This window comes from Scyliorhinus canicula, chromosome 10 (genome assembly GCF_902713615.1).
Source record: "Scyliorhinus canicula chromosome 10, sScyCan1.1, whole genome shotgun sequence".
Classification (NCBI taxonomy): Eukaryota; Metazoa; Chordata; class Chondrichthyes; order Carcharhiniformes; family Scyliorhinidae; genus Scyliorhinus; species Scyliorhinus canicula.
Genome location: NC_052155.1, coordinates 171,873,353 through 172,017,531, shown reverse-complemented (window position 1 = coordinate 172,017,531; position 144,179 = coordinate 171,873,353). Strand labels below are relative to the sequence as shown.

The 144,179-nt window shown below is 46.6% G+C and overlaps 1 protein-coding gene across 2 annotated transcripts; it reads left to right on the top strand.

Moving 5' to 3' along the window:
* The first annotated feature begins 74,464 nt into the window (after positions 1-74,464).
* On the top strand, positions 74,465-136,217 carry tmem65 (transmembrane protein 65). 2 transcript variants are annotated; one of them, XM_038810141.1, is made up of 8 exons: positions 74,465-74,898; positions 95,022-95,093; positions 113,517-113,561; positions 116,306-116,373; positions 118,753-118,807; positions 123,590-123,632; positions 125,900-126,005; positions 132,996-136,217. In XM_038810141.1, exons 1-8 carry the CDS (start codon positions 74,601-74,603, stop codon positions 133,095-133,097), a joined length of 789 nt encoding a protein of 262 aa, XP_038666069.1. In that variant the 5' UTR covers positions 74,465-74,600; the 3' UTR covers positions 133,098-136,217. The 2 variants fall into 2 exon arrangements, with proteins under 2 accessions (XP_038666069.1, XP_038666070.1); XM_038810142.1 differs by lacking the exon at positions 95,022-95,093 and having other exon boundaries at positions 74,471-74,898.
* The last annotated feature ends 7,962 nt before the right edge of the window (positions 136,218-144,179 follow it).

Sequence of the window (144,179 nt, the reverse complement as noted above, 5' to 3'; positions counted from 1 at the left end):
GTTAGCTGACAAAAAATGGTTAAATTCCATCTGCCATTTCTCTGCCCAATTTTGCAGCCTATCTAAATCCGGTTGTGTTCTCTGACAATCTACATCACTATCCGCAACTCCTGCAATCTTAGTATCATCTGCAAAATTGCTAATCAGACCCGCTACGTTTTCTTCCAAGTCATTTATATATATTACAAAGAGCAGAGATCCCAGAACTGATCCCTGCGAAACACCACTAGTTACAGATCTCCATTCGGAAAAACACCCTTCCACTGCTACCCTCTGTCTTCTATGGCCAAGCCAGTTGTGAATCCATCCAGCTAGTTCACCCCTGACCCCATGTGATTTAATCTTTTGCACCAGCCTGCCATGAGGGACTTTATCAAATTCTTGACTAAAGTCTATGTTGACAACATCCACAGCCTTTCCCTCATCAATCATTTTTGTCACCTCCTCAAAATATTCAATCAAATTAGTGGGACATGAACTCCCTCATACAAAACCATGCTGTCTGTCGCTAATAAGACCATTCACTTCCAAATGTGCATAGATTCTATCTCGGAGAATCTTTTCCAACACTTTCACTATCACTGATATCAAGCTCACTGGCCTATAATTACCCGGATTATCCTTGCAACCCTTCTTAAATAACAATACAACATTGGCTATCCTCTAATCCTCTGGGATCTCACCTGTTGTCAATGCGGACACAAAGATTTCTGTCAGAGGCCCAGCGATTTCATCTCTTGTCTCTCTCAGTAATCTGGGATAGATGCCATCTGGCCCTGGGGATTTGTCTACCTTAATGCTTTTTAACACACCCAACACTTCTTCCCTTGTAATAACGACCTGTTCTAAAGTGTTTAGAACACGGTAGCACAAGTGGATAGCACTGTGGCTTCACAGCGTATGGGTCCCAAGTTCAATTCCCTGCTGGGTCACTGTCTGTGCGGAGTCTGCATGTTCTCCCCGTGTCTGCGTGGGTTTCCACCGGGTGCTCTGGTTTCCTCCCACAGTCCAAAGACATGCAGGTTAGATGGATTGGCCATGATAAATTGCCCTTAGTGACCAAAAAGGGAAGGAGGGGTTATTGGGTTACGGGGATAGGGTGAAAGTGAGAGCTTAAGTGGGTCGGTGCAGGCCCTCATCCACCAGTCAGAGAACCAGCAGGGAACCCCTGCCACTTGTGTGGGGGACGCCCGACAAAACCAAGTGGCCTCCAGAGACCTAAGCGGCCATTGTGAGGCCTTCCCCGTGATTGAGGGCGCCGGCGACGGAAGTTCCGTCCACCGAGATTTACCCGCAGAATGGCAGACAGCCCCTCATGATGCCAATGCCAATCGGCAATGCAGCCACCGGAGATCCCAGACCACAGAGGAGTGAAGACAGTAAGCAGTTCATGGGACGAGGGTGATGGGAGAGAGGCAAGGAGTCAGAGGCAAGGGCGGGGTGGTGGCTTTCAGTGAACCCCCTTCCCAATGCTGGGTCCTTCGATCAGGCATGGGGGGGTCCCCTTCCCCAATCCCACTACCTTCCGAGGGCATGGGAAAACTGTGCGGTCCCCATTTCGTAGAATTTACAGTGCAGAAGGAGGCCATTCGGTCTATCGAGTCTGCACCGGCTCTTGGAAAGAGCACCGTACCCAAGGTCAACACCTCCACCCTATCCCCATAACCCAGTAACCCCACCCAACACTAAGGGCAATTTTGGACACTAAGGGCAATTTATCATGGCCAATCCACCTAACCTGCACATCTTTGGACTGTGGAAGGAAACCGGAGCACCCGGAGGAAACCCACGCACACACGGGGAGGATGTGCAGACTCCGCACAGACAGTGACCCAAGCCGGAATCGAACCTGGGACCCTGGAGCTGTGAAGCAATTGTGCTATCCACAATGCTACCGTGCTGCCCAACTGAACTGTGGTGGGTTCAGGGATAATGAGTGCCAATTGGCTGAATAATGAACCAATGACTTGGAATTCCATGTCAGCGGATTCCAACCTTTGGCTCAACGGGAGGAGGTTTTTCTGCCACTGGGAGACCTATGTGAGGCCTCTCCTGTGATTAAGTGGATCTGGCCACCATGTGTCCTGCCCTGACAGGCTATATTAAATCCAACCCATGCTGCCTGATTCATAGATTATCAGAGATTATCATAGAATTTACAGTGCAGAAGGAGGCCACTCGGCCCATCGAGTCTGCACCGGCTCTTGGAAAGAGCACCCTACCCGAGGTCAACACCTCCACCCTATCCCCATAACCCAGTAACCCCACCCAACACTAAGAGCAATTTTGAACACTAAGGGCAATTTATCATGGCCAAGAGCACCCGGAGGAAACCCACGCACACACGGGGAGGATGTGCAGACTCCACACAGACATTGACCCAAGCCGGAATCGAACCTGGGACCCTGGAGCTGTGAAGCGATTGTGCTATCCACAATGCTACCGATTCAAAGGTGTTGAACTTCCTATGAGCTGCGTCTCTCCTCTGCTGCCTTCTCGTCTGGGGAGCTATAGACCAGTGACCACTAGCAAGCAGGTCAGCAGTGAGCTTTCCCACTTCTGGCCTGAGAGCAGAGAGGCCATTGCAAAGCAGCTGACGATAGTTGGATCTGAGCTGGTGACCAGAGGAACTACAGCAGTGACGTCCTGGGACCAAAATAAACACGTTCCCCACTGTTGCTGGGCAGAATTCCAATCAAATTGAGGCATGTGTCCCTTTGCTATCACTTCAGTATATGGTTCACTTCAAAGTAATCCACCCACAACGCCGCTCCCGATGGCCCCGGGAAATACTCAGGGAGTCCGGTAATAATAGCATCGTTGAGAATTTGGAGGCAGTTTCACCAACACTTCAGGTTGGGGGCAGGGTCAAGGGAAATGCCACTTCGGGGGAAGCATAGATTTGAGCCAGGGAAGTGGGATGGGAATTTTCGGAAATGAGAGGAAAAGGGAGTTAGGGCACTAAAAGATTTGTTTCTAGGGGGTCAGTTTGCAGGATTGAAGGAGCTGGGAGCGAAGTATAGGCTGGACCAGGGGGAAATGTTTAGATAGGGGTTATTTTGGAAGAGGAGAAGGCACCTCTGGAAGGGATCAAAGCAAATTGGGAGGAAGAGTTGGGAGAGGGAATGGAGGAGGGGTTCTGGTGTGAGGTGCTCCGGAAGTGAATGCCTCCACCTCGTGCGCGAGGTTGGGGCTGATACAGCTGGAGATGGTACAGTGGGCTAAATAGTTGGCTTGTAATGCAGAACAATGCCGGCAGTACGGGTTCAATTCCTGTACCGGCCTCCCCGAACAGGCGCCGGAATGTGGCGAACAGGGGCTTTTCACGGTAACTTCATTGAAGCCTACTTGTGAGAATAAGCGATTATTATTATAGAGCACACCTCACAAGGGCGAGGATGAAGGGGTAGAAGATGTGTGTGAACATTGCGGGGAGGCCCCGCAAAGCACGTTCATATGTTTTGGTCCTGTCCAAAGTTGGAGGATTACTGGAAGGAGGTTTTCAGGGTAATCTCTAAAGTGGTGCACGTGAAACTGGACCCAGGCCCCCGGAAGGCCTTATTTGGGGTGTCGGACTAGCCGGGATTGGAAACGGGTGCGGAGGCAGATGTTGTAGCCTTCGCCTCGTTGATCGCGAGGCGGGGGGACCTGCTGGAATTCTTAACACTTGAGAAGATTAAGTTTGAACTGAGGGGAAGGATAGAGGGGTTCTACAAGTCATGAGCATTATTCATTATGCACTTTCAAGAATTGGATGACATCAAAGACTGGGGGGGGGGGGGGGGGGGGGGGGGTTGTGGGGTGGGGGGGGGGATCTGTGTATATGGGTGATTCCTGATTCCTTTTCATTTGATGTTTGTTGACATGTGGGCTGTTGTTTGGGGTTGGTGGGAGGACGGGATTGTTGTTATTGACTTGGGGATTGACATTGTATTTGTTACCGTTGATTGTTCGTGGTTGTAAATTTTGAAGAAAATGTGAAAAAGGAGGAGAAAATTTTTTTTAAAAAAAAGTCATCCACCCCATTGATGTCTAGATTTTCATTCACATTGTCTTAACCTGTAATATTTATGTTGTCCTTCATATTAAAGGAGAAGTTAAAAGTGGTGCTGTACTTTGGTACATTAAGGCATTCACCAGAGTCTGTCAGCATAGCTGGATTGGTCGCAGAATAATGGGGGGATGAAAGGGAATAAGTCAATCATCTTAAAATCCAGCCAGAATTCATTAGTGGCTGATGACATTTGCAAACGAGCCATTTGTTCCTCTGCCAATTATAGGCAGAAGGCAAAGAGGAATCAACAAGAGAAAAGTTACTTAAAGGGAAATCAAAGAGACTACACAATGAAAATGTTACCCTGTCATTGAATATTTGTCTAAATCTTTCTTCTTATCCCCCCCAAAAATACACAGCACAGTGGTTAGCACTCCTACCTCACAGAGCTAGGGACCCGGGTTCTGTAATGAACTCCAATTGGCTTTATTGGTTGGCCAATTGGAGTATGAGCTCCCTCAATGATAGCTCATTGAGGGGGCCCATATAATCACCTGTGTAGGCTTTGTGAGCCAGTCTTAAGTTGACTGGACTGCTAGCAGCACTGTTTGTAGCTGCTCCTGTAATATCGTTATTGTAAATAAATATTGGTGTGGTGACGGAACTCCTGCCTCCCGTGGATTACTACAGGTTCAATTCTGGTCTATGGTGACTGTCCATGGGGAGTCTGCACGTTCTCCCCGTGTCTGCGTGGGTTTCCTCCAGGTGCTCCGGTTTCCTCCCACAGTCCAACAAATGTGCAGGTTGGGTGGATTGGCTGATCAATGCGCGGGGTCACGGGGATAGGGCAGGGGAGCGGGTCTAGGTAGGGTGCTCTTTCAGAGGGTCAGTGCAGACTCGATGGGCTGAATGGCCTCTTTCTGCACAATATGGAATCTATGGAACAAAAGCACAATCAGTGGAAATGTCTAGTTTTTAAACCTGCCGAAGTCAGGTATAACTCCAATAATTTTACACAGCCATGAAGCAAATTGTACCAGCTCTTAGGGAGGGAGTAAAGTTTTGGAGTCAAACTCTTCAAATAAAATAGAAATTAGCCGCGATGTAGACACATGGAAAGAAATCACAGCTGAGTTGGCAATGTTGTACTTGTGTTTTCAGCTGGTGGAGCACAGTTTACCAGTGAACTGCTGTGTCAGCAAAGTTTGCAAGTAAGAATGGTATGATCATCATTTCCTTTCCAACGGGACAGTTCTTAAATTTGACATTTGTGAGTTGATGGCTGAAGCTGGGGACTCGTAGCTGTGGTCTTAAAATTGCATTTCCCAATTAGTTGGCTCGAGTTACTCTAAAAGTCAACATTCCTGGTTGAGTGTTGACACCAGATCAAAGTATACCAACATGCAACATTGCCAACTCTGGAGGAAGGTCACGGTTGAATAGCTGCCAGCGTGCACACGTTGTGGAAATATCAGGGTGCGGTGCAGAATTTGGAAACAACTGTAAGATCCAGAGGCAACATAAGAATGGACTACAGTGCGGAAAAATCCTTTTCTGACCTGCAAACTCACTGGAGCAAAATGAAACTGATAAACCAGTAGCAGAGTTGACTGACTGGCGGGAGAAACAGACATGCTCCAGCAAAGTCCCACGCTGAAAATCTGACATGAGAAGGGAAAAAGCAGATCAGGCAATCGGCTGGGGAGAGAGGAACAGAGTTGAATGGGCTGGACTTGATGTTGGCAAGTCAGGCCCCGACCCCCCCCCCCCCCCCCCCCCAATCGGGTGGTGGGCAATGTGATGTCGTCACGCCAATCTCCCAAATTACAGAAGGCCAGCGGGCGCAGAAATTGGCAGCGTCTGAAACCATCTGAAATCTCTCATTGCCCATTGCATTTTCTTTTTTAAAATAAATTTAGAGTACCCAATTCATTTTTCCCAATTAAGGGGCAATTTAGCGTGGCCAATCCACCTACCCTGCACATCTTTGGGTTGTGGGGGTGAAACCCACGCAGACATGGGGAGAATGTACAAACTCCACACGGACAGTGACCCAGAGCCGGGATCGAACCTGGGACCTCGGCCCCGTGAGGCAGCAGTGCTACCTACTGTGCCACCGTGCTACCCGTGCCCATTGCATTTTCTGGTTGTCGGCTGAGAAAATGTTTTGAGTGTTTTTACAGCAGTTTTGACAAGCGCGAGGGCAAAGAAAAGGCTTGCCTCCGGGAGGATGACGGGTTGATGTACCAGCAGATTGTGCTGGCAAAGGTGGTGGTGTCTGTACGTTTTTGGAAACTTAATTTATTAAAAAAATATTTAGATTAAAGTTTGCATTTTTATGCTGTATAAGAAGTGGATGAAACGGTTATAATTTACATGTTGTTCCTTTCGGCACCCCCCCCTTTGCCCCCCGACCCCTCCCTCCCATTTTCTGCTGTCTCCGGGTCCTATCCTAAGCCCTTTCTTTCACCATAGGTGGTTTGTTTGTTGTTTGTCTTATTCTTGTGGCTTTGTGAAGGTCCCTCTGGCCCCCGTGTCGACATCTCCCTGGGCCCCTTTGGTGTCACCGTGGGTCTCTCCACCTTGCGGCCCTCTGGCCCCCGTGTCGGCATCTCCCTGGGCTTCCCTTTGGCATCACCGTGGGTCTCTCAGCCCTGCGGCCTTCTGGCCCCCATGTCGACATCTCCCCGGGCTGCCCTTTGGCGTCATCGTGGGTCTTTCCACCTTACCGCCCTCTGGCCCCCGTGTCGGCATCTCCCTGGGCTTCCCTTTGGCATCACCGTGGGTCTCTCCACCTTGCCGCCCTCTGGCCCCCGTGTCGACATCTCCCTGGGCTTCCCTTTGGCATCACCGTGGGTCTCTCCACCTTGCCGCCCTCTGGCCCCTGTGTCGACATCTCCCTGGGCTTCCCTTTGGCATCACTGTGGGTCTCTCAGCCCTGCGGCCCTCTGGCCCCCGTGTCGACATCTCCCTGGGCCCCTTTGGTGTCACCATGGGTCTCTCCACCTTGTGGCCCTCTGGCCCCCGTGTCGACATCTCCCTGGGCTTCCCTTTGGCGTCACCGTGGGTCTCTCCACCTTGCGGCCCTCTGGCCCCCGTGTCGACATCTCCCTGGGCTTCCCTTTGGCGTCACCGTGGGTCTCTCCACCCTGCTGCCTCCCCCTCATTCCTGTTTGCTTTCTGTAGCCCTGGTGGCCCCCCTCCCCATTCTATCCGTTGTTGGATTCAAACTGGTCTTGGAACAGGCTGATTAATAGCCCCCGTGCTTTTTGGAAGCCCTTGTCCGACCCTCGGATGGTGTATTTGATGTCCAGATGGAGAAATCCCGATAGGTCTGTCAGCCAGTCTGCAGCTGTGGTTGGTGCTGCTGATCGCCAGCCGAACAGGATTCTCCAGTGGCCGATTAGGGAAGCAAAGCAAAGAGCGTCGGCCCTCTTCCCCATATGTAGCTCTGGCCGGTCCGATACCCCAAAGGCTGCTGCTCTCGGTCACGGCTCCACCCTCACCCCCACAACCTTGGACATTGCCTCGGGGAAGGCCGTCCAGAACCTGACAAGTCTGGGGCCTGTCCAGAACATGTGGGTGTGGTCGACAGGGCCTCCCTGCCACCGTTCACACTTATCCTCCACTTCCCCGAAGAACCTGGTCATTCGGGTTCTTATCAGGTGGGCGCTGTGCACCACTTTAAACTGCATGAAGCTTAGCCTTGTGCAGGAAGGGGTGGAGTTGGCCCTGTTCAGTGCTTCGCTCCAGAGTCCCCACCCTACCTCCGTCCCTACCTCTTCCTCCCATTTCTCCCTTGTTCCCTCCAGTGGGGAGCATGTCCTTTCTAAAAGTCGTCCGTTTATGTCCCTGCAGTTCCCCTTTCCGAGACTGTCCGTGTCCAGTAACTCCTCCAACACTGTGGGCGGGATTCTCTGGCCGTGCTCGCCCGGCAACCAGAGAATCCCACCCAAAGTCAATGGTCTTCTCCATTGTCCGCATCTCACCGAAGGCGCTCTTACGGAAGGTGGGATGGAAGAATCCAGCCCTGTGTCCCTCGGGAACTTAAGGTACATCGTCGTCTCCTTGTGGAGAAAGGTTTTGATTTGCAACTGTCGGAGTTCCTGTCCATTCGGTAGTTTCAGTATCTCTGTCAGCTCCTCTCGGGTCACAAGTCTGTCTCCTGTGTAGAAATCCCTAACCGCTAGTGTCCCCCGTCCTGTCTCCACCTCTTAAAGGTGGTGTCTAGCACGGCTGGTGGAAAGCAGAGTCGATGGGCCGAATGGCCTACTTCTGCTCCTTCATCTTGTGGTCTGAAACATTTTGCTGGATTTTGACATTTTTCAGCAAAGTGAGAGAGTTGGAGTGGAAAACAACGGGTCCTCTCAGTTGCCGTAGCTGGGGCCATGGTGGACACCTCGGTTAGATCGAAGAGCTGCCTCATCTGGTTCCAGGTTGGTAAACCCATTTTTAAGCTTTTCTGAGCCTTCAATAAAAGGTAAAGAGACATTCCGTTTGCACCATCTGCTGCATGATGCCCCTGCCTGCGTCCCTGATTGGCCATGGAGCTCCCCCCCACCTCTGGACCTCTGAATAGCTTTGTTCCTGCTGGACGGCCCCTACTTGGCCATCCCACATTTGATTGGATGTGCTGAGGCGGCAGAGGTGGAACTGAGAGGACCCGTTGTTTTCCACTCCAACTCTCTCACTTTGCTGAAAAATGTCAAAATCCAGCAAAATGTTTCAGACCACAAGATGTAGGAGCAGAAGTAGGCCATTCGGCCCATCGACTCTGCTCCGCCATTCAATGAGATCATGATTGATCTGACATAATCCACAGCTCTACTTTTCCACCTTATCCCCATAACCCTTTATTCCCTTAATTAAAAAATATATTTTTTTATTTTCCTCCTTTTTCACATTTTCTCCCAAATTTACACCCAACAATAAATAAAAATCAGTAACAAATGTAATGTCAATCCCCATATCAATAACAACGATCCCATCCTCCCACCAAACCCCAGGTATTAGCCCGCATGTTAACATAAACAAATGACAAAAAGGAATCAGGAATCATCCATAGTCATCATTAACACACACCGCCCCCCTCCCCCCAACCCTCCCAGCACCCCCCTCCAACATTCAATGTAATCCAATTCTTGAAAGTGCATAATGAATAACGCCCATGAATTGTAGAACCCCTCCATCCTTCCCCTCAGTTCAAATTTGACCTTTTCAAGCGTCAAGAATTCCAGCAGCTCCCCCCCCCCCCCCCGCCACGCCAGGGCACAGGATGGAGAGGTTGATCTCCACCCTAACATGATCCACCTTCAGGCGATCAAAGAGGCGAAGGCTACAACATCTGCCTCCACGCCTGTTTCCAACCATGACTGGTCGACACCCCAAAGGCCCGGGTTCATCCCTTACTGATTAATAATTTGGTTTCCGGTTGAAGGCTTCTAATCAGAGACCATGGAAGAGTTGTGCAATTAGCCCCACTCCCCTGCCCTTCCCCCATAGCTCTTCTGTTTTTCCTCCTCAAGTATCTGTCCAATTCCTTTCTGCTGCTTACTATTCAATCTGCTTCCACCATCCTTACAGGTATTGCATTCCAGATCATATCAACTCACTATGGAAAAAAATAATCTCCTCACTCACCTCTGGCTCTTTTGCCAGTTACCTTGAATGTGTACCTTCTGGTTACTGAAGTTTCTGCCAGTGAAAACAATTTATCCTTAATTGACCTCGCAATACCCTTCATGATCTTGAACACATGCGTTACATCTCCCCTGTACTTTCTCTGATCTAAGGAGGACGACCCCAGTTCCTCCAGTCTCCGCACATAACTGATGAATTTCAGCCTTGGGATCATATAGAAAATCTCTGCACTCTCGCTCAGGACTTGACGTTCTTCCTCAAGTACAGTGTCTAGAACTGGCCACAAAACTCCAGCTAGAACACCAAGATATACGTGGCTTTTTTTCAGTCTGCGAATCTAGCTTTTTTTTTTCTCCACGGGTGATACGTGATCATTTTTAGTCATCCTTTTCTGTTTTGCTTTGAAAAGCGTTATTGTTTTACGTCTTTGTTGCCAAGCAGGGTAAACAGTAGGTGGCCAACTATGAGGTCAATGTTGTTCCTGAGTTAGATGCTGGAGCTGTGTGAACAGCTGGAGGCACTTGGCTGTGGCGGTAGCATGGCAGGAGGCCCACTGGTTGGGGCACATGATGTCTGATCAGATGATAGCTGAAAATGCTATTGAATTTCCCTTATGTGGATCGGACCCGCTGCAGTTGAATCTATCGGCTTGTGGTTTCACAGCAGATATTGTGCACTTGGTCCCATGAAACCAGGGGCCTCGTCTGAGGAGCAGGCGATGAAGTGAAACCGAGTGATCACATTCCTGCCCTCTAAGGACAGCAACCTCATTTAAATCTATTTTAATAAATTTACAGGCACTTAAGCCTAATCAAGTTCATAGACAATAAAATTTACAGTGCAGAAGGAGGCCATTCGGCCCATCGAGTCTGAACCAGCACTTGGAAAGAGCACCCTACCTAAGTCCACACCTCCACCCTATCCCTGTAACCCAGTAACCCCGCCTAAACATTTTGGGCATGAAGGGGTAATTTAGCATGGCCAATCCACCCAACCTGCACATCTTTGGACTGTGGGAGGAAACCGGAGCATCTGGAGAATCCCCACGCAGACACGGGGAGAAAGTGCAAACTCCGCCCAGTGACCCAAGCCGCGGATCGAACTTGGGACACTGGCGCTGTGAAGCAACTGTGCTAACGGCTGTGCTACCGTGCCCCCTCCTTTAGCAAACCTTTAACAAACCCATGTTGGCTTCCTTTCGTTAATCCACAATTGTCAAGTGCCTGTTAATTTTGTCTCAAATTATCCCTGGCTAAAATATGGGGGGAAGCCCATTTCCACATGACAGGGGATCCCAGACCTGATTAACTGGCCAATAGGCCTTCCATTGGTTCAGGGCAAGACCTCTGCCTCCATCCCCCAACTAGGGGGCTGTCACACCACAAGAGCCGCCACCCAGTCAGACTGCTGGCAGTTCTCAGCAGCACCACCAGGAGCAGTGGCCACTGTTGGGACTGCAACTGGTCCCCCATGACGACACCATGGGGATGGATAACATGGCGAGTGGGATGGTTTGTCGGGGCCTGCCGTCCAACTTATCATCCATTCCTGTCAATTCTCAGATGATAGAGGGAAACTGGGGTTGTAGGGTTGTGGTAGCAAGGAAAACGGACAGTATTTGTGCTTGGGATGAAGAGAGAGTGACGATGGTCTGAGCCAGAGGGAGGGGGTAGGTTGTATGTGGAGCCCAGAGCTTGCCAAAGAGTCAGTACCAGGTGGACCTTGACGAGGTGTTTGTTTAATATACATTTAGAGTACACAATTATTTTTTTCCAATTAAGGGGCAATTTAGCGTGGCCAATCCACCTACCCTACACATCCTTGGGTTGTGGGGGTGAGACCCACGCAGACACGGGGAGAATGTGCAAACTCCACACGGACAGTGACCCGGGGCCAGGTTTGAACCCGAGGCCTCAGCGCCGCGAGTCAGCAGTGCTAACCACTGCGCTACTGTGCCGCCCAGGTGTTGATGAGGTGCTGCGGGACATGTCCCAGTCTCAGATGAGACAGCCGAGGCACTACGGAGCTTGTGCCAGTCGCAGGTGGCCATTGCTGGGGCGCTGCAGAGCACGTCCCAGTCACTGAGGAGGATCGCCAAGGGAGCGACACGATGCTGCAGACATTGGGGAGACGCCAGGGCTGGCAGAGACAGATGGCGCAGGGGAAGCTGGGGCTCAATTCAGCAGCCCGTCCGTCCCAAGGTGAATCCCAGGGCCCGACCCGGACCTATCCTACAGAGTGGCGATAGCGGCTTCCATCCCCCGAGTTCCACCCCTCTGATAACGGCGTGGCGCACACCTGGTACGGGGTGGCACGTTGGGGCATGTGCCGTTGGCAAGAGCGTCTGGGCCCAGAGCCCCCAGAGGACACCTGCCAGGGGCATTGAAGGCCGCGGGACGTGGTAAGAGCTGGCTGCCTCCTCCTCTGATGTGCATCCTGGGGTTACACCTAAACACAGTGATAGAGCACAGAAGGCCAAGCACATTGAGGATCAGTGAGAGGGCACTGGAGGAGTGGGAGAAAGGGATGGGGCAGGTTGTGGAAGGGGTGGGGAGAGTGGGGCGGCACCATCAAGAGAGTGGGGCGCTGATGGACACTCTATGAAACCCATTAAAATATCTGCACCTCGACCAGTATATCGACTGTCACTTTCTTTCACCATACAGGCCAAGCACCAATCCCATGCTCCATCTCTCTGGACTGGAGGGTCCTGGACTCCTGCACTTCATCATCTCCCCCGTATCCACCCTATACCAGTAACCCAACAAACCCCCCCCCCCCATTAACCTTATTATTTTTTAGGACACTAAGGGCAAATTTAGCATGGCCAATCCACCTAACCCACACATCTTTGGACTGTGGGAGGAAACCGGAGCACCCGGAGGAAACCCACGCACACACGTGGAGGATGTGCAGACTCCGCACAGACAGTGGCCCAGCCGGGAATCGAACCTGGGACCCTGGAGCTGTGAAGCATTTATGCTAACCACCATGCTACCGTGCTGCCCGAGGGTGGGGAGAGGGGGAATGATGGACAAGGCCATGTCCTATGTGAAGTGGGTGAGTATGAGGGCCTCCCTGGTCCTCCCGGCTTGCCGGACCCTAACCACTAGCGCCTGTCCTCCGGCCTCTGGCTTGTCCTGCCGTTCCTCCCCGGGCTCATCATCCAGCCCCTCAGAGTCCGGCGCCTTCTCGTCCTCATCCTCCTCCTCGGAGGTGGCCACACGTTCCTCTCATCCACCTCCAGCACGCCGCCCTGCTGGTTGCGTTGGACAAAGCAGACCATCACAAAGCGGGCCACCCTCTGGGGCAGTGTTTTTCAAACTTTCTTTCCAGGGACCCATTTTTACCAACCGGCCAACCTACGCGAACCACGGCGTCCGACCTCCGTCACCCATGGAGGAATCGCTATCGCGTCCAAAGCACGTGACGGCGACGTTTGGGGAGCGTGACCTGCTCTCAGCCTCCCTACAGGGGGAAGATTACATTGATTACATTTTATTACATTGCATTTAAAAAAAAAACCTGCTTCTCTGATTGTGCAAACCTACCTTGGCGAATAAATGGAAGGGTTCCAGATGCCTTCTCAACTCCTTAGCAACCTGTCCTGCTACCTTCAGGGATCTGTGGAAATTCACTCCAAGGTCCCTCCCTTCCTCTACACTTCTCAGTATCCTCCCATTTATTGTGTAATTCTTTGCCTTGTTCGACCTCCCCAAATGCATCACCTCACACTTCCTGGGTGGTATTCCATTTGCTGCTTTTCTGTCCACCTGGCCAGACCAGAAGCTGCTTCATATTTTGAAACACATGAGGGATAAAGTATTTGCTCCTGTATCAATTTGCATTTCATTCAATTCCGAGGTGTGGGCTGGTTGGCTGGCCAGAATGTTCTTTTGTTTCTCCACTTGTTTTCTCTCCTGTATGAATAGTGCCTTATGCTCAATTGTGTTCCGAATGAAGCAAAAATGTGGGCATGGGCTGGTTGGCCGAATGTGGTGGTATATTCAATGTCATTCAGTGTAACACAGGATTTGGCTACTTAAGTGCTGGTAGCTCAGTCAGTTTTGGGATCAGAAATAGAAAAGAAATTCATAACAGAATTAGAAAAAAAGTACCTCACATTTTGGGTGAAATCTTGCCTTTAAATGCTAGCTGGTCAGGTTTCCTTATTGGAGTTTAAGGAACCACGCGGTTCTGCGCATGTGCACCGATGAGCGGACATGCATGTATAGTGTGCCCGCATTTTTTAATATGGTCGCGGCACATGTGGATGAAGGCCACTCGCAGTCGGCATTGTTAAAAGCTGTCTGCTGCGGCTGTTGCGCGTGAATTTGCGCAATAGGGAGCACCACAACAGATGGGTACGCAACCCTCCTGACACCCGCCCACGACCCACCTGCGGGTCGCGACCCCGGCTTTGAAAATGCCTGCTCTGGGGGGTGTACAGCAGGGCACCACCACAGCGGTTGAAGCATCCGAACTGCATTTTGAGGAGTGCGATCTACCGCTCAATGACGGCCCGGGTGGCTGCATGGACCTCGTTGTATTGGGTCTCCGCATCAGTCACTGGCCTGCCTCCTGGTGTCATTAGCCAGGTCCTCAGTGGATACCCCTTATCCCCCAAGAGCCAACCAGCCACCCTGGAGTGGTACTCAAAGAGGCCAGGGGCATCCGACTGCCCCAGTGTGTAGTGCCCGTGTACACGCCTGGGTATGAGTGTACATACGTGTATGATCTTAATGTGATGATCGCACAGAGTTGGATATTCGGGGAGTGAACTTCCCCCTGTTGATGTAGGGGCACTCCTTGACGAACTGGTGAGCACAAGGTGACATGCGTGCCATCTATTAGCCTCTGGACCTGGAGCATCCCGTTAATTGGCAGAGAATCCTGCTGTCTGGGCATCTTGCTGGGCTTGGTCCAGGTCAAAGTTTATATAGGCAGCTGTCCAGGCCAAAGAGGGCAGCCATTACATCACGGATGCACTTGTGGGCTGTAGCTTGTGAGATGCTGTACAAGCCCCCACTTGAGCCCTGGAATGATCCTGAGGCGTAGACCGTTCAGGGCTGCGGTGAACTTGGCGGTCACCAGGAATGGGTATCCTCCTCTTCCCCACGCCAATTCCACGAAGTTCCGGGGGCAACCCTAGCCTCTGCCTGTCTGCCCACTTACCATCCATAACTCCCACTGACCGCGGAGGCCTCTGGGCTGTGCGGCTGAAAGCTATTGCTAATAGGGAATTGCAATCGTAGTTAAGTGAGCACTTCGCACATCTGAGTGGAACCCTGTGGGTAGACATTGTCATGTAGCATGTGGGGGTTATTGCCTAGCACCGTCCCCTTGTTTGAGGCGGAGCCTCCTGTGGCACCCGCTGCTCGTCATCTGCGCGAGGGACCAGCGGGGCTTGGGTCGTCGTGGGCCTCCCGCTCTGACTCCCTCCCTGGCCTGCTGGGCGACTAGATCTGCAGAGTGTGGGGCGGGTCCAGCACATGGGCCACTAGCCTCGACCCTCTGTCGTGCTTACCGCTGCCGTCTTCTCCAATGTCCGGACACCCGGCCTGCCAGCAGCAACACTGGGGCAAGTTCGCTCGGTCCCAAATATCATCCATACCATTCAATATCTGTAAGGAGTTTGGAGAGGATGTGAGACTAACAACCAGCAATGTCTTATACCCTGGGAGCCTCCAGACCCCCATTGCTCTACCCTGGCACACTCTGCCCACGCATCCTGGGCCGCTGTGGGGGCCCCTGCTCACCGGACACCACACTGAAAGCAGCAAAGCAGCTCCCCCTTGTTAGCGGCGAGCAGCTGAGGCACGGGTTGGGTGAATCAGACGGCGAGGGAGACAGGCATGGCGAGAGTTACGTGGGGACTCATCTGTTGCACAAAGTGAGGGTGAATACAATCCGCAATCTCGCCATTACTGCCGACACGAAACATTCCAACAAACTCGTCCAAAATAACAGCCATTTTATGGGTGAATCGCGCCCCATTTTTAACCAATTTATTGCAATTCATTGAAGAAATAGCAAGTGCTGTAGATAAAGGGCATAGTGGATGTACTGTGTTTAGATTTTCAGAAGGCATTTGATAAGATACCTCATTGTGGTGAATGTATTTCACCTAATGCATGGACTGTCTGCACTGTCTGTATAATGATGTGACCCATGACCTGGAAGTGATGATACGGGCTACTTCTAGGTACTGCACTGGAACCCCGGTGGGCTCCGCCTCTGGCTCCGCCCTCACCGGGGCCATATATAGTCCGGCCACCTGTGGGTGGCACTCATTTGTACAGCCGACTCTGGCAGGCGAGTTCATGGATAATAAACCTAATGTTCACTCGTTCTCAGGGTCTCACAGGGAATTGACGGTATAACGCTCATCAAATATTATCGCGGAAAATAAAAGCTCAAGGTTAAGGAGGTAACATATTGGTATGTATAGAATATTGGCCAGCTAACATGAGACAGAAAGTAGGCAACATCGGATCATCTTCTGGTTGACAAGAGTGCTGGGGCCTCAACATTTTACAATTTATATAAATTATTTGGATGAAGGGATTTCTAAATTTGCTGATGATACAAGGATCAGTAGCAAAGTGAGTTGTGGAAAGGACATAAAGAGATTGTAAAAAGATACAGTTAGGTTAGGTGAGTGGGCAAAGATAATGGGCGGGACTCTCCCAGCCCTGGGCCGGGCCGGAGAATCCCCGCGACTGAGGCCACGCCGCCCTGACGCCGGCACGCGATTCTCCGCAGAGCGGAGGTGGCGCGGCGCCGTTCGCGGTTCGCTCTCTGCGGCCCCTCTGCAATTCTCCGGCCCGTAAAAAAAAAGAGTCCCGCTGGCGGCGTTCTAACCTGCTCTGAGCCGGCGGGACCTCGGCGTTGAAGGGTCGGGTGGCGGCCAGTGGGGTGGGGGTGGGGGGGGGGGGGGCAACCCAGTGGGGGGGGGACTCCGATGTGGCCTGGCCCGCGATCGGGGCCCACCGATCGGCGGGCCGGCCTCTCTGGCTGGGGACCTCCTTTGCTACGCGCTGGCCCCTGTAGGCCTGCGCCATGTTGCGTCGGGGCCGGTGCATTGAAGGAGGCCACTGAGCATGTGCGGATCCCGCGGCACACCGTTCGCACCGGGGCCGGCAGCTGGAGCGGCGCAAACCGCTCCAGCGTCGTGCTGGCCCCCTGTAGGGGCCAGAATTAGTCCTGGCAGCTGCCTGTTCACGACGTAGTAAAACGCGACGGTGTTTACAACAGCGTGGACACTCTGCCGCGGGATTAGAGAATCCCACCCAATGTTTCTTCCACCCCATCTTTGTTTGGTACACTGATGAATGTGCTAATGCTGTTTCCTGGCCTCGCCCCGAACATGTAGATTACGTGACTTTGCTTCTAATTTCCATCCTTCTCTTGCCTTTCCAGGTTCATCTCCAACTCTTCCCTTCTCCCTCCACTTCCTTGAGTTCTCTGTCTCCATTGCTGGAGTATAGGCTATTGACCAATATCCATGGCAACCCATTGACTGCTTCCGCAGCTACCTTGACTAAACTTTTTTCTCACCCACTACCTTGTACGGATTCTACTCCATTCTCCATTTCTGTTACATCTGTCCCTGACCATGTAAACGTCCCTACCATTGCTGCTGATAGGTTTGCTTTTGTCCTCAGCAAAGTATTCCCCCTTACTGCGCTGCCAGATTCCTTGGACTGAGATCCATTGCAATTTTCTACTCTTCTGCTGTCATTCTTTCACCTGAATCTCAAGACCCTGATAGGGTCCCTCTTGTCCTCATCTTCCACCCCACCAACTTGCACATTCAGTGAATCATTCCTTCACACTTCCGTCATCTCCAACTGGTGGCATCACCAAACACATCTTCCCCTAGTTCAGCATTCTGAAAGTTCCCTCCCGCCATTCACCCCCAAACACTTTGTAAAAGTGAAAGTCGTCAGAGTCCCCGAAGATCATAGGCGTGCTCTTCCTTTTTGAAGAGAGAGCTGACTGGTGGGCGATTAAACCTGAGGGTCACCACATCTCAGGCGAGGGGCAAGGTTGAGAATGGCAGGGCCTCAATTCACCCTTCCCACTGCAGCCTATCCGTGCAGATACTGGAGACGCCGTTACCTGCTCTCTTTCCACTGGCCAGAGCATCAAAACACTTCTTCCAGGTGAAACATCAATTTACTGGTACCTCTCTTTCAAATTTAATCTGCTCACAATGCAGTCTCCTCAATGCTCGGAGACCAAATGTGGACTGGGTAACTCTTTGCAGAACCCTCCATCCAATACCCACGCATAACCTTGAGGTCTATCGTTGAATTCTTTATTCCATTCCCTCTCCGATCCCTCTGTCCACAGCCTCCACATTATTCCATCAAAGTGAAAAATAAGCTTGGGGAACAGCGCCTCGTCTTTCGATTCAGTGCTATTTCCAGACTCAACATCAAGTGTTGACAACTTCAGACTGTAACCTCTGGTCCATTTTTGTTGTTATTGGAAGGCAGCTGTTGGTAAAGATTCTGCTTTCCCATTTACATCAACTCTTAAAACAACGGGTAGAGTTTAATGCCCAATCCCTGGTGGTGAGTTTGGGTGGTGGGGCATTATTTAATCAGACTAAAGGTGTGGCAGGTAGGGATCCCGTCACCTTCTTATCTCCTCCCTGGTTACGCCATGGCAGCAAGCCGGTCCTCAATCATTCCCAGCACAAACATTACCAGGAAGACTCGTGGACTGGCTTCCAGTACTGCCACTATTGCCAACCTTAGTGGGCAATTGGGGGGGGGAGCTTACCACGCAGGAAGTACAAGCAAACTTGCATAGGCTTGCTTGAGGACCCCTTGGTGGGTGGAGGGAATCCATTGTTCAAAGGCAATCGTGCCGAATTGGGGGAGCTGGGATAGGAGAGGGGGGGTGGCTCGCTGAGGGCCAACCCCTTGCCCTGCTGCTGACCCAGCGATGCCCTCCTACCGCTCACTCAGCCGTTGCCTGGGATTCAGTGATATAATAATAGTTTTGGGTGTCATGATGGCATTGCCAATCAATAGAGCTGCTGTGCTCTGATGGGCCGCCGGCTTCTGGCCTTGATCCTGGGAAAGGCTCACCGCTTTATTGATTTTGGCACTTAATGTGACAGGACTTTCCCTAAAAAACTGATGTGGGGCTGCTGACCCCCATTCATACCAACCACTTTTAGACATACAGTGCGAGAAGGAGGCCATTCGGACCCATCGAGTCTGCACTGACCCACTTAAGCCCTCACCCACCTATTCCCGGTAACCCCTAACCCCTCTTAACCTTTTTTTGGTCACCAAGGGCAATTTTCAGGGCCAATCCACCTAATCTGCACAATCTTTGGACTGGGGAGGAGGAAACCGGAAGCACCCGGAGGAAACCCACGCAGACCACGGGACGTGTAGACTCGGCACAGTACAGTGACCAAGCCGGGAATCGAACCTGGGACCCTGGCGCTGTGAAGCCACAGAGCTATCACTTGTGCTACCGTGCTGCCCACATTTTCACATGCCCCACTTACCACCCCATTTTGCCTATGCACCATCATGCTCTTTTTGTCATTTAATCTCATCCCAGTTCGTAACCCACCAAAGGCCTTTTGTTTTTTCCCGATCTTTGTACTTGGGTACAACATCTATAATGTTCCTAGTCTGGTTGAGAGGCTATCAACCTGAAATGTTAACTGTGTTTTTCTCGCCACAGATGCTGCCTGACCTGTGGAGTAATGCCAAATTTTCAGTTTTTGTCGCTGAAGTAACTCTGGTGCACAGTTTACAAAGAAAGGACCAGCATTTTCAGTGACCTAGGCATGCGCTCCGCAGCAAATGAAGTCATGAAACAAGACCTTTTGAAGGATGGTCACTCGTGTAATATTGGAAACCCAGCAGGGTTCCACAAAGAGCACTGAGATAAATAATTAGGTCATCTGTTTTAATGATACTGGTTGAGGAATAAATGTTGTCCAGGGCATTCCACATCCAGCTGAGAGTAGAGACAGAGCCTGGGTTTAAGGCCACACCCAAAAGATGGGTTATTTATTTATCGGAACTCCATAGTTACTACAGTTCTTCCAGTTTTCTCATGTTGCCATGTTTATTTTAATTTGAAGCCTCTTACGACTTGCAAAGTGTTGAAGCATTTTTGGCAACTGTTTTGACAGCATGATGGAATTGTAACGGTGCAGGAGGAGCCCATTTGGCTCATTATGTCTGCAGTTTGTTTGCAAAACAGACATGGGCCTCTATGCACACTGCCCAGGCGGAGGAGATGGTGGAGGTCGAGCCTGCAAAGCTTTAAAATTCCCGTTTTCAGAGGCGCTACTCGTGCCCCATTCTTCTGCAAGACAAGCCTATGCAGCCACAAGCACTTTCAGGTCACAGAATTTCGCCACCGCCACAAATTCGGCAAGCCATTCTCCACTGGCGGGATCATTCCCCCTCCCTGACGTCTACTGGCTTCTACATGGCTCACCCGCCCATCCTGTCGCCAGGGAACCCATCGTGAGGGGGCCACCTTCGGTGGGACAGGAAGATCCTGCCTGTAGGAGGGGGGGGGGGGGGGGGGGGGGGGGGAGAGAACATCCGGCCTTCAATAGCCACAGGGTCCATTGTTGAGTGCCAAAGTGTTGCCAACTCACACAGGTTAGCAGCAGACTCTTTCATAGTCTTTGGCGCGTAACAGAACCATCCCGGCAGACAGTCACATAAGAAATAGGAGCAGGAGCAGGCCATTTGGCCCCTCAAGCCTGTACCATCATTCAATAAGATCTTGGTTGATCTGAGTTATGGCCTGACCTCTATCTTCCAGTCTGTCTCCGTAACCCTTAATTCCCTTGTAGATTAAAAATCTTCCTTCTTCAGCCCTGAATATATTCAATGGCCCAGCCTCCACAGCTCTCTGGGGTAGAGAATTCTGATAAAGATTAATGATTCTCTGAGAGAAAATTCAATACGCAGGCCACGCAAAAGCCAGCAGACTTTGAGGGGACCAGGTTATCCCGCCTGTGGTGAGTGTGATTGCGAGTACATACAAATCAGCCTTCTCTTACGACTGGACGCCTAAAGGCTACACCTCTCTGCACTTCGGCAAATTAAAGTCGTGATTGCTCTGTGGTAGTATGACTAGAGGTACTACGGTACCTGGGAGTGCGAGCTACCATTGGTGGAGAAGGCTCGCTGCTCATTGGCCCAAGTGTTTGCATTTCATTGGTCGGAACGTAAGGTAGCTCCGCCCAGTGAGGCGGAGTATAAGAACCCGTGTTTCCCAGCAGCCGGCCTTCTTTCTGTACTCGAACTGCTGGGGAAACATCTTGTTGATTAAAGCCTTCAATTCGGACTACCTCCTCGTTTCAGTAATAATTGATCGCGCAGCATGCTCTTATTAAGCCAATTCCTGGGTTTTCCTTTCAGCCTGCAAGCTGATCACTTCTGCTCAGTGAATCATTCCGTCCTTGGACATCTCCAATTCACCATGGTTGAGAGTTTCTTCTCCATCCTGTTCCACCGTAGGTGACACACCCCCCCCCCCCCGCCCCACCCCCACCCCACCCAGGTGGCATGGGGAAGCCACACAAAATGGTGCAGACATCGGCAGGACCAGAAGATCTCATTGGTGGCCAATGGCAAGCCGCCCCCGCCGCCGGAAAGCGTGCCGTGGTGGTGGGGCAGGAAAATCCCACCCCATGTACACCACTTGAGGTGCCTGTGCTTGGATGGGCCAAAGCAAAGGAGTGGGCTGGACCAAGGTATTGTCGAGGGAACAATACTCCCACAATGCTGAAAGAGGGTGTGGGGGGAAGGGGATGATACGTTTAGCGGAGGGATCATCGTAGAGGAGGTTGACACCGTGGAGGATGATATGTTGAGTGCGGAGGCTGGTGAGATGGAAAGGGAGGTCAAGGGGAAGACCCTCAGACTTGTGGGGGTGTTGGATGGGGTGGCTCTGTGGGTGGTGGGGTCGTTTTGGAGGGTGACATGGGAAAGGGTGAGAACACTGTGCAGGAAATCAAAGGGACAGTTCTAGCTCCCAGTCAACCATGATGAAGGGAATCGTAGATTGGAGGAGAAAGGGAGACACAACGGAAAACTCTGGTTATATGGGAGGTTACATACTGAGGCAGACAAAACAATGATGGGAAAACTGCGATCTGTGTGTAGGAGCCTGAAGTGGCCACTAGATGGTAGTATCCATACATGATATGAATGCAGGGTGCTGTGGGGAACAATAATATGAAGTGAATTAATCAAAGAGATTCTGTTTGATTGATGCCTCAATGATTTCTCACTGGAAGGGAGGGAACCGTTGATGACACATTCTTAATGGCCAGGTGGGGAAGCCTGAAAGTTGGGCAGCATGGTGGCGCTGTGGTTAGCAATGCTACCTCACGGCGCTGAGGACCCAGGTTCAATTCTAGCCCTGGGTCACTGTCCGTGTGGAGTTTGCACATTCTCTCTGTACCCAAAGAGATGTGCAGGGTAGGTGAATTGGCCACGCTAAATTGCCCCTTAATTGGAAAAAAAATTGGTTACTCTAAATTTATAAGAAAAAGTTTCGCTGCCTGCTTTCTGAATGGGTGGTTGCAGAGAAAAACCCAACAGATTTGGGAGCACAGGAAGTAGGGGAGAGCGTTCAAAGTATCTAAATTCATCAAAGTAAATGTCAAGAAAAACTATTAACTTTTCATTGATCTTTAATAATTATTCAGTCATGTTTATTTCAATTTTTCAACATTTTTTCAAATAAACAAAATGTTGCCACCTTTACGTATTTTATTAAAGAAAGCCTATTATGCTCTTCCAACACTGGGATTCCTTTTTGGAAATGCATACAGTACTCCAGCTGGGCCTCCGCCAAAGTTCTACTCTAACAACTCGAACATGAACTCCCTGCTTTTGTAATCTATGCCTCGATTGATAAAGGCGAGTGTGCAATATGCCTTTTTCATCACCCTATTAATCTGCCCTTCTGCCTTCAGAGATCTGTGGACAAACACGCCAAGGTCCCTTTGTCCCTCGGAACTTCCTAGTGTCAGACCGTTTATTGAATACATCATTGTCACATTACGCCTTCCATAGTGTATCACCTCACACTTTTCAGGGTTAAATTCCATCTGCCACTTTTCTGCCCATTTGACTATCCCGTCTATACCTTCCAGTAACCCAAGACACTCATCCTTTTTACCACCTGGCCAATCTTTGTGTCATCCGCAAACTTACTGATTCTACCCCCCACAAAGTCATGTATGTCATTTGTATAAATGACGAACAATAGGGGAACCAGCACCGATCCCTGTGGTACGCCACTGGACACTGGCTTCCAGTCACTAAAGCAGCCGCCTGTCATCACCCTCTGTCTCCTACAGCTAAGCTGCACAAAGCTTTGGAATATGCCACTGAGTCAGGTACGGCTCACATATCTAAATTTCAGCAGACGCCCAAGAAGGCATCAAACCTAAGCGTTCATTTAAACAAGGTGAGATTTTGTTTTCTCGTTCAGAGGATGCAAGTACCAGGGATCCTGAAGAATAATCAAATTGGGCTTGAAATGAGAATTCGGTTTATAGAACAGTACAGCACAGAACAGGCCCTTTGGCCCTTGATGTTGTGCCGAGCAATGATCACCCTACTCAAACCCATGTATCCACCCTATACCCGTAACCCAACAACCCCACCCCCTTAACCTTACTTTTTAGGACACTACGGGCAATTTAGCATGGCCAATCCACCTAACCCGCACATCTTTGGACTGTGGGAGGAAACCGGAGAACCCGGAGGAAACCCACGCACACACGGGGAGGACGTGCAGACAGTGACCCAGCCGGGAACTGAACCTGGGACCCTGGAGCTGTGAAGCATTTATGCTAACCACCATGCTACCGTGCTGCCCTACTGCATCAGCACCACTGATGCTGTCCTGACCCGCTGAGCATTTCCAGTATTTTCTGTTTTCATTTCAGATTTCCAGCATCTGCAGCATTTTGCTTTTATACACTATCGGGGGATTATGGGTATTGTTTACTCTCAATCTCCATTCTGAGGCTCAAATCTACAGCTGTGAACTGATGATTCTCGGCCCGGCCCTCACAAACGCTTGAAGAGGAATTCCTCTCCCGTGCAGATGACTTTACGTCTGCACAATCCTTGATGAAAACAGGAGGAAGATAGGCACAAGCCAGGTGGGCAGCACGGTAGCATAGTGCTGAGCACAATTGCTTCAGAGCTCCAGGGTCCCAGTTTCGATTCCCGGCTTGGGTCGCTGCCAGTGTTGTTATGGGCCAGGGTTTAGAGTATCATGGAGTTCACCTGACCCACAACTTTTAGTAGATTGTGGTTATGGGGAGCACACGGTCCACTCTTCAGGTATGGTGCAAACAGAGCTTTACAATACTTTTAAATTAAAACAATGTTTATTCTATGAACTCAAGTTTACCTTTTTAAAACATACAGTGAACATCTTAGCAACCATTAATTCAAATACAACCCCCAAAGAATACAACACCAAGTAATCCTTTAAGCTTTCCTTTTAACATCCATAAGGCTTAAAAACAAAAACTTTATCAGAAGCACATCAGGTTAAAGTCACTACTGAAAACATTTATAATTCTGAATTTACCAAATGATCAAGAGATAGTCTTTTGATGGCAGAGAGAAAGCCAGTACAGCTGCTTGGTCTGGCTTCAGCTCCAACACTGAAAACAAATCTGAAACACACCCTGCAGCAAACAGCCTACAACGAAAGTAAAAAGCTGACAGACAGCCCAGTTCCACCCACTCTCTGACATCACTGCAGTAGTAAACACCCATTTCTTAAAGGTACATTTCTTAAACACCCATTTCTTAGAGGTACTCTCACATGACAGTGTGGAATCTGCACGTTCTCCCCGTGCGTGCGTGGGTTTCCTCCGGGGGCTTCGGTTTCCTCCCACAGTCCAAAGATGTGCAGGTTAAGTGGATTGGCCATGCTAAATTCCCCTTAGTGCCCAAAATGGGTAGGTGGGGTGACTTTGTTGCCGGGATAAAGGCGATAGGGTGGAGGCGTGGGGCGTAAATAGGGTGTTCTTTTTCCAAGGGCCGGTGTACACTCAATGGGCTGAATGGCCTCCTTCTGCACTGTAAATTCTATGATTGTATGAAAAGGGAGCAGAGAGGGCCTGAAAAATAACAGGACATTTGGAAAGTCAAAACGCAATCCATCACAATCAGCATGGTCTTATGAAGGGTAAATCGTGTTTGGCAAATTTCGAATAATTTTCGAAGATGTAACAAGCCAAGTGGATAATGGGGATCCTGTAGATGTAGTATATCTGGACTTCCAGAAGGTATTTGATAAGGTGTCGCACAAAAGGTTAATAGACAAGGTAAAGATCACATGGGATTAGCGGTAATTTATTAGCATGGCTAGAAGACTGGCTAACCAACAGAAGAACGAGAATCAGGATAAATGGGTCTTTTTCTGGTTGGCAAGATTTAACTACTGGGGCGCCACATGGTTTGGCCCCAACATATTTACAACATATATTGATGGCTTGGATGCAGGGATAGAAAGCACAGAGAGAAATATTCACTCTGATTCTCTCTCCACAGATGCTGCCAGACACGCCGAGTTTTTTTTCCAGCACTTTCTATCTTTACTTCACATCTCCAACATCCAGAGTATTTTGTTTTAATCAACACGGAGTATTGAACCATTAATTTCCAATTTTCTGATGAGTGATATTGGAGGAGAATTTGAATTTCCTGCCAAAAGTACCTCCTATATTATGCAGGATTCTAGAATCAGAACGAACGCTATCATCAGCTTTGCTGCAGAACTGAGGGCCCAAGATGATGACAATCGATGCAGTCAAGTGAACGAAAACTCTGCAACATTTCACACTGATGTGTCAAATAGTGAGATGATACCCCATTCATGAGAAAAGATCAGATTGTTCTACTCCTACTGATGTAGAATCTTAATGGGAAAGGGAATTGGGAACTTAAGGGTGGCAGGGTTTATTAGGGTCCAAGTAGCTATGAGCCCCTTGTAATTTCTGTCAACTTCTTCAATTATAAATCCACGTGTTTTATTTATATTGGAAAGTGCTTCTTGTACCTTCCCCGCTGTGCCACCGTCGCGGGTACAGTGTAATTGTAAGATGCAATTTTACATCGGCAGTTCCCATTATAAATGGCGACTCAGAAATGCATAATGGGCAGCACGGTGGCGCAGTGGTTAGCATTGCTGCCTACGGTGCTGAGGACCCGGGTTCGAATCCCGGCCCTGGGTCACTGTCCGTGTGGAGTTTGCACATTCTCCCCGTGTCTGCGTGGGTCTCACCCCCACAACCCAAAGATGTGCAGGGTGGGTAGATTGGCCACGCTAAATTGCCCCTTAATTGGAAAAAATAATTGGGTACCCTAAATTTATTTTTAGAAAAAAAAGAAATGCATAACGGAAATATAAAATCAAGGGCGCAATCCATCAATTTAAGATGGGGGGCATGGTCCAATGGCCAAGCTGCACCCGAAAAGCAGCTCACCGCGGCGGAGCGTGGCCGATAAAAAAACGGGAGACCCGGTTGTGGGCGGGATCACTATTTGGCAAATCTGCATATGGAAGCAAGGCAGCTGGTGTCGCTTTAATGTGCAGATTCCCGCGGTATCTCCGAGGCATTGGTATTTATCTCCTTCGCCTGGGAGACCTCAGAGGTGTGCTGTTTGTTACTGATCTCCACAAACAGGGACCAGACGGAACAGCACTCGTGGGGGGTCTCACAGGAGATTGGAGGCCCCCAGCTGCATATCCTTTGGGCAGGATGGTGCCCTGGCAGTGCTGGTGCCACCCTGGCACTGTGACAGTGCCACTTGTATACTAGCCTGGGACTGCCAGCTGGCACAGGCACTGCCAGATTGGCACTGCCAAGGTGCCAAGCTGGCATTTTGTGTGCACCTGCGATCAGGCCTAGGGTGCCTTGTGTGGGTGTTGGGGGGTGGGGGGGGGGGGGGGGGGGTGGAGGGCTGGGGACCCTCCCATACTGCATTCAGGTTCGGGTCGGGGGATAGCTTCAGGGGCCTCGGAGATTGGGGCGTCATTTAAAAATGGCATCCTGATCTCTCGCTACACTGGGGAGTTCCGGCGACTGGAGCTCCTCAAGTGTGAAAAACAGGGAAACGTGCAGCCCTGGCCGCGTGGTCCCTGCTGAGGCTCCTAATACAAAATGAGTCGTGTTGTCCAGCCATGTGTTTCTCGGTGCTGAGAGTTCCGGGAAACACGCGGCTAAACGCATCAGCTACGGGACTTTGTTCCCAATTAGTTGAACCGAGCCCAGGGTCTCTGTGTGGCATGCTGCAAATATTCATATTCTTTCACTGCACTTGACCTGAAAACTATACTTGACTCCCCGTGTGCATCATCGAGGGAGGTCAGGGAGCATAAAATATACATAACCAACATGTCCTATGTGCATCAATTTAAAAATAATCCTGAAGAAAGTTTAATTTACTGATTCTCTGTGAGCCCAAGTGGGTATTTTCATTTAGGATACTTGCCAAAAATGATCATGGTGGGTCTTATATTACATATCAGATTTCTGCCATCAATGAAAGTGGTGATATATTGGCGGTTTTGCTCTACACTGTTGATACCATTTATTAAAAATGCTTGTCCTTCATTGCTGCAGTATTTATGAAGAGAACATCTAATTTATATTTATTCTCAAAGTGTAGACAGCACTAATTGAGCCACATTTATTGCCTTTCCCATGTTGCCCTGTGACTTGAAAGGGATGGTTCAAATACTGGTGTTCACATTCTCATTGTTAGAAGTTGCAAGGGAAACCTTGCCACCGTGTACCCTGGGGCTATTAGAACTACAGCCAGAGGGGGTACCAGTACCGGAGGAGTAATCTTCATGTTGTTTCCTTGTACAGTTGGGCTGTAAAATACTGTTTAATGGGCCCATTGCAGAGTGGATGACTTTATGTCTGTAGTTCCTGCTGTCACCCATGCCTCAATGAGAAGCAGCTTCGGGCAAACGATAAGAAGTTTGGAGATTGTAGTTAGCACATTTTGTAGCCTCTGTGCTCGGAATAGCATTACATAGCACGATGAGGGAATATAACTGAGATACGTTTACAAATGGACTGAAGGAGTTTAGCTGCAGGCGGTCCCCACTGCTAAATTGGGCTGATTTGAGGGAGTTTATGCCTAAAATGTGAGGTGCAACGCACAATTTATACCCCATAGTGCAGTAGTTTGAGCCAGTTGGTTTAGCCGATTTAGCTCAGTTGGCTGGACAGCTGGTTTGTGATGCAGAGCGAGGCCGACAACACGCGTTCAATTCCCGTACCGGCTGAGGTTATTCATGAAGGCCCCGCCTTCTCAACCTTGCCCCCCTCCTGAGGTGTGGTGACCCTCAGGTTAAATCATCACCAGTTAGCTCTCCCCCCCCCCCCCCCCTCAAAGGGGAAAGCAGCCTATGGTCATCTGGGACTATGGTGGCTTTGCTTACCTTTAATTTGAGCACTTGAAACAAACAGAACATGACCGATGAACCATAAAAAAAGATGGGTGACTCTTAAAGACATATTCTGGACATGAACCAAATAGACATTTGACCTCATTAATTATTTAAATAGACATTTAAGTAAAGATGTACAATTGGAATGTTCTGGCATCTTCCTGTCCCACAGACGGCGACTTCCCACCTCCGCCGAGGGGTTCCCAGGCGGCAGAGGGTCTGAACGATGGAAAACCCCATTGACAGCGGCAGGAACGGTAGATCCTGCTGCTGGCCAATGGTGGGCTGTCTCCTCCTCCGCACTGCGTGGGGGGTGGGGGGGATGGTGGGCTGTCTCCTCCTCCGCACTGCATGGGGGGTGGGGGGATGGTGGGCTGTCTCCTCCTCCGCACTGCGTGGGGGTGGGGGATGGTGGGCTGTCTCCCCCTCCGCACTGCGTGGGGGGTGGGGGGATGGTGGGCTGTCTCCCCCTCCGCACTGCGTGGGGGGTGGGGGGATGGTGGGCTGTCTCCTCCTCCGCACTGCGTGGGGGGTGGGGGGGACTGAGGGAAAGCAGCAAAAATGGGTACATTTTCCAAGCGTACAAAACCTCTAACCGCTGTGATATTGTATTTTTGAACTCAACATTGTTAATTTGAGGCCATCTGAGGCTGCGATACTGTAAAATTACTTTCACCAAGCAGAAGTAATGAAGTAAAAGAAATAAGAAATTAAATTGTGTTCCGCCATCTGCCTGATTGAACTCAATTAAATGGCTGTTCAGCTAATGTTGCGCATCGAATCTTACCAATGGCTCAACTTGAGTGGGTCTTTTTAAACTTGTGTTTTCATTTGAGATTTTCAATTTCAAGTCAATTTAGCCATTACAATAAAACCTTTGGAATGAATGCAAATTCCTGGCCATTTCCCCTGCAGTTATTGTGATAATACAATTGAAACAGGTCAGCAAACTAAGTATTGCGTTTCATTAGTTGAGAGGTGTGTTTTGTACCATTCTCCGCCTCAGAGAAAGAATATTATTTTCCTCAATGTGGTGCTGCCTTTAAGGGAACAAAGCTCGGATATCTTGTCAGGTAATGAAGAGATATGCAATAAAGGTGATTAAATGGAGCTGAGATACACATAAGCCATAATCTAATTGAGTGGCAATGCAAGCTCAAGTGGCTGAATTACCTCATCGCTCCTGTGTTCCCATCTCAATTTTCAATTAAGAATCGTAGGAATCTCAGCGGAAGGAAAACAAAGAAAACAAAAATTGAATAGTCAAGAATCCTCCGGAGGAGAATTATTCGGAGTGATCAGTCGTGTAGCTGATCTCCTGGAAACATTCCCTGCCCAATCTCAAGTTCCAGGGTCAGGGAAGGAGCAGAAAGTGACCAATCCCATTGGTGACAGAATTTGTAAAACCAGACAGAGAGGTGCAGTGTGTCACACTCAGCTTCTGCCCTTGCCCAGCCAAATAATGCTGTTAATCTGACCCAGGACAATCCGATTTGAGCCCGTAACTGCTTCAAACAACCAGGGGGCTGATAAAATAGTAAACAGTAAAGTCGCCATAGTCCCAGATGACCATAGGCTGCTTTCCTCTCTGAGCGGGAGATCTGGCTGGTGGTGATTTAACTTTTTTTTTAAAAATTTTTATTGGAATTTTTTGAAAAATATATAGCAACAGAACAATAATAATAATAATAATAAACACCCCCCAGCACCCGTAACAACACATGTAACGAACCCCCCCACCCCCCCCAACCCAATAAACAACAAAATAAATTAACAATAAGCAAATTAACTTAAACAATACCCCCCTGAGACCCCCCCCACCCCTTTCCCCCCCTCCCCCCCCCGGGTTGCTGCTGCTGCTGACCTAGTTCCTTATCGTTGAGCCAGAAAGTCGAGGAAAGGCTGCCACCTCCTAAAGAACCCTTGTACCGACCGCCTCAGGGCGAATTTGACCCTCTCCAGCTTAATGAATCCCGCCATGTCATTGATCCAGGTCTCCACGCTCGGAGGTCTCGCATCTTTCCACTGCAGCAAGATCCTCCGCCAGGCTACTAGGGACGTAAAGGCCAAAACATCGGCCTCTTTCGCCTCCTGCACTCCCGGCTCCCGCCCAACCCCAAATATCGCAAGTCCCCAGCCTGGCTTGACTCTGGACCCTACCACCCTCGCCACCGTCCTCGCCACCCCCTGCCAGAATTCCCCCAGTGCCGGGCATGCCCAAAACATATGGGCATGGTTCGCTGGGCTCCTCGAACACCTAATTCACCTGTCCTCACCCCCAAAAAACTTGCTCATCCTCGTCCCGGACATATGCGCCCTGTGCAGTACCTTGAACTGGATGAGGCTAAGCCTCGCACATGAAGAGGAGGAGTTCACCCTCTCCAGGGCGTCCCAGCCTGGCTTGACCCATGTCCCCTCCTCAATCTGCTCCCCCAGCTCCACTTCCCACTTAGCCTTCAGCTCCTCTACCGACGCCTCCTCCACCTCCTGCATCACCTGGTAGATGCCAGACACCTTCCCATCCCGGACCCACACCCCCGAAAGCACCCTATCCCTTACCCCCCACGGGGGCAGCAAAGGGAACCCCTCCACCTGCCGCCTAGCAAACGCCTTGACCTGAAGGTACCTGAACATATTCCCCGGGGGGGGGAGCTCAAACTTCTCCTCCAGTTCACCCAGGCTCGCAAACCTCCCGTCAATGAACAGGTCTCCCAACTTCCTAATGCCCGCCCTGTGCCACCCCAGGAACCCACCATCAATGTTCCCTGGGACAAACCGGTGGTTCCCCCGCAGCGGGGCCTCCACCAAGCCCCCCACTTCTCCCCTGTGTCGCCTCCACTGCCCCCAAATTTTGAAGGTAGCCGCCGCCACCGGGCTCGTAGTGTACCTCGTTGCAGGGAGCGGCAACGGTGCCGTTACCAGTGCCTTCAGGCTCGTGCCTTCACAGGACACCATCTCCAGCCGTTTCCATGCTGCCCCCTCCCTATCCATTACCCACTTGCGTACCATCGTGACATTAGCCGCCCAATAGTACCCAGAGAGGTTGGGCAGCGCCAGCCCCCCCTCCATCCCTGCCCCGCTCCAAAAAGACCCTCCTTACCCTCGGAGTCCCGTGCGCTCAAACAAATCCCATAATGCTGCTGTTCACCCTCCTAAAAAAGGCCCTCGGAATGAAAATGGGGAGGCACTGAAACAAAAACAAAAATCTCGGGAGCACCGTAATTTTAACGGACTGTACTCTACCCGCCAACGACAGCGGCAGCATGTCCCACCTTTTAAACTCCTCCTCCATCTGCTCCACCAACCTAGTAAAATTAAGCTTGTGCAGAGTCCCCCAACTCCTAGCCACCTGAACCCCCAGGTACCTAAAACTCCTCACTGCCCTCTTTAGCGGGAGCCTACCAATCCCCTCCTCCTGATCTCCCGGGTGTACAACAAACAGCTCACTCTTGCCCAGGTTCAATTTATAGCCCAAGAAACTCCCAAACTCAGCAAAAATCTCCATCACCTCCTGCATTCCCCCCACCGGGTCTGCTACATACAGCAGCAAGTCATCTGCGTACAGCGACACTCGGTGCTCCTCCCCACCCCGCACCAGACCCCTCCACCTCCCCGACTCCCTGAGAGCCATGGCAAGAGGCTCAATTGCCAACGCAAAAAGCAAGGGGGACAGGGGACACCCCTGCCTCGTCCCACGGTGGAGCCTGAAGTACTCGGACCTCCTCCCGTTTGTCGCTACACTCGCCATTGGGGCCTCGTACAGCAACCTCACCCATTTAATAAACTCCTCCCCAAACTCGAACCTCTCTAACACCTCCCACAAGTACCCCCACTCAACCCTATCAAAGGCCTTCTCCGCATCCAATGCCACCACAATCTCCGCCTCTCCTTCTGCCGCCGGCATCATTATCACATTTAGCAGCCTTCGCACGTTAGTGTTCAGCTGCCTCCCCTTCACAAAACCCGTCTAATCTTCATGTACCACTATTCTAGTGGCCAAGATCTTCGCCAGCAACTTGGCATCCACATTCAGCAGTGAAATCGGCCTGTATGATCCACACTGCAAGGGGTCCTTATCACGCTTCAGGATCAGGGAAATCAGCGCCCGTGACATCGTCGGGGGCAAAACAGCCCCCTCCCATGCCTCGTTAAAGGTCCGAACCAACAGGGGGCCCAACAGGTCCGCGTATTTCTTATAAAATTCAACCGGGAACCCATCCGGTCCCGGCGCCTTTCCCGACTGCATGTGGCCAATCCCTCTGACCAGCTCCTCCAACTCAATTGGCGCCCCCAGTCTCTCCACCTGCTCCTCCTGCACCCTTGGAAATCGCAGCCTGTCCAAAAAGCTCTCCATTCCCCCTCCCACCACCGGCGGCTCCGACCGGTACAGTTCCCTGTAAAAGTCCCTCCCACCAGCACCCCCACCAGTCTCTCCCTCTCCCTCCTCTCACCCCTCTCCCTATGGGCTCGGATGGAGATCAGCTCCCCCCTAATCACTGCCTTCAGAGCCTCCCACACCATCCCCACCCGGACCTCCCCAGTATCATTGACCTCGAGGTACCTCTCGATACATCCCCGGACCCTCCTACACACCTCCTCATCAGCTAACAACCCCACGTCCAAACGCCAAAGCGGGTGCTGGTCCCGCACCTCCCCCATCTCCAGATCCAGCCAATGCGGAGAATGGTCCGAAACCGCTACAGCCGAATATTCGGCCTCCTCCACCCTCGGGACCAGTCCCCTACTCAGGACAAAGAAATCAATACGGGAATAAACCCTGTTCACATGGGAGAAAAAAGAGTACTCCCGAGCCCTCGGCCTCCCAAACCTCCAGGGATCCACCCCTCCCATCTGGTCCATAAACCCCCTCAACACCTTGGCCGCCGCCGGCCTCCTGCCTGTCCTTGAACTAGAATGATCCAGTAGGGGATCCAGCACCGTATTGAAGTCCCCCCCTATGATCAGGCCCACCACCTCCAGGTCAGGAATGCGGCCCAACATACGCCTCATGAAACCAGCATCATCCCAATTTGGGGTGTAAACATTTACCAACACCACCCTCTCCCCCTGCAGCTTACCGCTCACCATCACATATCTGCCGCCACTATCAGCCACCACCTGTCGCCTCAAACGCCACCCTCTTCCCCACCAGGATCGCCACCCCCCGGTTCTTCGTGTTGAGCCCTGAATGGAAAACCTGCCCCACCCACCCCTTCCTCAGACGGACCTGGTCCACCACCTTCAGGTGTGTCTCCTGGAGCATGGCCACGTCCGCCTTCAGCCCCTTCAGATACGAAAACACCTAGGCCCGCTTAACCGGCCCATTCAACCCCCTCACATTTCACGTAATTAGCCGGATCAGGGGGCACCCCGCCCCCTCCCCCGTCGACTAGCCATGGCCCATCGACTGCTCGCCCCTGGCCAGCACCCATTCGTCCCCGTTTCCAACGGCAGTAGAACCTCACCCCGACCCGCACCCGCTCCTCCCTGGCCAATCCAGCAGCAACCCGGTATCCCCCCCCCCCCCCCCCCCCCCCCCCCCCCCCCCCTCCCCAGGTTAGGACCCCTGCTAGCCGCGACGCTCCCTCCATAGTACTCCCGTGAGCCAGCTGACTTCTGCTGACACCGGCAGCTCCCACCCTAACGCCGACCCCTCCCGATATGGGGTCACCCCTCCCCCCCCGCATCAGCTCCTTGGCACCGCTTCAGCGCGGGAAAACGGAACTAATATCCACGCCCCTTGCCACCAGCTCCACCCCCCTCGTCCCGCAGTGCGGGAAACCAGAGGAAAGCCCGCGCTTTCACACTACCCCACCCCACCCCCCCAATGCAGCTCCCAAACAGCAGTCCCAACCCATCCACCAACCTCGTACAAACAAAAACAGATCAACCACAAACCCCGATACCCCCCTTAAGACACAAAACCATAACCAACATCATCCGAAAGCGAGAGAAAAAAAAATAAACAGAATAACCAGCAACAGCATACACAGTGATACAAAAAAAAACTCCCACAGCCCCCAATCCCTAGTTCGAATCCAACTTTTCAGCCTGCACAAAGGCCCACGCCTCCTCCGGGGACTCAAAATAGTGATGCCGGTCCTTGTAGGTGACCCACAAGCGCGGAGGCGGCAGCATGCCGAACTTCACCTGCTTGCCGTGGAGCACCGCCTTCGTCCGGTTGAACCCGGCTCTCCGCTTGGCCACCTCCGCACTCCAGTCCTGGTAGATACGCACTACCGAATTCTCCCACTTACTACTCCTCACCTTCTTGGCCCACCGGAGAACACACTCCCGGTCACTGAACCGATGGAACTGCACCAGCACCGCCCGCGGGGGTTCATTCGCCTTAGGCCGCCTGGCCAGTACTCTGTGGGCCCCCTCCAGCTCCAGGGGCAGATGGAAGGATCCTGCCCCCACCAGCGAGTTCAACATCACGACCACATAGGCCGACAGGTCCGGCCCCTCAGCCCCTCCGCGAGGCCCAGGATCCGCAAGTTCTTCCTCCTTGATCGAAACTCCATTTCCTCGAAACGATCTTGCCACTTTTTGTGGAGCACCTCATGCATCTCCACCTTCCCCACGAGGGCCGAAACCTCATCCTCGCGCTCAGGGGCCTGCTGCTGCAACTCAAGTATCGCTGCACCCTGAGTTGTCTGGGTCTCCAGCAGCTTACTTGTCGTTACCTTCAGGGATTCCAGCAACTCTCCTTTCAGCTCCGTAAAATAGCGCAGAAGGGCCGCCTGCTGCTCCTCAGCCCACTGCCTCCACTCCTCAGGGGCTCCACCGGCCGCCATTTTGTCTGCCTTCCCCCGCTTTTCCAGGGGAGCTGCTGCCGTTTTTCTCCTCGCCCCACTCCGGGTCCGCACCATAAATCCCGGGGGGGGGGGGGGGGGGTTTGCTCCAGACCCCTTTACACACCGGGTATCGTCGAATCAGCGCCGTTTGGGGCCCTTAAAAAGAGCCCACAAGTCCTAATTTGGGGCAGCAGGGTAGCATGGTGGTTAGCATAAATGCTTCACAGCTCCAGGGTCCCAGGTTCGATTCCCGGCTGGGTCACTGTCTGTGTGGAGTCTGCACGTCCTCCCCCTGTGTGCGTGGGTTTCCTCCGGGTGCTCCGGTTTCCTCCCACAGTCCAAAGATGTGCGGGTTAGGTGGATTGGCCATGCTAAATTGCCCGTAGTGTCCTAATAAAAGTAAGGTTAAGGGGGACGTTGTTGGGTTACGGGTATAGGGTGGATACGTGGGTTTGAGTAGGGTGATCATGGCTCGGCACAACATTGAGGGCCGAAGGGCCTGTTCTGTGCTGTACTGTTCTATGTTCTATGTTCTAATTAAAGCGGGAGCTGCCGAACGTGCGGCTTAGCTCCGCATAGCCGCAACCGGAAGTGTGGTGATTTAACTTGAGGGTCACCGCACCTCAGGCGAGGGGCAAGGTTGAGAAGGTCATGAATAACCTCAGCCGGTACAGGAATTGAACGCGCGCTGTTGGCCGCACTCTGCATCATAAACCAGCCGCCCAGCCAACACAGGCGGCTGATAAAGTGTCTCCAGAGACATTTACCACTGATATAAAATTCCAGAAACCAGGTCAAAATAATGATCTGAGTCGTTGCTCAGTTATTACACAATAGTTAGGATAGCCATACATTTAATTATATTCTGTGTTTCTTGAGTTAAGAGGTCAATGTTATTTATAAAATGCTAATTACACAAATTTTCATTTGATACTGTATCATCGATTAGAAGTTATTGACCCCTTTAGCCCATTTGGGTGACATATATATTTTCATTGGGGTGTTTCAGCTTCAGTTATAGAACTTGCCCACTGCAGTTGTTAGAAATGTTTCAGAATAGTGAATTGAACATGATTGTCCCCGGTGCTAAATAGACAGTATAAATGGACAATATAACCTTCGTTCTGTTCATTGTGGAATTGGGTGAATGTCAGAAGACCAAGCTGGCAAATAGACACAAAGGACTCCCCATCAATGTTTTTGACTTCCTGTGGATTCAAATAATCTGTTGTCCGAACAAATGGCCAGTGATTTAAAACCTTCAGCCTTTCAAAAAGGACAAAGGGCGTTTGGGTGTTTGAGCAAAGTAAAGATTGGCTGATAATGGACTTTTCAAACATTGACAAAGACGAACAAAAATATACTTTTCCAAAGAATCCGAGTGTATTTTTCAAATTGCATTGAAACAGGAGGTCAAAGTGTTGCCAATTAAACCAGCCGTCAGTAAACACACAACTACCTGATAGTGAGTCTTCCTCTGATTTTAGCTCTGTTCCCCATCAAGTAACAATGGGCCTCCTCTTATAATAATAATAATAATCTTTATTACTGTCACAAGTAGGCTTACATTAACACTGCAATGACGTTACTGTGAAAAGCCCCACTTGCCACACACAGGCGCCTGTTCGGGTACACGGAGGGAGAATTCAGAATGTCCAATTCACCTAACAGCACTTGTGGGAGGAAACCGGAGCACCCGGAGGAAACCCACGCAGACACGGGGGGAACGTGCAGACTCCACACAGACAGTGACCCAAGCCGGGAATCGAACCTGGGACCCTGGCACTGTGAAGCAACAGTGCTACCCACTGTGCTACCCTGCTGCTCATCCTTGAGTGGAACTTTCCCAAAATTTGACCAAGTATTCAATTTTGGTGTGAAAATTGGTGCGAGTCCCGTCGGCCCCGGCGCCGCGATTTAGACTGCAATTTTTAGACACCCTTGCAAAAAAATGTGAAAAACGGCACACCTGAGATGCAAAGGGCGCGATTCTCCGCTGCCCACGACGGGTTGGAAAATAGCGGGAGGGCCTTCCCGACATTTTTCCCGACCTCCCGCTATTCTCCCCCCCCCCACGACCGCCCCACGACACGAATCGCTGCTCGCCATTTTTTACGGTGAACTGTGATTCTCCCCTGGCCGATGGGCCGAGTTCCCAGGCCTTTACGGCCGTTTTCACGAACGCAAACACACCTGGTCTCACCGTTCGTGAAAACGGCCGCAAAGTGCCGTCCTGGACAACCATGGCACCGATTGGCACGGCCGCACCACGGCCGTGCCAAGGGTGGCATGGGCCCGCGATCGGTGGGCACCGATCGCGGGCAGCGGGTCCGATACCCGCGCACTCTTTGTTCCTCCGCCGCCCCGCAGGATCAGTCCGTGGGGCGGCTGAGGGGCATGACGGCCCGCGCATGCGCGGGTTTGACGCATATGCGTGATGATGTCATCCGCGCATGCGCGGGTTGGAGCCGTCCACCCCGTGCATGCGCGGCTGACGCCATCGTGCACGTCAGCCGCCGTGACGCTAGGCCGTTCTTCACAGGGCCGCGCTGCTAGCTCCGACCGGGGGGGGGTGAATCGGGTTCCGGGAGGGGGCGTGGAGGCTGCCGTGAAACACAGCCAGTTTCACGGCAGCCTTTACGACTCTCCGCATTTGCGGAGAATCGCGCCCTTTAGTGTCTGATTCACCCGCCCCGCGGGATCATTTGGGCTCTTCATTCAAAGAGGTGCTACATTTAAACGGCTCCACAGCAGTTGCTGACAGTCAAGCCAGGAGGTTCACCGTATTAGATCTGAGACTGTTCACCGTATTAGATCTTTCACTTTTCCCCGCATTGCACCGCACCTTGTGGTGTTTGCCAAATTTACAATGGAAAATTCAGCATTTGCCCTCTCGAGCCCGTTAAAAATGAACCATTAACTGAAATGAAATGAAATTAAAATCGCTTATTGCCACAAGTAGGCTTCAAATGAAGTTACTGTGAAAAGCCCCTAGTCGCCACATTCCGGCCCCTGTTCGGGGAGGCTGTTACGGGAAGTTAAGTGAATTCCTCATTCCAGTTTTCCCTTTGAAAATTGGAATGCATTCTGTAGGTGTAGGTGGAGAATGTCGAGTCACCCTTTGGGCGCGATTCTCCGCAAATCCGGCGTGCCGTGAAGACTGGCGTGAAACTGGCCGTGTTTCAAGCCAGCCTCGGAGCTCCGTCCCGGGACCCGATTCTCCCCTCCGGGCGGGGCTAGTATCGGGGCCGGGGGAATCACGGCGATGCGGAGTTAGCGGCTGTCACGGCGGCTGACGCGCACGATGACGTCAGCCGCGCATGCGCTGACCCTGCGGGGGGCAGAAGAACAAATAGTGCGTGGGTATCGGACCTGCTGCCCGCGATCGGTGCCCACAGCGTCAGCCGTGATGCGGCCGTGCCAATCGGTGCCATGGTTGTCCGGGGCGGGCAGTTTGCGACCGTTTTCACGAACGCTGAAAGCAGGTGTGATCGCGGCCGTGAAAACGGCCGTAAACTCCGCGGTATTCGGCCCATCGGCCTGCGGAGAATCGCTGTTCGCAGTAAAAAACGGCGAGCAGCAATTCATGTCGGGGGCGGCCGGAGGGGGGGGGGGGGGGGGGGGGGGGGGGGGAGAATAGCGGGAGGCCGTGAAAATTGTCGGGAAGGCACTCCCGCTATTCTCCGACCCGTCGTGGGCAGCGGAGAATCGCGCCCAAATTGAGGTCACGCACAATCCCAACCCCGCCTGCAATTAAATATTAGGCCCCAGATATTGAACAATTTTCTCAATATTGTTGTCAAAATCAATTTACCGTGATGCGTAGAAAGATTGTGATCTGGAATAATACTTTACACAGATGTAATCAAAAATACTGCAGCAGCCATGGTTACGGAGCATGATCATTATAATTTTGGCTTTGAACAAAGATCTAAACATAATTTTAATGAACCCAAGGTATCTGCTGCTGTCAAAGACTGCCAGTAGAATAGGGAACAAACATTGCAACTATCCAAATCTGACAGTCAGAACAGGGCCAGGTTTATTTGTCTTGAGCAGGCTGACAATTGTATCATTCATTGAAGCCCAGCTAAGACTTCAGTCTGAACAGAGGAAAAATACTGTGATTTACATTTCAAGCTTGGCGCTATGGTAGATTACAGGGCAAAGCCTTTCTGACTGCTTGCCTGATCTCTAGCATGTAACTGGGTGACCACCAAGTGTGACCATTCGATGCCCTGCAAGGCCAGACTGAATGGGCCGAAGGGCCTCTTCTGCGATATATTATTCTGTGATTATGAAGAAACAAATTATGGCTGGTGAACACTGGACGTCATTGAAATCTTAATCATAGAATCCTAGAAAAGTTACAGCACAGAAGGAGGTAATTCGGCCCATTTTGTCCATGGCAGCCCAGGGACACCGAAGTGCCTTTTTAAATCATGGTAGCGCAGTGGTTAGCACTGTTGCTTCACAGCACCAGGGTCCCAGGCTCGATTCCCAGCTTGGAACACTGTCTGTGCGGAGTCCGCACGTTCTCCCCATGTCTGCGTGGGTTTCCTCCGGGTGCCCTGGTTTCCTCCCACAAGTCCCGAAAGACGTGCTTGTTAGGTGAATTGGTCATTCCGAATTCTCCCTCGGTGTACCCGAACAGGTGCCAGAGTGTGGTGTCTAGGGGATTTTCACAGTACCTTTATTGCAGTGTTAATGTAAGCCTACTTGTGACAATAATTTTTTTTATATATATAAATTTAGAGTACCCAATTCATTTTTTCCAATTAAGGGGTAATTTAGCGTGGCCAATCAGCCTAGCCTGCAAATGTTTTGGGTTGTGGGGGCAAAACCCACGCAAACACGGGGAGAATGTGCAAACTCCACACGGACAGTGATCCAGAGCCGGGATCGAACCTGGGACCTCGGCGCCTTGAGGCAGCAGTGCTAACCCACTGCGCCACCGTGCTGCCCCTTGCTTGTGACAATAATAAAGATTATTATTAATCCCACCTTCCTGCACCCAGTCCATAGCCCTTTAGCTCAGAGCACTTAAGGTGCAGGTCCAGGTACTTTTAAAAGAGTTTAGGGTCTCTTCCTCCAGCACCAACTCGGGTAACAAATTCCAGATGCCCACTACCCTCTGCGTAAAGACATTCTTCCTCATGTCCCCTCTCCACCTTCTGCCTCTTATTTTGAATCTATGTCCCCCGGTTCTAGAATTCTTCACCAAGGGAAACAATTTTATCCTGTCCACTCTATCGCTTCCCCTCATAATTCGATTAAGTCATTCCTCAACCTTCTTTGTTTAAATGAAAACAACCTCAACGTATCAAATCTCTCCTCATAGCTACACTTTTCTAGCCCTGGCAACAAACTTGTAAACCTCCTCTGCACTCTCTCCAGAGAAATTACTTCTTTCCTGTAATGTGGTGATCAGAACTGCACACAATATTCCAGTTGTGGCCTCACTAGTGTCTTATACAATTTCAACATTTGAAGAGCTGCTGCAAATGGCACCATGGAAGTTGAAGACCCACCACATGGGGCACCCTACACCCCTTCCTGGGAAGGATACAGGTGAGAGCATCCCCAAACCGCATCAAAAGCGTTGAAACTGAGACTGTCACTATGTCACTTAGCTCCATCGGCTGATTTGATGCTCTATTTGGTCCATTCGTTACATTCATTTTTCACTCACCAAAGAGTTTGTGTTCAGCTGCAAGAAGGGGCCAGCGTACTTGTTATTTAAGTGGCCACACATCCCACTTGCAGAATTGTGCAAGATCTCTGGAAGGACTGTAAAATGAGGCTCAAGGGGTTGTGGTGAGTTCCTGAATTTTCCAGAAAACGTCCCTCCATCCCCACGAAGGAGCACCAGAGAGTTTGATGGTCTGTCCACACACAATGGCTGCAACAGGTATGCTGGCCGCAGCGACAGGGTCTCTGGTTCTGCAGCACAACTGGAGGATGGAGCAGAGCCTGCCAAGAGGGCAAGGGTAGCACCATGCTCTCTGTCATGTTGGATCTGGACTCGTCTATCCTCCTTGGCAGTGACAGGAGGCTGTCTGTCATCTCAGTGCGCATCCCCACCAGAGTTCTCCTGTATGCTGCCTCACTGAGGTCCTCAATTGAGTGGTCTGTGGCAAAATCTGTCCTCCGCCTCGCCCTCTGGTGAGCTGGCAGATGATCCATCCTGTTCCCCTGCTCTGGCTGCAGCCCACTATTGCCCAATGACTAACCAGGTGCTGATCCCACCTTTATGCCAGCTTCCCAGGCACATGCAAAGCCAATATCTGAGCTGGTGGTTTGAAATGCCAGATCAAGTGGCGGGTCCTCTTCATCAGTGCTGTGCTATTGTTCCCTATCTTCCTGGGTGTGACTGAGCAGGCAGCGGTTCTTGGCTATCTGAAAGCAGGAACTCAGAGGGAGTAGGTTGGGGTGGGAGGGGTGAGGGTGAGGAGGCTGGGGAGGAAAGCGAGAGCTCTGTGGTCAGACCATCAGCAATTTGCTCATCATGTCAGAGAGATGGATGAGAGTGTAAGCTGGGAGTTGACCTAAATCACCTTGTGAGATGATTAGACTTCCTGTGGCACTGCTGCCTCCATCCCTCAGAGTCAGATGCTGGAAATTGATTCCCCTGGCTATTTGCTCCCAATCCCTTCAGAGAGCGGTCCTCGAGGCCCTTGTGGCCTGCAATGGAGCTACGATGTCTCTCTTTCCATCCACTCCCACCACTTGCCATCCAGTACCACATCAGTGAACCTGGCGGATAAAAGCAACTTACTAGGGATGCTGGAATCTGAAACAAGAACAGAAAATGCTGGACAATCTCAGCAGGCCTGACAGCACCTGTGGAGAGAGAAGGGAGCGAACTTTTCACGTCTGGTTGACTCTTTGTCAAAGCTAGAGAGATTAAGGAGAGGTCCATTGTGTCCGGACCAGCCAAGATCAAACACTATTTTTGCAGCCCTCTTACTTTAATTAACATTCTCTCACTTTATGTTTAAAAAGTCAAAGATCCCCTACACCAAAAGAATAAATCTTTTTAAGATCCCGGCCGAGCCCCCAATTTTCTGTAACAAGCTACGCTGATGATATCTGAGAGGGTATCCCAACTTGAAACACCGGTTCGCCGGGGTGTATCATTTCATTTTTGGAAATGTTGGGGGAGTCCCATGAATAAACAGCCATGTCATCGTGTAACAATTATTAAAGACTATTTATTAAAGTAAAGACAAATATACGTGAACAGGGTTATACTACTCTAAGAGAATCAAATATGTTAATTACTAAACAAGCAGGCAGTTTGTATACAACATACTCCTTGTTCCAAAATATATCTAAATCCCTGAATTCCTTAAGACTTCCCCTTTCCCCAAACAACATGTAAATTAAATGAATCTATAAGTTAAATCCAGTTTACGGTTACCACACAATGCAGGGCTGATAATTAAGTCTAGGAAATATCTTTTTCTGATCCAGTGAATATATTTAAATTGCCTTGGCTCTAAGATTTAGATGTAAAACTGGCCCCAGGGTGTCCGATGTAAACTGACCTGCCTGCTTCTGAGGGTGCTGGCAATTGTATGATTTTTTTTCTCCATTGATTCTTCATTCTGTGTATCTGCCCCTCTCAAATTTATCTCTAATGATCTCAGTCATCCAGGTAAACCGTTTCTACTAATTGGGCTATTTCTACCTGATTCAGTGTAGATGCCTGCTAATCTTGTTACTGGGAAAGTCGCATCTCGTCATGCCCTTTTGAATGCTGGCTACTGCTATCACTAGGCAGATTTCTACCTGTTGCTGGGCAGATCACATCCTATCATGCCTTGGTAAATGTGTTTTACTGCTGCTGCTGGGCAAATCCATGGCACAACATAACCTGCAAAAAGGCATCTTGATAAACACATGGATATGATGGGTATAGAGGGATACGGCACAAGGAAGTGCTGACGGTTTGGGCCAAGGTTGGTATCATGACCGTACAGGCTTGGAGGGCCAAAGCACCTGTTCCTGTGCTGCATTATTCTTTGTTCTTTGTTCTCACAGCTCTTATATTCTATGCCTCAGTTAATAAAGCCAATTATCCCATCTGCTTCTGTCCAGGAGCCTTGACTATACTGAGCACTTTTAAAAGGATCTCACACTCTGAGTTTCACATAGTTTAAACATATAGATGGATAAATATTGGGAAGATTGAAACCATTTTCTTTGGCCCTTGTCACTACCTCTCCCCTTGCTACTGACTCTATCCCTCTCCCTGACAACTGACTGAGGCTATTTTACAATCTTGGTATTATTTAAAGACACTATATCAGTGGGCAGTATTTACATCTAACCCTTGCTCTGGGAGAAGTACAAAATACCAGTTGGCATGGACCAAAGGTTCTGCTGCAGTGCGCATTTAAATATTGAAATGGTAGCTCGAGATTATTTAGCATTTTTATCTCCCAAAGGGTTTTGTAACTATGACAATCCTTGTGTGAGAGCCAGTTTAAGTTAAATGATAATATGCAGATTGCATGCTGGAAAGATTTTACCTTGGCTTAACAAAATCTGCAAACATTGAATCCTGGCATTCTTCTCCCTCAGCCTAATTAGGTCCTCGAGAAGTCTGCTATCTCCCTTGCTGCTTATTACACTTCATGTTTTGTGTCATCTCAAGTTTTAAAATAAGGCCTTGTACCCCCAAGTTGAAGTAGATCAAAAACAGCAGTGGCCCTAAAATCAAACCCACCTTATACCCAGATCCAGCCCGAAAGACAACCAATCTATTTTTATCCATTAACCCTGAACATGCATCTTTTGCTAGTTTCTACCCAATTTCCCCTCATGCCCTCTCCTAACTCTTCTTGTTGATGAGAACCACTTCTTGCCCTCTCGTTCCTTTTCCTGCTGAACGGCTGACCACTCAAATTCTTCTCTTCCTGAATTCTATGTTTGCTGATATGTTAACCTCTCTCTTTCTCCTCAGGTACTGTCTTTTCTCAATCAAATCTGCCATCATCAACACTCTCCTCAAAAAGAAATCCTTGACCTCTCTGTCCTTGCAGACTATGGGCTGCATCCTTCCGCCCCGCTCTCCGCAAGACCGCCACGGGTGAGACGCGAGCAACGGAGAAGCCCATTGACCTCGGGCGGGATTCTCTGGTCACTGGGCCTCCACGGCAGGAGAATCCCACCCTATATGTTATGTATGTGGGTTGCTGTGGTTGTGTGCAATATCTCTTTAAGATTTAAGTATTCAGCAGGGCTGGTGTCTTGTTATGTTCTTGACGTAGCATAAGCTGCTTCCTTGATGTGCACTCTGACAAAGGAAGGTTCAGACGTGGAGATAACTTAACCACGTTTATTAAATTATTAACAATTCTCCTACTCGGATTCAACCCTACTGTTAATCCTTCTATAGCTACTCAGACTGACGAACCAGTCTGCTACAATCCACGTGGTGGGCGTGATGTTTAATCAACCCTGTGTCTGTACTCATTGAGTGTTTCCACTGGAAAGAGGAAGATTATGTGTGTTGTGTCCTATATATATGGGTTGGCGTAATGCCCTCCTGTGGTAGTGTCACCTCTGTGTGTATCGTGAATGCCCATTGGTCGTGTCCTATCTTACTGACCTATTGGTTGAGTGTCTGTGTGTCAAGCCTCTGGTGCTCCCTCTAGTGTCTAGTTAGTCTACTTTTTCTTACATTAACCCCTTGTGTATCTACTGTGATGCATATCACCACAGCTGGTTTAGCTCAGTGGGCTAGACAGCTGGTTTGTGATGCAGAACAAGGCCAACAGAGCGGGTTCAATTCCCGTACCAGCTGAGAATTCTGAATTCTCCCTTTGTGTACCCGAACAGGCACCGGAATGTGGCGACTAGGGGCTTTTCACAGTAACTTCATTGCAGTGTTAATGTAAGCCTACTTGTGACAACAAAAGCTTATTATTATTAATCGGCTACTTTGTGGGCTTTTAGAGTGCCAAACCTTGTACAGTGAAGACCCATTCAATAAATCTCTATCAATCTTCCATCAAACCTACCTGCTTTGGCAATTCTATTTCTTTTGTACTGTTAGTGTAAAGATACAACAGTTTACAAAAAGACATCTAGCGACGGGTGCGGGATCAGGAGGAAGAAACAAACTTTTTCTTTTTCAAAAAAATCATTGGAGTGGAACAGCTTCAACAGAACATTGGATCAACTAATTAACAGAAGGTCAGAAATAGCTAGCCTCAGACCCGGTAAGGTTGTGGGGCAAAGGTTCAAAGGAAGGGCACGACTGATTTTAAACCGGCAACCCGAGGAGTCATTCTGCAGGGCTCATCACATGGTGTACAGTAAGATTCCGAGGCAGAGAAGGGACGAGAACAAGAGGTGATCATAACTTGCATGAAAGTTAAAGCTGGTGAAAGTTAAAGCTGATGAAGGTTAAAGCTGATGGAAATCAAAGCTGATGGAAGCTTAAACTGCTACAAATTGGTAATCCCTCTTGAATGAACAAGACCACTGAATTAGGCGAAGGGGAGAGCCTTCCGATACCGTGAAAAATGGCAGGAAACGTTGGTGCGGTGGGTTCATTTGATGAGGACTCAGAGAACTGCAAGTCATACTCAGAGACGCACCATTATTATGTTCAAGCCAACAGAATTTCAAAAGAGATTAAGGTCTCTGTCGTCTTAAGTAAAACTTTTAATTTGCTAAGGAGCTGAGTTCGACCAGAAATCCCCGAAGATAAAACATATCAGAAATGATGAAAACATTAGAAGACCATTATTCACTGAAGCCCTTGATTACTGCAGAGACGTTTGTTTTCATTGAAGGACTCAGTTCGACGGGGAAAATATGACACAGTTCGTCGCAACCCTCAAGCAACTTGCAGAGTTTTGTGAATTTGGCAATTCGTTAGATCACACAATTATCTGACACAAAATATTAACAGGGAAAGACAGGGTAGATACAGATAAACTATTTTCACTGGTTGGAGGTTCTAAAACTAGGGAGCATAGTCTAAAAATCTGGGCTAGACCATTCAGACCTTCGATTAGGAAGAACTTCTTTACTCAGAGATTAGTAGAGGTTGGATCGCTCTCCCATAAACAGCATTTGAAGAGGGGCTGGATGGCCTACTCCTGTTCTTATGTTCCTATCAGAGATTGTTTAGTGTGTGGCTTGAAAAATGAGGCCTTTCAAAGAAGGTTATTAACGGAACGTAATCTAAATCTGAAGACTACAATAGATGTTGCTGTTTTAATGGAGCTGGTGGCTGAGGAGGTTTCTCAGCTTGGAGCAAGCACCAGGATCCATCTGGCTGCTGGTCAGAAGAAGTCTACCCGGCAACTGGTGTGTCATCGCTGTGCAAAAGTGAACCATTCGCAGGCTGATCGCTGGAGCAAGGACAGTCAATGTAAAAATTGTGGCAGAACTGGCCACACTGCCAGAGCTTTTATAGATTCATAGAATTTACAATGCAGAAGGAGGCCATTCGGCCCATCGAGTCTGCACCGGCTCCTGGAAAGAGCACCCTACCCAAGGTTAACACCTCCACCCTATCCCCGTAACCCAGTAACCCCACCCAACACTAAGGGCAATTTTGGAACCTAAGGGCAATTTATCATGTCCAATCCACCTAACTTGCACATCTTTGGACTGTGGGAGGAAACCGGAGCACCCGGAGGAAACCCACGCACATACGGGGAGGATGTGCAGACTCCGCACAGACAGTGACCCAAGCCGGGAATCGAACCTGGGACCCTGGAGCTGTGAAGCGATTGTGCTATCCACAATGCTACCATGCTGCCTTGACTTGGGTGAGCTTCATTCCCACAGCTTGCTGGAGTAAAATAATTTCTCCAGGGACGAACACTCAAAGGAATTCACTGAACTCAATCAAAGGAGGCAACAAACTGGATTCAACTAAGAAAATTCATAACGTGGAAGAAAAGAATAATAACCACATTGAAGCTAGAAAACTCCATTCCGGGGAAGAATTAAAATTGGACGTGCTATTAGTGCGAGGGGAATACGATTCCCCTTTCCCAAGGATTTTAATGTTACCAGTCTATTCTGGCTAAGATGTTGGGATGCCGGCGTTGGACTGGGGCGGGCACAGTAAGAAGTCTCACAACACCAGGTTAAAGTCCACAGGTTTATTTGAAGCTTCTTTAAACTCCATCAGGACTTCAATCTGGTGTTGTGAGACATCTTACTATTCTGGCCAAAGCAGCAAAGGAGGAAAAACTATCTCGCTGCAAGACACTGTACTGCTCTCACCAGGGGGAGATGACTCTTCCAGGCCTCAGACAGTTAAATAGAATTCAGTTACATTCGAGTGGAAGATTTCTCGGATAGGTCGATCAAAACTAATTCTCTTACTTTCCCAGACTGAATCCTATCATTCAAGACATCCTAAATGAGCATCTAGGATCTAAATCCTACTCAATGTAACTAGGCACAGTTTAATTTTTAGTGGGAGCTTAATTAAACTATATCAGAGTATAAAATATAAAGTTACAGAATTTAAAAATAGGAATCTGTTAACAGTCCTTGTTATCTGTTAACAAATTATCTTTTTGTCAGAGAAGGATATATCAAGACATTTGAAATCTGTAAGTATCTATAAAACATCTGCTTAATATATCGAAATGAATAACAGGTTCATACTCATGGCAGTCCGACGGGACCTGTCTGACGAAACAGGCAATGGGACAGAACAGTGAGTGCACCCAGTAGCAGGAAGGAGTGAGAGTGCTAGCTGTGTGAATCTGTCCCCTTTTTTATACTTAAAAATCTTGGGGAATTCATTAGAAAGCCTGTCTTTCAAAGATAATTGATTGTTTTTTATTACTAGTTCGAGTATAAGAAATGCTTTGCCATATTGCGGTATTGTGTGAAGCAAATAATGGCATGATGGGAAAACTAGTCAAGTCTTCTTGGTACAATTGAATTTAACCTAAGACACAGATACAAAATACAAAATGTTCGTCATGAACTTAAAAGTAGTCTCAATACATAACAAGCTGAACAAATGTCTCTTCCTGTATGTAAACAAGTTTGTCCAGTTCTTAAAACAAAGACAAGATAATGATATGAGACTCCAGTCCCCTAAAGGTCAGCAAGGTGACGCCATTGTAACGATTATTACTTATGTTTTACTTTCGATCAAATTCCTGACCAAGTTGTATTCATGTTATCTTGATCCTATAATGTATAAGAATCGCCTTCTTTTTCTGTAATATCGCAGACTTGGGACGGACTCAGCAGTTTGTAATTGACTGCCTTCCGAATTCAAGTCTCAGCCATTTACTGCTAGCAGTCAGTTCAAATTCGGAAATAAAGTTCAGTTTTGCTTACCTAATGAATGCTGTTTGAATTTCTCTATCACAGTCAAGAAGCGGGGAAAATATAAAATACAACAATATGGTCGGTCCACGGGACATCCTTAAGGATGACTTCACCCTGTTATCTTTTAGGCGTCAAGATATCTTTTGATATATAATGAGAAGATTCAAGCTTATCTTTGGCGTTCGAAGAGGTGGCTACTTAATTGCTTTATAGTTATGCTGCAGCTGTAGTCATGGTATTTAAAGGGATTTGTGGTCTGTCAAATCAAGGACATCGGGTGCCTTATTTGTTGAAGGTGACCTAACTAGTGTCAGGAGCGTTGTGTTTATCTACCTGGATATGTCTAGTGGTTTCTAGCAGGCACCTGTATTTAGGTCTGGCCTAATGTGTGTCAGCCTGGATTTTGGATTTGTATAACTGGCTGTGTTTAGTCCGAATCTCGTAGTGATTGTGATAGTCACCACATGAGTCCAGCGTGAGCCACACCGTTTTTGGGTAGTACCCATGTTGAATGGGCAACCTATTAAAATTCCAACCTCCCTTTTCCTCTTCAAAGGCCTTTAATCCGTTCCCATCTTTACCGAAACTCCATGTCTGGATTCATCCAATCAGGTTTCAGACCCTGCCATAGTAACGAAACAGCTCTGACCAAAGTCACAGATTATGTCTTATGTGGGTGTGACAAAGGTTAACTATTGGATTTCTGCTCCAACATCTCTACCATTGTGGGACTGGGCGAGAAGGCACTGGCCTGGTTCCATCCAGTAGCAGCACGAGAATCACCTTTAATGGCTTCTCTTCCTGCACCCTCACTGTTACCTCTGGTATCTTTTGTGGATCTATTCCTTGGCCCCTCTATTTCATGCTTCCTCTAAATGACATATCCAAAATCACAGCATTAGTTTCCAAATGTATTCAGCACCTCCACCACTTCTAAACTGTCAGCCAGCTTATCTGACTTCCAGTAGTCGAACAGCAATTTCCTCCAACTAAATATTGGTAAGACCAAACCAGCATGGTAGCATAGTGGTTAGCACAATTGCTTCACAGCTCCAGTGTCCCAGGTTAGATTCCCGGCTGGGTCACTGTCTGTGCGGCGTCTGCATGTTCTCCCCATGTCTGCGTGGGTTTCCTCCGGGTGCTCCAGTTTCCTCCCACAGTCCAAAGATGTGCAGGTTAGGTGGATTGGCCATGCTAAATTGCCCTCAGTGTCCAAAATTGCCCTGAGTGTTGGTTGAGTGGGGTTACTGGGTTACAAGGATAGGGTGGTGTGGGCTTGGGTAGGGTGCTCTTTCCAAGGTGCAGACTCGATGGGCCAAATGGCCTCCTTCTGCACTGTAAATTCTATGATATGATTTTCTTTGGCCCTTGTCTCTACCTTTTCCAATGCTACTGACTCTAGCCCCCTGCCTGCCAACCACCTAAAGCTAAAGCATGCTGCTTGCAATCTTGGCATTATTTCTGACCCCCAGATGAGCCACCTAGCATATATGCACCCCATCACGAAGACCGCCCATTTCCATATCCTTGCCTGACTCCACCCCTAGTCTCGACTCACCTGCTACTGAAATCTGCATCCCAATGCCTTTGTAACCTCCAGACTTGACTATTCCAAGGAACTCCTGGTTAGCATCCCACATTCTACCCTTTTTGAACTCAGAAGTCAATCAAACTCTGCTGTACCTTGTTCTAACTCACATCAGGTCCTCCTCATCCATTTGCCTTCTGCTCGCTGACCTACGTGGGCCTGCGGTTAAACAACCCGTCGATTTTAAAATTCTTGCCCTCGTTTTCAAATCCCTCCCCGTGGCCTTACCCCTCTCAATCTTTATTGTCTCCCTGCATTAGAGACACCCTCTAGATCCCTGAATCCTGCCAATTTTGGGTTCTTAGTCATCCAAGATCTTAATCGCCCCATCTTCGGTAGTCATGCCCTCAACTTACAACGCCCCACACTCTGGAATCCTATCCCTAAATCTCTCCACTTCTCAACCTCTCTTTCCTATTCTTTTTAAATTAAGGGGCCAATCCACCTTCCCTGCACATCTTTTTGGGCTGTGAGGGTGAGACTCTCACAGACTCGGGGAGAACATGCAAACTCTACACGGACAATGACCCGTGATCGAACCCAGGTCTTCAGCATCTTGAGGCAGCAGTGCTAATCACTGCGCCACCGTGCCGCCCTCTTTTCCGAGGCTCCTTAAAGCCAAATAGTTTGACCAAGTTTCCGGTCATCTGAGCTAAAAGCTCCCTATTGTGGATCCGTATTAAATCTTGTTTGTCATCACTTGCAGAGAACTTTGGCGTGTTTTATTAAGTTAAGAGCTGCGTAAAAATGAAAGTTGCTGTATGACAGGTAAGTCTGTGAACGTATTCAGACGATATCCTTCAGAGATCGTCCGATACCATTTACCAAATCAATATAAAGAACTGTGGGCGCGATTCTCTGCAAATGCGGCGAGTCGTAAAGGCTGCCGTGAAACTGGCCGTGTTTCACAGCAGCCTCTGCGCCCCCTCCCGGGACCCGATTCTCCCCCCTGGGTGGGGCTAGCAGCGCGGCCCCGTGAAGCACGGCATCGCAGGCTTAGCGACCGTCGCTAAGCCCGCGCGCCAAGCGTCACGGTGGCTGACGCGCACGATGACGTCAGCCGCGCATGCGCGGGTTGGACGGCTCCAACCCGTGCATGCGCGGATGACGCCATCACGCATATGCGTCAAACCCGCGCATGCACAGGCCGTCATGCCCCTCAGCCGCCCCGCAGACTGATCCTGCGGGGCAGCGGAGGAACAAATAGTGCGCGGGTATCAGACCCGCTGCCCGCGATCGGTGCCCACAGATCGCAGGTCCGTGCCAATCGGTGCCATGGTTGTCCGGGACGGCACTTTGCGGCCGTTTTCACGAACGGTGAGAGCAGGTGTGTTTGCGTTCGTGAAAATGGCCGTAAAGGCCTGGGAACAGCGAGCAGCGATTCGTGTCGTGGGGCGGCCGTGGGGGGGGGGGGGGGGGGGGGGGAAGGAGAATAGCGGGAGGGCGGGGAAAATGTCGGGAAGGCCCTCCTGCTATTCTCCGACCGTCGTGGGCAGCGGAGAATCGCGCCCACATCTGAAAGTTTTATTGCCCTGTTTCACTTTCCAATACACTTTCAAAAGCTTTAAGTAAAGGGGATGCAAGGTTTAAGCTGAACATTCAGCGGCCAGCTTTCGAGAGCTTGTTATCCCCGAAAGAAATGGAAAAAATGATGAAGCATTTCATCCAGCATAAAATGATCTGCTGCCCATAAGTGCTGGTCTCAGTGGAATCAATAAGTACTCCAGATCTGGTAAAGGTAATAAAAAGACAACAAACAAGTACCTCATGGCCAACATGTACATTTTATTTTGGTAATTGATGGACGACCATCAAGAGAGTACACTTTCAATCAGCCAGGCTTAAAAACTGTAACACATAATGTTCTGCAAAGCAATACAAGAAAACGCACAAGTTGTTGATTAATGTCTGCAAATAGCATTCAAATAGTTGTGTGCAAGGCAGTTTGATCAGTGCAAATAAATGTTTTTTAAAAACGTGTGTTTACAGTTTCTTTCGTGATGTCTAGACTTCCCAAAATGCTTTTCCACCAATGAAGTACTTCTGCAATGCAGGAAGTGCTGCAGCCAAAATGCACACAGCAAGATCTCACAAAATTCAATGTGATAACGACCAGATTGTCTGTTCCTGTGAGGTTGATTGAGGGCTATGTGTTGGCCAGGACACTGGGCATAATTCCCCTGCTCGTCTTCAAAATAGTGCAATGTCCATCTAAGAGTACAGACCTCTTTAACATGTCAGTGGAAAGCTAGCACCTCTGACAATCCAGCACTCCCTCAGCACTTGGCTGGAGCATCAGCCTTGATGTTTGTGCTTGAACCCCCAAATTTGCAACTCTGCGGTGAGCGGGTATATACTCTATACAGTGGCGTGCAGAGGTCTGGTGATGCCCGGGGCAAATCTTGATTGTATGCCCCAAAGACTCAAGTATAAGGCCTAATATACTGAGAAATATTATGAGAAAGGAAAACATTTTGAATATAACTTCCCGTACCAGCCTCCTGAACAGGCGCCGGAATGTGGCGACTAGGGGCTTTTCACAGTAACTTCAGTGAAGCCTACTTGTGACAATAAGTGATTTTCATTTCAGTGTAGATGATGTTCTAAACCGCTGTGTGCAGAGAGCAGTGAATGGTCTCTCCCCAGTGTGAACTCGCTGGTGTCTCAGCAGTTGGGGTGAATGACTGAATCCCTTACCATACAGAGGGCAGGTCAATGGCTTCTCACCTGTATGAACTCACTGATGTCTCAGCAGGATGGATGGCTGAGTGAATCCCCTCCCACACACACTGCAGGTGAACGGCCTCTTGCCGGAGTGAACTCTCTGGTGTGTCAGCAGGTTGGTTAATTGAGAGAATCTCTTCCCACACACAGAGCAGGCGAACAGCCTCCCCCCAGAGATGTTCTAAACCGCTGTGTGCAGAGAGCAGTGAATGGTCTCTCCCCAGAGTGAACTCGCTGGTGTCTCAGCAGTTGGGGTGAATGACTGAATCCCTAATCACACTCAGAACTGAGGGAGTGCTGCACTGTCAGAACAGCCTTCTTTCAAATAAGTTGTTAAACTGAGGCTCTGTCTGGCCCTATTAGGTGGATGTTGAAGATCCCACAGCCACTATTTTGAAGAGTTACCCCCGTGTCCTTGTCAATACTAGGGGCTTTTCACAGTAACTTCATTTGAAGCCTACTTATGAAATGAAAATCGCTTATTGTCACATTCCGCATTCGCCACATTCCAACGCCTGTTTGGGGAGGCTGTTACAGGAATCGAATCGTGCTGCTGGCTTGCCTTGGTCTGCTTTCAAAGCCAGCAATGTAGCCCTGTGCTAAACAGCCCCTGACAATAAGCGATTTTCATTTAATTTCATGTGTCAAACTGAGGGAGCAAAGGATGTCAATATTTTTAAGAGAGAGACCTGGGCCAAGCTTTCCAGAGTCTGAACCCTCCCTGGATTCACTTCCTTTCCCTTCAGTTGCTGCAAGTGACCAATTGATGGTCAGAATGAAAAAAGAAATGGAAAGGGGGAGAAAAGAAAGTGTTTTACTCACAGATGTTGGAGACAGGAGGAAGATTCCGTTGGTGTGAAAGTTCAATTATCACTCACACAAAGCCTGCGCTCTGATTGGCTGGAGAACCACAGTCCCTCCGGTCCTCAATCTTTTTTCATTGGTCAACATCTCAGCACGCAGATCAGGGGGCGGGGCCTTTCCCTGCATGTGAGGAGCTCCCCCTCCCTTGGACATGCGCAGTCCCGGGCCGCCCGCCCGCGCGGCGGATAGAGCGGTTTCCCCACCGCGGGGGAGTCTGGGAGCGCAGTCATCTCACCCTGACACAAGGTACATGTCGGTAGTCACTGGATTTGATTGTGACACCCCCCCCCTTAGCAAACAATTTGTTAAATTCAGGTGGAAAAATTTGGGCATCTGGGTGACATTGGGGAGAGCAATAGCCTCTGATTGATGCCCCCATCCAATGGATGCCCGGGGCCAACGCACCGTCGCCCCCCCCCCCCTCTGCACGCCACTGACTCTATATATTATTCCCTGATGATAAGGCAAAATGGTCTTATGAAAAAAGCAATAATGGTGAAGCACCAAGCAGTGCATTCTTATAACACTCTAATATACAAAACAAAACCTTTCCATTTAATTGTTCTAATCTTGGAGAAAATTTGACATAGGTTCACGTTGTGTTTGTTTTGGGGAGCCAGGAGTACCAGCTTGCTGATTTAATATAACCAATGCTTACATATATATGTATATACCCTTTTGTATAATAGTCTGTATGCCCTTCAAAAAATATAGTGCTTGCAGCATTTTGGGTTTTTGCTTCTTCCCCGAGTCACTCTTAGTTCAGGGATTAAATGAAATGAAATGAAAATCGCTTATTGTCACAAGTAGGCTTCAAATGAAGTTACTGTGAAAAGCCCCTAGTCGCCACATTCCGGTGCCTGTTCAGGGAGGCTGGTACGGGATTTGAACCGTGCTGCTGACCTGCCTTGGTCTCCTTTAACAGCCAGCGATTTAGCCCAGTGGGCTAAACCAGCCCCTCATGCGTTGCAGAACAGCTTTATTAAACTTCAATAAACACTGGAGCCAGTTGCTTGGTGACTCTGTTTGCAGAGCTTGTCTCATGGGGGCAACATGGAACATCGAAGAGAAGCAATACCCTGACTGAAAGCACATGAAGAACTGCATTGTGGGTGGAAGGCAGCATGGGTAATTTAGTCAACTCACAGCCTTACCAGAACTTGCAAGTTCTGCGTAATGAATTAAAAAGCGTTCAAAAGTGCTTGCTTCAGACTGAGAAAGATAAATCCCTTTTGTGCTTGTTAGAACAATGATATCTGTCTGTACCAGCCTGGTGATTGATAACAGTGTAAGAGGTTACAAAGCAGGGTCAGGCTGGATCTATTCCTTGAAGCATGGCCTTGTCAGGACATCAGACAACCATGTAATTGGAAACCAATTAAATGGGCCAAAAATACATATGACCTTATATGCCACTTTTATAAGGCCACGAAGGAGTCCACACAGAGTAGTTCAAAGAAACTTTTAGTTTCTTCACAATAACTTTTATATACATCACACAGTAAATCCCAACTGGGTCTGCCTTGCCGGTGCCAAACTGCCCGGCTTTATATACCCTATATATATATGTATATACCCTTTATATACATTGTTTTGAGGTCCCCCATCCTCTCAATGGGGGAGCTCATATCCTGTAAGGTCCATGGGGAAGTTAATCATTCCCACCCTGTAACATACTTGGGAGTTATAACAAGCATAAGGCCAGGGTAAAAAAAAGGATAAATAAAGCGCACACAAAGACATGATTGCTACAGTGGGTAGAGTGGTTTGGTCAGTCTTTGGATGCACGTGGAGACCTTGCCAGTGCATTGACCATCGAGCCGAACTCTGTCTCACAGAGCCACTAAATAACCAGCAGTGTGAGGATGTACTATTATCAATAAAGAACAGATTCCAAGCCGTTGCGCGTGCCATTGATACCAAGAGTAGGGGCAAGACCTTTTAAACGAGGTGGAGCATCTTACAAAACTCCATAAACATTCCGTCCCTCTACATATTTTAAAGCAATATTTTTTTTCAATGTATTTTTTATTTTATGTTGTCTGCTGTTAAAAGTGGAAAATTACAGAAATTTAGGAAGTGGAGGTGTGAGCAGGAGGAAGGGGATTTCTCTACGGTTTATGCGCATAGGCAATGAAAAATCAGTGAGATGCAGCACACTGCAAAAAGTGGACCTACAGAGCAATCAGTTTACACCGGTGAATTGGAGAATTTGTAATGGGAAACAGTCACAAAACCCTAACAAAAACCTTGACGAAAGGAATGAAAGTTGTGTGGACACAAAACGCATTCAAATGTACATTTGAGTACGAAGAACAGATTCCCCCATGGGTTTGTCCGGTCTGCCAGCTGCGTTTTCCGGCGTTCATAGACTTTCTGTGAACTTTTGCACTGCCTCTTGAGCTAATTAGAGGAACAGCAGGATGCTGTCCTCAGGGACTGTGGGACATGCACAGACAGGTGTGTTTCCTTAACCAATGCGACTGAAGAACTTTTATTTTTAAATCTCAACAGTAGTTAAAAGCTAAAGAAACGAGATACCACATTATTAAAAATAAGTTACCAGTATCTGAGAGCTGCTTTTTTGACAGTAATTAAGACTTATCATGCCATTAAAAATTCACTTACACATGAATGGACAAGCCTATGTTTTTTCTAGCTGGAGTGATCTGAATTGGATGATGGTCCATTCCAGTTCACTCAGGGTGCCAGCATTGCTGTGGCAACATGCACGTTTAAATGCATCTTTTATGCAAGATCAATTGTACAAAGACTAAGGTTGGATATAACTGTGGCTTTATTGCAGTAAGATGTGTGGCCTCCCACAGCAGCTGGCGAAATGGCTGCTGAATAGAGGACACGCTCCTCCTACTGGGCGGAGCCAGCAGGCAGGGGCTACCGGTGAACCTGTAGTACAGGTTCTACCTTACATCACCTAATACAGATGTAACAGTGGTTTACCACAATCTTGTAACCTGGAGCTATGGATTTTGATGACAGAGGCTCCGACTTTGCTTCCATCACATGGTTGACCAGGAATCTCTTCCGCCATTGCCGTGTGTTAGAAGGGTTTTCAGGTTGATAATTAACTTGTTTGGCCACATTATGGTTGCACCTTCCTTAGCCACCAAGCCCTGAGCTCCAGATTCGTTGCATCACAAAATCTCCTAATGTATCTGTTGGTGAAAATATTCATGAATAGTCCTTTGAGTGAGTAAAGAAGCAATTTATTAATTTTTAGAGCTCTGGGAGAAAAGGCCTTTGACCCCCACGGTCTGTGCAGCACCTTTTCTCGCCTGAGCTGAGGTTGCACTGGGTTAATATACAGAAGAAAAGCGGAATTCGTTTGCATTCGCATTTCCATATATCCAATCAATTCTGTCCGCGTCACAATTCATAACATGCATCTTCAATGCCATAAATGGCTACAAGTTAGCTCCGATAGCCTCTAATTGGCAGTTTGCCTTACCCGGTCAATTCATGACATAGGTAACGGTTACATAAAGTCATGGGGTCAATAGTCCAGCCTTGTTCAAACATGTCCTTCCTCACTCCATGCTAGTTCCTTAATTTGGGGCCCCTTTGTCAGTTACAAATAGCTAAGAATACAGACATTGGGCAAAGGTTGCCAACGGCCCATTGTCTCTCCGGATGCATCTGGTTGTGGATCACTTGTTTTGCACAAAGCTTTACCACTTCAGCAGAAGACACTGATAATAACATAGGGTCAAGGACATTGACAGAATCCATCAGGCAGCATCCATTTTGTATCTTCTGTAATCTGTTTGGAATTCTACCTCTTCATATCTAATGATAGGTCCTGCATATTCACACTGCAGCGTCGCCAGGGGTTATGTGCTAGAAGGACAGTACTGTTCTGGACAAGAGTTTTCCTTAATAAATGGCCACAGGAAGTCACATGGTGGACTGACTAGGAATCCGTGCTTCAGTAATCAGCTGAGCAGCCTGATCAGACTACATAAGCAGAGTACTGAGACCTATAAAGGAGAAGCTCACTTGGCGAATGAGAGGAGGCTGACTTGAAAAGTGGAGGCTTGGCTGTGCGCAGGACTGGGTGTAAAGTTTGGCTCAAGGAAGAGTGAGGTGTTTATTTCCTTTTTCTGTTTTGCTGAGTGTCTACAGACTGATGCACCATCAATTGCACGCGAGGCGAGTGATTTACCAATGTCAGGCTTTAATTAACTAGAACACAGCCTGGCGATCGTCTACAGTGGAAAAGGCCGATCGTCAGGCTTCTGAGCATTTATACCTCGTTGATAGAGGCGTGGTTAACTCAGCCTCTCGGCCAATCGGTCGAGAGGCACATGACCGACCAGGGCCAATGGTAAGCCGACGTTCTGGCCCAATGGCAGACGAGTATGCAGATCATATCATCACATTCACCCCTTACGGAGAAGGAAGGCGGGGGGGGGGGGGGTGTGAACGAGACCCGGGGGGGGGGGGGGGGAAGAACTGATGATATGAGTAGCCGTCGGGAGAATAATTTTCTCTCCGTACCCTTGTCGAATTTGGGGGCTTGCCACTGGCCCAGACATAACAATATATACAAAAGGAAGTCCATGGGACCGTAGAACTCTAGATGGATTCGATCAGTCGTTTGGTGGTCCTTGACGTCCTGGCCGAGCGCCGTAGTGGAGGAGGAGTCGTCGGATCGGCTGATGGTCCTGCTGATGTCCTGGAGTCCGGGAGCGATAGACCTCGAGTAGTCTCCGTCACCTGAGCTGGCCGTGGAGACGCCATGGATGAGGGATGGGGAAGCTGAGTGGGGTGCTGGGGTGAAAAAGGGGAGGGGGGGTCTGTGGTGGGGGGGGGGGCTGCACGCCGGCGGGTGCCAGGTCCCGGAGGGAGACCGTGTCCTGCCGACCGTCGGGGTACTCCACATACGCATACTGCGGGTTAGCGTGGAGTAACTGGACATGCTCCACCAACGGGTCAGGCTTGTGCACCAGCACATGCTTCCGGAGCAAGATGGGTCCGGGGGTGACCAGCCACGTCGGGAGAGGGGATCCAGAGGACGACTTCCTGGGGAAAACAAGAAGACGCTCATGAGGTGTCTGATTAGTTGCAGTACAGAGGAGTGAGCGGATAGAGTGCAGTGCATCGGGGAGCACCTCTTGCCATCGGGAAATAGGGAGATTTCTAGACCGGAGGGCTAGTAGTATGGTCTTCCAGATGGTACCATTCTCCCGCTCGACCTGTCCGTTACCCCGGGGGTTATAGCTGGTCGTCCTGCTAGAGGCGATGCCCCTGTCAAGCAGGAATTGACGCAGCTCGTCGCTCATAAATGAGGACCCCCGATCGCTGTGAATGTACGCGGGGTAGCCGAACAGTGAGAAGATGGAGAGTAGGGCCTTAATGACGGTCGATGTGGTCATGTCGGGACAGGGAATGGCGAAGGGGAAGCGGGAGTGTTCGTCGATAACCGCCAGGAAGTAAATGTTGCGGTTGTTAGAGGGAAGGGGCCCCTTGAAGTCAATGCTGAGACGTTCAAAGGGGCGGGATGCTTTGATCAGGTGTGCGCGCTCGGGGCGGTAGAAGTGCGGTTTGCACTCGGCGCAGATGTGGCAGTCACGGGTTACTGTCCTGACTTCCTCGATAGAGTAGGGCAGGTTGCGGGCCTTAATGAAGTGGTGTAGGCGGGTCACCCCTGGATGGCAGAGGTCTGCGTGGAGGGAGCGGAGGCGGTCTATCTGCGTGCTGGCGCAGGTACCGCGGGACAGGGCATCAGGAGGCTCATTGAGCTTCCCAGGACGATACAAGATATCATAGTTGTACGTGGACAACTCGATCCGCCACCGTAAAATCTTGTCATTTTTAGCTTCCGTATAGCTTCATCATAGTCTGTTTCGTCTTCGATTATTGAGTAAGCGGCAATACCCACGCTGGAGTGGAGGACGTGCAGCTTCTGTGCCCCGGTGGGGGGATATGATCTGCATACTCGTCTGCCATTGGGCCAGAACGTCGGCTTACCATTGGCCCTGGTCGGTCATGTGCCTCTCGACCGATTGGCCGAGAGGCTGAGTTAACCACGCCTCTATCAACGAGGTATAAATGCTCAGAAGCCTGACGATCGGCCTTTTCCACTGTAGACGATCGCCAGGCTGTGTTCTAGTTAATTAAAGCCTGACATTGGTAAATCACTCGCCTCGCGTGCAATTGATGGTGCATCAATTTAATTAACTAGAACACAGCCTGGCGATCGTCTACAGTGGAAAAGGCCGATCGTCAGGCTTCTGAGCATTTATACCTCGTTGATAGAGGCGTGGTTAACTCAGCCTCTCGGCCAATCGGTCGAGAGGCACATGACCGACCAGGGCCAATGGTAAGCCGACGTTCTGGCCCAATGGCAGACGAGTATGCAGATCATATCATCACACAGACCTGGAGATAAACAGTCACCTTATTGTATCTGGACAACTGTGAGTTATTGAACTGAGAGAACTCCACCCCACCTATCAGAATCCCGAGCCACTGGTGACATCACCACACATTCAGCAAAGGTGAATGATGGGTGTGTGGCAAGACACTGATGCAATATAGCTTCCAGAGGAGCAGTGCAACAACAACTTCCTAATTACCATCTAACTGAACAGGCATGCAGATGCTGGAAGTTGCGGCCTGGTTGACTACTTAATTTCAATCAACACTGATAGGAGTGGCACAGCGATTAGCACTGCTGTGTTGTAGTGCCAGGGCCTCTGGTTCAATTCTAGCCTCGGGTGACTGTCTGTGTGGAGTTTGCACGTTCTCCCAATATCTGCGTGGGTTTCCTCCATCTGCTCCGGTTTCCACCCACAGTCCAAAGATGTGCAGGTTAGGTGGATTGGCCATGCTAAATTGCCCCTTCGGGTGCAGTTACGTGGGGGATTGGGTCTAGGTAGGATGGTTTTTCGAAGTGTTGGTGCAGACTCAATGGGCTGAATGGCCTCTTTCTGCATTGAAGGTATTCTATGGTTGCCTCACCATTATTTCTGCCTTGTAAAATGGGCCAAAAATTGAGTGGTTTCCAAAAAAACAATATTCCAACAGTGACTGAATAATCCTAGTGTGTCCTTGGCAATTTGGTACACTGCACATGCTCAGATGGCAGAATTCAGATTCAGGCCAGAGTCTCACAGCTCTGGGTACAACTATCAATTTCACAGGCGCAAGTTTGAAAGAGGCCAATTCCTTCAATTAAAATCTTTACAGCAATCAAAATTTACAAAAGCGTCACGGGGGAAGATTTTAAATAGGATGTTGATATGTGGGTGGCACAGTGGTTAGCACTGCTGCCTCACAGCACCAGGGACATGGGTTTAATTCCGGCTTCAGGTGACTATCTGTGTGGACTTTGCACTTTCTCCCCCTGTATGTGTGGGTTTCCTCGGGGTGCTTCGGTTTCCTCCCAAAGATACAGTGGTTAGCACAGTTGCTTCACAGCGCCAGAGTCCCAGGTTCGATTCCCCGCTGGGTCACTGTCTGTGCGGAGTCTGCACGTTCTCCCTGAGTCTGTGTGGGTTTCCTCCGGGTGCTCCGGTTTCTTCCCACAGTCCAAAGACGTGCAGGTTAGGTGGATTGGCCATACTAAATTGCCCTTAGTGTCCAAAAAGGTTAGGAGGGGTTATTGGGTTACGGGGATAGGATGGAAGTGAGGGCTTAAGTGGGTCGGTGCAGACTCGATGGGCCGAATGGCCTCCTTCTGCACTGTATGTTCTATGTCTATGTCTATGTGCAGATTAGGTGGATTAGCCATGATAAATTGTCTCTTAATGTCCAAAAGGTTAGGTAGGGGTACGGGGTTACAGGGATGGGGTGGAGGTACGGGCTTAAATCGGGTGCTCTTTCCAAGGGCCGGTGCAGACTCGCTGGGCTGAATGGCCTCCTTCTGCATTATAGGAATTCAATGATGTTTTTAAATAGATACATATATTACTCTCTGCCAGTATGAGAGAATTTTTACAGGGAATATACTAGACTTTTAAAAAAAAATCCCTTTTAAAGGTGCTTTAGCTGACTGGTTTTGTTTGCCTGTGCTGATAACACAAAATGATTGTGTAACATGTAAGTGCACAATGCTGCTTTCTAATAATAGGATCGCTGCAGCAGCCAGTGTACAAGGCTGGGAGACTGTAGGATTATTTACACACCAGTTCTGTTTAACCCAGTTGAGAGCTTATTCAGGGAATTGTAAGTGCATCACATGACTGTTCCTCGGCCAGATTTCTCACATTTCCCATTGTGCTTAGTTCATAATGTGTTTGTTACCTGGTTACCATTAAAATAATAAATAATTTGGTTGGTATTTTTGCATCACTTTTAAGACTGATGATTAAATTCTTCTGGCATTATTCCCTCAGTGATGCAATGCATTCAGTATTTGACAGAAACTATTTCGTACTGTCCTGTTTTTAATAACTACTACTGTAGAATCACATGATTTTTTTTGTCCATTCGATATTTTACAGTTTTTTTTTGCAGCTAATGGGACCCAGGAGGGGCAGGAATCCTAAAGTGAAAATCTGGTTGGCACATTGTAGGAAGGATGTGATTACACTGGAGAGAGTGCAGAGGAGATTCACCAGGGTGTTGCCTGCGTTGGTGCTTTTCAGCTATGAAGAGAGGCTGAATAGGCTGGAGTTATTTTCCTTTGGGTATGGGCAGAGATGGCTGCGAGGGGATATGATCGAGGAGTACAAAATTATGAGGGACATGGGTAGGGTAGATAGGAAAGAACTTTTCCCTTTAGTAGAGAGGCCAAAAGCGTGGGGTCATAGATTTAGGGTCAGGGGCAGGAGATTTAGAGGGGTTTTGAGGAAAAACCTTCTCACCCAGAGGGTGTTGGGTGTGACATTGTGGGAAATTTCCAGAATACAAAGGGTTAATGTCATATCATAATTAACCACTAGATGGAGCTGGATGCAGAACTATTTAAAGCACTGACTCACAGACTTCTGGGAGAAGGCTGGAGGGGAGCGCATAGGTGTAGTGAGAGAGATCCGAGTACAGTTATAGATAGAGTGTAGAGACAAGTGTTAGTAGAGTGTAAATTGTAGTTGACTAGATTATTGTTTACTCTAGGAGTAAGTGGTCGAGCTTTAATAAGTAGTTAAATAAATGTTAGTTTTGTTAATGAACTTCGCCTCTGTGATCTTTGTGAACACTACAACATCCATTCTGATAACAAGAATCACAAAGAACACCACAGTGGGAATCTGGAACTCACTGCCCGAGAGGGTGTGTCATGTGAGAGTACCTTTAAGAAATGGGTGTTTATAAATGGGTGTGTATATAAATATCTGTAGTGAAAGTACCTTTAAGAAATGGGTGTTTATAAATGGGTGTGTATATAAATATCTGTAGTGAAAGTACCTTTAAGAAATGAGGTTTACTACTGTAGTGATGTCAGAGAGTGAGTGGAGCTGGGCTGTCTGTCAGCTTTTTACTTTCGTTTTTGAGCAGGCTGCAGGGTGTGTTTTAGTTTAGTTTTCAGAGCTGGATAGCTGCAGTCACAGCCAGAAGGTGGATTAATCTCTCTCTGTAATCTAAAGACTGTAAATCAATCCTGGTGATTTAAAACTAATAACAGCAGTGACTTTAACCTGATGTGCTTCTGATAAAGGTTTTGTTTTTAAGTCGTATGGATGGTAAAAGGAAAGCTTAAAGGATTACTTAGTGTTGTAGTCTTTGGGGTTGTATTTGAATTGATGGTTGCTAAGATGTTCACTCTATGTTTTAAAAAGGTTAACTTGAGTTCAAAGAATAAACATTGTTTTGGTTTAAAAAATACTTTTCCATTTCTGCTGTACCACCCCTGTAGAGTGGGCCGTGTGCTCCCCATACCACAATCTATTAAAAGTTGTGGGTCAGGTGAACTCCATGATATACTTTGGGGTTCTCTAAACCCTGACCCATAACAGGTGGTAGAGGCTGGAACCCTCACAACATTTAAGAAGCATTTAGGTGAGCACTTAAAATGCCATTACATACAAGGACATGGACCAAGTGCTGGAAAATGGGATTAAAGTAGACGGGTGCTTGATGGCCAGTGCAGACGTGATGGGCCGAAGGGCCTCTTTTTGTGCTGTTGAACTCTATGACTCTAACTTTGTACTAGCTATGAAATGTCTTTTCACATCATAATTGGAAAATAAATATTTTTTTGAACAGGCCTGAACCAAGACAGGAGTGTCTCCCATAAATAACACCAGAAGTTTAAGTGTAAAGTATTGTTGTCATTTGATCATCATTGCCGATTTGGAAATTAACCTATTCAGACGATTGGCTACAATTTTAGCCAATGTACTTGAATTAGAATTCAGAAGGGTTTGCCGGAGTAGCATTTTGCTGGAGTCCTTGACTTTTTCCAGCTTAATAATTATAATTCCATCTCACCAAATATCGGGTTTTGAACCTAAAAGAAAGTGAACAGATTATATTAAAAAAATATAAAAATTAAATTGGTTCCAGGATCAATGTTTTATAGAATTCTTTCAAGAAACCTTCAGACCTGGGAATCGACACATCTGAAGGGAGCCTAATATCTGAGGAAGCTCCTCCACAACAACAGGTACAGGTCAAACTGCTCTTCCAAATACATTCTAGCATAATTAGACTGGTGATTGACCTTACATAGAACATACAGTGCAGAAGGAGGCCATTCGGCCCATCGAGTCTGCACTGACCCACTTAAGCTTCCACCCTATCCCCATAACCCAATAACCCCTCCTCACCTTTTTGGACACTAAGGGCAATTTATCATGGCCAATCTACCTAACCTGCACATCTTTGGACTGTGGGAGGAAACCGGAGCACCCGGAGGAAACCCACGCAGACACGGGGAGAACGTGCAGACTCCGCACAGACAGTGACCCAGCGGGGAATTGAACCTGGGAGCCTGGCACTGTGAAGCCACATTGCTATCCACTTGTGCTACCGTGCTACCTTGGGACAACAAATATCAGAATAAAATACGTGAAACTTGGGGTTGGTTTCTTTCGATGACATGAGAAGTCAAACACTCCTTGGTGATTGTCGTAACTGCTTTGTTTCTGTTGGACCAAAGTGAGAAGCCAATTCTCTTATCAATGAATGTTCTTAGTGTCTGCAATTTGAATAAAGCACTCTACATAACTTAATATGGCGCCTTATTCCTTCTCTAAAGGAGCATTTGGAATCTAATGAGCAGATTCACGCTGATTAATCTACTTATCCAGTTGCTTTGTGGAAGCCATGGACGGTCTCTTCTTACTGGGAGTGAGCTGCTGTGTTACTGCACAATAAAGCCTGGCTCATTTCTCACAATACGCAAGATCCCAGGGACAGCCAAGCTAATGCAGAAAGACCCAGACTGCAGCTGGGGACAGCCTGGTGCACGTTTAACTTTTGCCTTTGTGTTTGCTTTTGTAGTTTGACCTAGTTTGTGAACGAGCAAGTTGTTGTACAGCTTTCCCGCATTTAGTTAGAGGTTCCAGGATCAATGTTTTATAGAATTCTTTCAAGAAACAACTTGCATTTGTATAACACCTTGCGCGTGGAAAAATTTCCACATAACGCTCATCCTCCCGCAAACTGGTTGTTCTGTTGCAGAGATCCCCAGGCTAGCCATGTACATTTTGGCATGAAGTAGCGATGTCATGTCATGGCTGCACAGAGGATAACTGTGTGTGTGTGCGTGTTAATGTCATGGTCTTTCCTGGAATAGCACTTCTCTTTTGTGTGAGAAGATTTAGTGGGGAATCTATACATTTCACTCGGCAATGTTAGAAATCGCTATAATCCACGCACGTCAGCTGAAACTATACGCCGTTTTGAGCAGGGAGGGGGACAGGGATTTTGAGCCATCACGGTGGCTATTTTGAGCGGGCATTGGCAGCCATTATGAGAAGGGGTGGCAGTCATTTTGAGTGGGCGTGGCAGCCACTTTGAGCAGGGGTGAGGGCCGGTGGGGGGGGACGGCTGATGGCTGTTTTGAGCCGGGGCGGTCGCCATTTTGATCTGCACGTTGGAAATCCCATCCCGGGTTATGGTTTGAAGCCCATCCATTTGAGATTGCTTTCCTCCTTTTATTCTTGATGAGTACAATATTTTTATGCGATGCCAAAGGATGACTGCTGTCTGGTTCCATTTTCTTTTGTTAAAAAAAATATTGCATTTGTCGCCTGAGCGAGTGGGTTGTGAGTGTTTTTGAATGAGGAGGCGGTGGCCATTTTGAATTAAGTAGCGGCCATTTTGAGTGAACCAGGGCCATTTTCTTTGGCCATTCCTTACCCATTCTCTTCTTCCCCCGCCACCCCCGCTCCAAACAACTCACAATGTGGAAGAGGTGCGATGAGGAACTTGTAAAAGTAGGAGGGGAGGAATTTAAAACTAGGTAACAGATTTTTAATTTATTATTTTTTTTTACATTCAATTCAGCACAGAGAGAAGTGCTCTGTGTTGGCCCCTGCTGTTTTCACATTGTGTTCATGACTGGAAAAATAAATGCTGCTGCTACCAAAAAAAAATCCGCACACAGAGAATGGTGTAACATGATTTTCGGCAATAGGTAGTATAAAACAGTTGACAAAATCATGAGGTGAGTTATTATCATAGTGTAGGCATGCCTTCATTGGGTACCCTCAGGGACATACATAGCAAACATTCATAGAAAATAGAAGCAGGGGGAGGCCATTTGGCCCTTTGAGCCTGCTCCGCCATTCGTTATGATCATGGTTGATCATAGAGTTCAAAACCCTGACCCCACCTTCCACTTTCACCTCCTCCCCACCCCAAATCCCTTGATCCCTTTAGGCCAGAAGCTATATCTAATTCCTTCTTGAAATTAGACCCTAATTTCGCCTCAGCTACTTTCCATGCTAGTGAATTCCACAGATTCACCGCTCTCTGGGTGAAGAATTTTCTCCTCCCCTCAGTCCCCAAAATGTTTACCCCTTATCCCCAAACTATGACCCCCTCGTTCTGGACTCCCCCTACCATCAGGAACATTCTTTCTGAATCTACCCTGTCTAATCCTGTGTAATTGCAAGAATTCCAGATGTTGTAGGCGCCCCTGGTAGCCTTATGACACTGCTACCACTGGCATTGGAACGGTCCTGGGAAGATGAGCAGCATTTAAAAAGGCCAGTTTAAAATCTTTGTTTCGGTCCGTTTAGAGAATTCAATAAACTGTTTCCAGATACTGTCGGCAGCTGTGTAAGACCATGCCAAGAAAGCCAAAGGCCAAAGACACCTTAAAGGCAGTTTTCTGACTTGGGCTTGTGTGGAGAAAACATCCTGAATCTAAGAGAAACATTTCAAAATCACCAAGGAGGAATCAATGAGCTGTCGTCTGGCCAACATCCTAAACAGTTTGCCATTTCCCTCTCAAATAATGAAGCCAATATTGTTGGAGCACAGACCCACTCTTTCTGTGGAAATGGGGAAAGTTGTATTTCTGAATTTGAAAAACAGAACACAACAATGTGTGGTTTGCAAAAATGATAATTGCTGGAGTTTTCTAGGACGTTTGCATCAGGTTATAGAGTGCCCCGAATTTTGCCTGCAGCATTACATAGGAAGAATTCAGAGGAACAGCAGTCTCGCAGCATTGTGGAACTGCTTCCCGTATTTTGCATACTGCAGCCACTGATAACCCTAACTGATAACATTGGATTGGACTAATTGGTTTGTAGGATATGTTTGACCTTCAGTCCATAAATTTTATTTCTGTGGAACAGACTACTTTCATTGTCATTCACTACTCCAGCTAATCTAGTGAAGTAGAATAATGCAAGTTATCAACAGACCAAGGGCTGAAATTTTTCTTGATAATAAAGCCAACGTTAACTTATAGTGAATACACATAAGCAGATATGCCATGCAGGTACATGTAAGACATAGATGTAATCAAGCATGCCAGCATGTACATCCATTCTGCAGCAATGTAAAAACTGCTGTGATAGTCTGCGTACAAGTAACAATTCTGCAGTTGAGGACAGCATAGTGCTTTTGTGTTAGCATACTGATCTTTCACATTTTTAGGTGCTTTTAGGGATCAACTTCGGTCTTTATTGAGCAGGATAAATGCATTCCTTTCCGGCATTTAATTATAAGTGATATAGCTGATGTTCCTGTAAGCTGGTTACACTGTCAATGTGGTGATAACCACTGTAGATATGCATACTTGCAGTACGGGGATGTATGGCTGTACCTATAATACAGGTTCCTCCGGTAAGCCCCTGCTGGCTAGCTCCGCCCACAGGGAGCTTGTGTATAAATATGTGTGTGAGTCACTCAGACCCTAGTCTACAGTTGCAGCCGGAGGAATAGCATCACATAGCAATAACGTCTCGATTGTACGTGTCTCTCGTCTTTGAGTGCAATTGTTAGCGCCACAGTCAGACTTGCTATAACATGTATTCACAGACTAGACAAGGCATTTTGCTACATGTGTGGTATCGATGGCATGATGTTGCTGTACAGAAGATAACAGTATATGTGTGTGTTGATTTAATTATCTTGCATCACGTTGCTAAGACGGAAATATGCTGCTACTGGAATCCGCGGACTAACTTAGGAAGACAGCTAATAGGTGGAAAGATTCAGTAAAACAAATGTTCATCTTTGGCATATTGGTCTTAAAACCCAGCAAATATATTCTGATGTTGTTACTGATGTTCCTGATGCAACACCAATACCAGGGCCGGCTCAAGGCACCGGCAACTCGGGCAGTCGCCCGGGGCGCCATGTGCTAGGGGGCGCCAGAGACTTGGGTCCCGCGCATGCGCAGTTGGGCCGGTGCCAACCAGCGCATGCGCGGTGGCCGCCCTCCCCCAGGGTGGCCGCCCTCCCCCAGGGCGCCCCCCCCCCTCGGTCCGCCCCCCCCCCCCCCCCCCGGTCCGCCCCCCCCCCCCCCCCGGCCCCCCGCCCCGCCCCCCCCTCGGCCCCCCCTCGCGGCCCCCGCCCCCCCCTCGGCCCCCCCCTCGGCCCCGCCCCCCCCCAAGGGCGCCGAAGTTCAGCTTGCCCGGGGCGCCAGCAACCCTAGGGCCGGCGCTGACCAACACTAAGTGGAATAACATCAATATAAAAGCAATTCTTGAATTTTTGTTTCTCTGCAACTCAAAATGATATGTTCAGGACCTTCCTTTCCCTTATAAAAGTTCATAAACTAAACAAAATGGTGGAATTGTAACCCAGCGCCTAATGGTGTGAGCTGGGCCCACATTATCTAACAATTTTGCATTAAGTTAACAATTTTAGGGAGAAAGATGTTGTTGGTTGTTAAGAATTGAAACCAATCAGGGCAGCACGGTGGCACAGTGGGTAGCACTGCAGTCTCACGGCGCTGAGGTGCCAGGTTCGATCCCAGCTCTGGGTCACTGTCCGTGTGGAGTTTGCACATTCTCCCCGTGTTTGCGTGGGTTGTGCCCCCACAACCCAAAGATGTGCAGGGTAGGTGGATTGGCCACGCTAAATTGCCCCTTAATTGGAAAAAATGAATTGGGTACTCTAAATTTAAAAAAAAAAGAATTGAAAACAAACTTAACAGTGCATAGTCAGAGCTAAGACAAAAAAAATCCTACAGCATGACAGCTTATTCCTGAGTTGAGAATGCTCGAAATAAGACCAGAAATTATTAACTGGGAGTCATGATATTAAATAGGAAAAAGATAAAGAGGTGATTCGTAGAAGATTGCAGTACTCAAAGTAGAAACTCGCCTGGTCCAGGTGAGATGCATCCTAGGCTACGGAGGGAATAAGAATTGTAATTGCAGAGGCTCTAGCTATAATCTTCTGATCCCCCTTAACTATTGTGGTGGTGCTAGATGACTGGAGGATTGCAAATGTTACATTCATGTTCAAAAATGAGGCGAGGTCTAAACTGGCAACAACATGCCAACCAACTTAATGTTTGTGGAGGGAAACTTATAATGACAATATAGCATAGGTCAAAGTTAATTGGCATTAAGGTCTGGGCTATTGTAAGGTTTATTCCTGTTCCTTCTTGTTTATTCCCTGTCTACTCCTTTATTTTTCCCTCTCTTTTATTTTTGCCATTACATTTTTGATTTATGGACATGTGTCTTTCAGGCAGCCTGACAGTTTAATTAAAGCAGAAGGAAAATGCGGCATGTACCTTTAATTCAAACAGAAGAATCCCGAAAGGGCTGTGCCTGATCATCCTGGTGATTGCAGTTTGGCTGATAATTTTGGTGGCGTGATATGACTGATTTGGCTGGTGGCCAATGAATTGGCCCAAAGGGCTGTGTTCTGCCGGTAACAGGTGGTGATTGGATATTATCCCACTAGAATGTTTCTCAGAGCCACGAGGTTACATTTTAGTTTCACTTTTGATTCTACAGTCTGGGTGGGGGATTCCAACTATTTATCTCCCAAAAGATCCATCTAAACTCTCTCCATATGGCCACTGTGAGGATTCTCTCTCTCCAATAAGTCTTGGAACTGCAAAAGCTTGAGGCTTCCCGTACCAGCCTCCCCAAACAGGCGGCGGAATGTGGCGACTAGGGGATTTTCACAGTAACTTCGTTTGAAGCCTACTTGTGACAATAAGCCATTTTCATTTATTTCATTTTTCAAACCACGAGCTGAAGATACGGTTTTGTATGAGATAAAGGGTGCGATTCTCCCAAAAGGGAACAAAATCCCCAAGCATTTAGCCGCATGTTTCACGGCACTCGCAATGCCAAGAATCAAAGAGACTTGCATTGTGTAAAGGGCCTGAAAGGGGAATGTGTGGCCGAGGCTACACTATAGCCTCTTTTGTACAGTGGGGAGCTTCGCTCACCAGAACTCCCCAGTTTAGCGAGAGATCGGGATGCCACCTGGGCGTCAGGCATTCTATCTCGCAAGGCATGGCGAGCCAGGTAGACCCTGGAAGCAGGGTCTCCTGGCTTTCATCTGCCACACTGTGCCGTGCTGACCTGCTTTTCTGGCGCAGCGTGGTCTTTGGATTGCACCCAAGGTGTCTCAAGAAAGAAAGAGGCCTGGAAATAAACCACGGTTTGGAAGCAGAATTTGATGTGAAGCCAAGGGGCCCCTCCAGGAAAAGCTGTGTGTAATACATTTCTAAACTATATTGAAGATCGTTACAGGCTGTAAACCAGTGGCTTTGAGCAACCAGCGTGCTGTGAGGAAAGCCTGCTAAGGACCCATCATCTGAAGCAAAGAATCGTTACTCTTTCATTTACATTTTTACCCTCCATCCACCACCCCTGTGTCTGTCTTTCTTGTGTGTGTGTGTGTAGAGGTGGGGTGAGGCAGGTTACAATAGAAGTTAGGTACTTACTGTTTAGCACAGGGCTAAATCGCTGGCTTTGAAAGCAGACCAAGGCAGGCCAGCAGTATGGTTCAATTCCCGTAACAGCCTCCCCGAACAGGCGCCCCAATGTGGCGACTAGTGGCTTTTCACAGTAACTTCATTTGAAGCCTACTTGTGACAATAAGCGATTTTCATTTCATTTTTTATTAATATTTAACCAACAGTATCTGCTGCGTATTTCACCATTAATAATAATAATTGCTTATTGTCACAAGTAGGCTTCAATGAAGTTACTGCGAAAAGCCTCCTAGTCGCCACATTCCGCCGCCTGTTCGGGGAGGCCGGTAGGGGAATTGAACCCACGCTGCTGCCGTGTTCTGTATTACAAGCCAGCTGCTTGGCCCACTGTGCTAATCACGTTGTAAACAAACAGTAAATGTGTTTCAACTTACAAACCTGGTGACTGTAATTATTGGTCGGCCAAGGGCCAAAGATTTCAGGAATTTTTATAATAATCATTGGTTAATTCATTTGTGTTGTGACTCCGGGGCATGTGGAGCTGGAATTGACCATGTACTTGCCCAGGGTGGCATGACATTACTAAATTAAATTCAGCACAGATTTATAAAGGGCAATAGAACTTGCTGGAAATACTCAACAGGTCTGGCAGAATTAAGGGGAGAGAGACAGAGTTAATAACGTTTCTGGTCATGACCGTTGATCAGATCTGGTGAAAATTCTGATAAATGGCCACAACCTGAAACTTTAACTCATGCGGTACCATGCCTACTGCGTATGTCCAACACTTTCAGTTTCTGTTTCAGATTTCAAGCATCTGCAGTATTTGCTTTCGTTAAAGGCAAATTGTGCTCGACTAACTTGTTCCATGATGAAATAACCAGAGAGGGTTGGTGAGGGTTATAATGTTGATGTTGAGCCTATGGATTTTCAAACTATATTTGATAAAGTACCATATGATAGACTTGTTCATAAAATTGAAGCCCATAACGTCAAAGGGACAGGGGCAATATGGAATCAAAATGAACTACAAGCCGGAAGTAGAGATCCATAGAATCGCTACAGTACAGAAGGATGCCATTCGGCCCATCAAGTCGGCATCAAACCTCCGAAAGAGCACTCTACCGAGGTCCACTCCCCTGCCCTATCCCTGTAACCCTGTGCATTGATCATGGCCAATCCACCTAATCTGCACCTCTTTGGAATGTGATATCAAACCCATACAGACATGGGGAGAACATGCAAACTCCACTGTTACCCAAGGCCAGAATCAAACCTGGGTCCTTTCTGCTGTGAGGCAGCAGTTCTGATCACTGTGCCATCGTGCCACCCCACATGTGGTTACTTTTCAGACTGGAGGGTTATTTGCAGTAGTTTCCCAGGGATCAGTATTAGGATCACTGCTTTTTTTGACATATAATGATCTAGACTTGGTTACACATGGAATAACTTCAGAGTTTAAAACTTTGAAAACATGTAAAATATCCTGCGGGAAATTGACAGAGTGGGTCCTGAAAGGATGTTCTAGGCTCTCCATTGGTGGAGAGGCTAGAACTAAGGGACACAGTTTAAAAATAAGGGGTCTTCCATTTAAGATGGAGATGGGAAGATTTTATTTCTCTGAGGGTCATTGGTCTGTCTCGTCCTCAGAGAGCAGTACAAGCTGAGTCATTGAATATGTTTAAAGCTGAGTCAGATGGACGTTGTATTGACAATGGTGTCAAAGGATAGCGAGTAGACAGGAAAGTAGAGTTCAGGTCTCAATAAAATCAACCATGATCTTATCAAACGGCAGAGAAGGCTCGAGGGGTTGAATCCCTTACTCCTGCACCAAATTTATGCTTGTATATAAACATATAATCAACGAGGAAGATCTTAACAGACAGCAGGACATAAATTGGTGGTGAATCTGTGCAGTTCTTTACCACAGAAAGCTGCAGAGACCAAGTCACTGAATATATTTAAGAAGGAAATAGATTTCTAGACTCTAAACGTGTCAAGGAGCAGGGGGAGCGCACGGGAGTACGCTGTTGAGATAGAGATCAGCCATGAATCTCTATCATATTGAATGTTTGAATAACCTACTCTTGCTCCTATTTTCTATGTTTAAATGTGAAGGCACCTGGAAAATAAAATTTAAAGTAAAGTAGAGAAGTGTGAAGTGAATAACTTTAGTATAATGAATGAGGAGAAGAAATATAATCCAGGTGGTGTAATGTTAAAGGGGTGGAGGAATAAAACATTGTGATGTATATGTACACAAACCTCAAATGTGGCAGGACAATTGTGAGAAGGTGGTTAAAAGCATGGGAGATCTTCGGCTTAATTTAGGCACAAAGTTCAAGGAAGTTCATAACACACTGTTTAGGCCCCAGCTGGAGTACTGTGTTCAATTCTGGGCACCATACTTTGAAAATGATGCCAATGGCCTCAGAGGGTGCACAGAAATGGTATGCTACAACAGTCCCAGGGATGAAGAACTTCAGTTATGTGGAAAGACTGAACAAGAGGAAGATGTGCTCCCGAGGTTAGGGTACATCAAGAGGAGATTTCATAGAACAAAGGCCAATACAGCAGTGCAACAGGACTTTCAGCCCTCCAAGCCTGCACCGGTCATGATACCAACCTTGGCCAAAACCTTCAGCACTTCCTTGGGCCATATCCCTCTACACCCATTCTATCCATTTATTTGTCAAGATGCCTTAAAGAACAAAAAGGAGGACTTCAAAATCATGATTCGTTTTGACAGAACAAGTAACGAGAAGCCTTCTCCAGATGAGTCAGTGATCATAGGACACAGATTTAAGACAATTGGCAAAATAACCAGAAGTGACATAAAAAAAACAATATCTTCACACACAAGCAAGCTGTTGTGATCTGAGAAAGACATGGTGGAATAAACAATGACCATCGATATGTAATCAGTTAAATACTTGAAGGCTCATGTGGAAAGAGGGGAGGGGTGGGGCAAATGGCCCCCCCTCTGCACTGTAGGGATTCTATGAAGTGGGACGCGTTGGCTAGCTCTGTCAAAGTGCCAGTAGCAGCACGATGGGCCAAATGGCCCACTGTGCGGTTTGATTCCATCAGTGAGGGTTTTCAACGCTGCCTGAACGTAATGCTGTGGCGATGCCAGCGTTGGACTGGGGCGGGCACAGTAAGAACTCTGACAACATCGGGTTAAAGTCCAACCTGAGGGAAGGAGCAGTGCTCTGAAAGCTAGTGATTCGAAACACAAAGCTGTTGGGACGTTAACCTGGTGTTGTAAGGCTGAAAGATAAGCAGAAAGGCTTGCCGCCACGGGGATAAGCCCTGAACCTAGGACCTCTCTCTTTGTCCTCCTCCTTGTTGGTCATGGAGAAAGTTTGTCAAAAGTTCTTGCTGACAGGCGGACGGGCCGGGCATCCTTGGTTGCAAATAGAAAGTAGGGGCGGAGTAGAAAGGAGCAGCTTGTGCAATGGGAGGTTTGCAAATGCTTGAATGGAAAAGGGCGTCAGCCAGCGTGAGGAATGCGGGCTGCGGCCTCGCCCTCTCCCTGACCGGGGCTGAGCGCTGTCAGGGAGAGACAGTTGGCCTGCCCCGCCCCCTCCTAGGGCATTGGAAATGCGCGTGCGTGGCCGCGCGTGAGCCGCCGGGAGTTGTAGTCGCGCCACCGCGGCGGCAGGCGGGAAGGCTGGCGGGAGAGACTACAGATCCCAGGGTGCCCGGCCGGCCGGCCGGCGGGCGTGGCCGGCTCCCGGGCGGCGCGTGCGCGGCTCCCACGCTCCGGACTCTCCCGATTTGAAGGCGGTGGAAGATGAGAGGCGCGGAGCTGCCTGTGAAGCCGGAGCGTCCGGACTGCCCGCCCAGCGCCGCCCGCTGCCTTCCCCGGCCATGCTGCTGAGCCCCTGCCTGAGGAGGGTCCTGCCGCCCTCCCGCAGCCTGGCGTCCAGCCTGGGCTCCGGCCGCCGCTTCCTCCTGCCGTCGCCCCTCTCCGGGCGGAGCGCCGCCGGCGGCGCCCCCTCCTTCCCCCCGGCCCCGCGGCGCGACGGCACCCACTCGGCCAAGGAGCCGGTGGAGCCGCTCAACACGGCGCAGGCAGCCCGCGACTTCGTCTACAGCCTGCACGCCAGGGAGAGGAAGACCCTCCTGCAGGAGCTGCAGAGCTTCGAGTCCATGGCAAGAGCACAGGGTAAGAGAGCAGAAGGGGACCGCGGGGGGTGAGGGAGAGGGGACTGTGGGGGGTGAGGGAGAGGGGACCGCGGGGTGGTGAGGGTGAGGGAGAGGGGACTGCGGGGGGTGAGGGAGAGGGGACTGCGGGGGGTGAGGGAGAGGGGACCGCGGGGTGGTGAGGGTGAGGGAGAGGGGACTGCGGGGGGTGAGGGAGAGGGGACTGCGGGGGGTGAGGGAGAGGGGACCGCGGGGTGGTGAGGGAGAGGGAACCGCGGGGTGGTGAGGGAGAGGGAACTCTGGGCACTGCAGAGTTACTGACTGACTGGAGCCGGAGAAACAGACTGGGGAGAGAGATAGCGATGGGACACCGACTGCAGAGAGAGATCGACAGGGCACGGGCTGGGCGGAGAGAGTGACAGGGCACAGGCTGGACAGAGAGAGAGTGACAGGGCACAGGCTGGGCGGAGAGAGAGTGACAGGGCACAGGCTGGACAGAGAGATTGACAGGGCACAGGCTGGACAGAGAGAGTGACAGGGCACAGGCTGGACAGAGAGAGTGACAGGGCACAGGCTGGACAGAGAGAGAGTGACAGGGCACAGGCTGGACAGAGAGAGAGTGACAGGGCACAGGCTGGACAGAGAGAGAGTGACAGGGCACAGGCTGGACAGAGAGAGAGTGACAGGGCACAGGCTGGACAGAGAGAGAGTGACAGGGCACAGGCTGGACAGAGAGAGAGTGACAGGGCACAGGCTGGACAGAGAGAGTGTGACAGGGCACAGGCTGGACAGAGAGAGTGTGACAGGGCACAGGCTGGACAGAGAGAGAGTGACAGGGCACAGGCTGGACAGAGAGAGAGTGACAGGGCACAGGCTGGACAGAGAGAGAGTGACAGGGCACAGGCTGGACAGAGAGAGAGTGACAGGGCACAGACTGGACAGAGAGAGAGTGACAGGGCACAAGCTGGACAGAGAGAGTGACAGGGCATAGGCTGGACAGAGAGAGAGTGACAGGGCACAGGCTGGACAGAGAGAGAGTGACAGGGCACAGGCTGGACAGAGAGAGAGTGACAGGGCACAGGCTGGACAGAGAGAGAGTGACAGGGCACAGGCTGGACAGAGAGAGAGTGACAGGGCACAGGCTGGACAGAGAGAGAGTGACAGGGCACAGGCTGGACAGAGAGAGAGTGACAGGGCACAGGCTGGACAGAGAGAGAGTGACAGGGCACAGGCTGGACAGAGAGAGAGTGACAGGGCACAGGCTGGACAGAGAGAGAGTGACAGGGCACAGGCTGGACAGAGAGAGAGTGACAGGGCACAGGCTGGACAGAGAGAGAGTGACAGGGCACAGGCTGGACAGAGAGAGAGTGACAGGGCACAGGCTGGACAGAGAGCGAAATAGTGACAGAACATAGACTGGAGAGAGAGCGAAATAGTGACGGGACACAGAATGGAGAGAGAGCAAATTAGTGACGGGACACAGACTGGAGAGAGAGATGGTAATGGGGGACACTGCAGAGAGACAGGTGGTGATGGAATACAGACTGGAGAGAGAGAGAGATAAATAGTGACAGGGCACAGACTGGAGAGAGCGATAGTGATGGGACAACAGACTGCACAGAGAGAGAGATAGTGATGGGAGACACTGCAGAGAGAGATCCAGCCACACAGCTTGGAGAGGGAAGTGAAGACTTGGTTGTCACTCAGACAGGGCAATGTGGCCGAATCAGCAACGGAGCAACTGAATTAGTTACTGACTGCGCTGCATGTGATCTTTGCCAAATCAAAGCCGGTTACTGAAGAGTTAATCTGTGTCTTAATACTCAAAAATCAATTTTTAGACATTTTTTTTGCTGTAATACTTCCGCCTTTTTTCTATTTGTATTTGTACTTCTGAAGTGAGGTCTAGACATGTTTTGGAAAAGTGAGCAATGACCCTTGTAATTTGCTGCAGAGTTCAAATAGTAAGGTGGGGTGGAATGTGCAGATTTTATTGCCTTTTTATTGGTCCCTGTCTGATAAAATTGTATTGGGATCGTTGCTGTTTTACATGACTTGGCCATTATTATTTGCACTATCACACGCACGCACCCCGATCTGTGCATCAAGCTTTGACACTTGGTATTTAGACCTACCGAGGAGTTTCTTTTGGATCCTCTTAACAGCCATTGCCTTGTTTTATAAGCTGGGGATGGCAGACAGGAGAGCGCATGTTTATCTCAGTCAGCGGTGTGTTTAAAATCAAAGGCTCTTTCTGAGCTGGCCAAAATAAGCAGCTGGTTTCCCCATCTGTTCATTTTCTGCCCCAACCTCTAGTTTAGACTTTGTCCTGACTGTTGGAACAGTGTGTGAAGCAGATGGTTAACCGTCTGTCCGTATGTGTGCCTCCTGATTGTATTCCGATCTGTAACTGGTATTATTGCGTTTTGAGTATATAAGTGTAGATGTCAGCTTTTTATTTTGTGTTCAGATCACGGGTGCCATTAGTGCGATTAAGTAGAGAAACATGCCCAAGGGAATTGATAAAGACGAGTATTTCTCTTGTCATTGTAAGTCACATTTGCCTGAAGGGGTGTGACTGGGAATGCTGTAACCTTGGTCCCTCCAAGCCCGGTCGATCCATGAATCATTGTGCAAAGGTGTGAGGGAAATGCACAACGGTGAGCCAATTGAGTCTGATACATGGGTAATGAGTCACATCGGCGTGATTTTAGTTCATCAAATGCTGAACTATTTATTACACTAGAGCCAAGGGCAACTACTCGCCTGGAGGAAACCATCCTGCAGGAGAGGGGTTAATGGTTTTCCAGCCCATGCAGAAAGCAACACAAAAAATTTGTCCCCTTTCACTGGCATTAATGTGTGGCGACTGTCTACTGTTACTACTGTCTAGTAGTCATTCCCCCACAACGCTTCCCTGGTTTGCAGTGATGGAAAGAGGGGGCAATTTTTCAAGCTTACTATTCTGCATATGAGGGAACGCTGTCGGTGAATCTGCTCTCTGCCAGGAAATCCCGAGAAAGTGGAGCAGACGGGTGGCACAGTGGTTAACACTGCTGCCTCTCAGTGCCAGGGACCCAGGTTCAATTCTGACCTTGGGTGACTGTGTGGAGTTTGCACGTTCTCCCCGTGTCCGTGTGGGTTTCCTCCCACAGTCCAAAGACGTGCAGGTTAGGTGGACTGGCCTTGCTAAAAATTGCCCCTTACTGTCCAAAGATGTGCGGGTTAGATAGGGTTACCGGAATAGGGCAGGGGAGTGGGCCTAGGTAGGGTGTTCTTTCAGAGGGTCGGTGCAGACCCGATGGGCCAAATGACCTCCAGCCTGTATGCACTGTAGGGATTCTATTCTATGGACAATCAGTGTATTCCAACTTTTGACAGTTCACCTTTTTTATTTTGGTTCAGGGTACTTCAATAAAATTTCAGTTAAAATAATAAGATTGCCTCTCCTAGGTCTTTTGATGCTCTGTGTATGTGAGACTAATTGTTGGGAGATGCAAGTCAGTTCAATGACTGCATTTGGACCAGATTATTGACTCTGCATTTGGACCAGAATGCAAAATCTTTCAAATGTTCTCATTGTTGAAAGGCTTTGCATGCACGTCGGTTAAATGCTCACCATCGTCAAAGTCCTGGTGACAATCAGTAGCTTTTGATTATAGCTCTATCAAAGCTTAATAAGTATCCCGGTCTGTTTCAGAGACCTGAAAATGCCCATCACTTCACGGTGTTGGTTTTATTTATTGTACTATTAGAGTAGCAATATATAAATATGATTCAAGCCTTGCATTTCTCTTCTTTATCTGTTAATTGAGACCTTTGCGCTAAACTGAAATGGGGCGATACTGTTTTCTATAATTCTGAAGGTGCGCAGCATTACAAATCTCGTAATGCCAATCACAAATAGAGTCTGTTGAAAATGTCTGAAGAGTGGGTGTTTGATAGCTGTCAGGTTGCAGGAACCACAGTGAATATTTCCTTCTCAACTGGCAACATCTCCTTTTCCGGTTTATAAGATGACAAGTTGACCAAGCCATTTGTCCACTGTCGTAACAAAATAACAAGTCACTTGCTGTGCTTGGCACTGATGTGTATGTTGCGAGGGGATTTCTCTTAAGTTTTATATAGAGGAAATTTCAGTTTGGGAGTCACAGTACAGTTAAGTAGATATTTGAAGTGGGGCTGGTGGATTCTCAAGCATGTTCAGGGTTCCAATCAGCCAGTGTTAATTTCAATTTTGTGGGAGGTTTGCTGTATATTAATTCCTTGTATGGTAAGGTGATTTTGACCTCTGCTGCAAGTCATGTACTGTGAAGCTCCTGATAAAGCTGTTGGCCGTGTTTAATTGCTGGCCACTCTAATCTTCATGCGGAATTTGCCGTGGTTGTGACTCAAGATTTGTTGAACCAGTGGACTTCTGTTTTTATTTGTTCTTTTAAGCTCCTGAATATTTTTGGGTGTATACTTGTGGCTGTAAATTCAAATCAGTGTATTAAAATTTGGCGTCTCTTTGAAGCGAATAACATTTGAGTGAATTTATTCTTCAGTCTTCCTGCCACATTTTTATTGTAGATTAAAATTCAGAAATACTCGTGGTAGGACAATTTGGATCTGACAAACCAGATACGTTTGCAACATAATTTTATGTTTTTCAGGCACACTCTATGTCTTTAAGCATTAGACATACAGAAAAATAAATGCAATTGTTCAATTATTCCTGAATAGAGATGTATCATTTGATTACCTTTTTTGCTGTTTCTACCTCTAAATATTATTAAGGAAAGCTTTTTAGGCCTCCAGTCATAATAACATAAGAAATGGGAGCAGGCCTAGGCCGATGGCCACTTGACCTGCTCTGCCATTCAATAAGAACACGGCTGATCTAATTGTGGCCTGAACTCCACATCCACCACTGCCATAACCTTTGTCTCATTGTCAATCGAAACTCTGCCGAACTCCGCCTTGACCATAGGCAGTGACCTAGCCTCCATGGTTTGTTGGGAGAGACAATTTCAAACATTAACAACCCTCTGACAGAAGAAACTCTTCCTCATCTTCTTGTCTTTGTCCTTGCTGTTTAATTTTGGCATGACGAGTGTTATCATAAATAATACCTTTCAAAATGAGAGAGAGTTTAGAGAAGAAAACACCAGGTGCCAACTTGTTTCCGTTCTGGCCTGTTCCAGTCCCGACTTTGAGCGTCTTGACCGTTTTTCACAATTTGGCAACAAAAAGAAATCAACGAGTACGAATCATTTGCAACATATGCCACAGCAGAAGTTAAACAGCACAGTCGGATAAATTGTGCCATGGCGCATTATTCCTAAAGCATCCTGGGAATGAACAATTTCAGCTATTTCAACATTTCGAACGACAGTGCAAGCCATTTTATAAGTGAAAGCCAAAACCATGATCATATGAGATTTTAAAAATTCAAACTATATGTAAGTATGTAGGTTATATTATTTATTCTACTGAGTAGGGTGTTTTGAACCATTCTCTCAGGGTAACTGCTGTGTTTTAGTTTCTCAAACTGAACTGATAACCTCACCATTTGAAATAAATGTCGTCTTCAAAACAACACTCCCCAATTAGTGCAAAACAATCACCTTAACTTAATGTCCCTGCCTTTAATGTTTCCTTTTTGCGAGAAATTGTTTAAGACACCGTATTTCTTTTGTGGCAAGATGTCAATAGCTTTCATGTATTTGTCTTACCTGCATACTACACTGCCAAGTAATTCCTTGTAGATTAATCATTCAGATGTTTGAGAGATGTGTAAATGTAGATGCTTTCCTTGAAGATGCATCAGTTCTTTTGCACAGCTTTGCTTGGGAGGCACAAAATGTTTTTTTTAATGGGTTTCAAATCCAGCCGCAGCAACAACATCAAAGGTGCAAGAACCTTAACTAAAATGCGTGGAAGGGACTCTTAACCAACAGCACAGTGAGGGTACAGGTTCACACAGTACAAAACGCTGTGATTTCTGAATTGGTAGGAAGATGGGGAAATCCACTTAGAGAAGCAGCGTGACAGACTATATGGGAATTCAAAAATTCCTCCCGATGCAGTTTGTGTAGCTCTCCTTTGATTAAGTTGAGGCATCCATGTTCAGGAGAGGAGGGGGGGTGGGTGGGTGGGGGAAGAGAGAGAGAGAGAGAGGGGGGGAGCGCGAGAGAGAGACAACAGTCACACATGGATGCAATATACCTAATATCGGTATGACTGAAACCTGACAACTGCAGGGCAGCCATTTTCTGGTAGCTGCATTACTTTTTATTGATTCTTGGGATTTAGTTGCATCAGCGAACAAAACCAGATAAAACTAACTTAGAAAAACATATCCTTGAAATGGAGTTTGACCTGGATGAATTGCAGACCAGAAAGCAGTTTTTTAGAAAGAGAACTCAAATTAAGTCTAAAGGGCCATTTCTGTTCAGGCAGAAAAGTTGACTGAACTTAAAATGGAAAATAATGGGATTGTTCAGGAACTTAACACTTTAGCTAAGATAAATAATGACATTGACCAAACCAGTGGAAGGCGAGCTAGTAGCAGAGAAAATATGTCGTCCCAATACTATCTGGTGGTTTGAAGCTGAAGTAAAGAAACTATCCAATCAGCTACAGGCTGTTGCTGCACCAATGGAGACCGATTCCAAGGATGAGGAAGATATGATCCAGGAAGTCCAATATTTGGGAAGAATTCTATGTTGGACAGAGAAGGAAGGGAGACTGAGGTAGCTGTATTGGGGCCTGCCATTGAAAAGCGAGTGCACAATGGAGCAGATCAGAATAAAGGTTGACATATGGCTGAAAAACTCCAGACCTGTGAATGAAAGGCAGACTACCTTCAAGACAGAAAATAGAAGCAGGATGAGGCCATTCTGCCCTAGAGCCTGCTCTGCCATTCATTATGTTCATGACTGATCATCATCAAGTTCAACACTCTGATCTCTTCCCCCCCCCCCGCCCCCCACCATTAAAAACTGGATCCCTTTAGCCCCAAGAGCTATATCTAATTCCTTCTTGAAATTACACAATGTTTTGACCTCAACTACTTTCTGTGGCAGCGAATTCCACAGATTCACCACTCTGATTGACAACATTTCTCCTCAACATAGTCCTAAAAGGCCTTATCCTCAAACTATGACCCCTAGTTCTGGACTCCCTCCACCATAGGGAACATTCTTTCTGAATCTACCTTGCCTAATCCTATTAGAGTTTTCTAAGTTTCTATGCGATTTCCTCTCGCTCTTCTAAACTCCAATGAATATAATCCAAACTGATTTAATCTCCTCATATGACAGTCCTTCCATCCCAGGAATCAGCCTGGTAAACCTTTGCTGTACTCTCCTTAGCAAGATCTTCCTACTTCAGATAAGGACACCAAAACTGCACACACTACTCCACAACAATGCCTGATATAACTGCAGTAAAACATCTTCCTATCCTCAAATCCTTTCGCTATGAAGGCTAACATACCATTTGCCTTTGTTACTTCCTGCTGTACCTGCACACTTACTTTCAGCGACTGATGCATGAGGACACTAAGGTCTTGATGATTATCTACCCCTCTCAATTTACACCCATTCAAATGATAATTTGTCTTCCTATTTTTGCTACCAAAGCGGTTAACCTCACATTTATGCACATTATACTGCATCTGGCATGCATGTGCCCACTCACTCAGCCTGTTTGAATCCCGCTGAAGCATCTCTGCACCCTCACAGCTCACCCTCCCACCCAACTTTATATCATCTGCAAATTTGGAGATAATACATTTATTTCTCTCATCCAAATTTTAGGTCATAGAATTTCTAATGCAGAAGGAGGTCATTCAGCCCATTGAGTTTGCACCGGCCCTTGGAAAGGGCACCCTTAAACCCATGCCTCCACTCTATCCCCATAACCCCACCTAATCTTCTGGACACGGAGGGGCAATTTAGCACGGCCAACCCACCTAACCTGCATACCTTTGGACTGTGGAAGGAAACCAGAGCATCCGGAGGAAGCCCATGCTGATGCGGGGACAAAGTGCAAACTCCACACAAGTCACCTGAGGCTGGCTGGAATTGAACCCGGGACCCTGGAGCTATGAGGCAGCAGTGCTAGCCACCGTGCCTCCGATATAATATATCACATGAATAATTTGGGGTCCTAGCACAGATCCCTGCGGTACCCCACCAGTCATTGCCTGCTAATTGGAAAAAGGACAGAATTGAGACGCTGGAACAGGAGCTACAGAAAATACGGAGCAAATGACATTGCCAGCTGAAACTGCAAAGGAGCAGGTTGAGGTACTGAAGAAAGAAAAGGAAACAATTACTGAAAAATTAAAGCTATTGACTTTGGACCTTAATTCCCTCTTCTCTGAGAAACAAAAGCTTTAGAGAAAGGTGAGCTGTATGGTGTGGTAGCCACTGGCTAGATTTGCTCAGTAGGTTTATGGTTGTTTGGGAAATGGAGGGGCCTCAGCTCGGTTTAGGATTGTGGGGAAAACGGATGCTTTTGGGTTTCCAGTTTTTGAGCAATAAGTGCTTACTGTTAATTTGCCAAAGTATAAGATTGTTTGTAGTAGTGTTTCATTATCTTCTACTTTAATACTTTTATTGTTGTTTATTGAAAGAGAGGTTTGAGTTCTCACTGTTTCCGCAAACGTTTGTCACTCATATTAGTCCTTCAGTTTCTTCTTCGATTTTAGTTGGTGGCCCAATGCAAATTGCTTTTAAATTTGCTGCGTTAGAATTTTTGTTTCAACTAGAATGAGACGTTATTTGTCAAAAGAATATTTGATGCAAACATTGACCTATATATATTAAACAACTTTTTCACATCCTTTGAATGGCAGTTAGCATTCACCAGCAATCTTTGTTCACCTCTTAATCTGGGTTTGTCTTCTGCGAGTTATTTGTCAAATTTTTATCCACCAGTTTCGTGTTGATACCAAGCAGCATAACCCCTCTCTCATCAGACGGTGAACCTCAATTTGCTTCAGCCTTCGGTCTGCTTTCGCTGCTTCAATAGAAGTGAGGGCCATCATTTTCTCTCAACTTCTCGGGTGGGTCATTGACCTATTGCGAGACATGACTTAAAAGTAATATTCTAGTTGAGGTTTGTTAAGCTCCCTGATAACTGAGCAAGTTTATTTGTCGGGCAATTGAGTTGTACAGGTGAATAATGTTGCTTGATTGCTGAGTCTGTGTGTTTCTAGCTTGGGCAGCTATCCTGGACTTGAGCGGAAATCACTGAGGGCCTCAATTCCTGAAACACACTCTGACCTCTGCTGGAAGTAGATGCCTGAACTTGCACTCGGTATCTGCAGATCTCCGCAGTTGAATAGCCTGCCGGTGTTGCTGGCTGAAGCTTACACATGTAACAATGGCTATTTGAGTAAAGTACCAGGAGTGATGGTTACAGCAAGGTGTTAGTATCTTGGGGAACAGAGAATTTAAGGGAGGCACGGAAAGTTCAGCTGACCTGGATGCAGCTAACTCAACAAATGTACAATCTGAAAATGCCAAGCAACGCAGCAGTTGTACACCAACGTTGAGCGAGGTAAAAATCCAAACAGGATTGTTCATTGCGAGTTGTTGGAGGCGATATTCCAGCTCCTGGGAAATCATGTTCCGCCTGAAGCAGAGAGGATGCAATCTTGGGAATGGAGTTTTGTATCAGGGCGGTTTTCTGGGCCACCGTTAATGAATTACTTAATGAACTGCCTGTTGACATTGAAGGAAGAAAGTGTGCGACAGGATAGAAGCAAAGACTCGTGTCAGCCTCGTAAAATGATAAAAGGTGCTTTGTGAGACTCTGAAACATCCCTTTACATATTGAGGCAACTATATGGTTCAACATTTACAGCTCTCTATTTGCATATGTCTTGGGTGCTCGAGAAAACATATTCTATTGAGTGAGCGCTACTTCCTTAGCCCAAGAAGATGTGATTGATGACCTTTCTTTGTGGTGTGGAAGATACTATGTTTCCACTGAGAAATGAGCAAAGGAGATCTCTGACGGTGATGGCATTGTCCAGTGATTACAGCAGGAAATTAGTTATCACTACCCAAGTGCACGTTAAGCCTGCAAATAACAGAAGAAGAATGAGGGTTTGAAGTCAAATGAAGCCTCGGTGAATTAAGGGTGTTCGTAGAAATATCACTCGTAGGCATTGTACAAATTTCAATTGTGCAAAAGATCAGAACCATTATGAAAAGATAAAAGATTGTTTTTAATAGTGGTGATCCGCAGATTGAAGACTGGGGGACGACCAACAGGTCGATATTAGTATAGTAACTCTTTAGAGGCATAGACTGGTAGAGACAGGGGAAAATGGTGATGTTTCAGCACGAGAAAGTAGACAAATGTACTCTAGAATATTAATGAAAAAATGCTGGAATGCTGCACAAAATAAACTGTCTGAATTGTAGGTTGATGTGGCGGAACTACTAATCCCAGAGTAATTAATGTAAATGATATTTAGTGGCAAGCGTGTTCAGAAAGCACAGAAGCAGCAGATAAGGAGGTGGCAGAACCAGATATGTCAAAACCAATGTGGAGCAGCTGGTTGCGAAGGTGGTAAATGGAGTTGGTCCAATGGATGGGGAAAAGCCACGGAAGGAACAACTCTGGTTTGAAATCTTGCGTGAATAAATCTAAACTAACAGTTGAAGTCTGCTATGGACATCCAAGTCAACTGAAAGAGAGTTTTGTCTATGACATGTTAAAAGGTGTGAGTGAATAGGAAAATTATTTTGTTATGCCCAGTAAAAGCAGGTTCTAGTCATCACTTTAAACATGAACTGTGCTCGTATGGAAGCTTCTAGAACTGCCTTTTAATTTTATTTTTAAATAGACACTAACCAGGTGGCTAGGATAGTTGCCAAGAGTCAGGTGACTTTTTCACATTTAATGCAAGATTCATGTTTCTGGTAAATTCTTTACTGAATCATTCTGCATGGGGACTCCATTTGAATGGATCAACAGAAGGTCTTGTGGAATTCATGCCTGCCATTGTTTGTACTTCACTCTAAATGCCGTCTCTAAGTTTGTAATTGAACAGAAGATTAAATGTGGGAAACCTGACATCCTTGTGAATTTCTGGCAACAAATATTTTAATGTGAGCTTCTCGAGTATCTGCACAGAATAAACCAATGCTGAGCAAAAAGAACAAAGGAGTTGACCAATGATGTGGTCATTGCAAGGCTTTGTGAAGGTGGGGTAGGAGGCAGGCCGTAAAGCAGAGAGTGCCTAGGAATTGTGCAACAGTAGCCGAAGGCTATATGGGATGTTGGGGGGCAGGGTTGAAGTTGTCAGAGGTCAAAATGAAGGTCTATAGGAAGTTCTGGAGGTACTGGGACAAAATTGCAGGGACTTCTAAATGAGAACAAGATTATCCAATTCACTGAACTGTGGAATGAGGAGCCACTGGAGATTGAGGCCGGGTGTGATGAGCCTTCTTGGTTCGACTGGGTGCAGCAGTGCAATTTCGGACAACTGACGGCTCACGATCTCCAAACTCCAGCTCCCCAGCAATGGGAGCATTGGGGCAACGGGGTTTGGGGGTAGAGGGAGTAAATAGAGTGTGGGGTTTGTGGTGATCGTAGTCTGTCGCATTGGTAAGGATATAGGGTCTGAAACTCAGTTCAAAATTGTACAGAACCCATCATATGCATTGTTTATTTCGATCTATGTGAGGCTTGGGTTTTGAAGATGAGGCTAAAGTGTTTGGCAGAAGATGACCAGGTAGCTTTGGTCTTGAAAGTTATGAAATATCTATGACTTGTATTGGGCAAATGATCAGCTGGCACGGTGGTAGATTTATTGGTGGCTGGGGGGGGGAGATAGCGTTTTTGACATTCGAATGAAAGCGTTGAAATGGCAACCTGTAGCTGCGGAAGAGTAGTATGGTTGGGGGAGCCGGGAGAGGGTGGCGTGCAGGATTGGACTTTGGGGGTAGACTTTGGTGATTGTGCAGCAATGTAAGGAGGAGTCATTTTATTGGCATTGACAATCTTAGGATGGGTTGGAGAAGTTCAGGGTATCACATTTGTATTATGGGACAGTACCGAGCATCAGCGCTGCTCCCGATAGCCCCGAGGAAATACTCAGGGAGTCCGGTAATAATAGCTTCATTGAGAATTTGTAGGCAGTTTCGCCAACACCTTTGGGTTGGGGGCAGGGTCAAGGGAAATGCCGATTTGGGGAACCACAGATTTGAGCCAGGGAGGTGGATGGAAATTTTTGGAAATGGGAGGAGAAAGGGATTAAGGCACTGAAAGGTCTGTTTCTTAGGGGTCGGTTTGAAGGAGCTGGAAGCGAAGCATGGGTTGGAGCAGGAGGAAATGTTTAGATTCATGGAGGTTCGAGATTTTGCCAGAAAGGAGATACAGAACTTTCCGGAGGAGCCGGCCTCCACATTGCTGGCGGAGGTGCTAACGACAGGGGGACTGGAGAAAGGGGTAGTGTCAGCGGTTTATGGATCTATTTTGGAAGAGGAGAGCGCACCATTGGAAGGGATCAAAGCAAATTGGGAGGAAGTGTTGGGAGAGGATATGGAGGAGGGGTTCTGGTGTGAGGTGCTCCGGAGAGTGAATGCCTCCACCTCGTGCGTGTGGTTGGGGCTGATACAGCTGACGGTGGTATATAGAGCAAACCTGACGAGTGTGAGGATGAGCCAATTCTTTGAAGGAATAGAAGAAATGTGTGCATGTTGGGGGGGGAGGCTAATCACGTTCAGATATTTTGGTCCTGTCCAAAGCTAGAGGATTACTGGAAGGAGGTTTTTAGGGTAATTTCTAAAGTGGTACACGTGAAACTGGACCCAGGCCCCCGGGAGGCCATATTCGGGGTGTCGGACCAGCCAGGGTTGGAAACGGATGCGGAGTTGATCGTCCAAAGGCAGATCCTGATGGATTGGAGAGCAACCTCTCCACCCTGTGCCCTGGTGTGGCGGGGGGACGTGTTGGAATTCTTGACTCTTGAGAAGGTTAAGTTTGAATTGAGGGGGAAGGGTAGATCGGTTCTACAATTCATGGGCATGATCCAGTAAGTACTTTCAAGAACTGGATAACATCGAACAATAGTTTGGGGGGGGGGGGGGGGGGGGGGGGGATGGGTGTTAATGGTGGTTTTGGGTGATTCCTGATTCCTTCTTGTCATTTGTTCATGTGAACATGGGGGCGAATGTTTGGTGGGAGAATGGGATTGTTGTTGATATGTGGATTGACAAATTTGTTACTGATTATTGTTTATTGTTGGGTGTAAATTTGGGAGAAAGTGTGAAAAAGGAGGAGAATAAAGAAATAAAAAATAAAAAAATGGGATAGTACCAGAGTCGATATGATGCAGGGCGGCACAGTAGGTAGCACTGCAGCCTCACGGCGCCGAGGTCCCAGGTTCGATCCTGGTTCTGGGTCACTGTCCGTGTGGAGTTTGCACATTCTCCCCGTGTCTGCGTGGGTTTCGCCCCCACAACCCAAAGATGTGCAGGGTAGGTGGATTGGCCACGCTAAATTACCCCTTAATTGGAAAAATTAATTGGGTATTTGAAATTTAAAAAAAAAGAGTTGATATGATGCACACGCAATTGGGTAGCGCAAATGCTGAAGAATAAGTGGTGCCGATTCCATGGCAAATGCTGTTCACGTGTAAAACTCTGGGTTCATTTCAAATTCAAATTTTCCCAACAGCAAAATAAGATACAAATGTTTAAACATTGATTGAATTACAAGGTCCATTATGTGGATTACGTTCAAACATTTGGATCTAATTATCACAATAAGCAATTACCTTAGAGGGAAGAATACCTATCAAAAACATTTTAATTTATCCATGAGCAGCACAGTGTATGCATTTGGATATATTCATTGGGTATTCTCCCATGTAAAAGTTCAACTCACTGTTTAAAACCTCATCATCCTCGCTAATGAAATTATCATTGTCGAATTGATATTCTTGTGATTGGCACATTGCCACATGTTTTTGCAACCACAAAAAATGAATTGTGCTGCTTTGACACCACAAGAAATTGTGCAACATCCCCTAATTCACCCATCTGCCTCCGTTGTATAGCAGTACACTGATGTGTTGCTGATGTATTTATAATGTTTCTGTTCCCAACTATAGTAACTATTTGGTATCGTGTTTCTCTTCCAGATAAACCCTACCTAACTTGAATTACTTGGTTAGATTTGTTCATTGGTTGATCTGTCTGGTTCCTGGTGTGACATTGGTTTACTTTGGGGCTCAGGGCCACTCAGAATCTTGCGACCAAAAGGAGGCCACTCAGACCATCATGCCTGTCAATTTGAAAGAGCTGTCGAAATCTAGCCCTAATACCCTAGTCTGAAAACCCAGAAAATGGTCAAGCAGGGAGGGGGTGATGTACAACAGACAAATAAGTCACTATGTCTTACGACACCAATGGGTTTAAAGGCAGAGCTGAGGGAGGCAACATGTAGCTGTCTCCTAATCATAAACGGTGGAAAATATATTGGTGAAATATTGTCCTTAAAGGATTGGCATTTCAGATAGCCATTTATAATTGAAAAATCCACTGCCTAGTTAAAACATAAACATACAGTACAGAAGGAGGCCATTCGGCCCATCAAGTCTTCACCGACCCACTTAAACCCTCACTTCCATCCTATCCCCGTAACCCAATAACCCCTCCTAACCTTTTTGGACACTAAGGGCAATTTATCATGGCCAATCCACCTAACCTGCACGTCTTTGGACTGTGGGAGGAAACCGGAGCACCCGGAGGAAACCCACGCAGACATGGGGAGAACGTGCAGACTCCACACAGACCGTTAGCCAGAATTGAACCTGGGACCCTGCCGCTGTGAAGCCACAGTGCTATCCACTTGTGCTACCGCGCTGCCCAAAAACGGCTGTGCTGTTGTTAGAAAAGTTTAATCGTCTTAGATTTTATATTTAAAAATCTTTGTTAAAGTTAGTAAAGCAATGATAACTTAACATTTAGTATACATTTCAGTGTTTGTGTTTTTTTTAAAAAAAAGCTTAAAACATGCTATGCTGTCTTTGGTAATCTCTTGCCACGGAACAATTTTATTCTAAATCTTGGACCATACTGTACATGACCCAAGTGGTGTTTGCTTGCAGTAAGCACCCAAAATGGTGAATGCTGTTCCACTCCTGGCTCTGTCTTGTCGTCCACTATTTTTTACTATGATGACTACACATGGTTTACTTTTGAATCCCCCACCCCACCAATATATGCATGTAAATAACAGTGAAGCTCCACCTCCGGTTTTAACCAAACTCTTTCTTACTGCATTTCAGACCTTGGCTCTCTGCTGCCAGTTTATTGAGTACGAACGAAGATTGAGATTCTCTGGCTGATTATTTTTAAAAAAAATGACAGGATTACAAGCATTGTTGGGGTGACACGGTGAAGTAGTGGTTAACACTGCTGCCTCATGGTGCTGAGGACCCAGGTTCGATCCCAGCCCGGGTCACGGTCCATGTGGAATTTGCACATTCTCTGCGTGCCTGTGTGGGTCTCACCCCCTCAACCCAAAGATGTACAGGGTAGGTAGATTGATTGTGCTAAATTGCCCCTTAATTGGGAAAAAATAAGTGGGTTTCCCTAAATTTATAGTTAAAAAGAGGATTGCAAGCATTGTTGAGCAGGTTTCTGGTTAGAAATTTGGATTTAATGCAATCTCTTTTTTTTTTTGCAGGAGGAAAGGTTTATAGACGGTATATTAATTTAAGCATCTTTTCGTAAATAAGACAATTCAACTAAAAGCCTGTTTTTTTTAAATTTGAAGGTGATGAATGAAAATGCAATTGCCTATGAGTCTTTGAATACAATATAATTGGATTTCTTAATAGGAGGAAGGTTGGGGGGGGGGGGGGGCATCATCTGCTTTTTGGACACTCACGGGCTGGGGGATGACTCCTATTTGCACCTGCTGTTGAATCTTTGGGTGCAAATTGAAATAGCTACGTTTATCTTCCAGTACATTGAGGCATTCAATGGTATTGCTTCATGATCGAGCCAGAAGCCGAATCACAGAGATCTAACTGAAATAACGCAGAATTTCATAAAGCATGTAAAGAAATTGAATGCATTCTGATGTGAAGGTCTGAGACTCTTGTGATTTCTGGTTATGGTATCTCAGCTTGACTCGGATTTTATAATTAAAACTTGTGATAACAGGACTTGCTGCATCAATGTTATTTTGATAAACTGGTGCTGCAACAACGACTGGCATTTATCGAGTACTAATTAATGTAGTAAAACTCCCTCAGCCTCTTGGCAGGAGCTTCACAAATTTGACACCAAGCCACATGAAGTAATATTCGAGCAGATGACTGAACCCTTGCTCAAAGAGCTAGGTTTTATGAAGTGTAGTGGAGAGGTGTAGGCACTCCAGAGCTAAGGTTCTTGGTCAGTTGAAGGCAGTGAAATGGGCCACTTTGTCCCAACCAGTTTGTGTCATCCCATCTGGTAAATAGTCCCAATCACATTTACCCACCTTGCTTCCATATTCTGCCATGCTCTTTTCCTTCATCCAGCTATCCATTCTAATCTTGAATGTGAACAGTTTCTGCCTCAACCACTGACCCTGGAAGCGGATTTCACAGCCTCGTATTGCTCTGTGTAAAAAGTTACTCTGGCCTGAATTTTTGCAGAGATGGAAGGTGTCTGTATGTTCAACAAAATGGCACAGGAGTTGCTGCTCTCGGCACTATTTTTGCTGTTTGGGGGGGGGGGGGGGAGGTGGGAGAAGGGGGTTGGATTCTTCTTTGTACATCCATGGTTCATGAAGCCAGCAAGCTGCATGTGCACAAGTGCAGCTCCCTTCAGATCCAGCTTTTGTTACTGTAATTTCTAAAACATTTGAGGAAAATGTCTAGAGCTCTCAGTTATTTGGGAGGGGAGATGTTCATTTTGGGGAGGTGGGGTGATGTCACTTATTCTGCCTGACCGCTTCTACAACCTATCATTATCACAGTGGGGAGCCTGTAAGTCCACAGTTTGACAGCTCTCCAAATGTTATGAACAGATTAGTTGCCTTTGAACACAAATTTGATTTCGTAAGGGGTTTAAATGTTGTCAATGAGATGTTTTTAAATATAGTGAAGTCAGCAATTTGGCCCATAGATCTTTATTTCATCTCCTCATGCCTCCCGAGATCTCTTCATGATAGATAGTAGGTGGGTTGGCATAGGAGGTGTAAGTGCTATGAGGATTAGTAGGGGCTCATGGGTTAGCATGAGTGGCACTGGTGTAGGGCTATTAAGAGGTCTGGGGTGGGCAGAGGGGCAATGATTAATATGAGGGCCAAGAAAGGTGGGTAGAGGGGCATGGGTTGGCATTGATGGGGCATGGAGAGTGTTTTAGTGATGTGAGTGATGGAGATTGTCTTTTGTTATATTTTTAAGTGAGCTAAGTCGCAGAGCATTGAGGTGGGCCTTTTCCTGTCTCAGAACCTGGCATCTCCCCTTTCTGCCTCTGCACTATTTCAGGGGGCAATGGGCCTGACTCCAGTTAGCACCTCTCCCCAACCCCAGAACAAAATCCAAAGATTCAGGGCATTTGTTCACAAGTCAATTTGCAGAGTCAGAAAATTTTCCGACTCCACAAACTAAATTGGGAGAGAAAATCTGGCTCTTTGTCTCTGTTCCAAATCTCTTATATTTAATCTTGCATCTGCAGCCCTTTTCTTGGGCCCTTTCACTGCTGAGCAGTTTATCCTGTTCCATCCACCACCATGAACATTCACTCCCTCCCTGAGCGGCACATAGCAGTGTGTACCACCGTCAATTCACCAGGCCTCCTTTGACAGCACTTTCCAAACCTGCGACCTCTATCACCGGGCATCACGAGCAGCCGATGCAACGCCGCCACCTGCAAGTTGCCCTCCAAGCCACACACTTACTTTCCACACTTGGAACTATAATGTCATTCCTTTCCCGTCACTGGATCAGACATCTGGAGCTTCCTTCCTAATACCACTGCGGGTGTGCACGTCTGCTGCTCAAAAAGGTGGCTCATCAACTACATCTTCTGAAGACCAATTAGGGATGGGCAGTAAAGGTTGGCCTTGCCTTTCCATGACCAAATTTAATTTAAAAAATCGTAATCTTATAAGCACCAACGTTCTTGCACCACCAAGAATCACTTTATTATAATAATAATAATCTCTTAGTGTCACAAGTAGGCTTCAATGAAGTTACTGTGGAAAGCCCCTAGTCATCACGTTCCGGCACCTGTTCGGGGAGGGAGTCTGGTACGGGAGTTGAACCTGCGCTGCTGGCTTTGTTTGGCATTACAAGCCAGCTGTTTAGCCCACTGTGCATTATCAAAAATTGTGTTAAATATTATTGAAGGTGTAATGGGTTTGTCAGGTACAAGTCCACTTGAGTTAAATACTCATCGTGTACCAGGACACATCCTCCATGGCAGGACGGGCGGGCACTTAACAAGAACCATAAAATTCCTACAGTGCAGAAAGAGGCCATTCAGTCCATCAAGTCTGCACTTCCTGCGCTATCACCGTAACTCCACCTAACTTGCACACCTTTGGACACTAGGGGGAAATTTTAACAGGGCTAATTCACCTAACCTGCACATAATTGGACTATGGGAGGAAACCGGAAACCCACCTAGACACTGTACAAACGGTTATCCAAGGCTGGAATCGAACCCGAGCACTGTGAGGCAGTAATGCTAACCATCGTGCCGCCCCGTGTATTGTATCCAATGAATATGTTTCTAAGTCATATAAAACCTTGGGAGACTGATTTTTAACTGCAGATTTTAAGTTGTGTTTGTAACATGATAAACACTGAAGTACTTTGCCTCAGTCTTCAGTATTGCGCTCTCTGGAATAACTAAAGATCAAATATCAAACTGCTGCAAGTTGCTGTTGCCAAGAAACCATTGGTGGAAATTCTGGGAATTTGCAAGTCGTATCTGAAGGTTAAAGGTTGCGAATGTCCATTGCATTCTTGGGGATGAACTGCCACAGGGCTTTACTACTGCAACTTTGGTGTGGAGTGAAAGAAGCTTGGAGGAAATTCACCTCAATGCCTTTGGTCAACTTTTGTCTATCATTTAAACCTTGATATTCATTGCTCATCCTTCAGAGGTCCAGTATCAAATTTTGACTGATAACGTTTCTGTGAAGATCCTTGCATATTATTTTGTTAAATGCGCTACATCCATGCAAGTTGTAGCTGATGCATTTAAAAAATATTTGCAATTCATCATCACAATAAGAATAATGTGTAACAGATTTAGCTCCCAATTAATCTAATTATTTTACCTTCGTTTATCATCATAATGGCTCCTCCGCATTGGTGATCTCAATAATGTGACACACTGTTCCATGTTGCATTAAAAGCTAGTTGTGTGTTTGATTTCACATCGTCTTGGTGAAAATCATGGAGCTCGATTCTTGGGAAAATATTATTTCCAGGCCTATTTTCTTTATAAATGCCCCTCCTATCTTTGTTTCCCCTGCTCATTGAGTAGTTCTCCCGCAAGTTGCAAAGTATTTTCTTGTTTCCTGGTTTTAGGTTGGGAGCGTTGAAGTTAATGGGAAGCAGAAACCAGTTCCTATTGAACCCACAGTTTGAATAAATTACTCCGCATACCTTATTGATGGCTTATAGTAGCAGCTGCTGTAGTTTACTTCTGACTATTGAACTGGCATCACTCACTTTCATTGAACTGGCAACATTTTGCACAAAGCCAATGCCAATTAAGCAGGATGATAACTTGTGACAACATGCTGCTGTACTTCAGTTAAATTACTGGAGTCTTTAACCTGCCTCTACCTTGAGGAATGTATAAATCATGCCTGCGGAACAATGGAATCGACTCACTGATGAAAGCCTATTGATACTAGTGCGTGCGAACCAGGGTACAGGAAATCACGGTGAGAGGTATTGGATATTGTGCTTTCCTTCAAAGGGGAACAGTACAGATTCTATTAATTTAAGGGTATGCCATTGAATTTGTTGGGGAACTGGGGGAAGGGGTGGGGGGGGGGGTGGGCGGTAGGGTGCTGCAGTGAGTCGTGGTTATCAAGTGTGAAAAATGCATTTCTTTTGTACTTGCTGAAATAAACAGTTAATACATGTGGCACTTGTATTTGAATTTATAGCATCCCCCGGACATCGCTACCCCAGAGCCCAGATTCCCATAAGTGGGAAGTGGAGAGAGCAGGCTACAGCAGGTGATGCAGGAGGTGGCTTTGTTGTGTGTCAATGCACCTGTTCACAAATCCCAACAATCGGCAGATTTCTGTTGTGCTTCGGCATGTTATTGCATTACTGGCTCACCTGTGGTCCTTTCGTCCATTTTTTGGTGTTACGTTTGCTGACTATGTTTTTGCAGTTGTGTTTCCTTCAGTTGCTTTGATGTCACGTTGTGCTTAGCGGGGATGACAGCTGACGAGTACAACAGCTGTTCAGTTTAATTTGTGCATTTTATTTTTTGTTTTGCTGCCTGCTGTACAATAACTATCGGCCTACGGTTGCAGCAATTCTAGCTTTAACTGGCTAGAGCTGTCCTCATTTTGTCATTCGTTATAAAAATGTAATTTCCTCTTGAGTGCCATCGAATGCGTCCTGCTTGGAAACTGTATTGAAAGCGGAAGCAGTATTATCATTTTCCCAAGTTCAAGCACGCACCTTCTCAGACGTACCAATCCTGCAGGGGCTTAGCATCCTAACTACAATGTCAAATGAAAGCACAAACTATTGACATTTTGGCAATCTGCCACTTGCATTTCAAACTTGATAGGGAATAAAATATTAGGGAAGCTTTATTTGAATCTTCAGGACAGTGCAACATGAGGGAGAAGAATTGTAAGAAAACATTAATCTTGGAGGCAAATTTGTCCCCGTTAAAATGCCACATGGACTGCAACACTCAATCAATTCATGGGTGTTCACTGCATCTTCTCTCTGTTTTATACCCGTTGCCATTTATTTCTCCTTTTTTCTATGACCTTAGATGTTAACGATTATGACAGTTCTGATAGTCCAGATGCTCCATTACATAGAACATACAGTGCAGAAGGAGGCCATTTAGCCCATCGAGTCTGCACCGACCCACTTAAGCCCTCACGTCCACACTATCCCCGTAACCCAATAACCCATCTAACCTTTTGGACACTAAGGGAAATTTAGCATGGCCAATCCACCTAACCTGCACGTCTTTGGACTGTGGGAGGAAGCTGGAGCATCCGGAAGAAACCCACATAGACACGGGGGAAGAATGAATGAATGAATCAAGCATAATTATAGGTTTGGCGATTATATAGTGGATCACATTTGGCATTTTGATAGAGCGGATGTTCTTTTTTTTTTGGATCCACAGCATTCGATCCGCTCAAGATGACGTGTCTGTTCAGCATAACGTATATCTGATTAGCATTGCTTTCCACCGGCTAATAAAGGTAACGACCTTTCCGTGCAATGCGGTAACGCCACATCAAAAAAAATCAAGTTTGCAGTGGACCAAAAGCATGCATTCAAACATGTGCACAATCGTTAACTTTCGCCATGGTAGAATCATAGAATCGCACATGTTAGAATGAACCCCTTCGGTCTAGTGTGACTGTTATGGCTCATTGTCCAATTAGTTCCACTCCTCTGCTCTCTTTCCTTTCACCCTGCCACAATATCTTCTAGCCATCTCCATTATATCTGATACCAACCCTATTTTTTTTTGCCCTTTTGTTCAGCCAGTGGAAATAATCTTTCGGCAATTATCCTTGAATTTTTTTTAAAATTACCATTTGTATGATTTTGAACATCTGGTAAAAGATCCACGTTAACTTTTTTGCTGCTTCACTAAACTGGGATTCACTACTATCTTTCATCGCTAATGATGTTCCAAGGTCGCCTTTTTTTGGCCAATAAGTGTTCTTCTTTATTTCTGGACATTCCCTGTGGTGCTGGGATCTGCTGAAGGAGTTGACTTCCTTTTGTGAACATAGAACAGTACAGCACAGAACAGGCCCTTCGGCCCTTGATGTTGTGCCGAGCTTTATCCGAAACTAAGATCGAGCTATCCCACTTCCTGTCATTCTGATGTGCTACATGTGCCTATCCAGTAACCGCTTGAAAGTTCCAACGTGTCCGACTCCACTATCACAGCAGGCAGTCCACACCCTAACCACAACCTACCTCGGACATCCCTCCTAAGTTGTCTGTTGTATTGGTGCACACGCAATGCAGCATCGACCAGTGTATATAATTTGAGGTAACAAAAATTACGTAATTTTACTACAAGTATAATTAAGGCCATTCCTAATATAATTGCAGTAATGATTTAGACATGACTTGTAAATTGAGACAGTTGAGAGACTAGGCTTTGTTTAAAAACAGCATCACAATTAGAGTCAGCCTTCAGCGTTCCCAGTCCATAAACATAACAGCTCCCTAACCTTCCACCTGATCCTTTGTTTTAAAGTGCATATAACATTATAGGAGGAGTACCGTGGGAGATTACCTATGTGCAAATCTTTTCTCAGCCTGCCATTACCTGGCCGATGGTGGTGAGGAGGGGGGTGTTAAAGGTTAGGGGTGGGGCGAGGGGGGAATGTTGCTGACTCCACTGAGGATGAAGCAAATTTAAATCTCAGTTGAAGGAAAGGATGCTTCTAGCACTGAAAGCCAAAAAAAATCAATTTGTCAATGAAAACTGGTGCGAGGGAATCGGTGCCAAGCCATCAGTCATCTGGGTTCTCGTATAAAGATACATTAAATAGTGTCATTTAACACCAATATGTATGATAACTGTGCTGTGAAGTAAGTTTGGGTTTGTAGAAGGGGTTGGGAAGGAGGAGAGTGTGCACAAGGTACTAAATCAGTTGATCTTTATATGGCGAACTAAATATCATAAAGAATCATAGAATCACTGCAATGCAGAAGGAGGCCATTCAGCCCATCAGCTCTGCACCGAACATCTGAAAGAGCACCCCACCTAGGCCCATGCTCCCACCCTCTCCCTGTAACCCAGTAACCTCACCTGACTTTTTGGACACTTAAGAAATTTAGCATGTCCAACGCATCTAACCTGCACATCTTTTAACTGTGGGAGGAAACTGGAGCACCCGGAGGAAACCCACGCAGACACGGGGAGAACGGGCAAATCCACACAGACAGTCACCCAACGTCGGAATTGAACCCGGGTCCCTGGCACTGAGGGTCACTGTGCCACCATGAGATCATGCTGTTTTGGTACCAGTTGATTCAAGCTGAATTGTTTTCAGAACCTTCGGACTGTTGAAAATGTATTTTCCAATCCAACATTTAAGGGGGTTGGGGAGATGGGACTGCCTGCTTTGGTTTGACATTAAAGGACAAAAACTAGTATGCAGTCGTGAAGGAAAATGATGAGCAAATTATCTTTAAAACCCCAAAAATGCAGTGAGCATCTGCTGGAACCATCTAAATATGGACAAGATAAATCCACAATGCTTACTGTATTCATATTCACCTCCAGCTTGATTCCATTTGCAGTGATTGAATAGTTTTATTAAAATTGTCACAGCGGTGGTGAAATTGAGATGAAGATTGTATTCTCTGTGACATTTAAAATGCAAGCAATCCTTCAAAACCGTACTTAAGGAGAATGAGGTATTAAAATTGAACAAAACCACATTAACATTCCGCTTCGAGAGGATTAGCTGCTTATTTATGAATGGGGTTGAATGGAGACTCAAAGTTTTGGGTTTAATCTTTCTAATAGTATTTTCGTAATATTCTCTTTAGTAAATGTTTATTATTGAGCATTTTGAGAGGCAAGTTCATGCATGCACTTTGCATTGACTTGACTACATACATACCTTGAAACTGTGGGGGGGGGGGGGGGGGGGGGTGGCGGAAATCGGAGCCAGGAAAGTGGGGAGACCGATTATACATAGAAAACTAAAGAATGAGATCTAAGGTTGATGTTGAAGTGAATGAGGGCTGCACCATAATGAAAGGAACCATTCCCAACAAGAGAGAAGGCAACCACTTCCCTTTGACATCCAACAGCATTTCCATTGCCGATTCCCCCTCCATCGACATGCAGGGAGGGTACCATTGAACCAATATAAAAATAGTGTAGCTGTAAGAGCAGGTTAAAGGCTGGGAATTCTGGGGTGAGTAACTCACCACTTGACTCCCCAAAAAAACAAGTCAGGAGTGTGATAGAATATTCCCCACTTGTCTGGATGAGCGCAACACTGGAAGCTCAACACCATCCAGGACAAAGCAACCGCTTGATTGATGCACCGTCCACCACATTAAACACTCGTTCTCTCCAGCGTTGGTGCACAGTGGCAGCACTGTGCACCATCTACAAGATGCACAGCAGCAACTCACCGAGGCTTCTTCAACAGCACCTTCCACACCTGGTGAGCCACAACGAACAAAGGCAGCAAACACGAGGGAACATCACCACATGCAAGTTCACTTCAAAGTCATAACTGCACCATTTTGATTTGAAAGCATAACGTTTCTTTGTCACTGGGTCAAAATCCTGGAACCTCCCAACAGCAATGTGTATATATAATATAATCTTTCTTATTGTCACAAGTAGGCTTACAGTAACACTGCAATGAAGTTACTGTGAAAAGCCCCTAGTCGCCACATTCCGTCGCCTGTTCGGGTACACAGAGAATTCAGAAAGTCCAATTCACCCAAGCATGTCTTTGGGACTTGTGGAAGGTAACCGGAGCAGCCGGATGAAACCCATGTAGATGGGGAGAGCGTTCAGACTCCGCACAAGACAGTGACCCAAGTGGGGATCAAACCTGGGATTCAGCGCTGTGAAGCAACATTGCTAACCATGTGCTACCGTGCCGCCCATGTGAGTATCTACACCACAGCGACTGCGGTTATCCAAGAAGGCTGGTCAGTGCCACCTCAAAAGGCAATTAGCGTTGGATGCTGGACTTAATGTAATGCCAACATCCCAAGAGCGAATGGAGGGGAAAGAAAAAGTTTAGTTGAACTCTCTGAACGATCTATTGGGACATGGCTCTATACTGTGGCTGGAATTTTAGGGGCTGTAAGTGTGTGAAATGTTTATCCTGAGGTAGATTTTGCACCTTTATCTGTGTAGAACTGTGGTCCATTTGAAATGAGAATGAAAGCAACCGTGTAACGATTTATTTTGTTTTTTGCAAATTTGATTTGTGCCTGGGAGAACATTTTGAGCTGTATACCTCAAGACACTGATGGTGATGGGTCTGTTGACCAAAGTCATTCAAACTGGTTCAACTCCTATGTATTCAAATGCATCCAGCATAACACCAGCGGTGCCTTCTGTTCCTGCCCTGCCCCTTCACTTGCAGGCATGGAATTAACTTTCCATGTGACATTGGACAATACCCAGATAATTGTCCCGTTCCCTTTTGAAAACCCCATTGGAAACTTCTTCCAGCACACACTCAGCCATGCACTCTAGGTCTTATCCACTTGCTGCATTTAAAACAAAAATCCTCCTATTTGTGTAAAATGTTTGCCACTTGCCTGAATATGGAGTCCTGAATATGGAGTCTTCAACCTTTCTGCCAACGGGAACAGTTTCTCCCCCTCTTTCTCAGAATTTTGAACTCCTCTGTCAAATATCCTCTTGATTGTTTTCTTTGATATGGAGAACAGCCCCAGTTTCTCTGATCTATCCGAGTAACTTTCATCCCTGGAACGACCATTCCCACAAATCGTTCCTGCATCCTATCCAAATGCTTTCACGTCCTGCCCAAAGTGTGGTGCCTAGAGTTGGGATACTTCAGCTGAGGGCAAACCAATGCTTTCTAAAAGTTTACCATAACTTCCCTTTACACTCAATCTCCGTTTATGAAGCCGAGGATCTTTTGTGCTTTGTTAACCACTTTCTCAACCTGCCCTGGCACCTCGACCATCTGTGTACATGTAATCCCCCCCCCCTTTCTCTGGATCCCTTTGTTCTTGCACCCCCACTCCCAAAGAATTGAACCCTTTGTTTTATGTAGCCTCTCTTTACTATTTCTACCAAAATATGCAACTTCACACGTCAGGGTTGAATTGCCTCTGCCATGAGTCAGCTCACTCACCAGTCTGTCTGTCTGTTCTAAGTCTTATCACCATCCTACTCATTGTTCATAAAGCTTCCCAGATTGGAGTTATCTACAGATTTTGGAATTATGCCCTCCGCGCCAAAGTCGGGGCCATTGATATAGATAAAGTAAAGTCAGTGGACCTCACACCCAGCACTCTAAATACCTTCCTGATGTTTAAATAAAAAACAACCAACCATTTACAACTGGAGAGCTACTTCAGAATTCCCTGAACCTCTTGTGTGGCTGAACCTGTTCCTGTTCAGTTATTATAGATTTGTGAATGAAAATACCACCTTCAGTTATGTGATTGACTCATGCGATAAAGGTATTTGTTTTGCTTGAACATGTAAAAATTTATGTAGATGTCTCGGTAAATTGGAACTTTAAATGATGGGGCAATTTTTCCTTTTTTGATTACACGAGCAACAATTTTTATCCTTGTTCCAGAACTGAGGCTTTAGAACAAGTGGCAATTTAAACCAGTCTCACAGGGGAGAGGAGTGAAAGAAGAAGCTAAACGTAACCGGTGGGAGTTGTGGGCTTAAATCATCCTTTCTTCTTTTGTATGGGGATCTCTGCAAGTTTCATTCTCTGAGGGGAGTCAGTCCAGGGGCACCAGCACTTTTATCAGCCCTCAACAATTGTGTATTGGGGAAATTTAGAAATGGCTCAATTTATACTCTGAACCGTCCATTATAGAATTTTTATGAGCATTGTTTTTTTTCACAGAACATGACATCCGCATGTTTAAAACAATCCACTTCTGTGATGATTAATGTGGTAAATATTGTATTTTGCGTTACTCATTGTCATCCAATTAAAACTATGATTAATAATTGTTGCTGCTAGTTGGCTAATCTTAAAACCAGATCATCTTGTAGCGTTCTTGAATTGTAAATCACTTGGATTGTTTTGCAAAATGCCTCTGAATTCAAAATAGATGACCGTCAATTCTTTTTCTTCATTAAAGAACTTCAATAAATTTCAGAAGCATACCTTTGCATTTAAAAAAAAAAAGCCTTCGTACCTCCTTGTTCAATGGAGGCACTAATTATTTCTATATGTGCTTGTGGTTTTTATCAGTAATTGTAATTTGGTGTTGAATGTCTTCTGTTGGTACTGCTTTCTTGTACTATTTTGTTTAAACACAAATATCTGTTGTAACAGCCACAGAATCTGCTCTTTAATAAGCTCACGTTACACAATCTAGCAAGAGTACTCTCTGCCACGCAATTCCAATGTGATTGCACACCACATTTACTGTTGGGCGAGCAATTGACTACAATAGCTTGGGTACACCATACTCCATGGTGTACAATTGTATCAAAATACAGTTTAGTTGAAATTTATTTTTAGAACTGTCTGATTGGGGGGGGGGTGGATAGATCCCTTTTCACAATCCATTCCTGAAGGGCTCACCTCCTTGTTTCCTGCCTTTTATATGCAAAGAGCTGGCTCTCACAGTCAGTGTTCGAAATTCCAGATCTTTTGACCTGGGTATTCTCCAGCTGATGCTTGTCTCTTGATAAATATTCTAGGCATCCCAATATCTTAATACACAGCCATGGGTGTACATGGCTCATTTCCTTTGCATGAGTGCACGTCTATTTGAGAATTGACCAAAGAAACATCTGGTAAGTTAAATCGGATACAGAGCAAAAACAAAGCCGCTTTCTTTCAGAGATAGACCCAGTTCACTCAGTGCCACTTGTCTTTCTGTGAACAATTTATGGTGCTATGCATTCCACAGTCATTCTGATCATAGCAAACATTAAACTGTTTATGGTGAAGTTAAAAGCATAATCCATGTAGAAAAGATCACTTTATATAATAGTTTTTTTAAAATTTAGAGTACCCAATTAATTTTTCCCAATTAAGGGGCAATTTAGCGTGGTCAATCCACCTAGCCTGCACATTTTTAGGTTGTGGAGGCGAACCCACGCAAGCACGGGGAGAATGTGCAAACTCCACACGGACAGTGACCCAGAGCCGGAATCGAACCTGGGACCTCAGAGCTGTGAGGCCGCAGTGCTAACCACTGCCACTGTGCTGCCCTTTTATATAATAGCGTCGAGGAGAAAGTTTTCATGTCCGATTATTTCCCTGTTGAATCCTGTCATTTGATCAAGACCATGCCTAAAAGATTGCCAACAAAACTTTAAATGTAAGCTCTCATTCACAATATACCGGTTCAATATTGTCTTAAATCAACTGCATTTTTTTCCCATTCATTCATGGGATGTGGACATTGCTGGCGAGGCCAGCACTTAGTGTCCATCCCTAATTCCCTATGCCTAAATTGCCCTTGCGCCGGGTATTTGAGTTGACCAGATATCTGTGTGTTTGGAGTTACATAAAGCCCAGACCAGGTAAGGATGCCCAATTTCCTTCCCTCAAGGACATTAGTTTAATGTCGGGATCTCTGACAATGCAGCGCTCTCTGTGCTGAAATCTGTCTAGAATCTGTATTTTTGGACTCTCACCTTCTGACCCAAAATGGATGGTGAACTGAGAATTTTTTGGCTTAATAATAATAATCTGTATTGTCACAAGTAGGCTTACATTAACACTGCAATGAAGTTACTGTGAAAAGCCCCTAGTCACCACACTACGGCACCTGTTCAGGTTTACTGAGGGAGAAATGGCTTGCTCCTGCTTCTAAGTCCAATATTCCTAATGTTTTACGATGGGTGTACCCGTCAAATTTTGCAGTGGTCAGCACTGCTGTCTCATGGTGGCGAGGACCCGGGTTCGATCCCGGCCCCGGGTCACTGTCCATGTGGAGTTTGCACATTCTCCCCATGTCTGTGTGAGTCTCACCCCCACAACCCAAGGATGTGCAGGGTAGGTGGATTGACCATGCTAAATTGCTCCTTAATTGGAAAAATAAAAAAAAAAGATTTGCATTGGTGTATTTTCTTGTGGTAATGAACTGGAAAAATTTTAATCCCAATATTGCTACTTTGTAATGCTACTTATAATTTAAAAAAATAATAATTGCAAAATGTTCTCTTGAATTGACTGTGATCAACTTCATAGGACTGGGATTTAATGTAGCCACACCTGGTGGGAGCATGGGTGCTGGCAGCTCGGGGATGAAATGGAGACTGCATGCTTTCGGGAGACCACCCAGAAATACTTGTCAAGTTTGCCAGCAGTCTCCTGGGAAGATGAGGATGAGGTTCCCGTGCTATCAGGTGCTCTGTTCGATAAGGGGACCCAGCATCGGACAGGGGGGTGATTGCTGAAAGCCATGACTCTGCCCTCGCATCCGACCTCTCATGATTCTCACCCTGCAGCCCCTCCACTTCACCTTCACTTGCCTCTGGTCTGGCATCCCTCTGTGATGCTGGGCCATGGTGGGTGCAGTAGCCACCACTCACTCTGGTCCTGGCAGCAATGATGAACTGACGACCCCTGATTGGCCTGCAGCTCTGTGTGCAGGATCTCTGCAATCGTGGGAAAGATTGACGACAGCCAGTTCAGTGCCTGATGGGCACTTGATTCCATTGGGCCTCCCAATGGAGCTGGCCCAATGGAACTAACTGGGTTTCCCTGCTGGTTTTCCCGCCAAGACCCCCCGTCAGGCCGACAAAATTTCAGCCGCAGATTCTCTAGGCAGTATTTAACACATTGGGCTGGATTCTCCAAAAATGAGATTCTGTCCCCACGCCGGCGTAAAAACGGTGGAGTTTTACTCCAGAAATTCCTTCCTGAATGTTGAACAATGCCCTGCAGGGAGGTTGCAGGGGCCCGGAGTGATTGTCGCAGCTTTAGCTGCGGATACGGGCACCCGCACTTTGGGTTCGGAGTCCGCGAATGCGCACGGCGGCGGCCTCCAGCGGCCGTGCCGTGCTCCACGGCGGACTCTGATGGCGAAAAAGGAGAGCCCCCGATCGGCAATGTGCCCGACCGTCGATTTATGGTGTAATCCTTCACGAATGTCTAGATCACAGTTCGTACAGTTGGGGGAGCAGTGGGCACATTATTAACATGTAAGCCTTCACCAGTAGATCATTGCCTTCAATCCTAAACATCAGCTGAAGTTACATTAAATGCTTAACAACCACCTTTCAGCGCTATTGCCTCCCAGAATAAAATGAACTGCATTAATCTCGCAAAGTCTAGTGTCAACGTATGTGGATTAACTCCACAAGGTGCATTCTTGTGATTGAGGCAAGCAGAGATTAGATGATTCCAACCTGACCATTGGAAAGAACGCTGGCTCTTTTGTTTTTCTTAGCTCGTGCTTCATTCAGCAAACGTTGAGCTTTAATTGTTTTTTTCTTGCAGATTGTTAATCAGAAGGGATTGACTTAATGCCTTGATTTAATTAGGTACTTTTTAAAACAAAATTGAACAGCATTCATTTGTTTCACATTGAGAATTGGCAGGTCTGCTTGTTTTTTGTACCTTCCTGAATTTGTACCTTCGACATCCCTTCTGTTAAGTGGATGTCGTATGCAGTGTTTTGCCAGGGAACCGCCAGGCTAGGAAATTAATAGAATTATCATTTTGATACATGAAGATTTAAAAGCCAGATATTTGAAATCTGATTGAAGGATGCTTGTAATTTTGAGGACTTGGTCTATCGGTCTATTGTCTAAATAGCAATGTTAACCACTTTGAAGAGATTTTACGTCGCACAAATCTGTTGACTTGATGGAATAATGATTCAGTCCTTGCAGATGCTGTAAGGACCCTTCCTGTTGGTTTCCTTATTTCCCATTTATTTGACTTTGTTATTATTTTTGATTCATGAATGTTTCTGGACATATACCTTAAGCCTAGCAGAGGAGGTGGGGAACTCAAAAGGTTGCAAAACAGTACACTGTGCTATGAAGATTTAGATTTTGAACAGAAAAACTCAAACTTCTGGCACCTGAACGATCCAAAGGATTCAGCGGTCTCAGTGTCTCTGTCTCTCTGTCTCTGTCTCTCTCTGTGTCGCGTGCGTCTCGTCCCCTCAGTTCAAATTTGACGTTTCTCAAAAGTCAAGAATTTCAGCAGGTCCCCCTGCCACGCCAGGGCACAGGGTTAAAGGTCGATTTCCATCCCAACAGGATCTGCCTTCGGGTGATTAATGAGGCGAAGGCTACAACATCTGCCCCTCCCGTAACGTTCACACACATCTTCTCCAGTCCCCCTGTCGTCAGCACCTCCTCCAGCAATGTGGAAGCCAGCTATACCGGGAAGCTCTATCTCCTTTCTGGCAAAGTTTCGAACCTGCATGTATCTAAATATTTCCCCCTGCTCCAGCCAATACTTTGCTCCCAGCTCCTTCAATCCTGCAAACCGACCCCCAAGAAAGAAATCATTTAGTGTCCTAATTCCCATCCTGCATCCCTGGCTCAAAGCTATGGTTCCCCCAAATCAGCATTTCCCTTGACCCAACCCGAAGTGCTGGCAAAACTGCCTCCAAATTCTCAACAAAGCTATTACTACCGGACTCCGAGTATTTCCCCATGGCCATCGGGAGCTGCGTTGTTGCTAACGCCTTCAATCCCACCCCCTACACAAACTCTCCTCCATTCTGACCCACTGGGAGTCAACCCCTCTGACTCAGCTCCATACCTTCTCCACATTCGCCGCCAAGTAATAATACATTAGGTTCGGAAGACCCAAACCCCCTGCCTGCCTTCCTCTCTGTAGTAGCACCTTTCTAATTCTGGCCATCTTCCCACCCCATATGAATGAGGTAATCATCCCTTCAATCTCTCTTAAAAAATGCCTTTGGCAGGAAAATTGGTAGGCATTGGAAAGTAAATAGAAATCGCGGTCACACATTTATAGTTATTTTTATCAATAAAAATGAATTGTTTTTAAATTTACAAACCTGGTGACTGTAGTTATTGGTCAGCTGGAGACTTTGGGTGTTTCCTCAAAATGAATAGCTAATTTCAATTGTGTTGCGACTCCAGGTCAAGTGGGGCTGGAATTGACTGCACACTCGCCCAGGATGTCATAACAATACATATCATAGGGCTTAATATAGACCCTTTCTTCTTTTTTTTTTTTTTTTTTTGAAGTTTTTTATTTAACACAAATTTGTAACAGTTACAAAGCGAAAAATGGCCCTGTGCAAAGAGCCTTAACATAGTGAAAACGAACAGTGGGAAAGAATAAACATGTTAATAAATGTTGAAACCAAAAATCCTTCCATACGGCACTTTCCCTGCCAGCTCTGTTTACCCATGCCACACGTGTTCCACTACACTAAGCTAACATGGCCCTAACCCTCTTCTCCCCCCCCCCCCCCCCCCCCCCCCCCCCCCCCCCCCCGGCCTGGTCTCCCCTACTCCCCCAGGCCTGGCCTGCCAGGTCAGCCCTGCGCTTGGCCCTAGCCCGCCCCGCCCCCCCTCCGATCTCCCTGGTGCCCCCTGACCTACGCTAGTCACACTGACCCCTGCCCTTGGCGCCTACCTGTCTCCCGTCCCAGCGCTCAGGCCCTCCCCCCACCCACCAGGGACCCATTAACCTAATTGTATCCCACCGAGCCCTTTCAAGTCCCGTGACTAGCCCCTAGCCCATCCCCCCATCAGAGGCCCCGATCTCGCACCAGAAGGTACCAAGCACAGGCCCCCCCCCCCCATTTCGACCCCCCCAAAGGACCCTAAACAGTGCGCCCTCCAACCCCCACTCTCTGTCCAGGCTGAAAACAATCTTAGATAAAACATTACAGTACAGGATAGTTTAACAAACCGCCGCCACACAAAATGTCTGAAAGCCCCGAGTCCTTTAGTTCCAGTCCAGCTTCTTTTTCTTAGTAAAAGTCCTAGTCAGAGCAACTTTAAGTTAACAGGCCGCCGCCACTGTACAGCACTGAAAGAACTCAGTGCCCATTAGTTCAAGTCCAGCTTCTTGTCTTTAATAAAGGTCCAAACCTGTTCTGGTGTCTCAAAGTAGTAGTGGAGTTCCTCAAACGTAACCCAAAGCTTTGCAGGATATAGCATTCCAAACCTCACCTCCTTTTTGTAGAGGGCTGCCTTTACCTTGATGAATCCTGCACGCCTCTTGGCCAGCTCCGGTCCCAAGTCCTGGTAAATGCGCACCTCGCAGTTCTCCCATCTGCTGCTCCCCTCCGCCTTGGCCCATCGCAGCACACGTTCCTGTCAGCAAGCCGGTGAAAGCGGACCACCAAGGCCCTCGGTCGGTCGCCCATCCTGGGCTTCCTTGCGGGGGCTCTATGTGCCCCATCCAACTCCAGGGGTCGAGGGAAGGCCTCCGGTCCCATCAGCGCCTCAAGCATACCCGTCACGTATGCGCCCACATCCGACCCCTCGCAGCCCTCGGGGAGGCCAACGATTCTTAAATTCTGCCTCCTGGCTCTGTTCCCCAGCTCTTCAAGCTGCTCCTGCATCCTCTGACGGGCGTTCAGCTCCTCCACCTCGTGCTCCAGCTCCGTTACCGTGCCCTCCTGACTGGAGAGCTTCGCCTCGACCTCCCTGAGCGCCTTCCCTTGGGCCGCCTGTGTCTCGACCATTCGGTCCATCACCGCTCTCATCGGGTCCAGCGTGTCCCTCCTCAGCTCGGCGAAGCAGTTCTTGAAAAACTCCATCTGCTCCTCCCTTGGCCAGTGAGCCTCCGCTCCTCGGTCCCCGCCGTCCGCCATGCTTGGCCGCCCGGCCTGGGTTCCCCGCTGCTCCCGCTTCGATCCTTGCCGCTCCACTCGACCGCTTCTGGTCCAGCCGCCCATACCCCGGGAAGAAAGCCTCTTCCCTGTCGTCTCCTCCACCGATTCAGGCTGCCCGGTACCTAAAAAGTCCGTAAACAAAGGTCCGTTTGCCCATCTCGGGCAGGAGCGATCCGACCTGCGACCTGCCTCCTCGAGGGCGCCACCGGAAGTCCCAATATAGACCCTTTCTGACCATAGATGGCATGGTCTGTGTATAAGAACTCCTGATGAAAGAGAAAAAAGTTATTAAAAACTGGAACTGTAACAATCTTCATTTGCATTTACTTTGAGTAATTAATAGCTTACATAATCCGTCTGACGCCTATTTGTACAATCCTTAGGAAACTACTGTCTGTAAACAGGTTTTGAAATTAAGCTTCACCTCCTTTGAGGTGATGAACCTTTTCCGTTTCAATCCACCTTTCTATTTCAGTTTTCCTTCTCAAAATGCGAGTCTTTCTACTTTGCAAAAGCACGTTCTCGCCAGAGTATAAACTTATTGGGTGGGATTCTCCATCCCGGAACGTCCAAATCATGTTTCCCGATGGGACAGAGAATTGTCGTCGCAGGAAAATTGAGATCGACACCAGGCAGCAATCTGATTGCGAAGCTCCGGCCCTCGGCTGGCAGCGTGAACGAGGTCCACGACCTCGCGTCGGCGGGGGAATGTGGATAAATACAAATGCATTAGGGGGCCCAGTGTCTTGTGCTCCGGGCCCCCGGGGTTGGGAATCATGTGGGAATGGATCATTTGTGGTATCTGCCAGTCTGTCCCTGTCGTGGTGGGTGAAGAGTTGCACCCACAAGGACCATAAATAAAAATTTAGAGTAACCAATTCATTTTTCCAATTAAGGGGCAATTAGCATGGCCAATCCACCTACCCTGCACGTCTTTGGGTTGTGGAGGCGAAACCCACGCAGACACGGGGAGAATGTGCAAAGCCACACGGACAGTGACCAAGGGCTGGTATTGTACCTGGGACCTCGGCGCTGTGGCACTATGCTGCTCAATGACCTCCGTAATAGAGAGACCACTGGGACCCCCTGCAATAGGGAGACCCCCCAGGAGGCAACTGTAATAGAGAGAACCCCCACAGAGACCCCCTAACTAAAGGGCCTCCTTCCAGCAAAGCGACCCCTGTCTTGAAGCTAGAGAGCAGTTCAGGCAGGGCAGTGAAAAACAAAACAGCTGTAACACTTACCTTGAACTCCACGTGACCATTCCTCAAGTAAAACAGCTGTGTCCTGTGTTTTAACCCCACAGATCTATTCGCTGCAAGCCATTCATAATCTGGTTGTGGGTTGGGATTGACAGCTTCCATAATCCAGCTGCAGCATTGATTCATTCATTTCCCTTCAGGGATCAGTGATTTAAGGGATGAAACCCCAAAGTTTACAAACATTGACCACATCAAAGAGAGGTAATTGCACAAAATGCTTGAGTCATTCTATCAATCATAGAGCACTGCTGGAAGTTATGATTGGCTTGCAGCTAATGGATCTCTGACATCTAGCATGTCAAAACGGTTCTCCTTCCAGGGATGGACACGCGGACCTTCCAGAAGTGTTACAGCTGTAATTCGTTTCACTGCCCCTGTCAGGACTGCTCTATAGCTTTCAGACAAGGGTCCCTTTTCTGATGCATGGAGGGTCCCTATGGGGGATTTCTTTAGTCAGGCGTTCCTGTGGGGGGGGGGGGGGTGGGTTTCTTTAATCGGGGGGTCCCTGTGGGGGGATTTCTTTAGTCAGGGGTTCCCTGTGGGGTATTTCCCTTTTAGACGAGGGTCCCTCTTGGGGGGGGGGGGGGGGGGGGGGGTTTCCTATTAGAGGGGGTCACTGTGCCAGGTCTCCATCCACCTATTAGAGTGGGTTCTTGGGTGTCTGGGGGAGGTGTCCATTCTCCCCATTACCTTTGCTCCCTGGGAGGTAGGGGCGGGGGCAGTGTGTACCCACACAGCAGATGTGGTGGGGGGTGTGCCAGCCACGAGAATTCGCTATCGGACTGTCTACTCGGTGGCGGTCCGATAGCTGGATCACCCTGGGAATCCCTAATTTTCCTACGGCATGAATTTACTTGCCGAGGAATACTGAATTGCATTCTGATCTGCGCTCCCAGAGGGGATCGTAGCACATGTGCAGATCTCCTCTGGCAGGAGAACATGGGGTTGGATTCTCCGAGTTGAAGACTACGTGCTGACACCGGCGTGGAAACAGTGGTGTTTTACGCCAGAAAAAACAGCGCAAAAGCTGCACCGATCCTCTGTCTGGTGGGGGGGGCTAGCAGCCACTCAGCGAAAAGCCCCTGGCTTTACCAGCGGATACGGCCGGAGAATTGCCGGATCCGTGGCTGCGCATGGCGGCGGCCTGCAAGTGACTGTGACCTGCAACATGGCATCAGCAGCGCGCCGATCTGGCCTGTCACATTCTGTCCTCCGGGACACCACCACCTCCCGACTGTAGCGCCGCTGGACTCAGTCCGCAGCCGCCCCGCCGGGCACACAGAAAAAAACGATAAGTGCTCCACGCCATTGGGAACTCGCCCCATTGGGGGCAGGGTATCGGAAGAGGGCCTCGGGTGAAGCCATGAGGCCGTCCTGACGGCGTGTGCTGTGCTCTTTGCCGTTTGAGGGGCAGAGGATCACAAAAGCGCCGCAGCCTCTGATTTTGGTGCAAATGGGGATTCTCCGGCCGATCGCCGAACGCGATTTCAGCGTTGGCTATTGGAGAATCCCACCCATTAATTCTCGAACATAGAAATTAATAAAATTGTAACTGATGCTGTCTAATGATTACAATTTGTGTGCATTTTACAAGGGCTAATTATAATAGGAGAAATGCATCAAATCGACGATTTGATATATTTCTTGATAATGCGTAACCTGTTATTCAATCCCAACTTCATATATCAAGCAAAGGTTTAAAGGCAATGACAGAATTTGTGCTGTTCGAAGTTGCAGACTGCCAACAAGATGGCTTTGAATGTCATTAGGTCAGAAAAGGCATATTTGCTCATGAACATTTGTCATTATTGAGTCAAAGGAAAGCAAAAATATGTCAATCAAAGAAGTCAATTAATGTACCAGGCACCCAGTGTGTTCCATGCAGCCAAGGAGAACTAAAAGGATTGCTCTTTGAACTCTGAAGAGGTGGCATTGGGCTGGGGTGAGGGAGGAGGGCAAAGAAGGATGAATTGAACAAAATTGTCAAAATTCTCTCTTCCTTTCAACCTCCACTGAAATTGTGTCCATCTTGTATTTTTCCTGAATATTTCAGAAGATGAGGAAAATAAATTGTGCTTACATAGCCATGGGACATCCCAAAGCGAGTCACTGTTTTAATGTAGGAAACCATGGTTCCAATTTACACATAGCATATTCCTGTAGTTTAGATAATCCAATCTCTGCAGTATTTAGCTCTTGCTCTTTTTTTTTTATTGCCAATATTTGAGGGCCAAATATTGGCCTGAACATTTGACAATCACCCCAGATCTTCAAACAGCGCCAGAAGATCGTTTCAATATGCATGGCCTCAGTTTAATGGCACCTCCGATAGCACAGCCCTCCTTCAGCACTGAACCGAACTGCGACCCAGATTACGTGCTCAGGTCTTTGAATCCGCACCCTTTTGACTCTTGGGCAAGCTTTCACAGTGTTGATCCTAATCTAGGTTATTAAATACTTGATTTATTTTTTCCATCTGTTACCTCAAAGAGAATACTCCTGCATTTGCTCAGGTGGCTTACTCGAGGAAAACAAAAATAATAATTTTCATCAGTGTCACAAGTAGGCTCACGTTAACACTGCAATGAAGTTACTGCGAAGAGCCCTGAGTCGCCACATTCCGGCGCATGTTCGGGTACACAGAATCCACAATGTCCAATTCACCTAATAGCACGCCTCCTTGAAGTTGTTGAACCCAAATGTGTGAGGGAGCTGAATTATGCACACAGCTGAAGTACAGAGTGGCTTTAAGCTATTAATTCAAGATCCTCACACAGTCCGAATCCGTAAGAAAACCTCTGCAATGTAACCAACGTTTAATATGTAAACTATAATTGAAAAGTAGAAGGGTGAAATGTACAATCAGAAGTTAAGGTTAACTTTTTTTGACAGATATTCCAAATAGAAGAGCTTCTTTAAGGTCAAGACCTAAAACTAATCATAGCTAGGTTTGTGATTGAATTAATAGAAAAGTGTTGTAGAAGTTGAACATTTTGAAGCAATGGTATGGATTTGTATGGGTCAGAGGAATCGGTTGTGCAAACATTACACTTGCCATGTTGATTTTGTATACCAGTTTTCTTTGGGAATTATATGACAGTTTAAATAATCTTTAATAATCTATCCCCCCCCCCATGATTTTGCTAAATCTAGCCAAGCATGTAAGGACAAATAATGCCTTTCTTTGAGATTTAATATATTGGCTTTGGCAATAGAAAGTCGATCTGAGCTTTGGACTGGTTGTGCCAAGAATGCTGTATTGAAACATTTTATGTAGGCTCAACAGTGCCCTTTGCTCAATTCCTTTCATTATGGGTGCAATTTAGTTAGTGTCACAGGCAATGGAGACAAATGAGTCGGGAAACAGCACCAGAGCTGCTCTTTTTAAGCCAATGATTTAAGGTGGGAGAAATGTTGAAGTTTTACCACATGGGAAAACAGTGACGGATGATGTTGAAATTTGGGCATTTTGCAAAATGGGCTTCGGTGACTGATTCATTATCCTCAATGCAGAGCTTTAGAATATATTCATCTTCGTGAATTCAGTGATACTTTTGTGCTTTGTGTTTTATGGTGGTGCATGTTCTAGTTGTGTATTTTTTAATGTGCCGCTTCAAAGTATGTATACGGGTCTAAACATTTCTCTTTTCTCTTTTGCAGAAGAAATGGAAGTAATGCCTCCATCATCAGCACAGCGCAGATATGGTAAGATATCTCTGTCTTATAACCATTGCCTCCTCTGCCTGGGTGCAATAAAATAGTCACAATGTTCTTGTAAATTTAGTTTTACTTGAATTGTGATTATCAAAATAATAACACTTAAAGCCTGCAGTTGATATTTTTTTGCCTTGGGTGTAGCCAATCAAGCCAATAAACAGACCCTGCGTCCATTATGAACAAGTTACTATTGCTCAAAGATGGCAGCATGGTGGTTAGCATAAATGCTTCACAGCTCCAGGGTCCCAGGTTCGATTCCCGGCTGGGTCACTGTCTGTGTGGAGTCTGCACGTCCTCCCCGTGTGTGCGTGGGTTTCGTCCGGGTGCTCCGGTTTCCTCCCACAGTCCAAAGATGTGCGGGTTAGGTGGATTGGCCATGCTAAATTGCCCGTAGTGTCCTAAAAAAGTAAGGTTAAGGGGGGGTTGTTGGGTTACGGGTATAGGGGGGGATACATGGGTTTGAGTAGGGTGATCATTGCTCGGCACAACATTGAGGGTCGAAGAGCCTGTTCTTTGCTGTTCTATGTTCTATGTTCTATGTGCTGCTTGGGTGGATAAGCCATGTCACATTGCCCCTTAGGTTAGGTGGGGTTATGGCATAGGGTGGGGGAGTGGGCCTGGGTAGATTGTCTTTCAGAGGATTGGTGCAGACCCGATGGGCCAAATGGCCTCTTTCTGTATTGTTGGGGTTCTGTGAAATGCTGTGAAATATCTACAGTAAGAAGTCTTGCAACAGCAGTGCTCCAAAAGCTAGTGATTCAAAACAAACCTGTTGGACTTTAACCTGGTGTTGTAAGACTTCTTACTGTGCTCACCCCAGTCCAATGCCGGCATCTCCACATTGTGGAATATCTAGTCATATAATGGCATGAGCTGAAGGGGATTTCATAGATTATTTCATAGAATTTACAATGCAGAAGGAGGCTATTCGGCCCATCGAGTCTGCACCGGTTCTTGGAAAGAGCACCCCACTTAAGCCCACACCTCTACCCTATCCGCATAACCCAGTAGCCCCACCTAACCGAAGGACAATTTAGCATGACCAATCCACCTAACCTGCACATCTTTGGACTGTGGGAGGAAACCGGAGGACCCAGAGGAAACCCACGCAGACACTGGGAGAACGTGCAGACTCCGCACAGATAGTGACCCAAGCCGGGAATCGAACCTGGGACCCTGGAGCTGTGAAGCAACTGTGCTAATCACTATGCTACTGTGTTGGGCTGGGTGGGGCTGAATCATAATGATTACATTTTTTATCATGTTAACTGGGCACTGTAATCTTACACATTGCCCAGTATCTTCGAGGATATGAGCATACTATTCAGACCAGCCCAATGATAAACCAGCACACTGTTTAATGTTTGATGTTAATGAGGAGTGTAATGTTTAAATGGAAGTGTGATCCCAATAAACTATTGGCTGGAATTGTCCAGCTGTTGGTTGGGAACAGGATTCTCTGGTCCCTCCGGTTTTCCCAGTGGGGTGGGGTGACTTCACTGGGACATTCCATTGACCGTGGCAGGAACAGAGAATCCTGCTGCCGAGAAACACAGGGCTGGGGGTGGGGGCTGCAGAAGATCCTGTCCATTGGAGCGAACATAGAAAATGTTAAGCCGGTCATCACTGGGATAAATATACCCATCTAAGTAGTATATACTTTGCCTCCAGGTGGCACAAAATTTCTGCAGGGAATCTGCTCTCTGACTTCCCTTACCAGGTCTCTTCAAATGTTGTTCCCGACTTCCCTTTTCCTCAGCAGGACAAGAAACCAAAGTTTTGACATCTTGCCCTCTGTTACCTCTCCCTATCTAGGGACTGGCTGGTTAGCTGCCAGTCAAACCAGCTGTTCCCTAGGTATGGGCTTCCAGCAGTTAAATATGTTGAGCTTCCTTGGTACAGCTCATTCTAACACTTGGAAGTAATATTTTATTTGTCCAGGTCTGTGCGTGTGAATGTCTGTTGGAACGACATTTCCTCAAACTGATGTGGAATGCAGGAGATGCCGTTTCTCCTGCCAGTTTGTGTCTGGATCTAATTCCCTGTGCTGAATTCTAACACTCATTCCCAAAAGATGTATGGGTCTGACCTCTTGTGCACGGAATTTAATTTAACAGCATAATCCTAATCTGAAATCTCCTCTCCTCTTCCTGGATGCACGCACAAGAATTACCAAGTGCACCAAAAACTGTGAAATAAAAACTCAGGTTTCAAAGATTTCCTTAGGCTGCAGGGACACAACGAGACAAAGCCTATTGCAGCATCTTGATGCTGTGGTCAGCCATACACTCGACCCTTGACTGGTCACAAATTCCCATTGAAGAATGTTTAAATTAAAAATGCAAGAGGAGGGAAGAAAACGTCTGCAAGAAAATAAGTAAATGAGATGCTAACCATACAAAGCAATTGCACTTTCCCACAGCTTTCTGTAAAATTGTTTGAAAGTCAAACCTGTGTCATCCAATAATCTGACTGATATTACTTTGGATGCTACAGGAATATCTGAATTTATAATTATGTATTTTCATATTTATTAAAAAATCTATATATTATGTAATGTGTTAACCTCCGTGTAGTTTGATTTTAATGAGATTACAATTGCTTTCAGTGGTAGTTGAATTGGCTCTTAGAGTTTCTGTGTTGGTGAGTGGTGTAATTTAACAACAATATAATATTTTGCAATTGGGGCCTTGCTTAGGGAAAACTTTTCACATTTTTTTTAAATCTTGCAGTGTTTCTTCACAGTGCGATACCTTTTGTTGGATTTGGTTTCCTGGACAATGCTATCATGATTGTTGCAGTAAGTACTTGTGCCTCTTCCTGCATTTCTTATCATTGAGATACTAATCTTAAAGTGTCCATTTTAAGAAGGGTGATTCCACCCAAATTACCATTGGAATGGTCTGCTGATGCGATTAGGTTACGGTAGGAAGGAGATTGTGTGATGCATATAAACATCAGTATAGGTCAGTTGGACTAAATAGCTCGTTCTGCTGTAATTCCGGGATCAGTTTACTATAATGGTTTTGTGGAGAAGCAATATATTTATAGTGCGCTTTGCCTCAGCTGTCGGAGGTGAGTTTGAACTGAACAGCCCTTTTGGGATGTTTAACTTCGATCGTGTGACACTCGAATAGATGGAGCAGTGATCAGGGCTTTTTTGGAAACCAAAGTAATGGATTATTTCTGACCATACCTGTGCACTTTCCAGCGATCAGTTACATTGGCCAACCCTGACTGATCTAGTCTAGTAACATGTGACAAACCTTTGTTTTTCGCATTTTGCTATGGTTTTGAGTGCTAAAGTTTTGGAAAGTAGTTTTTAGAGGAAGAAAAGAATATACTCCACTGATGTCAGTAAAGCTGTTAAGTAGTATGTTGAGACATTTCCAAAAAAATGGTAACAGATTTAAACTTCCCTACAGCTGGTGTCTAATCTCAAAGCTGCGTTTTCTTGTAAGAATACACTTTATTGATTAGCTTTTCATATCTAACTAAACATTTTAGAAAAAGAGATTGCTTGGTAATTAACAAAATATTAAAAGTAGCATGATTTGGAGTGTAGTGCAAGGCTGACATAATTGAGAGATTTAGTGGTCCTTGATCATAACAGCTGAACTATACTGAAGTAACAAAATTATGTAACATTGCTGTTTTATAGCACATGCAATTTTGCTGTATTTTGTAAACTCAAATTCACTGGGCAATTTTAACACAACTTGCCTAGCAGATAACTGGCTACATTGGCTCAAGTGCAGATATGGGCGGCACGGTAGCACGGTGTTTAGTGCTGTTGTTTCGCAGCGCCAGGGACTTGGGTCACTGTATGTGCGGAGATTACACGTTCTCCCCGTTTCTGTGTGGATTTTCTCCAGGTGCTCTGGTTTCCACCCACAAAGACTTCCTTGTTAGGTGGATTGGACATTCTGAATTCTCCCTCCGTGTAGCCAAACAGGCGCCGGAGTGTGACTAGGGGATTGTCACAGTAACATCATTGCAGTGTTAATGTAAGCCTCCTTTTGACACTAATATGATAGCCATTCAATTTGCCCCCACCCCCTCTCTCGCCAACCATCCACTTCTTCTTTATTTCTAGCACTGACCGCCAGAAAGAAAATATGAGCCAGAGTTGCAGTGTGAAGTTTCAAATGCACCTAAAGCTGCAAAGGACATTGTTGTAACGTGATATGTTCTTCCTTGAGATTGTTTGTCGGGAGTGTGCCGAAGGCCAACGATAGCGGCATAGGACTGAGAGTTGGGCAGGGAACTAAAATGTTAAGTGCGGCGGGGAAGAGAGGAGCTCCGTATTATCCTTGCAGGCAGAACAGAGGAGCTTGGTGCAATGATGACCTAATCTGTGTTCGGTTCCCTCCATGGAATGAAGCCTGGAGCAACTGCAAAGTTGGGAGCCCTGAATGCTGTTCTGGGAAATGTTAAATGGGCAGGTATTAGACCTCCTCCACTCGGAAAGTACCTTCAAGAGGAGAGGAAGTGATGGAGCTCTGGTGAAGCGGAGAGTCATGGCGGGATTGCTTCCTCTGGAAATTGGAGGGGAAAGATCGATCCCGGGTCACTGTCCGTGTGGAGTTTGCACATTCTCCCAGTGTCTGCTTGGGTTGCACTGTTAACCTAAAAGATGTGCAGGGTAGGTGGATTGGCCACGCTAAATTGCCCCTTTTAATTGGAAAAACTTTTTCAAAAATTTTTTAAAATTAAAGCACCCCAGAATTGTGTTTCTATAATTGCATCCACGTAAGTAATGCGATGGACATGTATTTCTGACGTACAGAAGTAAACCAGGTTCCCCGAGACAGCTTGAAAGTTAGATAATTGTCATCACACTTTCCTTTTTTCCTCTTTACTTGGGCATTTAGATGTACATAGATTGCATGTCTGATGCTTCACATGGTATTACAGTAAGTTACATTGCATTCTAACTTCAAGATGTGGTTAAATTGATTTGTACCAGAAATAGGTATGGCAGGTTTCGTCTGAAAATTCCAATCCTTTGAAGAAAATATACTCCTGACCTTGTGACCAAATGCTGAAGAATATTTTCTACCAGAAAATTCATTAGAATCATGTCTTCCATTATGTTGTATTGCGCTGCTCGTTATTGTGCATAGATTAAAGAACTTAAATATTTTAATATAATACTGATTTTAGTTCTGTTTCACAGGGGACACAGATCGAGTTGTCTATTGGAGTTATTTTTGGAATTTCTACCATGGGCGGTAAATATTTTTGAAATAATTTCTGCCCAACTCGGGAAATTTTAAATTGCGTCTGGACCCTGGGTCGATCTTGTGTATTTCAGAATATTTTTTTCTTTCTCACCACGGTTTTGTGATTCATCAATCCCAAGGAGTCGGCCACAACTCCCTTTTACTCAGCAGTATCGCAAATAGAACATACATTGCAGAAGGAGGCCATTCAGCCCATCAAGTCTGCACCGACCTACTTAAGCCCTCACTTCCACACTATCCCCGTAACCGAATAACCCCTCCCAACCTTTTTTTTTGTTCACTAAGACCAATTTATCATGGCCAGTCAACATAACCTGCACGTCTTTGGACTGTGGGAGGAAACCAGAGCACCCGGAGGAAACCCACGCAGACACAGGGTGAACGTGCAGACTCCGCACAGACAAGTGACCCAGCAGGGAATTGAACCTGGGACCCTGGTGCTGTGAAGCCACAGTGCTAATCACATGTGCTACCGTGCTGCCCAGTGGCTTGTAGCATCTGAATGGGAATTAGTTTGATTCCTCGACTGCTCAGAGCATGATATGTTCACCTGGTAGGTAACTAATGAAGAATGATTGAGTTTCTGGAGCAGGAGGCAGGCAGGCTATTTTCCCATTATTCTGTACTTGTCAGCAGTTCACAAAAGGCGTAGCTTCCTAACAAATAATTGCATCGCCACTGTGTTTCCATTACCCCGTAATGGTTCCTATTCCAATTCGCTCAAGACCCTTATTGCTGTTGGCTGCCAGGCTGAACAGGGAAAGGCTGTACCATTAACCCGGGGTCACGGAGACCACGGTGGCTTGTGACTCGATTCTGAGCCTGGAGTTTCTGACTGTTGATGTGCTTGGAAAATGTATGCCTGTCAGTTCCTATTTGTCAGGAAATCAATTCTTCTCCTTGGTTGAGGGCCTAGTATTTCCTGATACCCACAAGGAAATTACCCTTTACCATCCATTCCTGAAAACAACTCTCAAAACATATGACTAAATCGGAGCGCGAAAAATAAATACTTTTGGGCGATGTGCCTTTGGGTTTAGTGAGTCAACGCTTGCCATTCCACAGGAGTAAGGTATTTCCAGTAATGAGGGGAAGTAGCTTTTGAGAAACCCATTAATTCTTAATGGTGCTGGAGTTAGGAAAATATCATTAGTGCAGTCCTGTGTATGGCTGCTCTTTCCTTTTTTAATTAGGCATGCAGTCGTCTTTATGAAAGCTAATGAACCATCTGAAGGGACAGATTGAAACGCCAGTCAACAAATCTGCCGGTTTTCCTTTCATTTTAAAAAAAAAACAATTAACACTTGATTTCCGACTGTGGTTCCGACTGTGTTACGAACATGGAGCCGGTCGTATATCCTGATTTGCAGCGTAAAAGCCTTACAATTCAAACTGGTTACACTGCAGTAGCTGCGGTGCAAAATCTGGAAACTCAACAGAATTGTATTTGAAACAAAATTTTAAACATTTTTTTTTAAAGAATAGATTGGTGATATGTTTTTGAATTCGCCAATATGGGCTACAATTGCAATGGAAGATCTCTGGAGCAGAGATTTTTTTAGGTCATGAAATGAGCATAGTTCCCATTGCTTCTCCTATCTGACTATGAACAGAAATAGGCGATTTGATACTAATCCACTGGAACAATCATCTGGAATAGATTGTTGTTTTGATCGAACGTGGACTCGATATATTTTTGGTAAGGTTTGCTGCACTTGAGCTGAACTTGAATGTTTACTGAAAGTGTTATTGAAAGAGTGGTTCTATTGTGTGTGACACCCGCTCCGCCCCCCGGCCCTGACTTGTGGCCTGTCCTATGTGGGTTTTAATGTTTGCCTGGTTTTTCAATTAATTATGGGCAGATTCTCATTGAGTATTTCATTCTACAGCTGTGTTCACCCATTGAACTGAAAATTTTCAAATGAATAACTTAAATAATGCGCTGGGGCCAACTGTTGTCGACAGAGCAGCCCACTTGTACATTATCATTACTTGGCTTTTCTTGTGTAAAAGATAAACTGGGCAAGTCTGATAATGGGTAAAATGACAGAAGATTGGGGGAAGGTGTTTAAAAAGATATTTGTGTTATACAGAACCAGTTAATACTCCTGAGAGGAAAGAGCCACAAAGCTCTTTGCCACAAAGATCAGTCAGAGGAGTGCTTAAGCAGTGTATATGGAAGTATAAAATGACAAGAGGTACTTGTAGATTACGTGAATGGGCACAAATTGATTAATGGATTTCGGTATAGGCAAAGGGATCTACTTTGGACCTCAAAAGGATAAACCCGGGTATTTTCTAAATGGTGAAAATCTGAAAACAATGGAGGTCCAAAGAGACATAGGGTCCAGGTACATAGATCATTAAAATATCACGAGCAGGTACCATAAATAGTTTTAAATGGCTAAATGGAATACAGAGGACTAGAATAGAAAGGAATAGCAGTCATGCTTCAGTTCTACAAAGTCCTGGTTAGACCACAACTGGAGTACTGTGAACAATTATGGGAACCACACCTTGTGGAAGGATATATTGGTTTCAAAGGGAGCACAGTGTAGATTTACCAGAATGTTACCTGGACTCCCAAGGGTTAAATTATGAAGAAAAATTACACAAATTAATCTTAGAGTTTAAAGAAGCAAGTTATGATTTGATCGATAGGAAGATGAAGAGAAATTACTTCCATTGGTTGGTTTGTTTTGGACTAGGGCCATAGGCCTTTCAGGAATGAAATTAAGGAACACTTTTTCACACAAAAGGATGGTAGAGGTGTGGGACTCTATTCCACAAATGGTGTCTAATTTGAGATTATTTGCTAATTTTAAATCTGAGATTGATAGATTTTTGTAAACTAAAAATGTTGAGGAATGTGCAGCAAAGATGGGTATCTGGAATTAGGTTGTGGATCAGCCATGATCAATCAACAGTGATCTCACTGTTCCAATCCCTTTCCTGGCTCTGCTCTCTGCTGCTTCAATATGAAGTTTTGGCTGCTCCTGGATGCTTCAGGAAATGCAAGGTCATATACTCACCCCCACCTAAGCCCACATCCCCAACTCTCTGCCTAGTCCTGGATCAACTCCAACCCGGTTTCCTCAACCCCTAGTCCTCTGCCACCCCTTCCTGACCCAACCCTCATCCGCCAGTCCCAGCCCTCATCCGCCAGTCCCAGCCCTCATCCGCCAACCTGCATTTCCCAGCCACCTAGGTTCCATTCTCCAGTCTTCTCCCTGATCCCATGCACTCACTGTCGCACCCCATCACACGCTCCAGTTCCTTGACTTCACCCCACAGGTTCCCAACCACGTTCCTCTCTTCACCCTCTTCCAGCCCAGCCTGACAACCCCTTCGGACTCCTGGATACTGGTCAGTCTGCCAGTCCCCTAAGTGATGGGCAGCTAGCTGATCCTTTGGAAGGAATTTAGGATACAGCGCTTGAGAGAATCAACCCAACAAAATGACAATATAGATTGGCCTCAACCGCAAAAATGCAATGAACAAGATATATTGCCGATGGGCTTTCCGTTTTGACCATGTATAACTTTTGAGTTTGATTCTTTTCTGCTCAAGTGAGTCATTTTGGCGTTGAAATCTGATTATCATAATAAAGCCCCTAGTCACCACATTCCGGCGCCTGTTCGGGGAGGCCGGTACAGGAATTGAACCCATGCTGCTGACCTTGTTCTGCATTACAAGCCAGCTGTTTAGCCCACTGTGCTAAACCAGCCCCCATCATCTCATCTTCCATCCATCAGATTGTGATTCACCACAATTGAAGTTTTTTGTTTATAACAGACTTCTTTATGGGTGGCTTCATGAAAGGTCTTTTTACATGAACCGGTTGTGTCCCTGGTCTCTGAAAGATTAAGGAATTGGGTGAGATACATTGGGCCTAATTTTAACTCTGTGGAAGTTGTGGTGAGTGAGGTGAAATCTCTCGACTCCCCCCTTCCACCACCACTCAATGATAGCCTGGGATCCAATGACAATCCTCGGCCTCGGGTGGGTATTGTATCAGCAGCAGATCACTGCCTTCCTGGTGGCACTACTGTTAACAAAGCTCTCGGCAGGGTTCTTGATCGCGGGGCAAGCTGACTTTTGAGTGCCCAAGTGGACCTCTAACTAGTTTCCCAGCAGGAAGCCAAGCCCCTGATGCCTCCAGGGGTTTCTGCCCCTGTAACCACTGGTTTTCCAACACGAGAGTCATTCTTTGAATCGACTTCCATCGTTTTAAAACTGCCAGCTAAGTTCGGCTTGTTTGTAAGATTGGCCTGTGAGAATGTGCAGAACCTTATCTCCCCTTCTTTGATTTTTGTTAAATCCAGCAATGGATGAACTTGAGCCAGGTCTTTCGTGGTAAAACGATTCTGCATTTTCCTTCTGTTATTGTCAATAAAGCAATTAAAGAAAATCCCAGGTTCAGTTCCCAGTTTGTGCTGAACGAGTTCATCAGAGTTAGGCAGCGGCCAGGACCCTTCGATTGCTCTCAGCCGATCAGTGTTTCTTTCTGTAATTGACTTCCAGTGACCCCCTACTACAAAGTGAGCATGCACATTTAATAGGTCAGCTATGTGGGTCCTGAACACCCCTCAGACAACACCTGCATCAATAATGGCCGCTCCAGCTGTACCTCCATAGTTGCATCTTCAGCAGAGGACAAGTTCATGTAGAAATAAAGCTGTGTGGTCTAATGACTTCCAACAGCAGACTGGATTTGTTGAACTTTTGTATTATTATTTCAACGGATTCTTTTTTTTCCCAACAAAACAGCGGCAGCACTTGGCAACCTTGTATCTGATGTGGCTGGCCTGGGGTAAGTATATCTTAAGTATTTGAAAAGTTATGAATGTGAGGACTGAAAATTGGAGTGTTTACTTTTATATCCCCAAATTCCTACAAGTGTGGTGGCACTGCATCCGGTTCTAGGGTATTTTTTCTAATAGGTAGTTGGAAAATAACATTGCTGCTGAGCTACTTAAACGTCAAACAAGTGTGCATGCTGTAGCCATCCTTTCATCTTTATTACATTTTGTTAATTTCAGTGTAAATCAGCTGTTCCATTTAGATTTTGGTCATTTCATTTTTTAATCAGGGGGATCTATATGTTTTGCTGTATTAATCATTAAGTTTTTTTGGCTCAGTCAGGATAATGGTTGCCTGCACTGGATACAGTTAAGGCTATGGACTTGACCATATCCTGTCTGTGCTTAAGATCTGTGGCCCAGAACCAACTGTGCTTCTAGCCAAACTGTTTTAGCACAGCCACAGCATTGACAAGTGCACAGAGAGAAACAGTTAGGTTTCGAGTTGATTATAACTCTACTTCAGAACCGGCCTTTTGACATTCATTTCCTCCACCACTGGTGCAAAGTGTCACTGCCGTGTGCCATCTACACCATGCACTAAGGTTTCTTTGCCAGTACCTTCTCTGCCCATGACTTCTGCCACTCTGATGGGCAGTAGGTGCCTGGGAACAGCACCAACTGCAAGTGATGCAGCATCCTAACTTGGAATTATATCACCATTCCTTTTTCATTGCTGGGTCCAAATCTGGGAACTCCCTACTGGACAGTATGTGGATGTGCCAACACTACCTGGACTGTGGAGGTTCAGGACAGGGCTCACCACCACCACCACCTCAAGGGGAATTAGGGGTGGGCAGCGATCCCATGGGCAAATTTTTAAAAGTGCATTTCCAAGCATCCATGCTCTTCATGGGTGCAAGTGTGATTGAAACACTGAGGTATTTTTAATGTTAAAAGCGAGTTATTGTACGAAGGTAGTCTTAGTAATTGGACAGGTATCAGAGAATCAGCTGAAGGATATAGATAGTAAACACTGTTTTCCTGTTTTTGAGTTCTGACTGGCTGCGTACATCAAGGGCCTTGCACATTTCTATGTTCCCAGTGACAATATATTATTGTCAATGTTTTTCGGCAGCCAGCAATGAAGAAGCCACACAATCCGATTCTGTGGTGGTGATGCCCACTGATTAGTGAACTAAGCTCTTTGGCAAAGTCATTTAGACTGTAAATGTTAGTTTATTTCTCCACAAATGTTGTCAGGCCTGTTGGGATTATCCAGTATTTTCTCTTTTTGTTTGGGATGAGTTGAAGGTAGTCGAAGTATGGTGGAGCTTTAATTTGAATGGGCAGATTGGTTTAGAACGTTCCCCCCCCCCCCCCTGTACGAGAACCTCTTCCTGCTGTCAGAGGCACTTTGTTCCCTGTGTGCTATTGCATGTCCCTTGTGCCTAACTTGGAACTTGTTAACATAGGCCTGGGAGTTGGTTGTTGCTTTGATTCTTTCCCAAAAACATGAGACTGGGGGAAGTGAACAATGGGGGCAAGGCGAGGAAGAAATCTGTGAACTATTCATTAGTCTACATTCTGATTAGATTCCTAAATTGCCTTCCATGGTTGCTGTCTTTTATGTGCATGTGTGTGAGTAAAATCCTCATTTTCTTTTGTAAAATCAATGACGTCCCTTCTCGTTTTTGATTTTCAAACTGGATTGTTTTCACACCGCAATCTGAATATTTGCCAACTGTTTGTGTGGCTTGTAAGAGTATTGCAATTGGCGCCTGGGCTGAAGCCGAAAAGCACAAATGATTTGTGCTGTGAGTTCATGAGAGCACAGTGGGACTGAGCTTCTTGTCATCACCGGGACACTTTTGTGTCTTGTCATCTTGCTGCTTGTCATCACTGGGACACTTTTGTATTATTAGTCCAACACCTACTGGCCTGTTTAAAAGCCTCTCCCCGTGCGCTAGATTGGAGTGAACACTTATCTGCGTTGATCTCGGAAGTATTTGTCGTCTTCCCATCTTTGGACGTCACTTTGCAGTGCACGCTGCAGTTTCAAAGCTTGCAATCGATAGAAACCACCCCACCGCTGGAAGCATAATAATTGCTATGAGGTGCTGACTACCTACCTCTGCCTAATTAACAGAACATTAGCAATTCTGGGGGGCTGGCTGCCTCTGTTGCATTCCTTCCCCAGGAGGGCATTGTGACCATGATGGATTATGGTTTGCCAAATTTAATGAAAGCTAATGTCACTTTTAAACAATGTTTTCAGACTTGCGGGGTACGTGGAAGCTCTTGCGTCAAGGTTAGGTCTGCCGAGTCCTGACCTGAACCCAAAACAAGCTGACATGTGGCAAACCCGACTTAGCTCGCAGCTGGTGAGTGTTTACATTTTCAGGTAACCCTACATCTAGACCCCTCTCTCTCCCTCCCTCGCTCTCTCACTCTTGTTTCCTGATTTCCAATGTCTCAGTGGCCTATCTTCTACATTCGGATGTATTGCATCTGGAACCATGCATTGCATTGTCCGCGTACGTTAATTAAAAATGATAAACAGAGATATCATAGTCCTTGTTTACAGCTTGCACTGAGGAATTGGGTTAAACTGGGTTCCGTGTATAGCAGATGGATGAGCCATATTGGAATAAAATAGATTTTACAGAGTGGCGCTGCCTTTGGAGCAAGTGTCCATTCTACAAGTGGGTATATTTTCCAAATTATACCCTTTTAACAGTTTACATTCCATGTCGAGAGACTCCTTTTATAATTAGAGGTAGAAATGTACTTTAACAATAATGTTCTGATTTAAACTGTCCAATCAGGTGTTCATATTACTCTCCTCTGAAGTCAGAGACTTCAAGTTTCTGATACTTCATTTTTGTAACGCAGCTGAGAGCAATCAATTGGAGGAGGCCATTCAGCCCCTTGAACCTATTCCAGCATTCAATTAGATTATCCCTGATCTGCATTTTAACTTCATCTACCGATCAGCACCCTGGGACTTGCCATTGACCAGAAACTGAACTGGACTAGCCATATGAATACGGAGGCCACCAAAGCAGGTCAGAGGCTAGCAATCAATCCTGCAGCGAGTAACTCTCCTGACCTTCTCTCTCCCTCCCCCCCCAAAAAAAACCTGTCTACCATCTACAAGGCACAAGTCAGGAGTGTGATGGAATGCTTTCCACTTGCACTTGGAAGCTCAACACCATCCAAGACAAAGCAGCCCGCTTGATTGCTCCGCCTTCCAGAAACGTTCAATCTCTCCTCCATTCACTGGCAGCCGTGTGTACCATCCACAAGATGCACTGCAGAAACTTGCCAAGGTTCCTTAGACAGTACCTTCCAAAGCCACGGCCACTACCATCTAGAAAGACCAGGGAACCAGATACCTGGAAACACCACCACCTGGAAGTTCCCGCTCCACCATCCTAACTTGGAAATATAGCGCCGTTCCTTCACTGTCGGGTCAAAATCCTGGAATTCCTTCCCTAACAGCACTGTGGGTGTACCAACACATCAGTAATGGTTCAAATAGGCAGCTCACCACCACCATCTGAAGGCCAACTAGGGATGAGCAATAAATGCTGGCCAAGCCAGAGACACTCTCCTACCGTGTTTAAAAAAAATAATTAAACCTGAGGTTCGGTAACCCTGTTAAAAATTTAAATTGCCTCAGATTTTTGAGGGCGAGAGAGAATTCCAGGTTTCCTATTATCTCTTTCCAGGAAGAAATGCTTCTGGTCATTACCCTGAATATCCAAGCTCTAATCATAGAATTTACAGTGCAGAAGGAGGCCATTCGGCCCATCGAGTCTGCACCGGCTCTTGGAAAGAGCACCCTACTAAAGCCCACACATCCACCCTATCCCCGTACCTCCACCCTATCCCCGTAACCCAGCAACCCCATCTAACCTAAGGGCAATTTAGCATGGCCAATCCACCTAACCTGCACATCTTTGGACTGTGGGAGGAAACTCACGCAGACACGGGCAGAATGTGCAGACTCTGCACAGTGACCCAAGCCGGGAATTGAACCTGGGACCCTGCCGCTGTGAAGCCATAGTGCTGACCACTGTGCTACCGTTCTGCCCAAATATTGCGGTTATACTGCCTTGATCTGGACTTTTGCCTAAGGCAAATCTATAATCATCTTAAGCATTTCAATTGGATTACCCTCAAATATCAATACAAAGAAACACAAGTCTACCATGCAAATTATCCTCGCCATTTAACTCTATTACCCTTTAGTGGATCTGTACTCAATCCGATCAAAGCTTGTTTATCATTTCCCAAACTGAATGAATCCTTGTATAAATGCATTTTCTCACATTTGTTGTTCTTTAATCAGATTGGTTTGTCTACACATATTTGGATCATGAGAAATACAGGAGAGCGCATCCAGAAATGGTGATTTTTATGAATGTTAGTGGATACATCTGCCTGAACTGATGAGCGGCAATCATCATCAGATTGCTACCCCGCTCCTACTTTTTCCCATCACACCTCCACATTTCTGGCTGGGACTTCCGATCCCGGGTCCTCGGAAATGCGGAGTGTGCCTGAAATGGAAGTGCTTCTTCGTGGCCTGGATCGCCACAGGAAGACGAGCCTACCCCTGTGTTCTGTTGAAGTAGAGTTTAAATGCCCCTATGCTTCTTTGAAAAGTTGAGGAGGAGAAAAGTTAAGAGGGGGAGATGGAGTGATCAGGGCGGGAGTCAGGGGTTTGGGAGCAGCTCGTTGGGTGGTGGGAGATTGGGGGTCGGGGGAAGTTGGTGGGTAGGGGGGGTCAGTGTGCGTGATTTGGGGTTCAGTTGTATAGATCCCCAGGAGTTCTTTCCATAATGGCAACGTTCAGTCCCTTTGTGAGGCACATCATACTCAGCAGCTGATCTCTGGTGATGCAGTAGATGGGATTGTTGTTTGGAACATGGATGCAAAGGGGTAAGAGACTCCTGATTGGTAGATGATGACCATAAAGGAAAACAATATGGGTCAGAGTCCCTCTTTTCACAGCTGTCAAGCTGCATCTGGACGACATGTCTGCTGGAAAGCTGGACATGATGAGAACAGGGTCCTACTTAGAATTGTAGAATCTTTAGAATGCAGAAGGAGGCCATTCAGCCCACTGAGTCTGCACCGATCCTCCGAAAGAATGCCCAACCTAGGCCCACTCCCCTGCCCTATCCCCATAGCCGCACCTATCCCTTGGACAAGAAAGGGCAATTTAGAATGGCCAATCCACCTGACCACATCTTTGGACTGTGGGAAGAGACCAGAGGAAAGCCACGCAGAGACTGGGAGAATGTGCAAACTCCACACAGTCACCCAAGGTTGGAATTGAACCCGGGTCCCTGGTACTGTGAGGCAGCCGTGCTAACCACTATGCCGCCCACATCATTAGTCACATCATCAAGTATCCTGTCCCGACTTGGTGCAATTCCCAGCCCTTGAGGGGAACAGTTAGAAAAATACAGTTTTGCTTGCAAAGCGATTCACGTACCAACTAAAGCATCAAAAATAAATCTTGGGCAGCAATTATTATTTGTATCACAGAAGTGTCTTTCCTTAAATGCTGATTTACATCCTATGGACTTCTGCACTTCCCTGTACTGATGACATAGCTTCCATAAAACGACATGACTGCTTTTGTGACATTAAAACTTGTGCATGGCACAGCTGCACTTGACTGATGTTCATATCACAGCTGAAGTGTTTTTCGTTCTACTGCAATGATGTGTTGGCAGGTTATTGAGATTTTATTGGCAAAACGGAGCCGCTCTTTCCATATGGTCACAGTTTGTGGATTGGCTGACACCACGAGCTGCCTCAAGGTGCATTTGGATTAAAACCTTCTTCTCTCATTGCTTTAAATACCATGAAGATTTGTTCAGATTCTTTAATGGTCTATTTTTTGACTCAAGATCATGCTGTTCCATTTTTCACATTGAATTTATATTCAATCTAAATATTTATTACCTGGAGAAGGTTAGCTATCTGTCCGTGGAGTTTCATTTCTGATTTATTGGTTCGCTACATCATGACATTTGTGCATTTTCCCCAACATTGCTAATTTATTTTACACTTCTCAAAACTTTGAAGAGCCTTTTTTTGAAGGACTACCTAGATAGCAGTGCCTAAACACTCTCACATTCAGGCACTTGAGGTAAGACAATTAGCGATTTTTGATCCGTTGGGTTTTTGTGGGCAGGGGAAGCCTAGTAAACTGATCCATTTTACCAGCTTGTGTACAACAGTGTCCATATATGTGATTGTTGGTGGGCAGCACGGTGGCGCAGTGGTTAGCAGCGCTGCCTCATGCCGCTGAGGTCCCAGGATTGATCACGGCTCTGGGTCACTGTCCGTGTGGAGTATGCACATTCTCCCCATGTGTGCGTGGGTTTTGTCCCCACAACCGAAAGATGTGCAGGGTAGGTTGATTGGCCATGTTAAATTGTCCCTTAATTAGGAAAAATTAATTGGGTACTCTAAAATTTAATTTTTTTTAAACTGTGATCATTGGAACGTCCTGCGACGTTTTACAATAAAGACACTCATCACTCACCCAGAGCCATTAAGCCCTTGGGAGAGGTCAAGAACCAAATAAAAACAGGCTGATTGGAAGCAACAGCGGGTTTGGGGGGGGGAAGACGACAATGATTGGAAAATGGGCCATGACGCAACTGGGCAATCTGGGTCCTACCTCTTCTGCAATCTTCACCTCCGCTTGAAATTGATCCAGTTCTCCCGAACCAGTGTTCACCACACAATCCTAACAGCATGTTTCAGAGGTTCATTGTTCTCTGAGAAAGAGGAACCCCAACCTGACATCTAACCTAATTCTGCCTTTGCATAACATGTAAGCTCCTCGCTAACCTATTCAGTTGAAATAATTGGTCAACACAATTTAATCTCTTCATTATCAACCAAATCATCTCTCTATCGATGCTTTTGTGAAGTGCAGCCAGCAATCTTGGGGAATTACTCTGTGGCTTCCTCAACACAACAATGTGTACAATTAGGACCAGTGTTGAAAGGGGCAGTGGCAAATATGGAGTTTAAAAGAGTTAGAGACTCCTTGATTGAAACATATAAGATCCTGAGGATGTTGACGGTGGATGTGGAGAGGATGTTTCCCCAGGTTATCGGGGGAGGCAGGAATGTGGAGTTGAGGTTACAATCAGATGAGCCCTGTCCCTGTGGAATGATGGAACAGGCTCGAAGGGCTGAGGGGCCTACTCCTGATTCATAGGCTCATAAGCAAATATGCTTTTAGTGGCTGTAAACTTAATTTGAAAAAGCTGAAACTCTGGAGCCCTATTACAAAAAAAATAAATATATGGACAGAACACACAATTGGTGCTGAAGTGTGTACCTCCGTGATAAGATCTTTTATTTGCATGTGATGTAGGATCGTGCGGGTGATTGTATGATTAAGCCTATTTAAGGGGTTTAGGTGACAACCTAAATTGGATCAATGAAGCTCAAGAACTTTGTTATCCTTCACAGAGAATAGGATACTTTTTGTGATGGCGGGATTCCAATTTTTAAGTTTAATTTTGGATCGGTTTTTCACTTAGCCCTTGAGGTTTCTTTTTACCAGTAAACTGAAGTTCGTGCATCTGTGTTTTTGAATTGTGCGTTTTGTAGTAAGGGGTAATGAATTACAGCAGTCAATCCTTCCATTTATGAAGAAAAGAATTTGGTTACTGAGAGATTTCATTATCTTGTCATGTTGAAAAAGGGTAATATTTAAAGGAGTAAATTTGTGTCTTAAAACTACTGTAAATCGGTCAGGTCAGGATCCGTGTTCGATCCTGGCCCTGGTCGCTATCCGTGTGGCGTTTGCACATTCCCCCCATGTCTGCATGGGGTTCACCCCCACAACCCAAAGATGTGCACGTTAGGTTGATTGGCCACGCTAAATTGCCCCTTAATTGGGTACTCTAAATTTATATTTTTATAAAATGGATCAGGTCACTCACTCTGTAGAGTTTCCTCGGCCCTGACCTCTGGAATTCTCCCCCTTATTCTCTCTGCGTTGCTCCACATCTCTCCTCCTTTAAACCACTCTCATATCCTACCTCCTCTCCTGATATCTCTGGACGAGACTCCGTGTACAATTGTGTCCGAAGCACCTTGCACTAAAGGCACCATATGAATGAATGTTAAGTTGTTGGCGTACCTCACCAGCGGCCCTCTTATCCGTTTCAGCATCTTTGAGGTTGCCTGTTTTAGATGACATTGTGTTTTATTTGGTGCATGTGTCCTATGGGAATTCAATTTGAGTTTGAATAGCGTGCGCTCGGGAGAGTTCTCATTGCTAAATGCCGTGAAATGATAAAACGGCTCTCCTTCCAGTTACATCAGCTTCTCATTCAAACCAGGATTCCGAGGTTATGGCTGATTAATTGCATGACAAAGTCACCTTTAACTATTAACATCTGACAAATCCTACTTTTAAAAAGCCTGAACAAGTGCTAAAGCAAAGTGTCACAGTCACTCATTTTTAATCTACTGAAATGAATAAATTACGAGCTTTAAAAACTCCAATCTTTATATGTTTGGCAAAAAATTAATTTTATTTGAATATCTTAATTTCTTCTTGTACTGCTTTTGAAGCAAGTCAGGATGGCATGGGAGATGGACAGTGTCTGAAGAGGACAGCAGCAGGAAGACTTGTGAAATCTTGCATCATAGAATCCCTAGAGTGCTGAAGGAGGCTGTTCCGCTCATTGGGCCTGCCCCGACCCTCCAAAAGAGCGCTCTATCCAGGCCCAGAAGGGTCGAATGGCCTTCCCGTACTTTTTTAAAATATCGTTTATATAAATTACTTGGTCAGAGGGATCGAGTGCTGTATATGACACTACATTCGGAAGCATATTAAGTTGCATAGATGGCAGGTAGTTCCAAAGAAATATCGACAGTTTAACTGAGTGGCAGTTCCCTGGCCGATGCAATTCAATGTTTGCAGTCATCTGCATTGGATTTAAGAAAGGGACATTAGAAAATCAGGGGGAAGAGAAGAGATGGTGGCATTGTGGTAATGCCACTGGGCTATTAATTCAGATGTTCAGGCTAATACACTGGGATCACTGGTTCAAATCCTATCATGGCAGCTGGTGGAATTTAAATTCAATTCAAATAAATCTGGAATATCCGTTCTCCCTCTCAAAGGAGAAAGCAATCGATCGTCTTCTGTGTCTAAGGCAACATGATAATTTAAAAATGTGCTAGTCACTTTAAAAGAACCAAGGGCTTAATTTAAATTTGGGGATTAAACCCATTTATGTGAAGATCGGTTTTATAATCGAAGTGTTTGGTAAAAAGAAAAAGAAATCCCAATTTTTATTTTTGGTTTTTATTAGGGCAAGGTTATAGGTGTGACCATTGGTTGCATCCTCGGAATGTTTCCACTGCTGTTCTTCAAATCCGAAGAGGAAGAAAAGCCGGAAGAAAGCAAGAACTAAAATCAATGAGCTATTTATCGGAGTGTTGGCTCCGACGCTTGCATTGTGAAAAAAAAACTGCAGTCTTTTGATGGGCAGAAGTGCAATCTCATCTGGGATGCGGTGGAACATTGACGTTACAAAATCAATACTTGCAAATATATTTTTCACAAACTCGGTATGGTGAAACCTGTCCTTAATTCCAAGCCCGGGAAAGAAGATACAAACACGTGCACTCACTAAAAGTCTGGTTAAGTGATCTTTAAAATCAGTTTCACTGCATGGCAGGCTGCCTTGTTTTCCTTGTTCCATGATGTGTCCGAAAACAAATTAACTTTGTCAAGTTGTGGATGCTAACATTTTTTAGTCTTAAGTATATAATTGCAAAACCAATCCTACAGGTTAATAGTGATACTAAATTATGGAAAATCTGATAATTGAGTTGAAGGATTATTTATGTTTTGTGTGTTGAAAGATGCCCCTAATTCAGTTTATGTAGTCTTTATTTAAGCGTGACTAAACTATTGTATAAAAGCTGTACTTGTGTTCACACAATTGTTATTACCTTTCATTTTTGTGCATTTGATCTTTATATTTGAAACACAAATCACTCATAAATTATAACCGTTGCAGCCAGCGCTGGGTTTATGAGCATTGACTTACTAACAGATAGCACTTAGAATAAACACTTCAGTCTCGATACCTTTGGATGTACTTGGTGCTAATGGTAGCATCTAAATTACATTGTATTTATCCTGGGATTAAAAAGTGCATTAAACCATAAAATATTTTGCAACAACCAGACACCTTTTATCTTTGTTTAAATGTTCCATCCTTAAGGCCAGATTTTAATGCTTGCAAGTTGAGGTTTCCGCACCCTTATTTTCAGTGGAAGCTGAGCTGACCGTGAGATTTTATTGAAAATAGCACAGCAACAAAAAATAAATAAATGTTGACACCTTTGGGGAAGATGCAATTGAACAAAACGTTCAGTAATAATATGTAATTCCTTTGAGGCAGTGTTTGTGCATGAGAAGTGAGTTGAACCAAATCATTTTCCTTAAGACCGGGGAGAGTTAGTTCAGTGAGTGAAGCTGACTTAATTCAGTGCAGCAAAATGGTGTTTTGAACAGTTGATTATGTAGACTCGAACAGAACGTAATGATTTGACGTGACACCTGAAATAGTAATCAAAGCGCAAAATCTGAAATAAAATTAGAAAATGCCGGACAGCACACAGGAGGTCAGGCAGCACCAGTGGAGAAGGAAACAGAGTGAACACATTAGATGACTCTTCAACACAATATGATATACCCAACAAAGAATAGATCCAAGTGATTCAAAACAAGTTGAGCTATTTGTCACAAGATTACTACAAGCCAGATTGCACACGTGGTATAAATTGCACTTTTTGGAGAATTCTGCCAGTAAGGTATTCTATAAGGTCCTTAACTCATTTGAAGAACAACATTCTCATACCTGATACAATACCTGGAGAATTGATAATAAAGGTGGTAAACGGTAGTCTCTAGTCCCATTTATACAAAGATGCTGGTGACCATTCTGGTGCTCAATGGCTCTAAAATGACCGTCTCCAAATGTTAGATGACACTAATTTATACTTCTGTACAGCAGATTGAATAACATTACCTAATAGATTCAAATAGTTGAATGTTGCTGCTGTTGGCCACCCATGCTATTCGTTCTCCATCAGAATAGCAGTGTGGATATCAGGTGCAAAAATCTGAGAGAAATGGGAAACAATCATTTGGTGATTTTAATTCCCAAGCTGCAAGATTAATCTGCATAATTGACGGTTTAGTTTGAATGAAGTGCAGCTTCACATGTATTGGATTTTTGAAAATTCAACTGCTGGCCTTTGTGTTTCAAAGCTCATTTTCACCTGCTGAACCCATCAACTACTAAACTAGTGCATGCCAATGAGAGGTAGTTTAGAAGAATGAATGTATTTACCAGATATTGTAGATAGTTTCAATATTGATGGCCTGTGCAGAGCACCCACAGAGTGGAGTACATGAGTGTTTGTGGTTGATCAGATTTGCTATGTACAAGCACCTAAAATGTAGATTTTTTTAAAAAATGAAATGATCCTAAAATATTGATTACTTAAAGGTTATTCAAACCACATCATATAATTTGCTGCAGTGTCTTTTTTACCATCAACACTTTTAAAAGCACAAGACACTCCACCTTAATGTCTGTCAATAATGAAATTAGATCATCTCTTCAAATCTCAAAATAATGCAAAGGGACCAATAATAAGAAATAAGTCTTCAAAATTAAAGTTACCTGTGTGCTGTTTTATTATTGGTGCAAGTGAGATTAAATCTAATGTTCTTAGATTTGCAGTGATAGCTTGAGTAATGGAAGGGATTTTATCTCCCTATTTGTGGCAGAAATGTAGTTAGAAATATTAAATCTAGAGGAGCATTACATTTTCCAGAAATCGCTGCTTAATATACTTCAGTTACCTGTTTAAAATCAAGCTTAAACATTCTGACAGTTTTTTGTTTGCTGATGGAAGCTTTGTGTCTTGGCACCAACGGAAGAGAATAGCAGAGGAAAAGTTTTGTATCGTTCGCAGATGAGCAGCTTTGCTCCACATGACTTACAGCACCAGTCTCCCAGGTCAAACCGGGACTGGGTTGAAATTCAAGATTATCTGACGTGGTTGAACTTGACGGAAAGTTTCTTTTGCTAGGAAGGCCACTAAATTACACACTTCCCTTTAACAGGTAGATGTATAACCTGGGGTGGGAGGAGGAACATGCAAATTAAGGCTTGAATCCTCAGGGGAAAATAATTGCATTTCGAGTAGATTGGATAACTCGTGGAATGCTGATCAGGGTTATTAGTAAAGGTTCACCCTCCAACGTCTAGCCTAAGGTTTTCAGGTTTTTAATTGCCACCTCCAATACTGCAGTAATCAGCTAGTCTCTTTTTAATCAAGTTAACTTTGTGTTTGTTCATTCGAGTGTTTGTGTTATGTGAATAATAGAATGGTACAATGCATGTAGTTTGCAACTTAATATTTGTTAACTTTGGAACCAATATTAAAATATTACAAGTATATATTTTGTGATGGTTAAATAAATGTGTCAGGAAACTTTCATTTAAGAATTATTTGTTACTTCGGACTTTTATTTACTGAAAACTGTATGATCTTCAGTACGATACAATAGATAATCTAGGTTCTCAGTGTCTCCTCAAAGATTTGGGGCCTTTAAATCTCTGCCCTCCAACTCGCTTATCAGCAAAAAATAGCTTTTTTCTGTCAGCCACACCAAAACCTTGCATCATCTTGAAAACGCTTCTTCACCTCCTAATCATCACTGTTTCAAGGAGAACAGTACCAATTTATCCAACCTTTCCTCATCGATGAATTTGCTCACCCCTGGTAACATACATCTCTTGTAGTCTTTCTAAGGCATTTAACACCTTTTCTGAACTATGGAGCCCAGAGTTGTTCACAACACACCAATAATTTATAACATTCTAGCATGATATCTTTCCTATTTATTCTGTGCATTTATCTATAAACTCAAGTCATTCAGTGTTTCTTGAGCCATATTTATCAACTTGCAGTGCAACCTTGAAAGATTTGTATATGTGGGGAACAGGTCTACTCTTCAGATTTATAGTATGCCATCTTTCCATATTAGTTTAACTGAAGTGCATCATTTTGCACTCTTTCTCATCCCCCCCCCCCGGCCAGGACTTGTTTACCTTCTAATAAGAATCGATGGCCGGTTGATGGGGGTCTAGAAAATACAACTTTATTGTTATTCAATTCAATATACTTGGAAAATAAATTAATCAAAACTTAGAAAAATAATACATAAGCTGGTCAAATACATGGCAAAGAAAAGCATTAAACATAATAGCATAAATAAATCACTTTAAACAGAAACAAATAGATGATTCAAGAACAAAACCACAAGGTCTTAATATTAAGGAAATCCTTATCTAATCCCTCATTTACTCTCATTAGCTTCTAATTCTTAGCTGAGACCTGATTTGTTAAAATGGATGTCTGTTACTTCGAGGATAATTTATTAATCGAACATTGGCGATTAATCAACATTGATTAATGTTCATCAAAGTTAGTTCAGCGTCTATGTGTGCAGTCTCATGAAAGTAGGTTTCTCACGCCACCGCTGGCCAAAGACCTTGCTGTAACTAATTAGTTGATACACTCTTATTGTGCTGAAATACAATTAATTATATTGTTTCAGTGACTGTTCCATATAAAGTCAATTCATTATGAAACATTCACTGAAACAATGTCTAAATTTCCACAGACAAGGCACTAAAGTTCAATAGTTAATTCATTATCTAAAACAATTACTATTATCACAGTCAAGGCATTTTTAATCATTTCATTCTTTTTAACTATTCAATTAGCATCTAAAACCCTGAATAAATCAATGAATCAATAATCTTATCATCCTCAAAGAACGTACCTACCATGTCCCTGCCCATTTCACCATTTTGTCTGTCATTCTGAAGTCTATAACTCGCCACTTCTGCATTGCCAAATTTCATATCTGTAAAATTTATGATGTTGATTCCTACACCCGAGTCTCGTCGTTTATTAAACAACTGAGAAAAGGCAAAGGACCAAAAACTGACCCTTGAGGAATACCACTGAAAACCACCTCCACTCAGGAAAAAACATCTGACAATCATTGCACTATGCTGCCTGTCATTGATTCAATTCTGAACCCTCACTGCCACTTTCCCTTAATTCCATGGGCTTCTACCTTAACAAGTCTGTATGGTACTTTGTCGAATTCCTCCGGAAAGCTAATATGCAACATCTATTCTGTTGCCTTGATTAACCAGCTCTACCTCATCAAAGACTAATATGGAGCACAGATGGCAATGACTATGTTCTATGTCCATATTTAATGGCAAAATTCTTTAGGGTGTCAATTACCCTAGGTTAGCCTACTAAAGCTAGTTTAGTCTTAAGTGTATGCAAATTCAGCTCTCTTCTGTCCTTTCATGTTGGGATCTTTGTTTATTCTCTGACTACTCCGAATTCTTGTTCGGTTCAGAGAACCACACACAAAAAATGCATTGTTTCCAAATCCTTGCCATTAACTCCCAAGGGTATTAAAAACCAAGATATTTCTGGTTGGAGAGATTCCTGGGCAAACTCAGCTGCGCATACCAAAGTAACAATTCATGCGTTGCATTGAATAAACCCACATATTAGTCAAATTGATCTTTCAAGCAAAGTGAGGAATGTTTAAAGATGTAAATTGCTCCAACAATTCAAAGTTTCTGCTGTTCTAGAGATCCATCCTGCTGTCATGGGATTAAAATACTCTAGATATTACGAACAAAAAGGGCAAAGATTATTCCTCTCATCACAAATATGGGGTGAGCACGTGAGCTATATGCGGTCAGAGTGAAAGATGCCGTTTCCACCAGAAGTAGGCAAAGGACCAAGCACTCTGAGTTTCTTCTTTGGGGGCCAAAACACAAATCCCTCTCCCAAGTGCACAGTGCATTGCTGAATACAAACGAGAAAGCTCATAACAGAAGAGCAAAAAAGATGGGCAGGGTAAGTGGATTGGTCACGCTAAATTGCCCCTTAATTGGGGGGGAAAAAAATTGGGTACTCTTGAGATGTTTTTTTTTTTAAAGTGTCATTGTGGGTGCTGGACTCGGGAGATGATCCCAAGGCTGCTCCCAGGTGTATTGGATCAGGTGAGTTGCAGTGAATGTTGGAGCAGAGGAACAGGTGCCTGTGAAGGACAAAATGCCTCCATTTCTGATCGTTGAGGCAACTGGGCCACCGAGTGTGTCTGGGTGTAGACCCAGGAAAATCTCGCCTCCAGCCAAGCAGCCAGCCTCCGCTCTACCAGATAATGTTTCTCTTTAACCTCAATTCAAAACTCCTGAGCTGCGTTCAACAAATTGAGAGGTTGCGTTTGCAGGTGAACCAGTTCTGCACCTGGCTGCTGGCAGCATACTTGGTGTCTTAGGTGCCATTTGAGTACATTTAGAAAAAAATTGAAAGGTTGCAATGGCAAATGTAAACGCACTAAAATTATTATAAAGATTGATAACGAGTTTCAAAGAGCAAGGTTATCGTTAATTTTAATGTCTAATAGAAGCATAGAAAACCGTTGACCTCATTGGAATCACTAATTCTACAATTTAAAAATTAAATCCTGGTTAATCTGCAGAGCAAAGAACCCGAATGCTGCCTCCATCTTAACCTCAAGTGTTTTTTTTAACCATAGTACATAACCCTGTAAATGGCTGGCTATATTAAAACATAATGTAGGACTGTTCCTGTGGACTTCGGCCACCGTTATTTTGCTATCCCTTAGAATCATGATTATCTGGATAGGTGACTCTGCTTTGACACTGGAAAGGTAGCAATTATGCTCACTAATAAGTTATTTAAAAAATGGAGTAATAAGTGAAATGTTTTGATTGTTAATCATGAGTACAGACTGGAGAGCAACCTCTTGTGCAGCTGCGCTTTGTTTGCAATGCTTCACTCTTATTTCTGTCGAGCTGTGACTGCCAATGAGAACAAATCATTTCACCCGAACAAGCTGAAATAGGGTGGCTCTTTAATCTGCGGTTGACTGTCTCGTCCAATCAAGCACCTTCGCTTTATGTGGCAGTGGCTTCACAGCGAGACTCACTTTCATTATGATCTGCTATTAAAGTCTCTGACAATTCTAAAATTAAATCAAGCCTGATGAAACATGTTCCAACGAGTGTTTAATTAGCATGAACTGATTTATTTAAGGCAAGGAAACTAAATCACTCACAGTGAAAGAAAATGAAATTTTGCAAATAACATATCGTGCAGATTAACACATCTACACTGATATGGGGAAAACTGTTTCATCATCATTTTCTTTGCACTCATTGTGTTATTGCACAAGACTACGCATTAATGAGTTGGGTAATAATGTTCCGATGTGTTTAGAATTGAAATTGGGAATTAACAGCTTATTAACCTTTACCCTTTTGGAATTTTCCAGTCGCCTGCCTTCTGTGCCGGCACAGTTTTGATTGTCCTTGTCGTGCTGCTGTTGAATGAGGTGAAAGCGTTTGTCATTGGAAGAAAGACGACATTTCTGGTCAAGGTTTAATGCTATGTTCAGATGAAACCATTCAACCAAAACTGGAGGTGGTAAAGATTCTCCGCCTTGGAAAAATATGGACATTGTTGCAGAATATTTCACAGCTTGCGGTGTGGGGCAAGCTGGCCAGGTACAATGATTAGGGGCAATGATGGAGCTAGACATCAGGGCGAAGTATGGAATCCATATTTCTGTGTTCACCGGTGCAGAGGGAAGATCTCTGAATGCAGATACTTGGTGGAGCTTTAAAGGACAAACTTGCGCCTCTGCTGCCTCCATATGGGTATTGACACCCGAGCTGTTTTTGCTCACCCATCTGAGCTATCCACTATCTGTGCCAGAACAGGCAACCTGACTCACAGGCCTCAGTAAGTGCTCCTGTGAATCAACTGTCAGGAAGGTTTTAACAAGTTTTGGCGGTAACTCTCCATCATATTTTCTCTCTTGACAAGAGGAGCTGGAAATCTGAAATAAAAACAGAAAATGCTGGAAATATTCAGATCCGGCAGCATCTGTGGAGAGAGAAACAAGAGTTTATGGGCGCAATTTTGCAGGCCCATTCGACGTGTGTGCAAATCCCGTTATTGCTGCCTAATCCCGCGAGAGGGCCATAATGGGATTTGTGTGGGGAGATTTTGGTTTGAGATTATCCCCGCTACTCTTTCCCCCTCCCCCCCCCCCCCCCCCCCCCCCCCCCCGTGGTGGGGGAGGGAAGAGAGGTGTATATCGGAGAACACCTCGGGAGGAGGGGGGACATGGACATGGGAGGAAGAGTGCCGCCTGATTCCTCTGTCGTGGGGGGGGGGGAGAGTTGGTCACCTTGAAGCTTGTCAGAGGGGCCTCCATGACCGTGTTTGGGGGGGGGGGGCAGTGGGAGGGAGTTCATTGTTTTCGCTGATCAGGTTACCGTTTAAAAAGGGCCCCCCCATGTAGCCAGGCCTGCCTCCTCTATGAGGCCCTACCCCGCCAGTGTGAAGAAACTAAACACGCCCACCGATTTTTTTTTTTTCTTCTGATAAAGTGTGAGAAGATCTGGACAGAAAACCTGGCCCTATTTTTGGGGGGGGGGAAATAACACGCCTGTTTTCAGTCAGAGCTTTTTGCTATTTTGTTCCGGAAAACTCCGCCCAATGTTTCAGGTCGATGACTTTTCATAAGTTCTCCCTTAAGAGTCATACAACATAGAAAGAGGCCCTTCAGCCCATCGTGTCTGTGCCGGCCATCAAGCACCTATCCATTCTAATCCTATTTTCCAGCACTTCGTCTGTAGCCTTGCTTGTTGCCGCTCCGACGCTGGCTGCCGAATTCTCCGGTGCCGGTTTTTGGGCGGAGGCGGGGATCGCGCCGGTCGGGGGCTGTTTGCAGTGTCCCCCACCCCTGGCGTTTCTCCCGGCCCCGATGGGCCGAGCAGCCATCCGGTTTCGGCCAGTCCCGCCGGCGTGGATTAGACAAGGTCCATACCGGTGGGACCTGGCATGCGGAGTCCTCGGGGGGGGGGGGGATCCAGCCCCGGAGGGGGGAACCCATGGTGGCCTGGCTCGCGATCAGGCCCACTGATCTGCAGGCGGGCCTGTGCCGTGGGGGCACTTTTTCCCACCTTTTGGCACCGGTTTGCCCGTGGTTTACCACTCCAGTGCTGGCCTCGTTCACGTCACTCTTTGGCGCCGGTACAACCCGCCCCGCCGGTTGCGGGAGAATCCCGCCCAGTGTTTCAAGTGCTCATCTAAATGCTTCTTAAATGTGAGGGTTCCCGCCTCTATCACTCTCTCAGGCAGTGATTCCCACCACCCTCAGGATGAAGAGGTCTTTCCTCAAATCTCCTCTAAATTTCCTTCCCATTATCTTAAATCTATGCCCCATGGTTATTGACCCCTTTACTAAGGCGAAAGGTTTCTTCTTATCTGCCCTATTGATGTTCTTCATAATTTTGTACAGCTTGATCAGGTTCCCCCTCAGCCTTCTCTGCTCCAAGAACAACTCCAGCCTAATCTGCCTCTCTTCATAGCGGAAATGCTCCATCCCAGGCAACATCTGGCTGAGTCTCCTCTGCACACTCACTAGTGTAATCACATCCATCCTATTGTGTGACAACCTGAACTGCATGCAGTCCTCTCGCTGTGACCCAACACGCACTTTCTACAGCTCCAGCATAACTTCCCTGCTGTCATATTCTAAATAAATAAATTTCACCTTCTGCCATGATGGGATTCGAACTGGGTCCACAGAGCCCTGGGGCTCAAGATTGCTAGTTCCGTGACAATACCACTGAGCCACCATCTCTCCCAAATGACCCTGATATAACCGTGTTATAGTCATACTTCATCACTTTTAAGAAGGGACATTCAGACTTGTTACCATTCATATCTAATCCCGGTTTTACTGAGTTATCGCTAATACTTTCTGTTTTTCTTCCCCATGTTTTTACACTTTATGCATCAATACAATACATTGAATGGAGGATGAGATGTACATGTATGCTTCAGTTGCCTTGTCTCAAGGATTCTGGAGCATTATTTGTCCATTGCTGATTTTATTAGGAATGCTGCCAGGTGCTGGATATACCTGGGGGGGCGGGGGGTCCCAGTGGGATGGAGTGGCGTGAACCACTCTGGCTTCGGGCCGCCCCAAAGGGGCGGAATCCTCCGCACCTTTAGGGCCCAAGACCTCACCTTTAGGGGCTAGGCCCGCGCCGGAGTGGTTTGCACCCCGTAACCGGCGTGGAAGGCCTTTGGCGCCACGCCAGCCGGGGCCGAAAGGACTCCGCCGGCCAGCGGAAGTCCCCGCATGCGCAGTGGGGGTCACATCCGTGTCGGCCATCGCGGAGGCTGACACAGCCGATGCAGACGGGAAAGAGTGCCCCCACGGCACAGGCCTGCCTGCGGATCGGTGGGCCTAGATCACCCCACGCTCCCCACAGGACCCTGGAGCCCGCCCACCGCCTGGTCCCGCCCATAAGGGAGGTGGTTTGATTCACGCCGCACCCCGGCGATTCTCCGACCCAGCAGGGGGTCGGAGAATTCCGCCCATGGACTCAAGAGGTGAAGTGAGAGACTGCCCTTGATATCAAGGCAGCATTCAACTGAGTTTGAGACCAAGGAGCCCGAGAAAAACTGGAGTCAATGGGAATCGGGGAGAACTCTCTATTGATTGGAGTCATACCTAGCACAAAGGAAGGTGGTTGTGGTTGTTGAAAGTTTCTCATCTCAGCCCCCAAACATCATGATAGGAGTTTCTCTGGGTAGTGTTCTAGGCCCTACTATTTTCAGCTGGATCTTCCCTCCATTTTAAGGTCAGGAGTTGGGATGTTCACTTCAACTGCACAATGTTCAGCACCATCTACAATGTGTTTTTCAAACTTTTCTTTCCCAGGACCCACTTTTACCAATTGGCTAAACTTTGGGATCCATGCCAGCCGACCTTCGCAACGCACGCTGGCTGACCTTCACAACCCATGCCGGCCGATCTTCGCAATGCACGCTGGCCGATCTTTGCAACGCACGCTGGCCGACCTTCACAACCCATGTCAGCTGACCTTCGCGACATATCATTTTTTCTTACCTTTAATGCAACTTGGTTGGATTAAAGGTAAGAAAAGCCTGTCTGGTCCTCACGATCTCACTTGCTTTCTCATTTGAAAAAATCAAGAGGTTTGTCCTAGAACTCACCATGCTTAGTCTTCAAATGCCATTGAAGTTTTGAGGGTTTAAAACTTTCATTTTCCAGTACTTACCTGGGTATAACACACATGGGCTTTACATCCTGATTTGCATTAGCACAATTAACAAAGCCACATCTCAGGAAATCATTTTGATATTGCTTAGTTCCCTATTTCATTTTCTCTTTGTTAGCTGTTCACCAGAGGCACTGGAGCTCTGCATACAGCTCACACCAGCACTGCTTTGTCCTGCTGTAGACTCTCCTGGGAAGCTCTCTCCAACAGATTCAATTGCGAGATCCTGGCCTA

Bases quoted from the DNA above. Each gene is read 5' to 3' on its own strand.
- tmem65 (XM_038810141.1), top strand. From the start codon at position 74,601: ATGCTGCTGAGCCCCTGCCTGAGGAGGGTCCTGCCGCCCTCCCGCAGC. The intron at 95,094-113,516 runs GTGATGCAGGAG...TCTCTTTTGCAG, and splicing joins GAGAGAGCAGGCTACAGCAG to AAGAAATGGAAGTAATGCCT. The intron at 116,374-118,752 runs GTAAGTACTTGT...TCTGTTTCACAG, and splicing joins ATGCTATCATGATTGTTGCA to GGGACACAGATCGAGTTGTC.